The 144,179-nt window shown below is 36.5% G+C and overlaps 6 protein-coding genes, 1 long non-coding RNA gene and 1 pseudogene across 10 annotated transcripts; 3 read left to right on the top strand and 5 right to left on the bottom strand.

The window, feature by feature from the left end:
- Positions 1 to 13,868: 13,868 nt before the first annotated feature.
- Positions 13,869 to 16,212, bottom strand: LOC140872284 (uncharacterized). The gene is made up of 3 exons (XR_012147779.1): positions 15,483 to 16,212; positions 14,516 to 14,686; positions 13,869 to 14,100 (listed from the first exon to the last, which is right to left on the bottom strand). It is a non-coding gene; the product is annotated as an uncharacterized lncRNA (long non-coding RNA).
- A 48,712-nt stretch (positions 16,213 to 64,924) lies between these two features.
- LOC140871455 (benzaldehyde dehydrogenase, mitochondrial) lies at positions 64,925 to 68,434 on the top strand. Of its 2 annotated transcripts, none has more exons than XM_073273979.1 (11): positions 64,925 to 65,132; positions 65,721 to 65,855; positions 65,963 to 66,105; positions 66,196 to 66,349; positions 66,450 to 66,679; positions 66,829 to 66,918; positions 67,090 to 67,263; positions 67,355 to 67,492; positions 67,591 to 67,728; positions 67,924 to 67,985; positions 68,071 to 68,434. In XM_073273979.1, the coding sequence occupies exons 1-11, from the start codon at positions 65,072 to 65,074 to the stop codon at positions 68,342 to 68,344; spliced, it is 1,599 nt and encodes a 532-aa protein (XP_073130080.1). In that variant the 5' UTR covers positions 64,925 to 65,071; the 3' UTR covers positions 68,345 to 68,434. The 2 variants fall into 2 exon arrangements, with proteins under 2 accessions (XP_073130080.1, XP_073130081.1); XM_073273980.1 differs by lacking the exon at positions 64,925 to 65,132 and adding an exon at positions 65,215 to 65,355.
- Positions 68,435 to 68,557: 123 nt separating this feature from the next.
- LOC140871454 (probable LRR receptor-like serine/threonine-protein kinase At1g07650) lies at positions 68,558 to 81,439 on the bottom strand. 3 transcript variants are annotated; one of them, XM_073273978.1, is made up of 9 exons: positions 79,871 to 81,439; positions 70,248 to 70,677; positions 70,125 to 70,166; positions 69,931 to 70,041; positions 69,719 to 69,835; positions 69,416 to 69,634; positions 69,228 to 69,343; positions 68,884 to 69,144; positions 68,558 to 68,805 (listed from the first exon to the last, which is right to left on the bottom strand). In XM_073273978.1, exons 1-9 carry the CDS (start codon positions 80,027 to 80,029, stop codon positions 68,584 to 68,586), a joined length of 1,677 nt encoding a protein of 558 aa, XP_073130079.1. In that variant the 5' UTR covers positions 80,030 to 81,439; the 3' UTR covers positions 68,558 to 68,583. The 3 variants fall into 3 exon arrangements, with proteins under 3 accessions (XP_073130079.1, XP_073130077.1, XP_073130078.1); XM_073273976.1 differs by lacking the exon at positions 79,871 to 81,439 and having other exon boundaries at positions 70,248 to 71,538; XM_073273977.1 differs by lacking the exon at positions 79,871 to 81,439 and having other exon boundaries at positions 69,228 to 69,337; positions 70,248 to 71,538.
- Positions 77,725 to 89,126, top strand: LOC140871453 (methyl-CpG-binding domain-containing protein 9). The gene is made up of 10 exons (XM_073273975.1): positions 77,725 to 79,406; positions 81,381 to 81,756; positions 82,105 to 83,187; positions 83,261 to 83,830; positions 84,081 to 84,383; positions 84,477 to 84,815; positions 85,164 to 85,262; positions 85,820 to 86,251; positions 86,351 to 88,150; positions 88,455 to 89,126. Exons 1-10 carry the CDS (start codon positions 79,075 to 79,077, stop codon positions 88,803 to 88,805), a joined length of 5,685 nt encoding a protein of 1,894 aa, XP_073130076.1. The 5' UTR covers positions 77,725 to 79,074; the 3' UTR covers positions 88,806 to 89,126.
- A 1,331-nt stretch (positions 89,127 to 90,457) lies between these two features.
- On the bottom strand, positions 90,458 to 92,824 carry LOC140871970 (uncharacterized). Its single transcript, XM_073274708.1, has 5 exons — positions 91,793 to 92,824; positions 91,512 to 91,709; positions 91,345 to 91,436; positions 90,881 to 91,163; positions 90,458 to 90,790 (listed from the first exon to the last, which is right to left on the bottom strand). The coding sequence occupies exons 1-5, from the start codon at positions 92,573 to 92,575 to the stop codon at positions 90,458 to 90,460; spliced, it is 1,689 nt and encodes a 562-aa protein (XP_073130809.1). The 5' UTR covers positions 92,576 to 92,824.
- On the top strand, positions 92,800 to 113,654 carry LOC140871969 (cyclin-T1-3-like). Its single transcript, XM_073274707.1, is given in 7 exon segments — positions 92,800 to 92,819; positions 94,942 to 95,023; positions 95,026 to 95,180; positions 98,535 to 98,612; positions 112,793 to 112,931; positions 113,162 to 113,337; positions 113,423 to 113,654. Coding segments are annotated over 7 exon segments (882 nt in total).
- Positions 113,655 to 120,173: 6,519 nt separating this feature from the next.
- Positions 120,174 to 122,408, bottom strand: LOC140871819 (polygalacturonase 1 beta-like protein 1). Its single transcript, XM_073274549.1, is given in 2 exon segments — positions 120,174 to 120,901; positions 120,903 to 122,408. Coding segments are annotated over 2 exon segments (2,010 nt in total). The 5' UTR covers positions 122,402 to 122,408; the 3' UTR covers positions 120,174 to 120,390.
- A 6,111-nt stretch (positions 122,409 to 128,519) lies between these two features.
- LOC140871655 (polygalacturonase 1 beta-like protein 2) lies at positions 128,520 to 130,759 on the bottom strand (annotated as a pseudogene).
- Positions 130,760 to 144,179: the final 13,420 nt, after the last annotated feature.

The raw sequence follows: 144,179 nt of genomic DNA, 5'->3' as shown, positions 1-144,179 counted from the left end.
TTGATCCGCTCGGTAGAATTTCCGATTGAGCATATATTTGCGATCAAAGCATATACGATGATAGCATATCTAAGACGGATCGTGAAAAGATTATCGTTTGAACATGTTTCCGATTTTTGAAAGATTTGTCAGAAATCTGATTTTTAGGGGCTGCATATTTCGAAATTCAGCTGAAGAATTGGTGATGATATTTGATTGATATGATTGTATTATTGGTTAATGCCTTTGGGATTTTCGAATTCGAACCGTTATGCCGTCGGTTTTGATTTTGACCGAACAATCAAGTCTTGTAGTTGTTTCCGAATTGATGAGATTGCAATGCTATTGGGAGTTGATATTGAATTGAAAATCCATACATTTCAAATTTGAATTGCAAGAGATCGAGTTCGAGTTGACGAGTTCGAGAAGTTAGCCTTTGAACCAAGAAAGAGGGAAGAAGGTTTGAAGCTAGTTCGCCTTGAATGATTGCAATGATATGAGCAGATTTTGATCAGAGTTATTTGATGTTATTGTCCAGAATTGGAGCTTCTCAGATTTAGAAGGAAAGGTATGAATAGACATTAATAAGATGGGCAGAATAACTCGAGATTGTTTCTGATTATCGAGTTGCCTAAAATTACATACATGCATGTTTTAATATATGTTATTGTTTACGTTTACATAAATGGGATAGATTATTCAAGATAGATATCTTCTTGAATTCCCAGAATATTTATGTAAATGTTTACTTGTCTTCTTTGATTTATAGTATTTTCTGTATTGAACATGTTTTATGTATTACATGTGATACTTACAGATTTGTCGGTATCGTTGAGTGATTATATGCTCATATGATTATATGATTGATGTGTTCAAGGTGTTTTATAGCATTTAATGTATACTAAACATGTTGCATTCATCTTGAACTCCAGCCTGAAAAGCACAGAGGGCAGAATGGCCTAGAGTGCAGATGACGTTTGGAGAACTGTAGTGAGTGGCATGGAATGTAGATTTACATTCAGAGTCAGATGACTCATGGCACGTAATATAGATTTATTTTCCAGAGCTAGATGACTCACTATAGTTGCACCAAAGTCAGGGGAATTCAGATATTTATCACCACCTCGATTGGAAAAGTCGGTGGTTGGTTAAAGATTTTATTTCCCCGGGATCCCAGAACTACGATTTATTGATATCAGATTTGATAGCCTATTCCTTGGCACATGCATTGCATTTATGCATTAATCTAGAGATTTTTATGGTTTAGAATATGCGTTTATAAATGCTAGCATGTTATGTTATGACATTCAAGATTTGAATGAGTTTATATGCTTGGTATTAGAGATGAACAAATATACTATCATGTTTTACTTGTTATTACATGATTGGAGATTTATGAATCATTTGGCATATAGATATCATATGTTTAACTGATGTATATGCATGTTGTTCATACTGAGAGTTATTCTCACCGGAGTTATCCGGCTGTTGCTTTGTTTGTATGTGTGCATTGCATCAGGTTGGGGCATGAGAAAGTTAGTCATAGCTTGGATATCTCGAGAAAAGAGTAATAGCACGTGGTGACTTTGGGTCTTAGCAGCTGTCGTATGATATGGTGAACGTAGATAAGATGACATCTCTTTTGTATTTATGAGTTGTTGTAAACAATTGAGATTTAGATCTATATATCAGCAATGTTTCGTGTAAGTCTTCATTATATATCATATTTGGTATTTGTAGATGGATAGACTTGAATAAACCAACCTAGAACAGCTCAAGAGCAAATTTTCAGCAGGCCGGGCAGAGCACAGCTCGCTCGAGCGAGCCATGGGTGTGACAACCCGAGTAGCTCTCGCTCGAGCAAGAGGTTGTGCTTGTTGATTATGTTGAGGCTTGATTTAATTATCATACTTTGTTGATGATTATTCATTAATTGCCCCTTGAGATGAGATTAGCAACCCGAGGTCCCCACATAACCTTTACCTTGTGATTATCCAGATTTGATAATCCTTGTTTTAAAGACATGCATTGCATTTTATGCATTTTGATTTGGAATTATTGATATGTCATTGGAATTCTTAACTGGTTGTGTCATATATCATGTTTGATATTTTAAGTGATATGCATGTTTTGTCTCTTTTACTGGGAATTGTATTCTCACCGAATTTATCCGGCTGTTGTCTTGTCTTTGTATGTGTGCTTGGCATCATGTGGGGCAAGATCGAGTCAGAGATCACATGGCTAGGTGGATGAGTTGATAGAGTGAGGCCTTGTTGTTGTGGAAGTCGAATTTGTATTTGAACTTGCATCGTATGGTATTTTGGATTATGGAACTTAGAACCGATGTATGTTCTACTCTGTTGAGCGGTTGAACAACTCTATTAGTCTTGTATTGTATGTTACTGGAATTTTGTACCAATGCATGATTTTGTTGTTAGAGCAATGATCGTTTCACTCCCCCGAGCTTTGGTCGTGCGTTGGAATTATTTTTTTAGCACCAGGAGCAGCGCGCCGCGCAGCCCGTTCCTTCCAGGGCAGGGCGCCATGCGCGGCCGCGCCTCGCTAGGGCGCGGCCATGCATCGGCCAGGAGGCCGAGCGCGCCCGCACCAAGCTGAGGCGCGGCCGCGCGGCCTCCCTTTTAAAAAAAAAATTTGATTTCTTTTCCGCGGCTCCTCGTGTTCGTTTGTGTTTAATTAATCGAGTTTAGAAGATTAAAAACGAGGTCTTACATTAAGTGGTATCAGAGCGATAAGTTTCTTGGAATGAATTAGAGTGAGCGGGGTAGATCGAGTCCGCATGGATTGAATTCTCGCATGTGATTGAGTTATTTAATTGAATTATTTAAATACCATGCGAGCATGCTTTATTATGTGAAGATCATTTGAACTGCATGATTTTGTGGTTTATTTTGTGAAGCAAGAATTATCTGGAATATAAACTGTAATTGTGTCTCAATTGCAACTGAATATTTCTGAGATAGAAGAAAATTATTAAATAGAGATTATGGACACGAGATGATTGAGTTGAGATTGAGATGTTGTGTCCTAATGCTCTCGAATTTGAAATATGTGTTCCTCGATAAATTTTGAACAGGAACATTTCGTATCGAAATTCGATTGAACGAGGTTGTTCTGCGATCGAAGAATGGACGTTACTCCAACGCCGATGGAAGCCTTGTTGATGAGGTTCCAGACCTTTCAATCCCCCAACCCTGAGAAGTTCAGAGAGTGCAGTGGAATGTGTAAATTGGTTAGAAGAAATCGACCAGTTATTTGATTCTCTGGAATACAACGATGACCGTAGAATTCGGTTAGTTATGTACCAACTGCAAGGGACTGCCAAAAGTTGGTGGATTTCAAGGAAGAAGGCATTAGAGAATCAAGATTTGGTTGTTTTGTGGAGTTTGTTCAAAGCTAAATTTCTTAGGCAGATTTCGTTCCAAAAAACGACCGTGTACAGAGGAAGTACCACTAGAGGTATTTTGCAACCGAGAGGACAATCATTCAAGAAGTATGGGAGTAGTTCTTCTAGCTCCAGTGGATCGAAACAGTCTGGTTCCGGACGTAGTTCAGGATCTTCCGGTGTATCTTGCAATAACTGTGGAGGTCAACACCTCAGCGAGCATTGTCTTTGAATTTCTGGATGCTGCAATATCTGCCATCTGCCAGGACACTTTGCTAGGAGATGTCCTCAGCGTTATACATTTGGGTCTCAGTCGGGGAGTTCTTTTAGACCGATGGTTCAACATGAGGGACAAGCTCGTGTAGTTCACTCATTTCAGCCGCCGCACCAGAATCGGCCTAGAGGCTCTGCGATCATGAATCAACCTCCGATTTAGCAGACGCTGAATCTTGCTCTCAATGAGGATCCGCAGACTTGTGTTGCACCCGATGATGACACAGCGGGTAATTGTTGAGTATGATTTTATGCTCTTATTCTGATAGTTCTGTTACGCTCCGTATTTCTTAACTAAGGATATTACTATGATGCATCCTCCGCCTTTTTGAGCTTTTGCATTCCGTAGTTTCTATCGTCTGTCGTGTGACCGCTTAATTTCGGAGTTGTACGGAGGAATTCTCTTTGTATGAAGTTGAGGTCCTAGTATATAGCCCGAATTAGTTGATTAATCAGTGGTTATAGAGTTTGCTGGTATTTCCAGATGAGAATCCGAGATTGCCTCTGATTTATGAGGATAATTTCAGCAACGACTTGAGATCAAACATCATCAGTTGGGAGTTAGTAAGAAAGAGGTATGGAAGAGTGGATTCGGAATGAGGTATGGCCGCTTTGATTTTGTTGTAGTACCGTTTGAATTGTAAACTCGGCTTCAGTTTTATAGACCCTTTGAACTGAACCTATCAGAGATGTTAGATGAATTCGTAAGTATTCGATCGGTGGATTTCACATCCGTTTGAAGAATTGTACTAATCTTTTAGATTCTTGGTTGATGATCGCTGATTGCATGCCGAGCAGTGTTATGCTATTTTACCGACGTCGAAATTTTGATTGGTTTGAGTTGTTCTTCTCAACCATGTTATCTGGAGGTGGAATTTCTGTTGATCACCTCAAGACCGGGACAATACGAATTGATCTGTATCAATGTCTTTACCTAGAATTTGAAGATGTTTGAGTCCTATCGCAGATTCTGTGAGAAATTCTTATCGTTCATAAGCCGATTACTCAGCAGGAGGTATTCTTATGTCTGGACTTAATCTTATGAGACCAGTTCGTAAAGATTTGAATAAGAGATTGACCAGCGCTTCCGAATTCTTTATTCTTCTGTATTGAATACCTTACGGTGCATTGCATTTATTCTTATTGAGATTTGAGGCTTATTCGTGTTTGGAAGAATCAATTATTAGCCTGAGCATCGAGACAGCTGAAGACGCTCGAGACTCAATGTCTGAATCTGGACTTTGATCTCGTCGCGATCTTATTGATTAGAAGATCTGTATCGCTTTTCTTATGTGGAAATTTCCGTAATCTTCCCTGATGTTGGAAGCTGTAGTAATAATCTTTTTTGCCGTACAGACTGAGTATAAGAAAGAGAAGATGATTAGAAGTACTGAGGAATTTCTGATTGGAAATCCTTTCTTTTCGAAGATATCGAATGCAGCAGCTGTTGCTCTAAGCCGAAAGATATGTTTTTTATTTTATCTACTATCGGTATTTCTCTTTGATTGACGATTGTGTGTCAAAAATGAAGAGGACTTGGACTTAGCGGTCGAAGTATTCAGATTTTAGATGCAGACTTTTGTATTTTGATCGGAAAGATCGAATAATTCTGAAGACTCCGAATTTTAGAAAGATTTGTCAGAAATGAGAAGAGAGATAAATCGTCTCTGAGATTGTTTGAATATCATAAGAGTCCGGAGATGATGGGCGATCTATCCTACAGACTTGTTTCATTCTGTCTCTTTCTAGTTTTCACGTAATGTTTTCCGTCCTTTGATGCAGATTATCACCAGATTCTCGTTGTTGGGTTACCAGATCAGAATTTCTTTTGCTCTTTAGCTGATGAGACCGGATTGGTTGAGATGACAAGTTGCTTGAGATGACTGATTCAGAGTATGACCGAATAGAGTAGCAGCCCCATAGCCAAACCGTTTCAGTTGTGTTTGTACAGTTGAGCAGATACGGATTGAAGAAGCAGTTAGAAGGACAGAGTTTGTGTGGATCAGCAAATTCAGAGTTAGTCTTGAGAGAAAAATCTTTATTGCAGTTTTGGCTCTATCTCGTTATTATAAGATTGAACCGTTTTGATTTCGAGGACAAAATCTATTCTTAGAGGGGGAGAATTGAAATGCCCCGAATTTATCTTAATTAACTTTATTTGAGATAATCGGAGATTAGAGAGTTCAAGAGCCGACTTGATTTTGATCAGGATCCTTTTTGCAAATTTCGAATTTTTCAGGGACTAAAATGCAAAAATAAAAATTGTTAGATATTTATAGCATGTTTGACTTGGTCTTATATATATAATAGGAGAGAGAGGCGTGGGTCTTCATCTTCTCCTTCTTCCCCACGCCTCCCAAGCCGATTCCTCCATTAACGTGAGCTTCCAAGCTTTGGGATTTCAGTCCGAGCTCGATCCGTCTGTTAGAATTTAATTCTGAAGGCAGATTAGCGATCACGGCAACGAGAGCTCCGTTATAGTGTAAGTTTATCTTTGATCGGACACTTTCCATTTTTCGGATATTGTTAGAATCGATTGGTTTTTGGGTATGTTATTTTTGGCAGAGTTCTGATTGTTTATTCTCTTTCGGTTTTGAATTTGGACGTCGTTCGGAATTGTTTTGATTTTTTGGTAGATTATTCAAAATTTGGGTTTTGGAGATTTGTTGGGTTGAGCCATTTTTGATTGTTTGATGGTGGATTTGAGTTTATTGGATTGATATTATATTGTCTGTATTTCCGGTTTGATCAGTTATAGTCGTTATGCCGCCAGTCTGAGTTTTGGGATATCAATCGTTTATATTGATGAGATTTTGGATTTAGGAGTTGGAATTGAGTTTGAATGGTTTGATTTGGATGGATTGACATTGGAATTCTTTTATATCTCCTTTCAGATTCAGTTGCAGATTTTGGAGTCCAGAAATTACAGAATTCAAATCGTTGACGAATTGATCGAGGTTTGATATCGAGGTTACTTTATTCTTTGACTTGAATCGAATGATGTTTGATTGAGTCTTTTGTGCTTGTAGCTTGTCCGGTTTGTAGCTACGTCAATCAAAGAATAGGTAAGAGACGACATCGTTTGAAATGGGACGAGTTCTCGAATCGGAGTTATATTCGAGAGTCCCGAAGAAATCACATACGTGCATGCTACTTGAAGTCTATGTGTTTGTTGTTTGATTTGCAATTGTATTCATATTGAGCAAACTACCATTGTTTTGCGGGCAAGAGAGGTCCAGAAGAGTTAGATATTCTGTGGACTATAGTTGAGTGACATTGGTTAGCAGATTTTTACCAATTGTCGAGAAACACTCTCTATAGGTGCCCAGAGTCTAGAGGAGTAAAATATACACCGTCCACCTTGATCGGGAGAGTCAGTGTGTTGGTAATATTCTATCCTCGGGATCCCAATTGAGAGAAGAGAACCTTTATCTTGTGATTATCCAGATTTTATAATCCTTGTTTTAAAGACATGCATTGCATTTTATGCATTTTGATTTGGAATTATTGATATGCCATTGGAATTATTAACTGGTTGTGTCATATATCATGTTTGATATTTTAAGTGATATGTATGTTTTGTCTCTTTTACTGGGATTTGTATTCTCACAAGATTTATCCGGCTGTTGTCTTGTCTTTGTATGTGTGCTTGGCATCAGGTGGGGCAGAATCGAGTCAGAGATCACATGGCTATGTGGATGAGTTGATAGAGTGAGACCTTGTTGTTGTGGAAGTCGAATTTGTATTTGAACTTGCATCGTATAATATTTTGGATTATGGAACTTAGAACCGATGTATGTTCTACTCTGTTGAGCGGTTGAACAACTCTATTAGTATTGTATTGTATGTTACTGGAATTTTGTACCAATGCATGATTTTGTTGTTAGAGCAATGATCGTTTCACTCCCCCGAGCTTTGGTCGTGCGTTGGAATTATTTTTTAGCAGCAGGAGCAGCGCGTCGTGCAGCCCGTTCCTTCCCGGGCAGGGTGCCATGCGCGGCCGCGCGGCCTTCCTTTTTTTTTTTTTTTTTTTTGAAAAAAAAAAAATTTTGATTTCTTTTCCGCGGCTCCTCGTGTTCGTTTGTGTTTAATTAATCGAGTTTAGAAGATTAAAAACAGGGTCTCACAAGTTTAATATTTTTATAATTTTACGTATTTAAATCTTTGTTTATGAATGCATATTTAATGGAAAAGTTGGAAGCACGAAGTAAGTTTAATAAAATAATGACATCAAGATAAAGTAATAATATTTTTTTTAGAAACAAATTAATTAATAATAATAAATTTAAAATAAAAATAAAAAATTTATAAAATGTAAATATTTGATAAATATTTATAATTGGATCTTATGGATTGAAATTTTTTAAAAATCATATTCTCAAGGGGTAAAATATGCAATTTTAATATTTCACAGGGGTATTTGGTGCAAAAAAAATCAAAATATTTGTCCAGTCGCATGAGGTATGCGTGTGCAACAATAGCTCATATAAAGGGGCGTGTGCTAGTTTTATAAAAAGTCAGAGTTGAAGATGCCTATTAAAATTTTATATGGGAGAAGTGTGTATTTTTAATATTTCACAAGGGTATTTGGTGCAAATACTCAAAGATAAAGAGAACTTTCGATTTTGGCACAAATTGGGACCTAATTCGAACAAAGGTCGATATTGGATAATGCCGATGATGTGTTGGCCATTAAAAAATACATCTCAGATAACTATGAAGTGGAGATATATATAGAAGAGGTTAGTTGAGTAATTGTAGCAGTCGGTGGATCAGATGAGATTGTAAGTGAATCAGATGTTGATGGAAATGGATCAGATGATGATGAGGACGATGAAAATTTTCATGACAGTGGGTATGAGTTTGAAGAAGATGATAGAATTTTTTATAGTCACATTGATCATGATGTCGAAATGCTAGACAATAGAGTGGCTATTGATAATGGAGTGGTTCGAAATGAGGTTCAACATGGTCCAAGGTTTTAGCGTATGTACGTTTGTTTTTCTGCATGCAAAGAAGGATTTAAGAATGCATGTAGACCTCTAGTTGGTGTTGACACATGCTTTCTTAAAAATAAGAATGATGGACAATTGTTACCAGCAGTTGGGCTAGATCCCAAACCAAAGTGAGCTGCGGAGTTTCAGTAGTTGTAATGCATTTTTGTTTTGGGATAATGAATTGGTGTTTTTCAGACTTCGTTGGTGAAGTATTGTTTTCAAACTTTATTGGTGTTATGTACTGTTTTCAATTTCATTATTTGTAAGAAGGATCTTCACTGTTTTCTGAAAATCCATATTTTACTCTTCATGAAGCCTAATTCATTTCCCCTTTGTGATGAGATATATAGGTAGTGGTGAAGTCAAACTCAGTGACTAATTCCATCAAATTTAATTCACAAAAGCCATAACCTAAATCACATTCTTGTCCATTTTTCTATCAAAACAAATAATGAAGATATCACATTACACAACTCAGACACACTTCAATCATCGGCCCAAGCAATTATAACACATATACTAATTAATTCAGACCATTTTTCTGGGGAATTCTTGAAGATCATTCATAACATAAGTAGCAGAATCTTGGAATACATAACACAAGCACATATTTTTATCTCGATACATCTATCTTCCTTCATTACAAAAAAAAAAAAAAATAACTACTTGGCATCTTCTTTCATTACAAAAGAAACAAGCTACTACTTAGCATCATCTTTAACACCGAGAGCTTTCAATTGTTGTTGTATCTCGTCTAACATCTCCGCGGCCTTTTAAACAATGGTTATGATGCTCATTTGCTAACTTTAGCTGTGCATCCAAAATTTTAGCTACCATATCAGATTGGTCAGGTTGACTAGAACTCGAAGCAACAGGTGAGCTTGATGCGAATGTTGAGCTCGAAGGTTTCTTCTCAGCATGGGTAAAGGTAGTAGTTTGTTTCTATTTGAACGCAGTAAATGTTGTTACCGCTTTCTCGCTAGTTTTATAGGACTTGTGTACGGCTCCGATAAATTTGTTAACTTGCATATGTGTTTCTTCCCAAGTTCTATAAACGCTAGGGTTCCGTCCAACAAATACAACATATGTCTGCCCTATAGTTGCAACAAAATTTTCCAAACTTATTTCCAAAATACAATAAATAATCAAAAACCGAAATTGAAATAACCATTTTCAAACTTATTTACTCCTCTTCCTTCTTCACCTTCTCGGTTTGATGAATACGACGTGTTTTCCAGTCCGCTTGTTAGCCCTTCATATCTTGTTAGCCCATTGAATGAAATAAATCTCAGACGTGCACATACAAGAAAATCAAGATGTTCACGTACCACAAAATAAACAATACTAAGCTACATTACACATATAAAGCCCAGATTTCGAGTGATATATATATACATATCTACATTGAACTCAGTTTTAATGGATTCACACAAACAAAAATAAAATTATCCAAATCTGCACAATCTCAAAAAATCAAGCTTTTCTTAATCAAACGTAAATACATTCAACACATACCAATGCATGCTCCCGCCGATGACCGCAAATAATTGAGAACATTAAGCTGTGTAAAAGCCAATGAATCCCATTCCAAAGCACCAACAAAATAGATCGGTTCTTACCCATTTAAATGAATGAAATGAAGAAAATATTAAAGCACATTCATCGAAAACTTACCGATGCGTGATGCAGAGACAAAGTCTTGCATCCCACCACCGGAGCAAAGGCGACGCCTTGCAGAGAAATCGGGAACAAGAGATTTGGGAATTAAGGCTGACTTAGATAAATAACGTGTGGAGATTGGGTTTTTAATTGGGGTGCAAGCTCACGTGAGCTACATGTTCATTCCGTTAATTCAAACCGAGAGAGTTAACAAGAGGATATATTTGAGACATATTTACAACGATAAGGGACGTATTCAGCCCATGAAATTCTTTAGGGATATAATTGGGACAAGGAGAAACATTAGGGACATTTTAATGAATTATCCCAAATATTCAAAATGGTTTATTTCAACATCATTATCCTATAAAAATATCATTAGCTCTATATAGGGTTTCGGATAGGATTCAATATGCTCCGTCATCATCCTTTATTATATCAATTTCCGTCCTCATTTTTGTCGGTTATTCAACTTTCATCTCTATCTTCATATGTGTCAGAAGATTGGATACTACTAATTTTCTTCATTTTATCCAATTATCAAATTCAACAAAAACATATAACAGATAACATTTCTTTAATGTAAATAAATAAATATATATTTATAAAAATACACACACAAATATATATATATATAATAATAATAATAATAATAATAATAATAATAATAATAACAACAACAACAACAACAACTAGCCATCGATGCACGCGCGTTGCGTGTGTAACGTAATACATAAATATTAATAATGTGTTCATTCATGCATTGCATTTTTATTTTTAAAACTATTCATTTTGTTGCATTGTTTTATGAATTCAATGATATACAATTAACAATTATCTTTCATCATACACAAATTATCTTCAATTTTTGTTATAATATTTAACTATATATTGTAGAAACTGATGGAATAATATTTCTCTGATATATTCCCAAGAATAAATACAAGAATATTTATATACAACTAGAAGACCTAAGAGATAAAAGGAAAAATATAATTACAAAATATACAAAAGATAATATAGAATATATTCCAAGATATAGAATATATTCCAATAGGCCCCCTCAAGATGGTGAGCTTATAGAGACACCAATCTTGGAACAAAATAGATGCAGTCGTGTACTGGGAAACGGCTTTGTTAGAGCATCAGCCAGCTGATCAGAAGAAGAGATATGAGAACATCGAATTTGATTACTCTGAACAAGCTCTCGAACAAAGTGGTAATCCAAGGCAATATGTTTCATGCGGGAGTGAAAAACAGGATTAGCACAGAGATACGTAGCCCCAATGTTGTCACAGATATAGAAACTGGGGAGGACCCAACATCAACCCCAAGTTCTTGAAGAAGCGATCGAACCCATTGGATTTCGGCAGCTGTAGAGGCAATGACACGATATTCAGCCTCGGTAGAAGAGCGAGCAACAGTTCCTTTCTTTTTGGAGCTCCAGGAGATAGGAGTAGAGCCCAAGAAAACAATATATGCACCAGTGGAAGTGCGATCATCAAGATCACCAGCCCAATCCGCATCACAATAGGCATGCAAAACCAGAGAGAAACTTTTTCGAAGAAGTAGATCATAGGAACGTGTACCATTTAAGTAGCGTAGGAGACGTTTAACTACACCCCAGTGAATGGAAGAAGGCGAGTGCATGAACTGTGATAACTTGTTGACAGCAAAGGCAATGTCGGGATAAGTAAAAGATAGATACTGCAGACTGCCCACTGTTTGACGATACAGTGTAGCATCAGCAGGGGGAGAACCGTCCAGCAGGTGCAGAGACATCGACGTGGCAAGCGGAGTAGAAACTGGTTTGGAGTCAACCATGTTCGTGCGAGTGAGAACATCAAGTAGATATTTTTTCTGCGATAGACAAAGGCCCCCTTCATAGAGAGCAACCTCCACACATAAAAAATAAGATAAGGAACCCAGATCCTTGACAGAGAAACGACTGCTGAGGCGATCAATGAAGGTTTGAAGAGCACCAGAATTATTTCTTGTGAGAATGAGATCATCAACATAGACAAGAAGATACATAGTAATGTTGCCAGAGCAAAAAACAAATAGAAAGGTGTCAGCAAGAGAGCAAGTGAAGCCAACACTGAGTACAAACTGACGAAGCGCAGGGTACCAAGTGCGCGGTGTCTGTTTGAGACCATAGATTGTCTTGTTCAATTTACAAACATAGGCGGGGAGCGAAGTATCAACAAAACCAGGCGGTTGCGCCATATAAACACAATCAGCCAGATCACCCTGCAGGAATGCATTGTTAACATCTATTTGATGAATAGACCACCCATTGGAGATAGCCAGAGATATGAGAATGAAAACAGTAGTGGGTTTCGCCACAGGACTAAAAGTGTCCAAGTAATCAAGACCAGGACGCTGATGAAAACCCTTCGCAACAAGGCGAGCCTTGTAGCGATCAACAGAGCCATCCGATTTTTGTTTAATCCGAAACACCCATTTGCAACCGACCACATTTTGAGAGACGTCAGAGGGAACAAGATCCCATGTTTGATTGCGAATAAGAGCATCAAACTCGTCAGACATGGCGGCACGCCAGCGCGGGTCCTTGAGCGCAGAAGTATAAGTGGTGGGTTTAGATGCAGTGGAGTCAGGAATAACCGCGAAGGCAAAACGTGGGTTTGGTTTGAAGATGTTGTTTCTGGACCGGGTGACCATAGGATGAGTGGGGGATGTATGGGTAGGTGGCTCGGCCGTGGGGTTTGGCAGGGGTGGTGGTTCGGACGGGATAGGAGGATCAGACGGCACACTCAGAGACGAGCCAACACCAGAACCACCACTGGCAAAGGGAAATTTAGACTCGACAAAGACAACATGACGCGAGACGTATATTTTTCCAGAAGAGAGCTCGTAAGACAGATAAACACTCTGAGTGAGAGAGTAACCAAGGAAGACACAAGGAGATGAGCGCGAGGAAAGTTTGTGAGGAGAATATGGACGAAGCCAGGGGTAGCAAAGACAACCAAAGATACGAAGTTTAGAGAGATTGGAAGGGGCACCAAGAAAGCGCTCGAAAGAGGACTTGTAAGACAGGTTGCGTTTGGGCATTCGATTTATGAGGTAAACCGCGGTGGCCAATGCAAAGGGCCAAAACTTAGTGGGGACAGACGCATGATGGAGAAGTGCTAGACTAGTCTCAACAACATGACGATGACGGCGTTCAGAGAAGTCATTGTGTTTGGGAGTATGGGGAGGAGTAGTGAGATGAGAAATTCCATGCTGACTAAAGAAGTCTTTGAGAGCGAGAAATTCACCACCATTATCAGTGTAAAGAGTGAGGATGGGACGACCAAAACATTTTTCAACTAGGAACTTGAAACACCGAAACACAGAGAGAACATCCGACTTACGTTTTAAAGGGTAAAGCCAGATATATTTGCTGTAGTGATCAACAAAAATAACATAACATTTATAGCCATCACATGAGGTAATAGGAGATGTCCAGAAATCAGAAAATAAAAGTTCAAGAGGAAATTGGGATGATAGAAAAGAATCATAAAAAGGTAATTTATGACTTTTATTACACTTGCAAGAGTTACAATTAAACTGACGCAACGGAGAATTAAAGGATGACAACGATTTTGACACCACTAATTGGCGCAGGACTCGATCAGATGGATGACCTAAATGATGATGCCAGACAGGCAGAGACACGACAGAGGAAGTAAAAGCCAGTGGTGATGACGATGGACGCTCAGACCAGGAGTAGACACCGTCCTTAAGTGGACCTTGATGGAGAATTGCCCCGGTGCGATGGTCCTTCACCTGAAAAGCAGAGGAAGAGAAAACAACCAAGACGTCATTAGATTTACAAAGTTGTGAAACGGATAAAAGATTCTTCATAATGGACGGCACACACAAGCCATGAGTAAAGTGAAGAGAAGCAGGGTTAAAGTATATTCGTTCTATATAATCTTTTATAAGATAATATATACTTTATTCAGTGGTTAAATTCATGTTTGACTGTAGATATATATATTGGAATATATTCTATATCTTGGAATATATTTTATATTATCTTTTGTATATTTTGTAATTATATTTTTTCTTTTATCTCTTAGGTCTTCTAGTTGTATATAAATATTCTTGTATTCATTCTAATATATCAGAGAAATATTATTCCATCAGTTTCTACATGGTATCAAAGCTCTCTGGCATACGCCAATAAAATTTTCCTAACCCTACTACACGCAGCCGCCGCCGCCCTCTTTCTCCGCCGCGCCGACCGCCGCTGTTTTCCATGGCAACCACCACCAATTCCGCTGCTGCTCCTGTTACTCCGGTCTCTTTCAATGCTGCTGCTTATGCGCCCTTGAAGCTCACCTCTTCCAACTTTCAAGTACTTCGCAATCTAAAAAGTTGTATAAATTACAACATGATGTTACCGTAGTTCTTTAAAACAAACATACACAATAATGCAATCCATCCCTGAAATTAAAATTGTATTCTTAAATTTCCAACATATCAGCTTAATTTTATAAATCGAATGGAATAACAAATATTTTTCGGATTTTAAACTTTTTGGATTATACACAGAAGATTAAAAAGTTATTTCATACTAAAAGTGTACCAAACATACAAATAAATGAAAACCAATAAAGTTCAAGTTTTTATTGATAACAATATCTACAATGAAATTTATTCTTATAAAAAATGCACTGGATGACCAAATCAGTAGAAATTTGTACTTTTAATTTAAAAAATTTACGCACAAATATCCAAGAGTGAATAAATTTATTCAAAATTTTTTTAAATCATTAATTCGTTCAATAATTATGTTAAGCCACACAAACACATTATATCAGATGTTGAGTTATTTTATTGGATACATGCTTAAAATTTTATAATATTAGAAAAACTTCACTAATTAATACATCCTGCAACGTTTGATTGTGAAGAAATTGGTTTAATTTGGATCCTTCGGCCTAAAAGTGATGCACATGATCCTGCAGGCATGAACTAATGCAAGATCGATCTATTTGCTATAATAAATGAGAGACATAAAACCTAATTTTGCAAAACATGACAGCAACATGAAATGCCAATATACCATATTCATATTCAGTTCAAATTGCACATCCAAACAAATAATATTTTAAATTAATCTTTTGATTAGAATAAAAATAAAAAATTAAATAAGAAATTACCATTAAGAGAGACAAGATTCTTGAGACGAAGGCCCCGTTTGGATTTGGTAGACATTTTTTAAAAAAAACATTTTTTTAAGTTATAATTTTTTGATTTTGAAAAAGCTCTAATTTTGACTTAAAAAGTGCTTATTTAAGCAATTTTTTTGCCAACCAAACACTTTTTGGCCTAATTTTTGAAACCAAACGAAGCCGAAGTTTACATGGCTTGAATCCTCCATAGATGATGGCAAACGAAAAAGTCTAGCAAAACAATCCATGAAAGAAAGATAATTTTTTAGAAATCCAATTCCAAAGGAAACTGATTGCAGATTCAAAAATTCAGCGATGACTTGAATTCCCGATAAACAAAAGAGTGGAGCACGACAATCGACGACCAAATCAATAGAAAGTATGCACTTTAAAAAAAAAATTAACAATCTAGCTAGGACGTTATGCTAACCAATCATGAAAAATCGAAAGAAGTTGTGAACATTTGAATGAAATTCAATCATGAATTTCTGGCATCGATCCTTTGTCAACCTAGAGATTTCAACACAAAATGTTAGTAAAAAAAACATTAAAGAGATAAATCTAGCGGGTTAGAAAAATATGAGAATTATAAATACATGAAATAGATACAGGTGAGGACATGATTATGTGACTGCGAAGTAAGAAGAATAATTTGGACAGAAGAGAAAATGAAAATAAAAGAAAGAACTGCAAGATGTCGATGAAGAGAAGCGGAGAATTTGTGTTGTGGGATAACATTGTGGAGAACAAATTAACTGATCTCCCACTATTTAGGGATAAGAATAATATGATTTATTTTTTAAAAAAAATCTCGATTGATGGTCGGTTAAAAAAGAAGATTGAGAAAGTAAGTGGGAAGTTAAGTAATACTTTTGGCATAAAATGTAATATTTTTTAATGAATAATTCGTATAAGAGATCCGTCTAAAAAAAAGACCCTTAAGACCGTCTTATAGGAGTTTTTGTCGAGCAAGAATAACGTGGGCTTTGAACTCCAAATTGGGTGTATGCTATTAAATTTTTAATGAAGTGTAAATTAGTCTAAACATTAATTTGGACATAGTAATTAGTTTAAGGTGTTTATCAATTATTAAATAGTAAGGATAATAATAATTTAATCAAGTATCCAGTTCGAATATGAGTAGAATGCTACCAAACTAGCCTCCATCCCCATTCCCGATTACACCATTATTTAATCGGATAAAAAAAATTCTCTCAATACCCCTCCATATTTAGGTTGGATATCGGATCTTCAAGCGAGTTCCGAGGAAATTATCATCTTTATTTTCATGCCACTAGAGCCGTCACTGGTCGCCAAACAAGTGGGATGGGGTGACCCACCAATTTGATGGGTTGATGTCTCGTCGCGAGTTGCGCATGGCGATCAAATCCTTCAATTTTTTTTAAAAAAATCATAAAATACAAAAAATGATATCAATACTTAATATTTCAAACAAAAAACATTAGCAATGTCGCACAATAGCAATTAGCAAATAATCAAATGTCACAACCAAACAAGTCATACGAGATTTCAATGTCACTGATCATATTTTGAATAAAACCATACACCCAAACAATATTAATAACATAATAGAAATTTACTTAATTATTAAAATATAAATAAAAATATAAGACATAAAAAAACTCATCAGATACTAATACATACTCTAAGATACCGTTTGGTATCATGGATGAGATGTACGATAGATGAATAAAAACATGATGAGATATGGATAAACAAGACATAGTTATGAATAATATGTTGTTTTGCATGTTTTTTATTTTGTAGGATTATTGTGTTTATTATCTTAATTACCATTGTTAATTTCACACAATTTCACTTATATGACATTCATCCTCAACTAATACCATGTGTTGAGAGGTATTTGTCATCAAACCTACATCTAATTTCATACCGGGTCATGAGATATCATTGGGTTAACAAAAAAATGAGAAAAACATGAGATGAGTAAAAATTTGTGTCTCTTCCCACTTTCATCTTATGTATCAAACGCTACTTAAAATTAAAACACTTGATGTAACAATTCACAAAAAATTAATAAAAAATAGAAAAAACATTTTTTTTAAAAAAAAAACCTACTAGGCGTCTAGGCCAGTATAACATATCACTAAAAACTCGACGATCTAGTCCATTTTGACAGCTGTATTTGCAATGTTGCACGTGGAATTGTTCTTACGTCCTTGTTCAATATTTAAGTTTATTACTATAGACGGTTTTGTCTATGTTATTTGTGGAATGTTTCTTGAAATGTTGAGTCCTCAGGCTTGAACCAACATGCAATCATTTATTTCTGACCATCATTTTAAACCAAAGGACCCAAGGTGTACCAAACTATATTTTAATTTTTTGGGTCTAAATTAGTTCTTTTTAATTTTTTTAAGATAAATATTGAGTGCTAACTGACTCTTGTTATAATTTCAAAACCACCCAGAAAAATAAGAAATTGATACATAAGTCATAATCTCATTAGTGTAATGGTTTAATTATTATTATTATTTTTTTAATAAAAAAAAAAAGCAAGTGGAAAGGTCTAACACCAGCACATGCCACTCAACTTATTTTAGAGCACATTTAAATTGGGATGAAGATTTGACAAGTTATGACTAGGGGTGGAATAGGGTCGGGACCCGTCCCGTAAACCTCCTACCCAAATTTTGTCTCGAAAAGAATTGAAATTTTTCTCCCGATCCCGTACCCGAAATATTTCGAGACCCAACTATTCGGGATCCCGTCGGGTAGGAAGAGAAAATCCTGAATATTTTTTTCCATATTCAAAATTTTGTTCAAACAAATAAAAAAATGTGATTATGTTATTAAATATACTATATAGAAACTTATATTTATAAATAAAAATAAATATTAAACTTAAAACATATAATATTAAAATATTTTGAATAATATTTCTAGATTTTGTTAAGAAAAAAATGTATCGGATAATTATAATAAACTGTTCGGATACAATTACTAAATAAATTTAGTTAAATAAATTGTTAAATTAATCTCTTGAGTCTTGTTTTACATATTTTTTCTAATTAGATAATTATAAATATGAATTAATTAAATTATTAATTTATTTTAAAAAAATACACAAAAATAAAATGTCATTTCGTGATTTTACAATTTGATCATTCCAACAATAAAAATTATGCGAATTAAGTTCATAATTAAGTATTATATGAGATGAAACCTAAGAATATTTAGCTTATTATATTAAAATATATTATTATATTATTTCGAGACGGGTCGGAAATCCCGTAGGGATAAGGTTTTATTCCCGATTCCTCTCCCGATATTAATCGGGATGAAAAAAATCCCAAAAGTTCGGGTCGAAAAAATTTCGGGTTGGGATTTTTTCGGGACGGAAATGAGATGGGATTCGAGAAGGGTCGAAATTTCGAAAATTTTTGCCACCCCTAGTTATGACTTATGTATTTTTGGATCACTGGTATTCAGATGACTCATTTAATCAATTATCAATTAAAACTTGTTGAATCCGACATTTTGGTGATAACAAACAACAACTCATTGTATAGGAATGTGCTGCCAATCTTTTGTATTTCAGGAATCTACTACAACTCCTACCGCAACCGTCTAAACCCTTCAAGTTATCTACCGGAAGCTTGTCAACCGCCTTTGTCTCTCGACCGGTTGCAGTCACAAGCCTATCGACTGGTTATTCAAACCAGCAGAGGATAAATCTATCTACCGGTAGAATGCCAACTGCTTATCAAGATATCTCAAGACAAATACTTGAGACAAGACGTTCACTGCAAGATCTTTTATCAAAAGCAGAACCGGCGTATCAGAAGATCTGTTGACTCTTGCATCGAGACAACAGGTTGCACTAAAATGGCAAAAACGCAGAATGGCTACAGATAAAGCATTCGACCGTTTATACTAGTTTTGGACCCTGGAAGTTGTCTGCATTTAAAGAAGTGTACGATCTTCATGCAGAATCATCAATGCATTTATGAAGCATTAAATGTGCATTCAATGCAGCATCAGAACGTTCAAAATAAAGACGTTTTTGATTGACTTATATAAAGAGAAGATTGCTCAAGAAGTGACAAGAAGACAAGCAACACGAAAAATCTCAATCAACTCAATCACTTGAATACTATCAGAAGTCCTCATCTGATATACTGAAGCAATACTTGAGCACACTTACAAGATCATTCACTTGCTGCTCAAATAAACCCTCGCCTACAGTTTACATATCTGATCTTCAAGGATCATCCTAGGGTTTCCAAGCCTCTCGACCGCTCTGCAGTTTGAGAAGCTCAACCGGACCGTATTCATTATTGAAGAGACTTGAAGCTACTCTGAAAGCTTCCACCAGTCTGATAAGAACTGAGAATCTTATCTGTGTAAATCTAGGAGTTTCGGATTAGGCATTGGATAAGTCCTAAGTCTGAAGTGGGTGTATTGCAAGACGTTGTAATAACCAAAGTCTTCTAGTGAATTCCTTCCTAAGTGGAAGAAGGGGAGACGTAGAAGGATTAAGCCTTCGAACTTTCATAAATCGTGTCTTAGTCTTTACTGCATATTTATCTTATATATTGCTCATACATCGTGTTATAACTTGCCTTTGCATCACTAAAGCCTCTGAACTATTTCCGCACTATTTAAGTTGTTCAAACCGTTTTAGAAGTTGAGAAAACAGATTAAGTGAACTAAACTTTACTTGATCATTTTGAAAAGAAAGAAAATAAGTTTCAGAGTGTATTCACCCCTCCTCTACCCTCTGAACCGATCCTAACAAGTGGTATCAATGCGGGTTCCTTTCTCAACTGCTGATCTAAAGTTTTAAAATCATGACTTCTTTCAACAAAATTCCTATGTTTTCTAAAGAAGATTATGATGACTGGAAAATTCGCATGCAGGCACATCTTGTAGCACAGGACGATGACATGCTATATGTCATAACAGACGGTCCTATCAAAATCATGAAGGTCAACCCAGCTCTAACCGATGGTGCAGGACAAATGATTGAGAAGCCAAGAGCTGAGTGGACTACTGAGGACAAAAAGAAGGCCAATCTTGACAATGTGGCCCGGGACATCCTATACAAAACACTGGACAAGAACATGTTCAGCAAAATCAAGTCATGCTCCACAGCAAAGGAGATTTGGGAGAAGCTCACTCAGCTGTGTGAAGGAAATGACCAGACCAAGGAAAACAAGCTCACCATGGCCATTCAAAAATATGACAATGCCAAAATGAAGCCAGGGGAAACCATGGCTGAATTTGATGAACGGTTCAGTAGTATCATTTGTGATCTTATTGCTTTAGGAAAAACTTATACTAACCGTGAAATTGCTGTGAAGGTTATGAGAGCTTTGCCCAAAGAATGGGAGATCAAAACAGTGGCCATGAGGGAGTCAAAAGACTTAAGCAAGGTTGAACTGCATGATCTCTTTGCAGATCTCAAAGCCTACGAGTTCGAGCTCAACTTTAGGACAGAAGATGAACCATCTACCTCTCAACCAACCAAGGCCTTAACCTCAACGGTGATGCGTCCACCGGTCGAGGAAGCTCCAAAGAGATCAGCTGAGCAAATCAGCAACGAAGCCATGACACTTTTTGTCAAGAAATTTGGTAGATTTATGCGTAAAAACAATTCTAAATTTAAAAATTATCATAAATCGGACCATACAGACGATGGTCCTACTTGTTTTAACTGTGGCAAGCCAGGCCACTTCATTGCAGATTGCACCAAGCCTAAGAGCAATGATCAGAAGCAATTCTTCGAAAGAAGAAGGGGCAAGGAGGACAAGAGGACGTTTAGAAAAGGGAGAGACCAAAGGGTTCTAGTAGCAGACGAAAGCAAAAGCAAGTGGGCTGAGTCTGACTCTGACAACCCCAATACCGGAAGCTCTTCAGATGACAGCGATGATGAAAAGGTGGAATGCCTTATGGCTGACATCGAAGAAGAAGCTGAGGAGGTATTTGACTTTGGTTCACCTGAATTTACTCACAGTGATCTAGTTACTGCTTTACACGAAATGGCTAATGAATACAAAGCATTATCCAAGGAATTCGAGGAGGTAAAGGCAGAAAGAGCTGACCTAAAAGATAAGTCAAGCGAATCAAGCTGCATGCAGCGAAAAGAGCTTGATGGTCTTAAGGTCAAGCTAAGTCTGCTGGCTACTGAGAATGACACCTTGAAAAGAGTATTCCAAGCAACCTTGACTGAGAACAAAAAACTACTTGAAACAATTAAGGCTTGGAATAAATCTTCTGTAACCATTGACAAGATTCAAGAAATCCAAAGACCAGCACATGACAAAACCGGTCTAGGGTTTGGAACAAATGAACAGTCTATGGAATCTTGTATTCAGTCAAGCCTGGACAAAGGAAATCTTAACAAAATAAGATTTGTCAGGTCCAGCACGATATATGAACATGATGAGTGCAGCTTTGACAAAAATCAGAAAGTATCTAACGAACGAAGCTCTAAGCATAGAGGGCTGGGATATGTGGATCCCCAGATCTCTAATCAAAGAGGAACTTGGATTAAACCAAAACCTAATGAAAGAAGAAATGGAAACCAATCTAATTTCAAAAGGCCATGAAATGAGTCTAACTACTCTAAGAGAAGATGGTCAAAGGAGAAGCCTTACCAGTACTTTAATTGCAGGCCAGTTCAAAAGAGGTACAGGCTAACTGATAAAGATCAAAAAGGCAAGCAGCACACAGCAACCTCACAAGCACACACATTTACTTCTTATCGACCGCACAGATTTCTGGACACACACACGGGCAAACCTGTAAGGGTGTTCCAGGTGTGGGTCCCGAAAGGGCTAATCCGACCTGGACCCTACTAGATATGGGTACCAAAAGTTCTTCACTTTTTGCAGGTACTAAAAGTCCAAACGGGCGAGAAGACCACTTCTATCAAGGACACTACCTGGTACTTAGATAGTGGTTGCTCACGGCACATGACAGGGAATCCAGAACTTCTAACAGAAGTTGTGCTGTGCAAAGGACCAAAGATCAGCTTTGGAGACAACTCCAAAGGTAAAACCATGGGTAAGGGTAAGATTATCCATGGTAACATCATTATTAAAGATGTGTTGCTTGTTGACAAACTGTGCTATAATTTGATAAGTATTAGTCAACTATGTGACAATGATCATTCGGTCGAGTTTCACAAACACACTTGCATCATCAAAAATGACAAAGGTGAGACTCTTATGACCGGTGTAAGAGACCTAAACACCTACAAGGTAAACTGGTCTTGCTCACACATTTCTTCACCTACTTGTCTTACTGCTCATCATGATAAACATTGGTTGTGGCATAAGCGGTTAAATCATCTAAATTTTAAGTTCATCTCTAACTTGAGGAAGCATGATTTGGTTTCTGGTCTGCCTGAAGGAGATTTTATAAAAGACAAAGTTTGTCCTGCTTGTCAACTAGGAAAGCAGGTGAGAGCAACCTTTAAAAATAAAGGGTGTATGTCTTCTTCCAAATGCTTAGATTTACTTCACATGGACCTATTTGGTCCTATACCAGTAAGAAGCATAGGGGGAATGAGATATGCTCTTGTTGTTATAGATGACTTTTCTCGATTTACTTGGGTCATCTTTCTCTCTTCAAAAGATCAAACTGCACCTCACCTGATTATGCTTTTTAAACGCTTGCAAAATGAACAATCTACTGTGATAGATAGAATCAGGAGTGATAGAGGGACTGAATTTTTAAACACCACTCTTATGACTTATTTAGATGATCAGGGAATCAAGCATGAGTTGTCAGCTGCTAGATCCCCCACAGCAAAATGAGGTGGCTGAAAGAAGGAACCGTACTTTAAAAGATGCAGCCAGAACTATGATTGCTGATTCAAATGTTTCTCAAAGGCTTTGGGCAGAAGCAGTTAACACAGCTTGCTATACTCAAAACAGATCTATGATTAATAAACGATTTAACAAAACTCCATATGAGATCTGGAATGGCACAAAACCTGATATTTCATACTTCAAAATTTTTGGGTGCAAATGCTTTATCCACAACAATGGCAAAAATCATTTGAAAGCTTTCGATGCCAAAGCAGATGAAGGAACTTTTATTGGTTACTCAGCCGTTAGCAGAGCTTATCGAGTGTTCAATCAAAGATCACTAACGGTCGAGGAAACCATTCATGTTGTTTTTGATGAATCTACTCTTTGTACAGAACAAACTCAAGCGAGCATAAATGATCTGAGTCATAGACTGGAAAACACAAATCTACAGGAAGAGAGTGACAGTGATCCATATCCTCCAAAGAAGGATGATCCAGTTCCCTCTACCGTGTGTGATCAAACAAGGCCAGAAGAGGATCCACCGGTTGATAACGATCCTCCTGCCAATGATGATCCAGTAAAAGAGGAAGTTCGTCAACCAATTGATGACAACCCTTTAGGGAATTATTTTAGGTGGAACAAAGATCATCCACCTGGGTTGGTCATAGGTGACCCTTCTGCTCCTCGAAAAACACGTGGTCAAATGATTAATGAATTCTTGCATGCAGCTTTCATATCTCAGGTAGAGCCCAAGAAGATAGATGAAGCTCTATCAGATGCCAGCTGGATTGATTCTATGCAAGAAGAGTTGAATCAATTCACCCGCAACAATGTTTGGCATCTAGTTCCTCGACCGGAAAATCAAAATGTGATTGGAACTAGATGGGTGTTTCGTAACAAGCTCGATGAACATGGCACTGTTGTGCGTAACAAAGCTCGGCTTGTTGCACAAGGATTCAGACAAGAAGAAGGCATAGACTTTGAGGAATCCTTCGCGCCAGTTGCAAGACTAGAAGCAATCCGCATCTTTCTTGCCTATGCAGCTTTCAAGGACTTTAAAGTTTATCAAATGGATGTCAAGTCTGCATTCCTCAATGGTCTACTTCAAGAAGAGGTGTACGTTGAACAACCACCAGGTTTTGTCAATCCTACTCATCCTCAATATATTTATAAACTTGACAAAGCCCTCTATGGATTAAAACAAGCACCGCGTGCATGGTATGATACATTACTAAAATTTTTACTGGAACATGATTTCCAAATTGGAACGGTCGATAAGACCTTGTTTAAATTTGTAAAAGGTGATCATGTGTTACTAGTACAAATTTATGTTGATGACATTATATTTGGGTCAACTAACCCCAAGTTGTGCTCAAAGTTCTCTAAGATGATGCAGGAGAAATTTGAAATGAACATGATGGGCGAGCTAAATTTCTTTCTTGGATTTCAAGTGAAGCAACTTGAAACTGGAATATTTATCAATCAATCCAAGTATGCCAAGGAATTGGTAAAGAAGTTTGGAATGGAACAGTGCTCAACTGTATCTACCCCCATGAGTGCATAAATCAAGATTGATAAAGATGAAAGGGGAATCCCGGTCGAGGTAACAATGTATCGAGGCCTTATTGGCTCATTGCTTTATTTGACTGCCAGTCGACCGGATATCATGTATTCAGTTTGTTTATGTGCTAGATTTCAAGCAGCACCTAAGCAATCTCATTTCATTGCCGCCAAACGAATAATTAAATATATTAAAGGAACTACTAATGTGGGTCTTTGGTATCCCAAAGATTCAAATCTTAATCTTATTGGCTATTCAGATGCAGATTATGCAGGTTGTAGAATTGATCGCAAAAGTACAAGTGGCACATGTCAATTCCTTGGAGATAGACTAATTTCGTGGTCAAGTAAGAAGCAGACATCAATTGCTACCTCGACCGTCGAAGTAGAATACCTTGCTGCTGGCAGCTGTTGTGCTCAAATACTCTGGATTCAACAGCAGCTTAATGATTATGGAATCCGGTCGAGTGAAGCTCCAATCTACTGTGACAATACAAGTGTCATAGCCATCACTCACAATCCAGTGATGCACTCTAGGACAAAGCACATTGATGTCAGGCATCACTTTATCCGAGATCATGTCTTAAAGAAGGAAATCAGGCTGGAATACATCTCTACCGACCAGCAAGCAGCAGACATATTCACCAAGCCTTTACCGGACGCTAAGTTTTCATATTTTCGAAATATTCTTGGCTTAGTAGATCTAAGTTAGTATGCATGTTTTTAGGGGGAATGATTGCTAGTATGACATTAATAGCTTAGCTGTTACATTGCCATAAATGTTGGCATATCATCCGCCTTTAGCTAGTCTCTGACAGGCTCCGTACTAGCAGCTTTGTGCTTTGAACCAAATGACATTGATTGGGCGCGATGATTATACTCTTCAAAACTTTTTGAATTTCAAAAATACTTCTCATGACATCACCATATGGCCCATAGGTTCCTATATATACTTCTTTACACTCGTATATCAACCTTTCACCGTTGCTAAAGCTTTCATATTGCATTAAAATTTCTATCGTATTACTATCAAGCTTTTGCTTACTCTCTGCTCGAGTTCTTATCTACAGCTATCATGTCGATCCAGAAGACTTTCCTTGCAATCAAATTTGATTCCGTTATTGAGGCAAACAATGCAGGAATCACTGAGGTCTTCACCATGCTTGAAGCCTCTGGACTGAAGAAGTTTTTGGGAAGCAGCGCCATCTGCGATCTGCCTGTCTTGAAGGAGTTCTTTGCAACCGCTCAAATCGAGCATGGGACTGTCAAATGCTTGATCCGGACAGAGTCCTACTCCTTCAATCAAAAGTTCTTCGCCAGCACATTTGATCTGCCCTCCAGGGGTTTGACAAAATGCGCGGATCTTCCCGATGGTAACTGCTCATACTGGTTGAAGAAATTCTCAACCACTGATGCTCCAATCAAACTGCCGCTCAGAAGACATCTCTTAAAGCTCCATTTAGGCTATTGACCAACATCGTGGCCAAGAATCTTCTTGCCAAGGCTGGATCGTACGACAAGGTGACGATGGAGAAATTCCAATACATGGCTTGTATCGCCTCCAAAATCAACATCAACTGGTCAGACATATTGTTCACTACTTTATGTGAAATGATCAGGGGAAAAGGGCAATCCGAGGGATTTGCTCTGCAAATTTGCCACACCTTGAGCGTCCTTGGAGTAGACTTCTCCAAGACTGAGCCTCTGCATCCCACCAAATGGCTCAACAAGTCTACAATCTTCAAGTTTCTGAACAAGAAAGAGGTTGCGATCGACACTCTGCCTTCAACCGCAAGTGTTGTTGCTGTCACTCAATCGCTTTCAACAGTCCCAGTAGCGGCCAAACCAGCCCATACCAAGAAATCTGCCAAGCATCAACTTATCATAGAGTCTGACTCTGAAGAAGAATCACGTGAGAAAGTTCCACTGATTCAAGCCTTCAGCAAGTCATCTCCTTCTGTCTCCAAAGCAGCTGTGCCATCCACACCTGCAGGCGAGAAGAAGAGGCAGCACAAGAAGTTAAAGTCCCTTTCTGGACTTGCTCCTACCGTTCCAACACCAATTCTGCCAACGGTCGAGACTACTACCACTACTGCTACTACTGCTCCACGTCCTACCAAGGGTGTGATAATCAGGGAAGGTGCCTCATCAACTCCAAAGGTCACTCTCGCTGATCCCAAGGACAAAGGGAAAGGTGTGATGATCTACTCACCTAAGACTCAACCAGCAGCTACTGTAGAGCTCAACTTGATCATCTCTCACGTTCTCCGCACTGTCAAGCGTCACCTACAGCGCTTTGACAGATGGCATCATTCCCGTACTCACCTGACTCTTGCTCAAATATTTCCTAAGTGGAAAGCTCTGAACGTTATTGAGCAGAAGATGTTTCTTTTTGCTGACACTGAAGACATCGTGGAGGCTCTGGGAAGAAGACAGCTCATCGATTTGAAGCTTCGAGGAAGCCTGATATCTATGTTGATTAATGAGCGTGTCAAGAACTTCAAATCCAAGAGTCCTACCGCCACCGATGACTTTGTGATTTTGACTGGACTACAGAATAGTCTACGTCAAATCACTCAACTACTTCAGCACGTCCAAGCTCTTAACAACGTAAAGACGACAGCTTCAGCAGCTTGTATACAGGCTTATGGACTGGAAGCACAGGTGATGATGAAGACTTTTCTTACCCAAGATCAGGGTGAAGAAGACGTCTCTGCTATTACTCTTTCAGATGGGATTCTGACCGGTCTCATCACTGCTGACCTGTTCAATCATCCGCTCTAAGATCAAGTGTGGCAGCATCTTCATCGGTCGACCCCGCCTCAACCGCAGTCCAAGCAGTAATTCAACCGGAAGCAGCTGTGACTGCTCACTCATCTCCAGTGGCGACCGCTCACACCTCTCCCAGTCGTCTACAAGATTTTTTAGAAGTGATTGAACAAGAAATTCCTGTCACCTCTATGACAGAGGCTCCTTGCAGCAGTGAAGCAGTAGTGCCCCCAACAGAGATACCAAGCACTATTGTATCACTTGCACCTCCAGAACAGCCAGTGACTGATGCTGACCCAGCACTTCAACCGTCTCCATCTACTGAAAAGTTTGTGGAAGATCTCCTAATGGATGAACCGAGTGCTGATCCTGCTACTCCACCAACCATCTTGGCTGCAGTCGAGACCCCTACATCTCCAACTGTACCACTATTAGAAGGTCCATCAGCTAGCTCTCCAGCCAGATCACCAGCATCACATCATCTTGAGTCTGGCCCGGCTTCACCAAGGAATGACACACAGCGTCAAATGCTTTAGACTGATGACTCATATATTGAAGCCATGGCAGCAGCTCTGGATCACACATTGATGAATAGGCTTCATGAGCTCATGCAAACAGTTCGATCCTTTTCACAAGCCATCACAAACACATCCTCATGGGTTGACAATTCACGCACGACGATGATTCGGCATTTTGAGACCGTGTCTAGAGACCTTGCTCATCTGTCCAAAGAAATCACTGCCCATCATCGCACTCAAATCCAAACGCTCTCTACCGTCTCCGAACAAGTTGTCAGATCCAAAAACCGCCTTCATAGGCAGTTGAATGATCGGATGGACACTATGCAAGCTACTCTAATTGCTCAACTAGATGCAAAAATTGATACTATGCAAGCCTGCCTTGGCACTCAACTCACTGAGATCATCCTTCGACTCAACCAAGGTGATGCCAAAAAGGGGGGAAGAAGAGCAACGAAGAGCAGCAGAGGAAAGAAGACGTGAAGAAGAATCCAGAAGAAAGGAAGAAGCCGACAGAAGAAGAAGAGAAAGCGATAGGTCAGGAGGAGCCAGTTGGTTCAAAAGATGAACAACTTGTCTCTTCTTTACTTATCGCAGTTGTATCTCATTTTGTTTTTCTTCAGTAGGTATAATAAGAATGCTTATTGTAATTAATGAAATTCATTCTCTCAATGAAGTTCATTTTAATGCTTTCATATTGTTTTTGGAGCACTTAAGTTTTGTCATCACCAAAAAGGGGGAAATTGTTGAATCCGACATTTTGGTGATAACAAACAACAACTCATTGTATAGGAATGTGCTGCCAATATTTTGTATTTCAGGAATCTACTACAACTCCTACCGCAACCGTCTAAACCCTTCAAGTTATCTACCGGAAGCTTGTCAACCGCCTTTGTCTCTCGACCGGTTGCAGTCACAAGCCTATCGACTGGTTATTCAAACCAGCAGAGGATAAATCTATCTACCGGTAGAATGCCAACTGCTTATCAAGATATCTCAAGACAAATACTTGAGACAAGACGTTCACTGCAAGATCTTTTATCAAAAGCAGAACCGGCGTATCAGAAGATCTGTTGACTCTTGCATCGAGACAACAGGTTGCACTAAAATGGCAAAAACGCAGAATGGCTACAGATAAAGCATTCGACCGTTTATACCAGTTTTGGACCCTGGAAGTTGTCTGCATTTAAAGAAGTGTACGATCTTCATGCAGAATCATCAATGCATTTATGAAGCATTAAATGTGCATTCAATGCAGCATCAGAACGTTCAAAATAAAGACGTTGTTGATTGACCTATATAAAGGGAAGATTGCTCAAGAAGTGACAAGAAGACAAGCAACACGAAAAATCTCAATCAACTCAATCACTTGAATACTATCAGAAGTCCTCATCTGATATACTGAAGCAATACTTGAGCACACTTACAAGATCATTCACTTGCTGCTCAAATAAACCCTCGCCTACAGTTTACATATCTGATCTTTAAGGATCATCCTAGGGTTTCCAAGCCTCTCGACCGCTCTATAGTTTGAGAAGCTCAACCGGACCGTATTCATTATTGAAGAGACTTGAAGCTACTCTGAAAGCTTCCACCAGTCTGATAAGAACTGAGAATCTTATCTGTGTAAATCTAGGAGTTTCGGATTAGGCATTGGATAAGTCCTAAGTCTGAAGTGGGTGTATTGCAAGACGTTGTAATAACCAAAGTCTTCTAGTGAATTCCTTCCTAAGTGGAAGAAGGGGAGACGTAGAAGGATTAAGCCTTCGAACTTCCATAAATCGTGCCTTAGTCTTTACTGCATATTTATCTTATATATTGCTCATACATCGTGTTATAACTTGCCTTTGCATCACTAAAACCTCTGAACTATTTCCGCACTATTTAAGTTGTTCAAACCGTTTTAGAAGTTGAGAAAACAGATTAAGTGAACTAAACTTCACTTGATCATTTTGAAAAGAAAGAAAATAAGTTTCAGAGTGTATTCACCCCCCCTCTACCCTCTGAACCGATCCCAACAAAACTTAAAAGTCAAAACCATCACTATGTGAAAAATGATTAATTAAATATAATAAGAAATGAACATCAAATAAAAAAACAAATAAAATGAATTTGTTCTAATATTTTGAAAATATTTCCACCCATATTCTCTCACCCAAACACAATTTTATATTTTTATTACGATGATGACAATTACCACATAAGTAGAATGATCCACAATGTAAAAGATTTACATTTGTTTTTTCACATTGTTCAATGCATTGCATTACATGAAAAATGTTCTGACTTCCTTTATAATCCTTATATTGTTGAAAATATATTATATTATATTAGAATTATTGAAAATTGAGTTGTATTATTTTGAAAATTAGTGTGTGATGATGTAGATGATGATGATTTAATTTTTGGACTAATATTCCATTGAGATCTATAAATAGGTCTCTCCATTTGTGTAGAAAAACACAATTTGAGAGAATAAATTTAAAGTGTGGAGTTTGAGAATATTTTGAGTTTTTGAGTTTAATAAATTTTACTTTTCACAACACGTTATCAGCACGATCGCTCGAAGGTTCTCTATAATTTTTGACGCTCCAAAATACAAGAAGAAGTCAAAAATATTCAACAAGTAAGAATTTTTATTTTACTGTTTATATATTTTTATTGTGTATATATTAATATATAATATCATGTTATGAATTTTTTTAAAAAACTTGTTATAAATCCTGGGAGGATGTTAAGACGACATCCCACACTTCCGGTAAGGGATACGACAAGTATAAAAGCCTATAAGGTTTTTAAACATTATAATCATATTTGTATAATGTCATGTTATTATATAAAAGGTTGTCTATGACACCGATCTTATAATAATGTGATATGATATACTATACCTGACTTTATACTAACTATATTGGTATAATTTCATAATATTATATAAAAGGCTGTCTACGACACCGATCTTATAATAATGTGATATGATATACATAATTATTTAATTATGATTATCATTATATGCATTGTATCATTATCACAAATTTTTATTCAACACATACTCGATTTTTCTTTACCCCCAACGGTCACAAACGGCTAGTTTTTGGCCTATAAATATTTTCACTCAAACTCATTTTCAATCACACCAAAATTCATTCTTCATCTCAAAACATTTTCTCCTCGTTTTTTTTTTCGAAAAAGAAGAAGATGGAGTTTTTGGCTTTTCTAAGGATATTTTTCATAACGATTATGATCATCATGCTCACGAGTTTTGTACTCACCAGCGATTTTCCACCACATGCTTTTTCTCTATTTGTACACTTGTACTCATCGTTTATCCATTATTTTGTATTATCATATTAATGGAAATTAACTAATAAAATGCATTGTTATTTTTCTAGTACCACCATGTCAAACTTGGCAAATCTTGAATTCGTTGCACTCGATATCACTGGAAAAAATTATATGTCATGGACTCTTGATGTTGAGATGCATCTTGAGTCATTGGGTCTAAGTGAAAGTATTAAAGAAAATAATGTATCAACCTCACAAGATAAAGCAAAAACTATGATTTTATTGCGCCGACATCTTGATGAAGGGTTGAAATGTGAGTATCTCACAGAAAAAGACCCAATGACTTTATGGAAAGGGTTGAAAGAAAGATTTGAGCATATAAGGGAAGTGATACTTCCGACCGCCCGTGATGAATGGAATACGTTGAGATTCCAAGACTTTAAAAAAGTCAGTGATTATAATTCTGCGATGTATCGAATAGTCTCGCAATTAAAATTCTCTGGACTTGAAGTCACAGAGATGGAAATGCTTGAGAAAACATTTTCCACTTTTCACGCATCGAATATAACTCTACAACAACAGTATAGAATGCGTGGATTTTCGAGATATTCCGAACTAATCTCATGTCTTCTTGTGGCGGAAAAGAACAACGAATTGTTAGTAAGAAATCATCAATCCCGACCCACTGGATCAACGGCATTTCCTGAAGCAAATGTCGTAATGAAAAATGAAAACCAAAATCAAAGGAATAGACCAGATTTTGGTCATGGACGAGGTCGAGGACGTGGGCGTGGACGTGGACGTAGAAATGACCGTGGTCGTGGACGCGGTCGTGGATATAAAAATAATCGAGATAGTTATTTCAGTAACTCATCTCAAAAGAGCGTCACGCATCACCCACTAAAAAGGCAGCATGAAAACATGAGTGAAAATGAAAATCACTCAAAAAGAATCGAGAGTGTTTGTTATAGATGTGGCACTCCGGGACATTGGTCACGAACTTGTCGAGCCCCCGAGCACCTTTGTAAGCTCTATAAAGAATCGATAAAGGGGAAAGGAAAAGAGACCAATTTTGATGAAAATAGTGACCATTTAATTGGTTCAACTAGTTTCAGTGCTGCAGATTTTTTGAATGATTTCGAAAACATTGATTAAAAGATTGATGAGACTAGATTGTAACAAATTTGTATTTTTCATGCATTTTTGTATTATAAAGCATGTTATATTTTACATTTGTATTGTACTTAATTTTTCTTTATTACATTTTTGTGAAGTTTGATATGAAAAATGCTATGAGCAAACATGGAAATAATATCATGAAAATTTGCATACTGGATAGTGGTACAACGCACACTATTCTGCGAGATGAAAGATATTTTTTGGAACTAAAACCAACAAAAACAATAGTGAATACAATATCAGGTCCTGTAGACTTGATTGAAGGTTTTGGTAAAGCGAAATTTTTGTTACCTAATGGTACAAAATTTTTGATAAATAATGCTTTATATTCACCACGATCGAAAAACAATTTGTTGAGTTTTAATGACATATATTCTCATGGGTATGATACTGAGACAATGACTGATGAAAATCAGAAATATATGTGTCTTACCACATATAAGTCAGGAAAGAAATTTGTAGTTGAGAAACTACCAATGCTCCCTACTGGATTGCATTATACACATATAAGTCCAATTGAATCAAATATGGTGATGGATAATTCATCAATATTAACAAATTGGCATGATCGATTGGGACATCCTGATTCAACAATGATGCGAAGAATTATTGAAAATACACATGGTCATCCACTGAAAGACCAGAAGATCTTTTAGAATAATAAGTTTCAATGTAAAGCATGTTCATTTGGAAAACTTATTATAAGATCATCACCAGCTAAAATCCAAACTGAATCACCCATATTTTTTGAAACGTATTCAGGGTGATATTTGTGGGCCAATTCATCCACCATGTGAACCATTTCGATACTTTATGGTATTGATCGATGCCTCTAGCAGATGGTCACATGTATGCTTATTGTCAACTCGGAATGTGACATTTGCAAGATTGATGACTCAAATAATAAAATTGCGAAATCAATTTCCCGATTATACAATCAAGAAAATAAGACTTGATAATGCTGGAGAATTTACATCCCAGACTTTCAATGATTATTGTATGTCAATGGGAATCACTGTTGAACATCCTGTAGCTCATGTTCATACGCAAAATGGATTAGCTGAATCATTGATTAAACGTCTACAACTGATTGCTAGACCAATGATTATGAAAACAAAACTCCCTATTTCTATATGGGAACATGCAATTTTACATATTGCGGCATTAATTCGCATCAGACCAAGTGCATATCATAAATTCTCCCCATTGCAACTTGCATTTGGTAAAGAACCAAATATCTCTCATCTAAGAATTTTTGGATGTATGGTGTATGTGCCTATTGCACCACCTCAACGATCAAAAATGGGTCCTCAAAGAAAAATCGGTATTTATATCGGTTATGATAGTCCATCAATCATTCGATATCTTGAGCCTCAGACAGGCGATGTGTTTACAGCACGCTTTGCTGATTGTCATTTTAATGAAGAAATATTCCCAGTGTTAGGGGGAGAAAAGAAACACATCGAAAAAGAAATCACATGGTATGTACCATCATTGTTACATTTGGATCCAAGGACCAAACAATGTGAAAAAGATGTACAGCAAATTGTACATTTGCAAAGAATAGCAAATCAAATGTCAGATGCATTTGCAGACACAAAAGGGGTGACAAAATCATATATACATGCTGTAAATGCCCCAACTCGAATTGAAATTCCAAAGAAACAGATTGAAGACACTCATGATGTCATTAAACGCCTGAAGCGTGGAAGGCCAGTCGGTTCCAAGGATAAAAATCCTCGGAAAAGAAAAGGCATAGAGAAGCACGATGATCATAAAATAGAAAATGGTTTTCCAGAAGAAACACCTGATGATGAAAATGTTCTGTCAGAACCATAAACTGACGAGAATCGTGAAATCTCTATCAATTATATTAATACTGGAAAAATATGGAACCGAAAAGACATAGAAGATATTGATGAGATATTTTCTTATAATGTGGCTTGTGACATCATAAATGAAAATGAGGATCATGAACCAAAATCTTTTGGTGAATGTAAAACTCGTCATGATTGGGCCAAATGAAAAGATGTCATCCAGGTTGAATTGGATTCCCTGAATAAACGTAATGTTTTTGGACCTATAGTCCTCACACCTGAAGGTGTAAAACCTGTTGGATACAAATGAGTTTTTATTCGAAAGAGAAATGAGAAAAATGAAATAGTCAGATATAAAGCTAGACTTGTTGCACAAGGTTTTTCTCAAAGGCCTGGAATTGATTATGAAGAAACGTATTCTCCTGTTATGGATGCAATTACGTTTCGATATTTGATTAGTTTGGCAGTGTCTGAAAATTTGGAAATGTGTCTTATGGATGTTGTTACAGCTTACTTATACGGATCACTTGATAGTGATATATACATGAAAATCCCTGAAGGATTTAAGATACCTGAAGCACAAAGTTCAAAACCCAAAGAATTTTATTCCGTAAAATTGCAAAGATCATTATATGGGTTGAAGCAATCAGGCCAAATGTGGTATAATCGGCTAAGTGATCACTTGATGAAAAAGGGATATGTAAATGATCCAATATACCCTTGTGTTTTCATCAAGAAAACAACATCCGGATGTGTAATTATTGCTGTATATGTTGATGATTTAAACATCATTGGAACGAATAAAGAAATTCAAGAAGTTATGATGTACTTGAAAGAAGAATTTGAAATGAAGGATCTTGGAAAAACCAAGTACTGTCTGGGTTTGCAAATCGAACAAAAAGAATGTGGAATTTTTGTTCACCAGGCAAATTATATAGAAAAGATCTTTAAACGTTTTAATATGGATAAATCAAATCCATTAAGTACTCCAATGGTTGTAAGATCATTAAACATAGAAAAGGATCCATTCCGTCCATATGAGGATGATGAAGTTATTCTTGGTCCAGAAGTACCATATCTAAGTGCCATTGGTGCCCTTATGTATCTTGTAAATTGCACTAGACCTGATATATCTTTTGCTGTAAATTTATTGGCAAGATTCAGTTCATATCCAACAAAGAGGCACTGGAACGGAATTAAACATATATTCCGTTATCTACGAGGAACGACAGATTTGGGACTTTTGTACTCAAAAGATACTAATCAAAGTATCATTGGTTATGCTGATGCTGGATATTTATCTGATCCACATAAGGCACGTTCCCAAATCGGATATGTATTTACTCGTGGAGGCACCGCAATTTCTTGGCGTTCACAGAAACAAACACTCGTAACAACTTCATCAAATCACGCCGAGATTATTGCATTACATGAAGCAAGTCGTGAATGTGTGTGGTTAAAATCAATGACACAGCATATCCAAACTTCTTGTGGATTATCAGTAGACAAGAAGCCTGTGACGTTGTATGAAGACAATGCTGCATGTATTTCTCAAATGAAAGAAGGATACATCAAAAGTGACAGAACCAAACATATCCCCCCAAAGTTCTTTGCCTACACTCAAGAGCTTGAGAAGAATAAAGATATTGATATCTGTTACATTCAATCAAGTGAGAACTCATCAGATCTCTTCACAAAGGCACTTTCCACGACGATATTCAGAAAGCATATATACAACATTGGAATGCCCAATCTACGGAATATGTGAAGAATCACTCATATTAACATGAGGGGGAGTTTACGTGGCTGCACTCTTTTTTCCTTGCTATGGTTTTTATCCCACTGGGTTTTTCCTAGTAAGGTTTTTAACGAGGCAATATAAAACACGTAATAAAGACAATCATCATATGACGATCATCATCACAAGGGGGAGTGTTGAAAATATATTATATTATATTAGAATTGTTGAAAATTGAGTTGTATTATTTTGAAAATTAGTGTGTGATGATGTAGATGATGATGATTTAATTTTTGGACTAATCTCCCATTGAGATCTATAAATAGGTCTCTCCATTTATGTAAAAAAATACAATTTGAGAGAATAAATTTAAAGTGTAGAGTTTGAGAATATTTTGAGTTTTTGAGTTTAATAAATTTTACTTTTCACAACATATAAAAAATATTTGGACATGGTATAAACGAACTAACCAATTAAAAATATTATATTGTGACCTGTGATTTAAATGGTATATAATTATCATTTATCAATTATCAGACTGCATCAGCAATTTATAATATTTTTTTCTTGTAGATCTCAATATTTCATCATTTCAATTATTGTAATCGCAGTTGACATTTCTATATTATTAAAAATAAGTGGTGTTCCATCTTTCTTTATTATTATTATTTTAAATTTATCAATCAGAAGTTAATGATTCGAGCAACTGGGGACGCGTTTAAAACTATTTTTTTTGCACATGTGTGAGATTTGATTTGATTTTTTTATTTTTATTTTTTTTTTGAAAACTTCATATTTCAGATTAAGTTTTTTTTTTTTTTTGAAAGATGAGATAATAATAATCAATCAAAATGCCCGATATTATATGATCAATCAACCAAGAAAGAAAACTCCCGAAAAACCAAACAAACGAGGTCGGGGAAGAAATAACAAAAGAAGCTAATGAATTAGCGACTCTATTCGCCGACCGACAAATGTGAAAAAAAGAACAAATATCTTCCTCATTCAAACAAATTCTAATTTCAGATGCTACCTAGGATACCATCATAGTTAAGAGTGTCCTCTAGCCCCAATCCCCATGACTGCTTGCACTATGTAAATTACTGTAATATTATATGGTTCTAAAGAATTAATATTTCATGAGAATTCCCAAAATTTTATATTCAAGTTGGAGGTTTTATTTATTTATTTTTTAAACATAAGTTGGGAGGTTTTGTTACAAGTTATTGTGGCCTTCTTGTTTTTTTTCTTTAAAAATTTCCTTGTTCCTCCAAACGAAATTGAACACTATCATTTATTTTTATTAATTTTTCTGAAAAACAAAAACTAATGGAAGAACCGTTTACGAATTAATTTTGTGCGTGACAGATCTTCGAGCTAACCCAATATATGAAAAATCATTTTTTTTATGCGAAAAATATTACTTTTCAGTGTAAATATGAATCGACAATAACTACTCTGATTGAAATATGTTTTCTTTTCAAAGCAAAAAAAGCCTCGTGTTTTTATATTGGATTGGAATTTTTTTGACGTCATATTGAATTGGATTTAGAATGTTTGGATTGGATTTCTAAAAAATAAAATTTGGAATTGGATTTGGAATAGGAATTGGAATTGGAATTGAATTTCGAATCTATGGAATTATAATTCCATTTTAGTGTTTGGTAAAAATTTAAAATATAACAACGTGAGTTGATAATGTTATAAATCATGAGAGAAAGAAGAGAGATGAGTAGAGAGAATTCATGAGAGAAGAGAAAATCATACGAGTCAATACTCAGGTGCAATTTTTATTGAACTCAATCACCCCTATTTATAAGGAAAGATTACAAGATACAAATCTTTACAAATATTATCTTGACATATTTATCTTGATCACATATCTTTAATAAGATAATCATCTATAATAATAATAATATATTTATAACACCCTCCTTAGATGATTATTTGCACAAGCAACCAATTCTTCAAAATCTCCATTTGGCAAGATGTATGTTTGAGAATTTCATCGGGACTCAAGTGCTGCCTCGTTAAAACCTTGACAGTAAAACCCCGTGAAAAAAATCTGAACGAAAGAAAAAGAGTACAACAACATATACTTTCTTTGGATATCTTCCCGACGATGGATGCACCTCGTTAAAACTTTATTAGAAAAAATCCAGTGGGACAAAATCCTAATGAAAGAAAAAGAGTACGACATCTCTTGATACTTGTTAATTGTCTCGTTAAAAACATTGTTATGAAAAACCACATGGAAAAAATCATAGACAAGGGAAAAAGAGTACAACTTTGATTGCTCCCCCGCTTGCAAGGATCACTTGAAATTATTAACTTGTCTTATTCCAATCTTGTGCACTTATTTGCCAAAAATTGATTCAGATGCTGATTTTGTCATATATATGGTACTTCAAGGCCAAATATCTTTTTTTCTTCTTCAAATTGGCAAAAACAATATTTTGAACATCAAATATTTCGGGGATGTTTCTATATGTATCGCCATCAAATGAATGCATCCATTATAAGTGCAAATATTTTCTCATAATCTAATTGAAATATTTTGAGAAACTTTGCTAATATTTGCTCATATGCAACATGTCACTTGTCAATCATTTGTTATTGACAATCTCTACAAATTGTAATTCAAAATAATCATCATTTTGCATAATAGCAAAAACACATTAATGATTATATCATTTTGATCCCAAATAATTTGTGAATTCTCATCTTTTATATACTTGTTATTCTCAAGAATAACATAATCCAAATTGGATTCATTGAAATAATTGATCGTTCATGCTTCTAGCGTTCTTTTCATTTACTTGCAAGTAATATAAGATATGGTCCTGCAAGCCAGTAATTTTTTTCACAACGACCAACCTTCATTATTCTTTTCACATTGAGATATTCACTTATTTTCTTTAAAGGGGTTCTTCGCCACTATAGACGATTTATATACATTATTCAACTTGAACATAAATGAAGCTAAATAGTATAAATGATCTTATACACAAGATCAAATAATATATTTTGATATTTAAACTATGAACATCATGTTCACTTTATATTTCATTGAGATCGATCTCAGAAATATTCTTGTAGCTTCTAATTCCTCCCCTCAATGTTGGAAACATTGTTTTACAAGAATAACAAATGAGAATTTCGCGTCATAAAATATCATTGCTTAAAATAATTGATCATAAGATCCAATTTATTTCCAACATATTTACAATCTCTTCAAGAGATTTATGTAGTGCAATTCTCGCACAAACATTAACTTTCAATACGTAATCATTTGACATAATATATATTTCAGATATCCCCAACTATGAGGCATTTATTCACATGATTTAGTAGTTGATTGGAGGCAAAATAAATCAGCTAAACCAACGTATTTATAATCATAAAATTGATATGCATATTCTCTTTTGATCAAGATTGTCTTGATTATATATTCTAAAATTTTTTCTCAATACGTATTTTTGCAAATATTATGGTGCGCTTCGTGGACTCACGTTATTTATTCATTCCAGATAATATGGCGATTCTCTACCAATTTGAGCTAATGATAGTGATATCAAATTTGATAAGCCAATAAGAATTCATAAAATCTTCTGGATCTTTGATTCAAAAACCTTCATATTTATCGATCCAAAAACTTTTGGCTTATTCATCAACATCTTTGTGCACTATCAATAGTTTTTCAACTATTTATATAATTTGAATGCTCAATTCAATCAATTATGTCAAAATCTGAAACTATTTGTATCGATGATACTTTTGGAGCTCTTTAGCTCTTATAGAAATATCGATTTGTAATATACTATTTAAACCAAATCAATATCTACTAGATTCAAAAATCTATATACATCAATATCGTATATCACTATTTTATAATATCAAGCACATCATATCAAATTTATTTTTCAACGTCAATCAAACGATTTTATAGATCTTTCAAACATTCAATCAACATACGATAAAACATATGATTTGAGTAGACATTAAGGGTCTCCACAAACTTTATATCTTGCTTTATAGATAACAATAAATTTTTTACGTACTTCATGTACGATAATGATACGAGATACCGATGTACGTTTAGTACAATACTTGATTATGACGTATATCACAATATTTTGTGCCAAATTTATAATTCATATCTCGCTATATGATATGACATATTCTTCCTTGAATAATTAAACTACAGTGTATTAACTGTGTTAATTGACAATGTCACATTCACTTAAAAGAATGAACCACATTAATTAGACAACTGTCATAATTGTCTTTTCTTTTTAACAAAATACTATAAAAAATATATTATATTAAAAGAATTGAAATTATAAAATCGGACATACCTTTTCAAATTCTTGTATGCAACAAGTAGATCTTTTACCTTATATAAATATTCTTTTTGAATATCAACAAATCTTACTTTCTTTATAAATATTGATATATTTTGACATAGATCTATATCTTTCAATAATATTTATAGATTTTGGATATCATATCAGATATCAATCATGATTCTTCACTTTCTCAATATACGAAATCATATATCACATCTTTATCATGAATCTATTCAGATTCTCATTATATTATATTATAACTAGAAATCTATTTAGATTCTCAATATATTTGATCTTATATCAGATATTAATCTTGAATATCTCAATATTCAATATATTATATCATGAATTCATTAATTTCTTCAAATTCTCAATATAAATAATTTTGTGTTATTTTATAGTCATCAACATATTCATGATATTTCATGGGCACCAATATATCAATTATTTTCATTGTGCTACTTCTAGAGCACCAATGAATATCTCTTTGTGCTACTTCTAGAGCACCAATGAATATCTCTAATAAATTTGAGTATTGACAACACGTTGTGCTATTCCAATAGCATCAATAAAACGAGAATTATTTTCATTCTCAGTTGGTTACAACATCGTGCTGATAACATGCTATAAATCATGAGAGAAATAAGAGAGATGAGTAGAGAGAATTCATGAGAGAAGAAAAAATCATACGAGTCAATACTCAGGTGCAATTTTCATTGAACTCAATCACCCCTATTTATAGGAAAAGATTACAAGATACAAATCTTTACAAATATTATCTTGACATATTTATCTTGATCACATATCTTTAATAAAATAATCATCTATAATAATATATTTATAACATATAATATAAATTTTTTAATAAATGGTATTTTGTAAAATTTACAAATAAGACTTGAAATCTACGAGTAAGTAATATAATATAATTTTTTGGGAAAAAAATATTATTTTTTAAATCCAAATCCTATGAAATCCCGCAAAATCCGACCAATTTCATAAGAATTTCATTAAGTTAAATGAAATCCCATTAAATACCAATTCCATTTTGAAATCTCATTTTACCAAACACCAAAAAAATATTTATAATTCCAAATCCCACCAAATCCCATAAAAATCCTTGACGCCAAACACTAAAATTACTAATGGGGTTTTTAATAGGATTTTCGCATTGATCTCCCACAATACTTTATATATTTGGTATAATATCTCTCATATTTTATATTTGGCACTTACACTCGTTCTGTCAATTACTATATAATTTTTTCATGAAAAACGAAAATTAAATTCACATTTAACGAGGATATTAAGGTCACTTTCATATTTTTTTGATGAAAAAGTAAACATATTAATGGTAGAAATTAGGGTGTACGTGTCAAAATATAAAATATGAGAGAAGTTAGTGTCAAATATCTTTAGATGTTTTTATAATGAAATCATGTAAGACAAAGATGAACAACATAATTTTTGAAATATTAAAAAGTTTTTGTAAATAGTTGTTCAAACACATTTTATTCTTAAAATAACTTTAAATACATTTTATAAAAAAAAATTTAAAAAACACTTTTATGAAAACGTTTTGATGAGATCGGTTCCGGGGTGTGTGAAACTGCTTTGATGTCACTTGATAGGGGATCGGTTTGGTGAACTGATTGGCACTGTAGCAGTTGACCCCTTAATCTTCAAGATTATGTTCAGTTGAGGTTGGTCAATTGAACTGTTTCCTTCTCGCTTGTTGATGTTAATTAATTGGCAAATAAATAGTATGTGCGTAATGATGCTAATTAACAGATTAGAACTGTGACCAAATGAATTAGTGAGTGGGTGAGAGTGATCGACTGAAGGTAAGATGTGCACGCGTTTGTTTCTGGATGTTCGCATATTTCAATACTCCTACGTCACCCCTTCTTCCTCCTCGAAATGTTTCACTCTAGAAGACTTTGACTATTACAACACTTTGCAACAACCCACTCCAGGACTAGGACTTACACACAACCACCTATCCCAGAAATCCTAGACTCAAGAACTCAGCGCTCGATTGATTCTTGTTACAATGAGGTTTGCAGTACCTCAACTGATAAATACAGCTACCACGATTGTATTTGAAACGACCCTAACTCTATAATAAATAAATATGCGGAATTTTTTTTTTTTTTTTTTATATACTACTAAATAAAATATGTACATATATGCCCATACATATATGCACAGAATAAAATATTTAAAATAAATAAATAACTAAATAAATAAACAATTAAATACTTAAATAAAATGCATTCTTTAAAATAATTGAATATCTGAGTCAACACTATAATTAAAAATATACTGCATAAATAAAATGAATAAAAAGTGTGCATGCACTAAAAATATTTAATAAAATATTCAAAACTCCCAACCGCTGTAAAATAATATAGACTGTATCATGCTGACAAAACTAACAACATGCAGAGTGACTCAGAATCTATCACGGTCACGGGGCCACTGCATGCCTGCTCATACGTCCTCGCCTCCGGTGGGTACAATGTCGTCCTCAACGTACTCACCTGCACCATACCAGTGTAGTGAGCCTAGAGGCCCAACATGCTAACATAACAAGGGTTTAAAATAATTTAAACCAATTTAATACTAATACATACATATACATGAATGAGCATGCTTAAAATTACATAACATAACTTAACTTAAATAAACTTAAATAACATAATACATAACATTGTTGAGCAATTAATTTTCTAACATCGCATGGTTGTATCCGTAGTGTAACCTTAAATCATACATTAAATACTGATCAGCGTGGAAACCTACGTACGTGGCCGGTGACGAATCACCTCTTAAATTGGCAGTAAACTGCCCTTCAATCATATGGGGACGAATCCCCCTTAAATTGTCACACTACTTCAACTTCCAACATAAAATATTTTTATTGCTCAACTTAAACATTAAATCATGCATAAAATATTATTTCATGAATGCATGTACTTGAATAAAATGTGTGTCCTTCATATATATTTAATTTAATTTCTTACTAACATATAAATATTAAAATAACTTAAATGCATAAAAATAATTAAATATATATTCAGGACACATGCAAATTTTATCATGGATGGTCCTGGACTGCTGGCCCTAACACTCAAGCCCAATTACTTAAATCTGGCCCATTAACACTGAGACTGACCCAATAACATACTTAAGCCCAATAAAAATTATTCTAAGCCCAATTAAATAATTAAAGCCCATTAAAGCATTCTAGGCCCAATAACAACTTAAACTGACCTAATGGGCCCAAAAACCCATAGACTGGCCCACTAACTTTTATGGGCTCAAAAGCCCATAAAATTAATGGACTAACTTAATTAAAATTTTAAAAGCCCAAATAAAATTATTTTGGGAGTCCAAATAATTTTATTTCAATTTAATTTACTCAAAAACCCATTAATTCATAAAATATTTTAAAAATAAAAAGACTCGAGCCCGGCCCACCTAACCCGGACCCGGACTCACTTAACCCGACCCACAAACTTACTGACCCGACCCGGACCCCTGACCCGACCCGGACCATGCCTCAAACCCTAGAACCCGACCCCTCCTTCCTTACCTTCCTCTCGGCCGCCGAGGGCTTGGGCAGCAGGCCTTCAACGCCTGCTGCCGCCCTGCTCCGGCCACGACCGGCCGGAGCGCCGCCGGCAGGACCTTCCCAGGGTCCTGCCGGTTCGAACCATACCAAGCCCCCGACCCCATGCACCCTGAACCGCCAAGGCCGAGCCCAAAATCCCGAAACCCTAACCTGCGCTCCTCTTGCCCTTCTAGCCTAACCCTGTTCGGCCGAGCCCCAACCCAGCCTTAGCCCGACCATGGTTCAACCCCAAGGCCCCTACCAGACCCAAGGAACATCGGCCAACAGCCCTTGACCGACCTATATAAAAAAAAAAACGTGAACATGAAGCATTCATGGCAAAAATTCGAACCCTTCAAACCATTTTTCTAAAAAAAATTGAAAGCTTTAATGCATACACCATCCACACAATATATATATCTGATTGGCACAAAAAATTGAAAGAAAATCATGCCTTTCACCGTAGAAGTCGATTAGCACGCACGTAGGACGTTTCCGGGACGACGGGGCGACGAAAACGAGCTTTGGACCTTCAAAAGTGTGGCTATGGTGTTCTTCCTTGGCTTGCTAGGTGAAGAAGACGAAGGTTTGTGAGGGTGGCGGCTGATGGGGGGTTTGAGTGCTCGGCTAAGGGGTTTGGGGTAGATTAGGTTTAGAGTTTTGGGTTAATTAGAATTTAATTAGGATAATAACTTATTTAGAATTATAATATACCATAAAAAACTTATTAAAAAAATCCCTAATAATAATAATAATCTGATGGGAAAGTTAAATCCCGAAATATTAAATTAAAGGAATTTTAAAAATACTAAAAAGTCAATATTTTGGCTAATTTTGGATAAAAATGGACTCCTAAAATTATATAAAATTAAATACTTAAAATTTTGAGATAATAAAACTCAAAATAATATTTTAAGGCTCTAAAAAGGCTCATAAAATAATTTGGCTAGAAAGTTGTCATCTCGTCGGTCCACGGTCCCGTCTACGCGATCAAATAATAAAAATACTAAAAATCATAAAAATCACTAATTATGGGTTAAATGCTTAAAAAATAAATTAAACCATGCACAAATAATTCACATAATTATTTAACCCATAAATCATAAATTTAAATAATTAAATATCCTAATTATGCAGGCGGATTTACGTAATTAAAAATACCGGGTGTTACAATTCTCCCCCCCTTAAATTGAATTTCGTCCTCGAAATTAAAGTACTTACCCGAACAACTCCGGGTAGCGAGTCCTCATGTCTGCCTCGGTCTCCCAAGTAGCTTCCTCCTCCGAGTGATTCAGCCACTGAACTCTGACCATCGGTATGACCCGCGTCCTAAGCCTCCGCTCCTCCCTAGCCAAGATCCGCACTGGTCTCTCCTCGTACACAAGATCTGGTGGCAACTGTAAGGGCTCGAAATCCAACACATGCGACGGGTTGGAGACATATCTCCGAAGCATGGATACATGGAAAACATTGTGCACTGCCGCTAGCCCTGGAGGTAGAGCTAAACGATAGGCCAACGTGCCAACTCGCTCCAAGATCTCGAATGGCCCTATATATCTCGGATTAAGCTTGCCTCTCCGCCCAAAACGCGCTACTCCCTTCATAGGTGACACCTTCAAGAATACGTGATCGCCTACCGCGAACTCCAAATCGCGTCGTCTGGCATCCGCATAACTCTTCTGCCGGCTCTGCGCAGTCCTCATCCTATCTCGAATCTGCGTCACAATGTCAGCTGTCTGCTGCACAATCTCTGGACCCAACAAAATCCTCTCTCCAACCTCATCCCAATGCACCGGAGATCTGCATCTCCTCCCATACAGTGCTGCATATGGAGCCATACCTATAGACGACTGAAAGCTGTTGTTATAGGTAAACTCCACTAATGGCAGTCTAGTCTCCCAAGATCCTCGAAAATCGATGACACAAGCTCTCAAGAGATCCTCGAGAACCTGGATCACTCTCTCGGACTGACCATCTGTCTGGGGATGAAAAGCTGTACTGAACAAAAGTCTAGTCCCCAAAGCTGTGTGCAGACTCTTCCAAAACGCTGAGGTGAACCTCGGATCTCTGTCTGACACGATAGACACTGGTATGCCATGCAGTCTAACAATCTCTCTGATGTAAAGCTCTGCATACTGTGTCAAGGTGTAATTAGTCCTTACCGGCAAGAAATGAGCTGACTTGGTGAGTCTATCCACAATCACCCAAATCGCTGTACAACCTCTGGCACTCCTCGGTAAGCCAACCACAAAGTCCATCGTAATATTCTCCCATTTCCATTCCGGAATAGGAAGAGGTCTAAGAAGTCCTGCTGGACGCTGATGCTCTGCTTTGACTTGCTGACAAGTCAAGCACTCTGACACCACTCTCCCGATGTCACTCTTCATACCGGGCCACCAATACAATAGCTGCAAGTCTTTGTACATCTTCGTACTTCCGGGGTGAATGGAGTACGGAGATGCGTGAGCCTCTGTCAAAATCTCAGCTCGCAACTGATCGACGTTCGGTACCCACATCCTACCACGGTACTGAACGATGCCATCCTCCACTGTATACAAGAGATTACCTCTAGCCTCATCTCTCTGTCTCCATCGCTGTAACTCCTCATCAGTGGGCTGTCCCTCTCTAATCCGATCTCTCAAAACTGGCTGCACCGTCAACACTGACAAGCTCGGTGCATGGCCGCTCGGATAGCACTCCAAACCAAATCTCTGAATCTCGGTCTGTAGTGGTAACTGCACAGTCAAACATGATACCACTGACGACTTCCGACTCAAAGCATCTGCCACTACATTAGCCTTACCCGGATGGTAGCTAATGTCACAATCATAGTCCTTCACCAACTCCAACCATCTGCGCTGTCTCATGTTCAACTCCTTCTGGGTGAAGAAGTACTTGAGGCTCTTGTGATCGGTGAAAATCTTGCACTTCTCGCCGTAAAGATAGTGCCTCCAGATTTTTAAAGCGAAAACCACTGCTGCCAACTCCAAGTCATGCGTCGGGTAGTTCTGCTCATGAATCTTCAACTGTCTCGACGCATACGCAATAACCTTACCACACTGCATAAGCACTGCGCCTAAACCAAGTTTAGACGCGTCGGTGTAAACCACTAACTCCTCATGTGGTACTGTCATCGCTAACACTGGTGCTGTAGTGAGTGTTTCCTTCAGCTGATCGAAGCTCCTCTGACAGTCTGAACTCCAGATAAACTTCGCATTCTTCTTGGTCAAGGAAGTCAAGGGTACTGCGATAGAGGAAAAACCCTTGATGAACTTCCTGTAATACCCTGCCAAACCCAAGAAACTGCGAATCTCTGAAGCATTCTTCGGAATACCCCAATTCTGCACTGCCTCAACCTTAGACTGATCAACTGCAATCCCATCTCTCGAAATAATGTGGCCAAGAAATGCCACCTGCTCAAGCCAAAACTCGCACTTGCTGAACTTGGCATACAACCGATGCTCCCTCAAAGTCTGCAAGGCCGTCTGAAGATGCTGTCTATGCTCCTCGATGCTCCTAGAATAGATCAAAATATCATCAATAAAGACTATGATGAACTGATCTAAATACGGCTGAAAGACTCGGTTCATGAGATCCATGAAAACCGCTGGAGCATTGGTCAACCCAAATGGCATCACTAAGAACTCGTAATGCCCATATCGTGTCCTGAAAGCAGTCTTGGACACATCTGCATCTCTAACACGCAACTGATGATAACCAGATCGCAGATCGATCTTGGAGAACACTGATGCTCCCTGCAACTGGTCAAACAAATCCTCTATCCTCGGCAATGGATACTTGTTCTTCACTGTGACCCTGTTGAGCTCTCGGTAGTCGATGCACAATCTCATGCTGCCGTCCTTCTTTTTCACAAACAACACTGGAGCTCCCCATGGAGAAAAGCTAGGACGAACAAAGCCCTTCTCCAACAACTCCTGAATCTGCTCCTTCAACTCTCTCATCTCTGTAGGAGCAAGTCGATACGGTGCCTTAGAGATAGGCACAGTGTCTGGCACTAAATCGATGCTGAACTCCACCTCTCTCACTGGTGGAATTCCAGCAACATCCTCCGGAAAGACATCCGGAAAGTCACGAACCACCTCTATCTCTGATAATGATCTGCTAGATGGCTCTGTAGTCGTGACAATACTCGCTAGAAACCCCTGGCAACCCCGTCTCAACAACTTCCTTGCCTGAATAAGAGATATCACCTGAGGAAAATCACTGCTCTGAGATGCATGAAAAGTGAACGGGTCGCCCCCTGTAGGTCTCACTGACACTGATCTCCGACGAAAATCAATCGAAGCTCCATTGACTGTCAACCAGTCCATACCCAAAATAAGATCAAAACCACTCAACGGCAAGACTACTACATCTGCTCGAATGGAGTGTCCCTGCAGCTCTAACTCCAGTCCTCGAATAACCTTCGAGGTAGACATAATCTGCCCTGACGGCATAGTAACATCATACCCGCTGTCACTACTCTCAGGTGTGATGCCTACCCGCCTGATAAACTCCAGGGAGATAAACGAATGCGTAGCCCCTGAATCTAGCAACGCAAACGTGGAGTTGCCTCCAACTAGAATTCTCCCTGCACGCAGAAAATTCCCAACAGTTTCATACCACTTCTAATTTTTTTTTTTTTTTTTTCCAAACGAGTCACTACAAGTTCTTAATTCTAATCACAAGTAAAACATGCTTTCTATTCTAACATGCAGTTAAATGACCCAAATAACAAGAATTTCAAATTAAATACTAAATCTTTAACCAACGGAGAATTTATTAAAATACTAGGGATAGGATGTACCGGTGATCAAGGAGGTGTCAGGATCGACCTCCTCAGCCTGCATCACGAACACCCTACCAGCGGTGTTCTTCTTCCTGGGGCAGTTAGCAATCTGATGCCCCGGCTCTCTGCAGTGGAAGCAAACTCCTGCTCCCAATAGGCAAGGTCCCGAATGCATCTTCTGGCACTTCGGGCAAGTGGGATGAGCTATGGCATTAGGGGCCCCGCCCCTCTGCTGCTGCTGCGGCCTCTGCTGCTGTGGCCTCTGCTGCTGATTCGGGCCCTTAGCCGGCCCTGTATACTGCTTCTTCGCAGGTGGCTGCGAAGATGGTCGCTGATATCCTGTCTGTACAAACTGCCTCTTGCCCTGCTGCTCTCTCTGGATCGCTCTCCGACCCTCCTCAGAACGCAAGGCCCTGCTGACTGCAGACTCGTATGTAAACACGTCTGCCATGCGCACGTCATGCCTGATCTCAGCCTTCAGGCCCTCAACAAACTGTCGCAGCTTCTCCTGCGGACTATCAGCAATCATGGGCACAAAACGACAGCCCCTCTCAAACTGGCTTATGTACTCCACCACAGATCTGTCCCCCTGACGGAGACTCATGAACTCTCGGATCATGCGACTGCGCACATCCTCAGTGAAATATTTGGCGTAGAAGATACGCCTGAACTCAGCCCATGTCAGAGTAGGTAGATGGACTCCTCGTACTGCACCCTCCCACCATGAGGCTGCATCGCCTCGCATCATGTAAGTAGCACAGCTCACCCTGTCGGCGTCTGTGATCCCCATATAGTCAAAGATGGACTCAAGTGAGCGAATCCATCCCTCAGCCACCAATGGATCGGTGGTCCCCAAGAACTCCTTAGGCCCCTTCTTCTGGAACCTCTCGGCGACGTCCTCCTCGTGGGACAGTCTGGGACGGGCTGCCTGCTGCTCCAGCAAGGCAGTAATACTCGCCATCATCGTGGCACTGGCCTGCTCCAGTGCTGTCATGGGGTGCTGCTGAGGTGGCGGTGGAGGTGGAGGTGGATGTGGAGGTCTCCCACGTCGATTCACCTGTCTGGGAGGCATTCTGCACCACCACATATTTATTTACGTAAATCGCCATGCATAACTAAGTGTTTTGAAATTAATACTAACTTAAATTCTAGAAATTAAATCATGCTACAAACATTTAAAACTTACAGACCGGTAGCGTGGATTTCTGAGCTCGCATAGCAGTAGTGACCCCTCCAAGGACCGTGCTCTGATACCAACTGAAACGACCCTAACTCTATAATAAATAAATATGCGGAATTTTTTTTTTTTTTTTTTATATACTACTAAATAAAATATGTACATATATGCCCATACATATATGCACAGAATAAAATATTTAAAATAAATAAATAACTAAATAAATAAACAATTAAATACTTAAATAAAATGCATTCTTTAAAATAATTGAATATCTGAGTCAACACTATAATTAAAAATATACTGCATAAATAAAATGAATAAAAAGTGTGCATGCACTAAAAATATTTAATAAAATATTCAAAACTCCCAACCGCTGTAAAATAATATAGACTGTATCATGCTGACAAAACTAACAACATGCAGAGTGACTCAGAATCTATCACGGTCACGGGGCCACTGCATGCCTGCTCATACGTCCTCGCCTCCGGTGGGTACAATGTCGTCCTCAACGTACTCACCTGCACCATACCAGTGTAGTGAGCCTAGAGGCCCAACATGCTAACATAACAAGGGTTTAAAATAATTTAAACCAATTTAATACTAATACATACATATACATGAATGAGCATGCTTAAAATTACATAACATAACTTAACTTAAATAAACTTAAATAACATAATACATAACATTGTTGAGCAATTAATTTTCTAACATCGCATGGTTGTATCCGTAGTGTAACCTTAAATCATACATTAAATACTGATCAGCGTGGAAACCTACGTACGTGGCCGGTGACGAATCACCTCTTAAATTGGCAGTAAACTGCCCTTCAATCATATGGGGACGAATCCCCCTTAAATTGTCACACTACTTCAACTTCCAACATAAAATATTTTTATTGCTCAACTTAAACATTAAATCATGCATAAAATATTATTTCATGAATGCATGTACTTGAATAAAATGTGTGTCCTTCATATATATTTAATTTAATTTCTTACTAACATATAAATATTAAAATAACTTAAATGCATAAAAATAATTAAATATATATTCAGGACACATGCAAATTTTATCATGGATGGTCCTGGACTGCTGGCCCTAACACTCAAGCCCAATTACTTAAATCTGGCCCATTAACACTGAGACTGACCCAATAACATACTTAAGCCCAATAAAAATTATTCTAAGCCCAATTAAATAATTAAAGCCCATTAAAGCATTCTAGGCCCAATAACAACTTAAACTGACCTAATGGGCCCAAAAACCCATAGACTGGCCCACTAACTTTTATGGGCTCAAAAGCCCATAAAATTAATGGACTAACTTAATTAAAATTTTAAAAGCCCAAATAAAATTATTTTGGGAGTCCAAATAATTTTATTTCAATTTAATTTACTCAAAAACCCATTAATTCATAAAATATTTTAAAAATAAAAAGACTCGAGCCCGGCCCACCTAACCCGGACCCGGACTCACTTAACCCGACCCACAAACTTACTGACCCGACCCGGACCCCTGACCCGACCCGGACCATGCCTCAAACCCTAGAACCCGACCCCTCCTTCCTTACCTTCCTCTCGGCCGCCGAGGGCTTGGGCAGCAGGCCTTCAACGCCTGCTGCCGCCCTGCTCCGGCCACGACCGGCCGGAGCGCCGCCGGCAGGACCTTCCCAGGGTCCTGCCGGTTCGAACCATACCAAGCCCCCGACCCCATGCACCCTGAACCGCCAAGGCCGAGCCCAAAATCCCGAAACCCTAACCTGCGCTCCTCTTGCCCTTCTAGCCTAACCCTGTTCGGCCGAGCCCCAACCCAGCCTTAGCCCGACCATGGTTCAACCCCAAGGCCCCTACCAGACCCAAGGAACATCGGCCAACAGCCCTTGACCGACCTATATAAAAAAAAAACGTGAACATGAAGCATTCATGGCAAAAATTCGAACCCTTCAAACCATTTTTCTAAAAAAAATTGAAAGCTTTAATGCATACACCATCCACACAATATATATATCTGATTGGCACAAAAAATTGAAAGAAAATCATGCCTTTCACCGTAGAAGTCGATTAGCACGCACGTAGGACGTTTCCGGGACGACGGGGCGACGAAAACGAGCTTTGGACCTTCAAAAGTGTGGCTATGGTGTTCTTCCTTGGCTTGCTAGGTGAAGAAGACGAAGGTTTGTGAGGGTGGCGGCTGATGGGGGGTTTGAGTGCTCGGCTAAGGGGTTTGGGGTAGATTAGGTTTAGAGTTTTGGGTTAATTAGAATTTAATTAGGATAATAACTTATTTAGAATTATAATATACCATAAAACACTTATTAAAAAAATCCCTAATAATAATAATAATCTGATGGGAAAGTTAAATCCCGAAATATTAAATTAAAGGAATTTTAAAAATACTAAAAAGTCAATATTTTGGCTAATTTTGGATAAAAATGGACTCCTAAAATTATATAAAATTAAATACTTAAAATTTTGAGATAATAAAACTCAAAATAATATTTTAAGGCTCTAAAAAGGCTCATAAAATAATTTGGCTAGAAAGTTGTCATCTCCCGGAGCCAAAAAGTCCTAGGGCGGTACATGGTCCGCAATATGGGTGGTTAATACCTGAAAGATGGAAACCCCACCAAAGAATGGGCGACGGGTGACATGAATGAACTGATCCCACACCGGAATGAGAGGTACAAAAAATTTGATATGTACAACTCATATCAAGAAGGTGCATCTTCTTTTCGGAAGCTCATCACATAAGAACTCCAAAGTTAAGCGTGCTTGACTTGGAGCAATTATAGGATGGGTGACCCCCCTGGGAAGTTTTCCAGGGTGCGTGTGAGTGAGGACATTAGCACGCTGAAAAGACCCGTCTTGATACAGTGGGGCGTTACAAATGGTATCAGAGCCTGGCCTCTCCCAGTACGGTGTGGTTCGGGGACGAACCAAGCGGAAGCTGGTGGGCATGTGACACCCGGAGCCAAAAAGTCCTAGGGCGGTACATGGTCCGCAATATGGGTGGTTAATACCTGAAAGATGGAAACCCCACCAAAGAATGGGCGACGGGTGACATGAATGAACTGATCCCACACCGGAATGAGAGGTACAAAAGATTTGATATGTACAACTCATATCAAGAAGGTGCATCTTCTTTTCGGAAGCTCATCACATAAGAACTCCAAAGTTAAGCGTGCTTGACTTGGAGCAATTATAGGATGGGTGACCCCCCTGGGAAGTTTTCCAGGGTGCGTGTGAGTGAGGACATAAGCACGCTGAAAAGACCCGTCTTGATACAGTGGGGCGTTACAGTATTACAACTCAACACTTAAGCATAATTTTATCCTACTGATCTGATATGTTGATATGCTCGCTTGTGTTCTTTGGCTCTTGATTTCTTCTTTGAATTGAACTTTAAGTTCTTTGACTTAAAAGTCTGTGGGTAAACTGCTCTGATAACTTGAATATATGCACGATTATTTTTTCTAAAAATCCGGATGCATTTCATGAAGCATCCCTGAATGTGTATTTATACTTGGCGGGCAACGACTCTTTCGAATTCAAATAAATGACGTTAACTTGTATTTTTCCTCGTACATTCTCTGATGTTGTTGGTACACTGTTGTGATCTGTTTTTGCGGCGTCAGATTTGTGTGGATGATCTTATTCATAAGAGTTAAACTGATGTAGCAATCACGCAGTCTTATGGATGGTTTAGTCGAGCATTCATTTAGCTTTGATATATCAGTTTGACTCGACTATAGCACAGTGCCGTACCTTTGATTTTTAGGACCTGAGTCGAACTTAAAGTAATTTTTTCAACTTTTTAAAATTTATTATTTAAGAGAGTTTTTGAAAACTAAATATGCAAAATACTATAGACTTAGTTATAAGAAAAACATATACTGTTAAAAAACTTTATAATGTCATTAAATAGTAAACTAAAATATTATAAATAATACTTTGTTATTTTATCAGCAAAAATATCAATTATTTGACAAAATACAAAACTCAAAAAAATGAATGCAGTGGTTGAAGAAATTTCTTACACTATACCTAATCATGCCCACGAATAAAAAATATCACAAACATTCCTAAAAAAATAAAAAAATAGAAAATAAAAATAAAAATATACATGTAATTATTAGTCTATGAAATCCTAGAATCAATAATGAAAGAGAGTGGTGAAATTGAAACCCAGAGTCAACTCCAATAATTATCATGCGATATGATTGGAACCTCAGATTCGGAGAGAAAGATGACTTGATGAAGAGGACAAAGTTGCAATAATACTATTTTTTTTGGCAAAATCATGAAATTTAAAAAATATTATTTTATGGCGCACATACACTAATAATAATTTATTAATTTTTTTGGCCCTCTTTTGGACTTGGGCCTGAGGTGGTAGACTCACTCGCCTCATGTCAGGTTCGGGCCTGCTATAGCAGTGCAGTTAGCTGTATCGGTTTGGCTTTTGAGAAACTGATTCAGTTTAGCTCCCTAAACTTAATGCAGTTTACTTCAAGTCTTCAGGTGAGCTTTGGTCAACGACCAACTCATATGATGTCTTCAGTTTAGCTCGGAAGTTTGTCCGATTTATGTTTTTTGCATTTGAAGCTGGACAGAATCAGTTGACCTATGATTTTGGCTTAGTTTTGCCAATATCAAAACATCGTATGTTCCAACACGTTTTATAAGTAAATGTTCAAACGGAACCTTGGATTTTCGGAAAGCAATAAAAGGTAAATTTTTTTGACTTTTTCCCATCCCGCATAGTTTATGATTACCCATAAAAATTTTCATATTCAAGTTGCTAAAAAATATAGTTTTGATGTATTTTTGGATCTTAATATTCCGAATATTCGTTGTGTTATGCAAGATGCCGACTTTTCAGGAAACGAGCCCTCTTTTGGTTGAGTTGCATGATATTTTTTATAATTAACCGTATCTTAATTACAAAGTAGATGAGATTTTACATATATATGTTTGCCGCAACTGGCTCAGAACTATATTTGGTTGAGTTGCACGAACTTTGTAAAAGTTTCATTGCAGATTGAGTTATATATCGTGTCTTCATTTTTATTATTGAATTTTGTATCCCATTTTTAATTTCTTACTTGATAAGTACAAATTTAAAAAGTCCGTTGTCGTGTCATTTGTAATTTGATATTCATTTGTTATGCTTTTTCTATTTTAATTGTGATTCAGTTGTTTTGCTTTTCAATTTTGGACACTATTTTTATAGTCAAAAAAGTTTTGGAATTATGTTTTGAATTAGTCTTTATAAATTTATAAAATTGACAACCATCATAAATACATATTTATTTAATCACATGCAACACGTATGTCCAAGTTACTAGTACGAAATATACGAGAGGTTAATGTAAAAATTCCGGTTTTTATTTGCAACTAGTCTTGTACGGCTGTACGCATTTGGTGCTTGTGAGTCCCATCGACTCTAGTAGTTTAGTTGTAAAAAATTTAAAAATAAGTTTGAAATATTAAAAATCAAATTTAGATTTTATGATTTTTATAAGTTTCTTATTTCGAAAAATTGAATTTTTAAAATTTTAAATACACGGTTTGTGTAAACATTTAAAATCTTAATTTAAAAAAATCTTAATTTAAAAACAAAAAAATTGAAAAAATGTAATTGAATATAAACAATTAAACATCATATATGGTAGATTTATTTATTTATTTATTTTTTAAGCAACGAAAGCACATATGAGACGAGATACCGTTAACGTACGCATCATGGCTAATTCAATGCATTTTGCACATGCCAGCCCCGAATAGTTGCTTTCAATTTGACCTATTAAATTATTAATGTACCAGAGCATGTGTTCCATTCCGCCAATAAAATATATATTATTTCTAAATTTATGGATCTTTGGTTTTATAAATTTGCCCACTAGTTCAGTTCATGCAGACAGAATAGAATAAGTACTATCCGATACAGCTGGAAGCATAAAATTGCTTCTATTTTTTCATGCAGACAGGATAGAATAAGTACTATCCGATATAGCTGGAAGCATAAAATTGCTTCTTTTAAAAAAAAAAAAAATCTTTCATTTAAAAAAGTAATCATATCATTCAAAAAAAAAAATTCATTTAATTTTAGTTGTTAATTGTTTTTTTAAAAAAAGGTAATTTGCTAGTTGGTTTCATGTATTTCTTACTATTTATTAAAGTCAAGCATCGTATAGAAACTGTTTGGTGTCATTGTTTGTTTTTTTATTACCAAAAATACCCCTCTACCACTTCCTTCTAATTCTTTCCACGTTCTTATATCTGCAAACACATCAATTTCTCAATAAGAAGATGCTTCTTCTTTCGCTTTCAAAATAAACAAACATAATAAATATTAATATTAAATTTTTTATTACACACGCAACGTGATGTGTGTGCCAGGTTACTAGTATATATGTATATGTGCTGCGCACCTGAACAGAAAAAGTTACCATGCATGTAACACATCACTCAGTATACGTTTCACATATATTTTATGTAGAATTGTTTTTTGTGAGACGCTCAAACTTGCTCATGTTTACAATGAAACTTAATATATGTAAAAAGTAACACTTTTATATGGGTTAATAGGATATCTATTTTATAAAATTTTTGTTATACCGAAGTTATCGTACCGAAAAATGTCGAATTTTTGAAATTAAATACCCAAAAATTTCGGCATAAAATTTTATTATATCGGAATTTTCGGTACAATACAATATACTACCTCTATGAGAAACAAGACATTTGGGATGACGATGCTTGTATTGAATTTTCTGTTTGTTAAGATAAAATATACTTATGTTTAGATGTTTGTAATATATATTCTATTAGTATAGTGACCCAACCCGGATCCACTACCTAATCAGAGTTACAATAAAAGCGCACGCAATAAAAGCTTAAAGCGTAAAGTGCGGATAATTAAAATACAACAAATCCAATCGGCAGAATACAACCGACGATATCACAAGTGTATAAGTATTGTTATACAACCAAATCGAAGGTTAAGGATAAATAAATCCCTACCCTCTACAACCTCACACCCTCCCAAGCTCAATCCTGCTGAGAGCCGCCTGGACCGTCCAGCCTCAAACCTGCCCCGCCACAAGGTACACAACGAATACCCAAACACAGGGGCGTGAGCTAGAACGCTCAATACGAAGCAATGATATAAATACAAATATGCGCACACAGATGATTTAAAACTCAAGTGAAAACACTTGCTCATGGCTCCGAGAATATACAGTACCGGCTAGAGAGCGACTCCGCGGGGTACTCGTATACTCCATATCAGGGCTGAGCCAACCCCATCCTGACCCGAATCCAAAACAGGATACAAGCCCCATATGGAAATTGTCATACCTGACTCGAGTCCAAAATGAGATCATAGTTCCCTATGGAGACTGTCAATGACTCACATCTCTCCGGATGCAGTCATACGTAAAATCATGCATGTGCTAAGACGATAAAACATGATAAAAATATGGCACATGCTCATGCAACATACATGCAAATATATCATGTCGGCTATCTCGGTCAGTACTTACGTACCTCTAACACTGCTGGACAAACCTAGCTCCACTGATCTATACTCCAAACCTACTAGTCCAGTCTACTGCTACTACAATGCAAATATCCATGCATCAACAATAAAGCTCTAAAAGCCTTAACTAAGCTAAAGCATACTCCTAAATATTTTTAGGATGCCAAAGCTATACCTGCGTCCGTCGTTAGCCCTTTGCTGTCGATAGCCTCAAAACTAGGCCATAGCTCCGCGACGATGCCTAGATCACTAAGCCACTTTCGGATTACCGATAGGACGCCTAGATCTCCCTAGATCTGAGTTAGAAGGCTAAGGAATCAGAAAGAAGAGAGGAATTGGTGCGAAGAAAAAATGAATTTCGGATCCCCTATTTATAGACACAGTTCGAAGCCTCCGAACCCCTCTTCGGAGCTTTCGATCGCCCGATATTACGTCAGCCATGACGTCACCTTGCTGACGTAAGCGATGACGTGTATTCCGATCTCGATCGGAGCTTTCGATCTCGCCGACGGAGCTTCCGATCTCGATCGGAGCTTTCGATCCTGACTTCGGAGCTTCCGATCCACTTCGGATCCTCCGAACTCCTCTTTGGACCGTCCGGTCTACCTTGGACTATTTAGGTACATTTTAGTAATTAATTACCTTAATTACCTCGATTAATTGCGGGTCACTACAATTAGTAACCGTCATATATACATGATTTTCATTTTCATGTAATCACATAATTTACATGAAAAATAATACGAAAATGTCTCACGAGTCAATTATTTGAGATAGATTTATGACTAACTCAACATATGAAAAATATTTTTTTTGATGTCAAAATATTACTTTTTACTGAATGTACAAACCAGAGCGACTCATGTCATAAATATAGATTCGTGAAATGATATCATAAAATACTGTAACACCCGATATTTTTAATTACATAAATCCGCCTGCATAATTAGGATATTTAATTATTTAAATTTATGATTTATGGGTTAAATAATTATGTGAATTATTTATGCATGATTTAATTTATTTTTAAGCATTTAACCCATAATTAGTGATTTTTATGATTTTTAGTATTTTTATTATTTAATCACGTAGACGGGACCGTGGACGGACGAGATGACAACTTTCCACCCAAATTATTTTATGAGTTTTTTTGGAGCCTTAAAATATTATTTTGAGTTTTATTATCTCAAAATTTTAAGTATTTAATTTTATTTAATTTTAGGGGTCATTTTTATCCAAAATTAGCCAAAATATTGACTTTTAGTATTTTTAAAATTCCCCTAAATTAATATTTCGAGATTTATTTTATGTTATCAGATTTCTAAAAGTTTAATTAAGAGTTTAAGTTATATATTAATTATTTAAAACCTTTTTATATTTAATTATTTAACCTATATTCTAATTAACCTAATAAATAAAACCTATTCTACCTAAAAACCCTACCTTAGCCGATCACTCTTTCTCTCCTAGCATCAACCGTCACCTCCATCGTCTTCTTCACTGAACCAACCTCCAAGAACACCATAGCCATTATTTCGAAGGTTCCAAGCAAGCCAAGGCATCCCGTCGTCGTCCCGTCGTCCCGAAGCCCGTCGTACACGTTTCTAACTCTATAAATCGGTATTAAAGCATGTTTTTCTTCACTTTTCAAATCTATATCAGTGAATGTATGCGTGTGGGTGTGTAACATCAGAATTTTATCATTTGACAGCAAGCTTTTCGAATTTTCTTCATTAATGCTCTCGGTTTTGACTTGTCTTGTTTCATGCTCACGTTTTAGTCATCCATGGCTTGAAGGGGGCTGCTGGCTAGGTCCTACGGGGTCCCTAGGATGTCTAGATGAGTCGGCCATGGTTGGGTTGGGGCTAGAAACCACGGCCGAACGGCTTTTCAGAAGAGGAGCTATGGGGCTGCGCAGACTAGGGTTACGGGAGAAGGGGTTCGGCTTGGGCTATTCAGGGTGCATGGGGTCGGGGGCTGGTTATGGTTCGAACCGGCAGGACCCTGGGGAGGTCCTGCCGGCGGGGCTCCGGCCACGGTGGCCGGAGCTGGGCTACAGCAGGCCGGGAAGGCCTGCTGCTCGTGCGGCCGAGGCGTAGGGGAAGAAGGTAAGTCGGGTTTTCGGGTTCTAGGGTTTGTTGGTGGATCCGGGTCGGGTCAAATGGTCCGGGTCGGGTCTAAAATAATATGGATTAAGTTAGTTGGGTCCGGGTCCGGGTTATTTTAAGTGGGCTCGGGTATTTTTATTTTTAAGTCTTTAAGTTAATTAGGAATTAAATGGACAAATTAAATTCCCAAAAACTTAATTAGTATCATTTAATTTATTTGGGTTCCATTAATTTATTTTGGGTTATTTTATTTATTTTTGGGCTTTGGTTGATTTATGGGCCAAGTCTTAAGTTAATGGGCTTGCATGTCTAGGGCCAGCAGCTGTATCAATCCATGAGAAAATTGCATGTGTCCTGATTATATATTTAATTATTTTTATGCATTTAAGTTATTTTAATATTTATATGTTAGTAAGAAAATTAAATTAAATATATATGAAGGACACACAATTTATTTAAGTACATGCATTCATGAAATCAATTTTTATGCTATGATTTAATTTCTATGGTTGAGCAAATAAAATATTTTAGGTGGAAATTGAAGTAGTGTGGCCATTTATGTATGGGCAGTTTCTGCCATTTATGTATGGGCAGTTTTCTGCCATTTATGTATGGGTGGTTCGCCACCAGCCTCGTACGATGGTTTCTTAGACTGATCAGTCGCACTATGGGTCACACTTACGGATAGGACCATTCGATGTTAAGAAAATAAACGCTCAACAACTCAAGTATGTATGTTATGTATTATGTTATTTATGTTTATTTAAGTAAGTTATGTTATGTAATTTTTAAGCATGCTCATTCATGTATATGTATGTATTAGTATTAAATTGATTTAAATTATTTTTAAACCCTTGTTAGTATGCATGTTGGGCCTCTAGGCTCATTACACTGTTATGGTGCAGGTGAGTACGCAGAGGAGCAGGTTACTCCTACCGGTGGTGAGGATGTATGAGCAGCGCTGCAGTAGCCCCGTGACCGTGACAGCTTCTGAGTCACCGTGCATGTTGTCATGATACATTTTAATTATTTTATTTATGCAGTATATTTTTAATTATTGTTTTGACTCAGATGGTTATTTAAAAGAATGCATTTTTCTTAAGTATTTAATTATTTATTTATTTAGTCGTGTATTTATTTTAATTATTTTATTCTGTGCATATATGTATGGGCATATATGTACATATATTTATTTAGTAGTATAAAAAAAAAAAAAAAAATTTCCGCATATTTATTTATTAGAGAGTTAGGGTCGTTTCAAATACTTACTCCATAATTTAATTATCTGGAGAAAGAATTTTTTTTATTGTTTAAACTAAGACTATAACAGAGAAAGAACATATGATATTTTAGATAAAATAGGGAGAACTTGGAGGAAAAATAGCACGAAGATGAATATAAGTATGAACGTTACTAATAAACACGACTCAACAAAGCTACATAACATATTTAAAATAAACTTTGGTGTCATACTGACATACTAAAGTGTTTACTGTGAGACACTCAAACATGATAAAATGTTCTACCCTCTTAGGCAGATTAATAAATATTAGTGTTCCGACGCACGTGTTGCATACTTATATAATTTTTATTTTTCAAATTTCTTTGGAGATTAATCAAATTTTTTTACTTAATTAATTTATATTCATAATTATAAAAATTAACGAGAAGCCATGCTTTTTATGTAGATCTAAATTGCAATATGATGAAGGTAGATAGTTACGATAATAACAGTGACATTCTTAATGAAATAATTAGTATTTCAATGCACGCATTCATGTGTGCGTTTACTATTCGTTATTTTTGCAACGAGAAAAATAAATAAATGGTAAAATAGAAAAAAAATGTAACATTTTTGTAAATAAATAATTATCAAAACATAATAAATGTACATCAATTTTACAGAAGTGTATCTCATTTTAGTCAATAAAATATCATCAATTAACTCAAAGATATGCGTCATTTTGATAAATAAGAAATATCAAATTATTAAAAAAAAGTATCATACCAACGCAACGTACCAAATTCCAATCACACTTAATATATAACTAGCTAGTAATTTATGCACATAGATTTCATATGCATAAAAAAATTGATATTACATTAAAATTAATTTAATATCTTAATTATTTTTACATTGAAAAAAATAAATATGAAAGATGACTGTTATATCTGATAAATAATAATTTTATTGAAATATGAAAGTTAAAGATATTTTTTGTCTATCTATTAAATTGACTAAGATGATTACTTTAAGAGGTTGGTGAATTAAAAATAATTAGCCATCGAAACACACGCGTTGCATTTATGTAAAAATTTTATTTTGTTAGTTAAAACTATATTTCATTTTTAGAATTTTAACATGTTGAAAAAAAAAGTCGATTATACACTTTTTCTGGAATACAATTCATTTTGAAAATGAAATGCTACTAATAATGAAAAAAATGGAGGAGTGGGTCTGTGAGTGTGGATGTTAAGAGCTTGTCATGTTGGTTTTTAGGAAAGTAAAACAGAATAGCAATATTTAAAGAATAAATAAGTTACTCGATACCAAGGATATTTATGTCTACACATATTTATGATTAAATTGATTTTCTAGATGGTGGAACCACTGTAATATAGTAGATACTAGAGTATACTAGTGTTTTGTTTTTTTTTCGTGACGTGGGAATCCGCCGCCGCTATTTTTTGGTGCGCTCTGGGTAAACCTCTGGATTAACGCAATAGCCTGCAAACTACGCTAGTCAGGTAAACCACACTGGACAAACCCTGTGCGACAGGCTAGTCCAAGAAAGTGTTGTCAGGGGAAATCGAACTCTTGAACTTTGACCAATAGTTCACCTACTCCACCAACTTGGACACCTCATTGAGAGCGTATACTAGTGTCTCTTCATTTTGGCATGCGATGCGTGTATATGCATACTAATTTTTTTTTCCCGTATTTGATAATTTATGTAAAAAAACATATATTATTTTATCATGAACAAATAAGTTACTCAATACCAAAAGTAATTGATCCACCTCAATAGCAATACTTAAAGACCGAATAAGTTACTCAATACCAAAGATATTTATGTCTACACATATTTATGATCAAATAGCTTTTCTAGATGGTGAAACCACTACAATATAGTAAGATAGAGTATACTAGTGTCTCTTCATTTTTAAACGTGATGCGTGCATACGACATACTTACTAATATTTTTTTCGTGTTCGATAATTTATGTAAAAAATATATATTATTTTATCAGGATAATATTTATGGATTATATACAGTTTTATTCAAATAATTTAAACTTTGAGATATAATATAGAGTGGTTGGAGAAAAAACCGGAGAGATATTGAAAAAGGTAAGAAAATGACTAATAAAATCTCATCAGCAAAAATAGATAACAAATATTATAAACGGTAAAATTGAAAAAAAAAAACATTGGTATGTCACATATCAAAAGTTAGTTAGTTAGTAAGTTAGTATGAGGTAGTTAAATTTAATAATATAACATATTAATTTTTTGTTGTGTATGATAATTTTTTGTGTAAAAAAAGTTATATTATCTTATTAAGATATGATATTTATAGATCATATAAGGTTTATTGAGAAGTTTGAACATTGAGATATAATAGAGAGAAATTGGAGGAAAAATGGGAAAAAATATTGAGACATGTACAAAAAGTATAAATAAATTCACCAACAAAATTAGATAACTAATATTATGAAGGGTAAAAATGTTAATTTTGATGTCACATTGACATACCAATATTAGTTAGTATGAGGTGCTCAACCTTAATAATATAGTACACAAGTATAAATAATAATACCATGGATATTATAGATGATAAATTATTTGCATATCACCTTAACTTCACGAAGAAGAATATATTATTTGCATGTCTCTTTTTCCACATTATATAATAAAACTCCACGAAGAAGAATTTATATCGAATGAAGTGGAATAAGATGTCATATATTTTAAGTTAAAGACGACGTGTTTGGGAAATATGAAGATGAATATGTATATTTTAGATATTTAGGTTGAAAAAATACCGCTTAAACAATGTCTGGATATCCTCAGACCTTCCATCTACCGTCTATCATTTTTTTAGAATATCGATATTTTTCTGATATTATATATACACACACTAGTAAAGAGGTAAATATTGTGAAGATGTTTCTTATAGAATGTGGATATCTTCGGAACTATTTTTTATTTGAATTTAATTTACTGATTAACAAAAAATATATATGTAACTTAACAATTTGATTCTTATCGACAAGCTCCACACTAGATGCACTATTTGTGGGATTCGTGTAACAAACGAGGTAGCTACACAAGATAATTAAATCACAGCCATTTTGAGTAATAAATATATTTTTTTTAAATTTGTTTAATTTGTATTAACCTCCCTTGTATTTTTTTTTTGTTTTTTGTATTCATCTATTTCCTATGTTATGAATTTGAGTAATAAATATTTTTTTTAAATTTGTTTAATTTGTATTAACCTCCCTTGTATTTTTTTGTTTTTTGTATTCATCTATTTCCTATGTTATGATTTTTTATTTTTGAAAAAAAAATTGAATATCAAATTCATAAAATAGAAGTGAAAGATAGATAAATGCAAATAAAACACACTATGGCTGTGTTTATTTTAAATGATGAGATTGGGCAAAGATAGATTAAAGTATGATTATTAAGATAATTTGATAGGATATATAATGATTATGGATAAATAATAATATGTTTAGTTGGATGAATTAAAAAAAAATTCACTCTCTCACCTTGTAAAGATTTATAATCCCATGAAAAATTTAGAACTGAAAATTATATGTGAATCCTATCATTAACGGGCCGAAAGATTTATATCCATTTTTAATTTTGCAAGTAAACATAGGATTAGTCGGTATTAATTATGTAATCCTTCGTTTATTAAGACAAGTAAACGCAGCCTGTCTGTAAAAGGTAAGTTAGATCCTACCTATACAGGCACTGCCTTGAGGTAGATCTAACGATGGACATTTATCAATAAATGTGGGGTCCATTATTTTTTAGTGGACCCCGCATGTATTGATAAATGAAAACCCATAAATTTATCATAGTTAATGCATCAATAATCTTTTTGGTAACTCACACTCTCTCTCACTAAAGTCTTTCTTATTGCATCCATTCCCATTCAAAGTCCAATTTTTTTATTTTTATTTTTTCCCATTTTTCTCCGAAAGTAGTATTCATAACCATTTTCGATTCTGCGCATTGGCTGTTTCTGAATTATTTATTTATACCGAAAAAACGCAGTAGACTTTTCTATTGTCCATACATCCAATGGCAGCTCTCAGAATTGCATCTCGTTCTTTCCGTTCCGTTCCCCTGTTTTCGCGTAGAGGTGTGTAATGCGTATAATCTGCGTACCCATGCGTGTATATGAGTAGAAAAGATTGTTTTTTCCCCATCATTTTCGTTTTGAAATCTGATTTAGCATCTGGGTTTTTGTTTTCTGTCGAAATGATGACGAAATGCATTTGGCACTTTTCTGTGTTTCGATTTTCTTTTTAATGAACGGATGTGATTGTTCTTTTAGTGGAGAACCTAAGTTATTTCCCTAATGGGTATTGTTAAATTTCCTTTTTCTTTTAGATCAGTGGGTATTGTTTTGAAATTTCGGTTGGCAAGAGTGCTCCTTTTATAAATCCTTTTTCAGTGCAAGATGGCTCATTTTCGTTTCCGAATTTAGACGATTCTGCCAAAGTTGCGTTCATGGATATAGAATCGAAAATAAAGTTCAAATCTTTAGAATGCTTTCTTTCTTTGAGTCCCTTTGTGCTTATCTTGATTTTGATCAGACAAGCTACAGAATGCAAGACTAGTAGTAAAAGCTTTATCTGTGCTATGCTGTTGAGGAAGATGCAGAAATTCAACTAGTTAAAAAGTTGTATTATGAGTGTGTTACATGGGTTTTGATTCATTTATTTAGGAACACAAATTCATCCGGGCAGTGGAATATCCCGGTTCAGCACCGCAGCAGCTCTTCAGGATCTAATCAAGCCACCTGTAAGTGTGGAATATGATAAGCTTCTCATCAATGGAAAATTTGTCGAGGCAGCATCAGGTAAGCTTTACAATGTTCTTCCTGTGGTGTGGTCGCAGTGCGATTCACACAACTTTTTCGACAATCCATATGTTCAATCCATTAACTTATCAATTTAACTGAATCAGGTAAAACTTTTCCGACTTTGGACCCCAGAAATGGCGAGATAATTGCACATGTGGCTGAAGGGGATGCAGAAGATATCAATCGAGCAGTAGCCGCTGCTCGTAAGGCTTTTGATGAAGGGCCATGGCCTAAAATGACCGCTTATGTAACCATTTCTTAGCCTGTTTTAGCTTCTACCTACTTGATGCAAGCATTTTTATTCACAGTTTTTAATCTATCTGCTTAATATCTACAGGAGAGATGCAGAATAATGTTGCGTTTCGCTGATTTGGTTGAAAAGCATAATGATGAAATCGCAGCACTCGAGACATGGGATAATGGCAAGCCGTATGAACAGTCTGCAAAAATTGAAATACCAATGTTTGCACGACTGTTCCGTTATTATGCCGGTAGGTCTCCAGGAGAGACCGATTGTAAAAACATTCTCATCTTCTTTTCATTTTTGAAATCTTATCAGAATATGGTGAAACCAGTTGATTTGTTTGACAGGATGGGCTGATAAGATTCACGGCCTCACAATCCCAGCGGATGGACCGCATCATGTCCAAACTTTGCACGAACCAATAGGTGTAGCTGGGCAGATTATCCCGTGGAACTTTCCGCTCCTCATGTTCGCATGGAAAGTTGGGCCTGCATTAGCATGCGGCAACACTGTTGTTCTCAAAACCGCTGAGCAGACACCATTATCTGCACTCCTTGTGGCAAAGCTATTTCACGAGGTAGTGGCACTCCATAGACAATCTTTTTCATTAGATGTTTGTTAGTAAAATTGTTGTTATTTGGTTTGCATCACGATTATATGTCTATAGTTAATACAAATGCTTTAATATTTGGCATTTGATAGTCGATATGCATCACTTCTTGGCAGGCTGGCCTTCCTGACGGCGTTTTAAATATTGTTTCTGGCTTTGGTGCCACAGCCGGTGCAGCTCTTGCAGGTCATATGGATGTAGACAAGGTACCACGACTTTGCAGTTTGTATAATAGTCCTGACTTTTATATGGCAAAGTATTCTCGATCATCACTTTTATCATATATCTTGTTCAAGTTTTACCCAATTCTACTCAATAATGGTTATGACTGCAATCTTCTACGTATCTTAATATTTTTTTTCATCTGTCTTTTGTAGGTTGCTTTCACTGGTTCAACCGAAACAGGAAAAATTGTTCTTGATTTGGCTGCCAAAAGCAATCTGAAATCTGTTACTTTGGAACTCGGAGGAAAATCACCTTTCATTGTTTGTGAGGATGCTGACGTTGACAAAGCAGTCGAGCTAGCGCACTTTGCTCTGTTTTTCAACCAGGTAATTCCCGTCTACGTGATCATACCTAATCTAATTTAATTTAATTTAATTCAATCAATAGCTTCTAAATTATTGCAAGTAAAATCTGCAGGGCCAATGCTGCTGTGCCGGCTCTAGGACATTTGTGCATGAGAAGGTTTATGATGAATTTGTGGAGAAAGCCAAGGCACGTGCCTTGAAACGGACTGTTGGTGATCCATTCAAAGCTGGCATGGAGCAAGGACCTCAGGTGGATTTTTAATGTGCCGGTTTCCCATTCTTCATAGGATTATTATCAGATTCCTTTGCACTTCCATAAACGCTGTACTATGTTTCTGTGAGTGCTAGATCGACGAGAAGCAGTTTTCAAAGATTCTTGGGTATATAAAATCTGGTACAGAACATGGAGCTACCCTTGAAACTGGAGGTGGTAGATTTGGTTCAAAAGGCTATTTCGTTCAGCCTACTGTTTTTTCTAATGTACAGGTATGGTATAAACATTACTTTCGGCAAGATTAATCATAATTTACAATTTATCACTGGCCTGTGAAAATGATTGATCCATTTGTTAAAGTGGTCCATCATACAATCTTTTTAATCCGTGCCAAATTATTCCCACAAGTCGTCATCAGATCCTACCATTTCTTTCTTGTCTTAATAAATATGTTGCATTCTTGAAAGGATGACCATCCGATTGCAAAAGATGAGATTTTTGGTCCGGTGCAGAGCATCTTGAAATTCAAGTATGTTGTATATGAAGTCATTCATTTGAATCTTGATATTGAAACTGGAAAATCATTGTTTAGTATTTTCACTCGTCACTTTCAGGGATCTAGGGGAAGTGATTAAGCGGGCAAACAACAGCAGGTACGGTCTTGCTGCAGGAGTGTTCACTCAAAACCTCAACACTGCTAATACTCTGATGCGAGCATTGAGAGTTGGGACGGTGTGGATTAACTGTTTCGACACTTTTGATGCTACTATTCCCTTTGGTGGCTATAAGATGAGTGGAATTGGAAGGGAGAAAGGGGAATATAGTTTGAAAAATTACTTGGAAGTGAAGGCGGTCGTCACCCCTCTAGTCAATCCGGCATGGTTGTAAATGCATGACTTGATGATAATGCAACACTTGTTTTTTAAACCTTTTTATCAACGAATATTGTAATAAATTGGAGGATTATGTTTTTGTTCATTGTTCATCTGTTTTCTCTCCGTTGAATAATAAGGGTCAAGCTGGTTTTCTACAAGAACTTGTCGTAAAACACTAGTCAAAATTGTCGTATGAAAATTTCTGCAGATATGTATATGTTACAGTTTCATCGATCAACTCAAACTCAACTTCTACAAAGATCGGAATGATGTGTTAAAACTCATCGTTTCTGAAACTCGGCGAGCTTTCTCAAGCACTGAAACGACACGTTCCATCGATGGGCGTTGCTGCTTGAGCCCGGTACAAGATAAGGCCAGCTTGAACAATAGTTGAAACCCCTCAACCGAGTATTCTCCATTCAGTTTTGGATCAGCAAACTCTGTTATATCCCCTCCCTTCATCAGATTTTTAGCCTGCATGGAACGCAAATATTGGGGTTATTTTGAGGAGAATACTAAATAGGAAAGCAGAAAAATGTAGAATTTCCTCACCATTTTACTCAGAGGAATTGGTCTTGTAACATCAAGATTAATGACTCGTCGTCCCGACAAAAGTTGCAGAAGAACAATCCCAAAACTGTAAACATCTGTTGATGGATGGACGTGGTGATTTTTCTGGTACTCGGGGTCGACATAACCAAATGTCCCTCGAACTTCAGAGCTCACATAGGATTGCCCCACGGAGATAACTTTGGATAGTCCAAAATCGGATAGTTTTGCTTGAAATTTTGAGCCAAGAAGTATATTTGTGGGCTTCAACATACAACGTTAAAATTCTATGAATCATCGGTGGCAAACATGTAGTCAAAGGAGGTGCAAAGAGGACAACACTTTACCTTAATATCACGATGAACAATGCAGCCTTCATGAAAAGTGTGCAGAAATCTCAGCCCTTTGCCACAACCAATAACAATTTCCACTCTTTGGACCCAAGTTAGGATTTTATCTTTACCTATGACAAAAAATTCATAAAAATCCTTGTTCACTTGAATATTCGATCCCCAACCAAGGAAAAAACATATACCGAATAGCCATTCAAAGAGGTTGCCATTGTCGCAGAGTTCGTACACAAGAAAGCTCTGGTCTTTTCCATCGCAATGACCCAATAACTCGACAAGATTCGGGTGTTTGACATGTGATAGGCTCGTAACTTCTCTGATAAATGTCTCCATGTGAGTGTCGTTGATAATGTGCTTAACCGCGATAGGGCGGCCATCTGATAAGACACCCTTGTATACTTTTCCTGGTAAAAGAGTATCATCACAACATCAGAATTCGACTGCTGTCTTAACTGTTTTTCATGCTTAATTATTGTCAGATTTTTAACCTGCTATTCCTTGGCCAATGAGGTTTGATACACTAAGATTGTTTGTAGCCAAGTAAACTTCTCTCAGAGATATCTCAATAGTACTGCTGGATTCTTCAGAAACCGATGCCACACTTGCTGCAAAGTTAAAGATAGCAATGTTATACTTGATAGTGGACTTTCACCAATCAATCTCAAAAAAAATTCACCAATCAATCTCAAAAAACACATACCTTCAGTTATTTTTGGTGGTTTCATTTTATTTGGTTTCCTAAACAAAACTACCAATGCAACAGCTACTGCTAGTGTGATCCCTATCACACCACCAATCAAAACTTCGAGACCTGCAAACCTTTCAACAAATCAATTAGCTTTTTCAAGAAATATAGATACACATAGGTTCTTGATTTCACCATACGGTCCATACCTTTAACGAGCCTAACTTTCTTTACATTTCTTTCCTGAGCATCTGCAGAAGGTTTCAACAAAGGGAAAATATTATCTTTTTTCAGATCAAGAAAACATAAACCTTTTGTTTTTTGCAAGTTACCCATATGAACTCCGTTTCCAAGGCACGTATAGATTGATTGAAGCCATCCCGAATCCTGAATTCTTTGGCTTGTCAGAGAAACCAGCAACGAAAACCTGCAGATATCATTTTCTTCCTTTGTCGAGACATTGCTCCTGTCATCTGATACAACGATCCGTTCCCAGGTTCCAAAACAAGTACCACACTCTTTATCATAATCACCATCTAAATCTACATTCTTGCAACCTTGATCTAAACTTTCCAAAGCACTTCCAAAGTTTGAAACAACATCCGTCACCGTGTAATCAGAACAACCTCCAGCTCCACTCGTTAGCTTGTCGAAACCACAGGATAAAACGTCGTTTAAGCAATCTTTTTGCCTTGTGATATTCAAGAATATGTTATCTGTTTTGTTGGCTTGATTCGCCAATCCGTATAAGTATCTTTTAAACTGTGATCCACAGCTGTCACTGGTTAAAAATCCATCCCAGTTCCCTCCATTGGCGTTTGAGCCATTCCCATAGGAGGGAATTTCCATGTTCAGAACACATTCATTTGCCAAAACGTGTGAAAATGATGAGTAAATAATGATGGACAAAGCCAAATTTATCAGATTATCCATCTTACTAGAGGCTACAGAGGATTCATGGATAGAATTAGGACAGGATCATTCATCTTTTACACTGTTGGAATTTAAGATTGGACCAGAAACTAACAAGTGAAATAAATAGTTTGCATGTTTACGAAAAATGGTTGTTTCACAGATTTGAATGAGTCTAATACAGGCCTGGGATAATAAGGAATTGACTTGTGGAACAATGGTAGATCCTGTCTATTATTGTAATCAACAAAAGACAGATGTTTAAACAAGGCAAACTTCAAAAATATGAACTGCAGTTAATCACAAGTCTTACAAGCAAAAAGCCAAGAAAGTGAATACAAAATATGCGATATAAATGGAGCAAATTTTGGTCAGATGTGGATTTAAATATTCGGCACAAGGGTTCATCAAGACAAACAGGAACATTGACATTTGTTTTCGTATACATTAATAATCTCATCGCACCTACATGATATATATATATATATATTCACGATACAACGACAGACTCAAAAATTTTTAGTTGAGATGTATCTCAAATATAAAATCTATATATATTGCAAGTTTATTGTTTGTAAAATTAAAAAATTTCCTAATAAAATTGGACACAAGCTCAGATTAGGCCGAATCATCAAGGTTTATGAGATCTTTACATGCTTATATTATTTAATATTCATGTTTGTTTATTATATATATTATATAATATTCATGTTTGTTTATTATTGTTGAAAAATATATTATTATTATGTTGAATATTGAATATTGAATGTTGAATATTGAGTTGTAAAATGTGGAAAATTAGTGTGTGATGATGTAGATGATGATGTTTTAATTTTTGGACTAATCTCAAATGTGGATCTATAAAAAGGTCTTCATTTGTGATGAAAAATACAATTGAAGTTGAGAGAAAAATATTATAAAGTGTAGAGTTTGATATATTTTGAGTTTTGGAATATTTACTTTTTACCGTAAATTTTTACTTTTTCACAACACGTTATCAGCACGATCGCTCGAAGGTTCTCTATATTTTCCGACGATCCAAAATACAAGAAGAAGTCAAAAATATTCAACAAGTAAGAATAATTATTTTATTGTTTATTGTGTATATATTTAATATATATTATCATGTTATGAAAAAAAAAAATTAGTTTTTAAAAACTTGTTATAAATCCTGGGAGGATGTTAAGACGACATCCCACACTCCCGGTAAGGGATACGACAAGTATAAAAGCCTCTAAGGTTTTTAAACAATAACCTGATATGATATATGTATATATACTAACTATATCAATATATAATTTCATGTTATTATATAAGAGGTTGTCTAGGACACTGACCTTATAATAACGTGATATGATATATATTTTATTGCGTATATTTAATTATGATTATCATTATACGCATCACATGATTATCATGAATTTTTATTCAACACATAATCATTTTTTTCTTACCCTCAACGGTCACAAACGGTCATAAACGGCTAGTTTTTTTGCCTATAAATATGTTCACTCAAACTCATTTTCAATCACACCAAAATTCATTCTTCATCTCAAAACATTCTCCTCGGTTTTTTTCGAAAAAGAAGATGGAGTTTTTGGCTTTTCTAAGGATATTTTTCATAACGACTATGATCATCATGTTCACGAGTTTTGTACTCACCAGCGATTTTCCACCACCTATTTTTTCTCTATTTGTATACGCACTTGTAATCTTCGTTTATCCATTATTTTGTATTGTCATATTAATGGAAATTAACTAATAAAATGTATTGTTATTTTTCTAGTACCACCATGTCAAATTTGGCAAAGATTGAATTCGTTGCGCTCGATATCACTGGAAAGAATTATATGCCATGGACTCTCGATGTAGAAATGCATCTTGAGTCATTGGGTCTAAGTGATACAATCAAAGAAATTAATATATCAACCTCACAAGATAAAGCAAAGGCAATGATTTTCTTACGCCGACATCTTGATGAAGGGTTGAAATGTGAGTATCTCACAGAAAAAGACCCAATGATTTTATGGAAAGGATTGAAAGAAAGATTTGAGCATATAAGGGAAGTGATACTTCCGACCGCCCGTGATGAATGGAATTCGTTGAGAATCCAAGACTTTAAAAAAGTCAGTGAATATAATTCTGCAATGTATCGAATAGTCTCGCAATTAAAATTCTGTGGACTTCAAGTCACAGAGATGGAAATGCTTGAGAAAACGTTTTCCACTTTTCACGCATCAAATATAACTCTACAGCAACAGTATAGAGTGCGTGGTTTTACGAGATATTCTGAGCTCATTGCATGTCTTCTTGTGGCGGAAAAGAACAACGAATTGTTAATAAGAAATCATCAATCCCGACCCACTGGATCAACGGCATTTCCTGAAGCAAATGTCGTAATGAAAAATGAAAATCAAAATCAAAGGCATAGACCAGATTTTGGTCGTGGACGAGGTCGAGGACGTGGGCGTGGACGTGGACGTAGACGTAAAAATGATCGCGGTCGTGGTCGCGGCCGTGGATATGAAAATAATAGAGATAGTTACTTCAATAACTCATCTCAAAAGAACGTCGCGAACCACCCACCAAAAAGGCAGCATGAAAACCCGAGTGAAAATGAAAATCACTCAAAAAGATCTGAGAGTGTTTGTTATAGATGTGGCACTCCAGGACATTTGTCACATATTTGTCGAACCCCTGAGCATCTATGTAAGCTTTATAAAGAATCGACAAAAGGGAAAGGAAAAGAGACCAATTTTGTTGAAAATAGTGACCATTTAATTGGCTCAACTAGTTTCAATGCTGCAGATTTTTTGAATGATTTCGAAGACATTGATTAAAAGATTGGTGGGACTATATTGTAACAAATTTGTATTTTTAATGCATTCTTGTATTATAAAGCATGTTATATTTTGCATTTGTATTGTACTTAATTTTTCTTTATTGCATTTTTTGTGAAGTTTGATATGGAAAATGCTATGAGCAAACATGGAAATAATATCATGGAAATTTGCATACCAGATAGTGGTACAACACACACTATTCTGCGAGATGAAAGATATTTCTTGGAAATAAAACCAACAAAAACAATGGTGAATACCATATCAGGTCCTGTAGACTTGATTGAAGGTTGTGGAAAAGCACATTTTTTGTTACCTAATGGTACAAAATTTCTGATAAATGATGCTTTATATTCACCACAATCGAAAAGAAATTTGTTGAGTTTTAATGACATATACTCTCATGGGTATGATACTGAGACGATAACTGATGGAAATCAGAAATATATGTGTCTTACCACATATAAATCAGGAAAGAAATATGTGGTTGAAAAATTATCAATGCTCCCTACTGGATTGCATTATACACATATAAGGCCAATCGAATCAAATATGGTGGTTAATAGTTCTTCAATATTAACAAATTGGCATGATCGATTGGGACATCCTGGTTCAATAATGATGCGAAGAATTATTGAAAATACGCATGGTCATCCATTGAAAGACCAGAAGATCTTTCAGAATAATAAGTTTCAATGTAAAGCATGTTCTCTTGGAAAACTTATTATAAGACCATCACCAGCTAAAATCCAAACAGAATCACCCATATTTCTTGAACGCATTCAGGGTGATATTTGTGGGCCAATTCATCCACCATGTGGACCATTTCGATATTTTATGGTATTGATCGATGCTTCTAGCAGATGGTCACATGTATGCTTATTGTCAACTCGGAATGTGGCATTTGCAAGATTAATGGCTCAAATAATAAAATTGCGGAATCAATTTCCAGATTATACAATCAAGAAAATAAGACTTGATAATGCTGGAGAATTTACATCCCAGACTTTCAATGATTATTGTATGTCAATGGGAATCACTGTTGAACATCCTGTAGCTCATGTTCATACGCAAAATGGATTAGTTGAATCATTGATTAAACGTCTACAACTGATTGCTAGACCAATGATTATGAAAACAAAACTCCCTATTTCTATATGGGGACATGCAATTTTACATGCTGCGGCATTAATTCGCATCAGACCAAGTGCATATCATAAATTCTCCCCATTGCAACTTGCATTTGGTAAAGAACCAAATATCTCTCATCTGAGAATTTTTGGATGTATGGTGTATGTGCCTATTGCACCACCTCAACGATCAAAAATGGGTCCTCAAAGAAAAATCGGTATTTATATCGGTTATGACAGTCCATCAATCATTAGATATCTTGAGCCTCAGACAGGCGATGTGTTTACAGCACGCTTTGCTGATTGTCATTTTAATGAAGAAATCTTCCCAGTGTTAGGGGGAGAAAAGAAACACATCGAAAAAGAAATCACATGGTATGTACCATCATTGTTACATTTGGATCCAAGGACCAAACAATGTGAGAAAGATGTACAGCAAATTGTGCACATGCAAAGAATTGCAAATCAAATGCCAGATGCATTTGCAGACACAAAAGGGGTAACAAAATCATATATACATGCTGTAAATGCCCCTGCTCGAATTGAAATTCCAAAGAAACAAATTGAAGACACTCATGATGTCATAAAACGCTTGAAGCGTGGAAGACCAGTCGGTTCCAAGGATAAAAATCCTCGGAAAAGAAAAGGCATAGAGAAACACGACGATCATAAAATAGAAAATGGTGTTCCAGAAGAATCACCTGATGATGAAAATATTCTGTCAGAACCACAAACTGACGAGAATCGTGAAATCTCTATCAATTATATTAATACTGGAAAAATATGGAACCGAAAAGACATAGAAGATATTGATGATATATTTTCTTATAATGTGGCTTGTGACATCGTAAATGAAAATGAGGATCATGAACCAAAATCTTTTGGTGAATGTAAAACTCGTCATGATTGGGTCAAATGGAAAGATGCCATCCAGGTTGAATTGGATTCGCTGAATAAACGTAATGTTTTTGGACCTATAGTCCTCACACCTGAAGGTGTAAAACCTGTTGGATACAAATGTGTTTTTATTCGAAAGCGAAATGAGAAAAATGAAATAGTCAGATATAAAGCTAGACTTGTTGCACAAGGTTTTTCTCAAAGGCCTGGAATTGATTATGAAGAAACGTATTCTTCTGTTATGGATGCAATTACGTTTCGATATTTGATTAGTTTGGCAGTGTCTGAAAATTTGGAAATGTGTCTTATGGATGTTGTTACAGCTTACTTATACGGATCACTTGATAGTGATATATACATGAAAATCCCTGAAGGATTTAAGATGCCTGAAGCACAAAGTTCAAAACCCAGAGAATTTTATTCTGTAAAATTGCAAAGATCATTATATGGGTTAAAGCAATCCGGCCGAATGTGGTATAATCGGCTAAGTGAGCACTTGATGAAAAAGGGATATGTAAATGATCCAATATGCCCTTGTGTTTTCATCAAGAAAACAACATCCGGATGTGTAATTATTGCTGTATATGTTGATGATTTAAACATCATTGGAACGAATAAAGAAATTCAAGAAGTTATGATGTACTTGAAGGAAGAATTCGAAATGAAGGATCTTGGAAAAACCAAGTATTGTCTGGGTTTGCAAATCGAACAAAAAGAATGTGGAATTTTTGTTCACCAGGCAAATTATACAGAAAAGATCCTTAAACGTTTTAATATGGATAAATCAAATCCATTAAGTACTCCAATGGTTGTAAGATCATTAAACATAGAAAAGGATCCATTCCATCCATGTGGAGATGATGAAGTTATTCTTGGTCCAGAAGTACCATATCTAAGTGCCATTGGTGCCCTTATGTATCTTGCAAATTGCACTAGACCTGATATATCTTTTGCTGTAAATTTATTGGCAAGATTCAGTTCATATCCAACAAAGAGGCACTGGAACGGAATTAAACATATATTCCGTTATCTACGAGGAACGACAGATTTGGGACTTTTGTACTCAAAAGACACCAATCAAAGTATCATTGGTTATGCTGATGCTGGATACTTATCTGATCCACATAAGGCACGTTCCCAAACCGGATATGTATTTACTCGTGGAGGCACCGCAATTTCTTGGCGTTCACATAAACAAACACTCGTAACAACTTCATCAAATCACGCCGAGATTATTGCATTACATGAAGCAAGTCGTGAATGTGTATGGTTAAAGTCAATGACCAAACATATTCAAATATCGTGTGGATTGACAGTAGAAAAGAAGCCTGTGACACTATATGAAGATAATGCTGCATGTATTGCTCAAATGAAAGAAGGATACATCAAAAGTGACAGAACCAAACATATCCCCCCAAAATTCTTTGCCTACACTCAAGAGCTTGAGAAGAATAAAGATATTGATATCTGTTACATTCAATCAAGTGAGAACTCATCAGATCTCTTCACAAAGGCTCTTCCCACGACGATATTCAGAAAGCATATATACAACATTGGGATGCGCAATCTACGGAATATGTGAAGAATCACTCATGTTAACATGAGGGGGAGTTTACGTGGCTGCACTCTTTTTCCCTTACTATGGTTTTTATCCCACTGGGTTTTTCCTAGTAAGGTTTTTAACGAGGCAGTATAAAACACGTAATGAATACAGTCATCATATCACGGTCATCATCACAAGGGGGAGTGTTGAAAAATATATTATTATTATGTTGAATATTGAATATTGAATGTTGAATATTGAGTTGTAAAATGTGAAAAATTAGTCTGTGATGATGTAGATGATGATGTTTTAATTTTTGGACTAATCTCAAATGTGGATCTATAAAAAGGTCTTCATTTGTGATGAAAAATACAATTGAAGTTGAGAGAAAAATATTATAAAGTGTAGAGTTTGATATATTTTGAGTTTTGAAATATTTACTTTTTACCGTAAATTTTTACTTTTTCACAACAATTATATCCTTTATTATCATTATTATTTGTTAATTAATTATTATTATTCCATTTCCCACTGTTGGAAGTTGGAACTCCGTTGTTGCTTCTCAGGGCCGCAACCTCTCCTGGCAGAAGTACATAACCCCAAATCATCAAGTGGGCCGAAAATGCAAAACTTTTTCGACCCATTGAAGCTTTGGGCCTCACGAGGCGACAAAATAGGCGTCACCTTCAGATCCATCAGAAGCCCATGGGCTCTATATAGGGGATATCGCTTTTCGAGTAATGTTGACTATTGGTTGACAAGTACAACAATATTCAGGAAATTAGTGATAAATTGATAATTTCAAAATTATGAAATATTCTTCATTTAATGATTGTGAAATTTAAATAATATGGGTGAAATCAAACAAAAGATAGAGGGGTTTATGGTAGGTGCATTGATGGGATTTTTGCAATATTGTGTAGTCAAAATTGCAAAGAATCTCTCATTAAATTCACCTACTAAATCTCTATTCATTTGATTTCAACAATCCATACTTTCACCAATAATCCAACTCATTATTACACACAAATTTTTTATTTCAAGAATCTTTTTTTTTCTTCCCTCAGCACAAGTTTAACTTACAATTAATAATGAACAACTGATAAAGATTTAATTAATTGGCAAAAAATAATAATTAGATCAAAGAAAATCCCAAAAGCCAATCGAAATTTATTGAGCCATTAGTTTCTTTACCCTTTGATAAAATTGTAGAAAAGGAAAATTAGTAGTCTTCTTACTCACTCACTGATTCAAAGTTTAAATTCTTCCAATTTGTGTTTCTTGACACCAGTCAAAAAAATTATGTGCTTTAACTTAATTGCTTGCTTTTATCCAACAAATTTTCGAACCCCAAATCACCCCTAGGAAACAAGGGTAGTTTTGTAATTCCAGGCTTATATTATTAACCTCGGATGAAACTCTCACAAACGGATAAAATTGTCGTGGAGATAAGGAAAAGGACTATTTTGTTCTCGAAAAGAAAGGGCATTTATGACATTTCACCACCTCGAGGGTCACCTTTTCACCTGTTTTCAAGTACCCCCTCGCCCCCCACACACACTCCATTCTCGTTCTTGTTTCTCGCTTTTCTTTCTCTTCTCTTCTCTTACAAAAAGGACAATCAAGATTTGTTCTTTACTCTCTCATGCACACATCTCTCGTTTCTTAATTGTTGTGCACAATTAAAAATCCAATCTTTTTCACCGAACAATCGGCCATTGCTCTCCCTCTGTGTTCTTGAATCACCTTGTACTGAATACTAAGCTCCCTGATTTCAAAAGGGTTGTCTTTCAATTTTTGTTCTTGTTAATCTTCTGCGGGATTCTTAATTAGGAAAATGGAGAATCGGAATAGTTTTGGAGACTTGAACTCAAATGTGGGTGTTTCTAAACCCGTGGCGTTTCTCATAGATTTAAACGAAACGCCTACAATATCACCTCGTGAGAGAGACGACGCCGTCTCGGTATGCTCAGTCTGCGGCAGAAAGGTCGCGGCTGGGAGGAGTGGGGCAACGAAGGAGGAACAGCGGAAGTGGAAGTGCTTCCGCTGTTTACTTCAGAATGACGGAGCCAGCAGCAGCGGAGGAGCTGGTGCTGGATTCGATATAAATGCTTCACCACCGCGGGAGGCGGAGGGGGATCACCCGGCTGACCACTTGGGCGGCGGGAGGTGTTAAATTGTTATTTTCTAATTTAATTAATCTGTCTATTGTTTTTATACAACCTTTGTTGTTATTTGAAATTGATTAATAAATTTTAGCCTTTTCTATTTCATAATGTATTCTTTTGTTTTTTTTTGTGTTGAATTAATTGAGTTTTTGGGCGATTAATGGTTAAGCTTTTTGCCACACAGTAAGATTGCTTTTGGTGAAACTTTAGAAATCCTGTTTGGAGGATTAAAAAGACACCCTTTTGTTTGTTTTTCTTAATTATTTGGATACCAACTGCATTCATTCTTACCTTTCGTGTTTTTCAAATTTTATTCATGAATGAGAATCCTTGTATAGAAAATTTTAAGATTGAGGAATGTAAAATTAATTTATCCATACATCTTGAATAAGGTCTGTGCTGCCCATTTTTTTGGTGTTATGCTGAAATTGACTTACCATAAAAAGGTGAAATAGAAAAAAATACCTTCAACAGAAAATGAGTAGAATGAGAATTGGCTATCTTTGTGTGTCCGATCCGCTTGATGGGAAACTTCTGGGTCGCTTTGATCCACCGGAAAACAAGATATGAAATGTGCCTTTTGAACACTCCTTTGGACAACCTCCACGCAGGTATTGTTGACATGGTGATGTGAGATTCTTAATGATAAAAATAGAGGGAATACCATTTCCCTCACCATTTAAAGGGGAAAGGTAAGGGAAGAGATCTGTGGTGGCTAGTTTGTAACTGGTTTCCACTAGCTCTTCCCCTCTCTCCCTTTTATAGAGGAGTAAGGGAAAAGATAGGGGGGCGGCGTCTACTCTGCTGTTAATTTGCTTTTATATTTGCATCCCATTTTATATGCAGGGTTTTTTATGCTCGAACGTTTCGAGTTGGGCTTAACTTATATAAAGTTTTGGACAAACAACATTTGGTTATAAAGGCCCTAACGAATAACCGTTGGGCCGAAGAATGAAATTTAAGGAAGGCTCATTTAAATTTTAATTTGGTCTTTCTACTTGCCTAAAGCATTATTATTTCCAAATCTTTCTATATATTAATAATTTTGGTAACTCATAAGAGTTGATTGAAGTTAATGGATGATATTCACTTCAAGACTTGATTCGTTCTTACATAAATCATAAATGAAATTGAGAAGATTATATAATGATAATACAGCTTTCATAATTTACAATCGTGGACCGGTAATGTTTCACTTGGAACAAGTGGGACTTTCAAATTAAAAATAGAGATACAGACTATCGTTATCTTCTTGAAGTCAATTCGATTGCTGTAGCTAGAATAACGTGATTTTTTCATTTTCATTTTACAACATTTTGTATGAGTTTAAATAAGTTGGCCTTGAACATGCAAAAAGGGCACATCATTTTGGCCTCAATACTTGTCCCATTTACTGAGTGGCAATCAGTAACTATCTTATCTTAAACTGTATTATTCTTTGGATAATTCCTTGCTTCTATTTAAATTTCACCACATGTTTACAGCTTCATGTAATTATTGCTTTTGGGTGTTTGGAGATGCATTTGATTATGCGAACATAAATGGGATTCCTTTTTGATCGAAGAACAGTGTCCCCACTGTTTAACCATGGATGTGGCATTGTGTTGCACCCCATGATGGCATGATCTCATGCTGTTATCGAAGCATTACCCATCCCTTGTGCTCTGCATCGTCTTCTTTTATGTTCTTCTGATATATATGATGTTATGATTAATTTGTCTCACGTTCTGATTCTTGTGACACCCTAAATAATTGTTTAATTGCTTTCTGTCCTCTTATGTTTTTATTGTCGATTTCAGCAACCTTTCAACCATTATCAGCATGTGTTTATGATTTTCAGGATACAGGCTTTTCCCCATTCTTATTTCTTGATATCGATGAACCTGTGTGCTGCTACTAACTCTTCCAATTTTAGATATGAAGATACACTGCAGTGAAAACTGTGTTCTGATGCAAACTTGGGTACAATTTGCAGGGAATTTAGAGTTAATGGGGGTGCCCTGGCTTGCCATTCTCCATTGATATGCTCTCAGATTCCAAACATGATGTACCTGCAAACTCTGAGACGGTACATTACTGAAAGAAAAGGTGTTCTAGGAGAAGGTTGGCGTGTGGAATTTGATTTCTGTGATAGAAGATATAGAACCTCTGCTGCTTATGTGGCACCTGATGGAAGGAGGTTCAAGTCATTGGAGGATGTTGCTAGCCATTTAGGAATTCCATTGAGCTATATTAAAGCAGCTCAGAAGGAATCCTCAGGTTTTGCCTCCTCCCGGAACTGCAGAGAACCTGAACTCAACATACAGAAACTGGTATTTTCAGGAAATGGTAGCCAAGGGGATTATGTCCACGTATGTTTTATTAATTTAAGTCCGTGTGGATAATTTATAATATAGCACCTTCCGAGTAACTTTTATGCATAAAAGTATAATGGTAAAAGTGAATTGAGTGCCTATAGAACCTTACGAATTTACATATTTGGTAGTCATTAATATTATAAAAAACTCTTGAAGCCGAACTCAGAAACCGCAAAGGAGCTAAGGTACTCTTCCTCAAAATATCTGCACCTAATGAAATCACCCATTGTTATAAATAACTGGTTCATCTGTGCTAGTCATGGGGCAATCTATACAGGACCACATTTGCCTACATATCAATAAGTTTGAGTTTTTCTGACTTTGTCATTGTTAATTTTCCAGGATGGCTTCCCAATTCAGTTTCAGGACTTTTGTCTTTTATCAGCTGGCAATGTTGATCCTCGGCCAGCATACCATAATACCAACCAAATCTGGCCAGTTGGTTACAGATGTAGCTGGCATGATAAAATTACAGGGTCCCTTTTTGTATGTGATGTTTTAGATGGTGGTGAATGTGGTCCTACTTTCAAAGTTCACAGATTCCCATGTACCACACAGTTTATTCCAGTGGGTTCAGCCATCCTCTCACGGACTAATTCAGTTCCGAGCAAAGGAAATGACAGAATGGGGTTAGATGAATTAATCACATCCCCACTGGTTGATGATGATGATCTTTCTATAATAACACTACTAAATGAACACAGTCCGCCAAGTCTTGAAAATTGTGTTTCTTTGTCAAGGAGCAACGATGTGGTTTACTGTTCTGGGCAAAATGCATCTTCCAATTCAAATTTGGAATGTGGGCTCCCGCGGGCTGGAAATTCAATAGGTGAGCTAGGACATAGTGGTGTCATCGGGGAATTTCAATTAGAGGGCAGATCAACATCATCTGTTTGGGAAATGGTCTCTGAAGCTTTTATGTATGCTTTCCACGAGACTTTTAAACAAAGTGGTGCCGTTAAATTTTTCTGTGGACACGATATATATGAAATGAATAATGAAAATCTGGACGGTACAGATTCTTTATCTAGATATTCCTACTGGGGTGGTCCTATGAACGTCCCACGACTGATTCAGAATGAGAGAGATTTTAACATGGCTTGTGAACTTCTTCTAACATGGTTAAAGCAGGACAGATTCGGATTTAATGTAGATTTTGTTCAAGAAATTATTGAACAACTGCCAGGAGTTACTGCATCTTTGGAATATAAAAATCTGAAAGATAGAAAGCATAACTCAAGCCTCCAATCAGTCGGAAGTGGGTTTCTCCAGGTTGAACAGAACACCAACAGTGCATTTCGAACTTCTAAGAGATGGCGATTGCAATCAGGTGGCATGGAGAAATTTTTAACTCGGGATCCCTGTCCTCCTGGCAATCCACTTAGCACAAGGCTTCCTTCGTACTTGATTGGTGATGCTTTGCAGGTACAGTAAATTACTTTGTGTGGTATCGAATTTTTCTGTCTAGAAGCTTATTATTTTCTCCATCTGTTGTCAGGCCTGGGAGCTTGCATGGCGCTTCTTAGAGGTCCTGGAGCTTGGGCAGTCATTTTCTTTTCAGGATCTTGAGTCCGAACTTCTAAGCCCTTGGTTAGACTGCTGTGCTTTGAACGGACTTGAAACTGTGGATATTGGGGATGACGTTCCCTTAAATAAAGGTGTGAAGGTTTCTCAAGCTAGAGCTGGAAGAAATACCGGTCTTCTTCTGGCCAATATCTATGGTTCACTGCTGAAAATACTCTTGAGTGAGCTTGTGTCAAAAGTGGTGGCCTATGCATGCCCTAATTTTGATGCAGGAGAATCTAAATCAAGACGTGGCAAGAAAAAAGACTTGGATGGTTCAGCTGCTTTAAAGAAAGCACAGCTTGATGTGCTGCCTGTTAATGAACTTACGTGGCCTGAAGTTGCTCGTAGATATATTTTATCTGTGTATTCCATGGAGGGTAATCTTGATTCAACTGAGATTGCTAGCCGTGAGAGCGGGAAAGTTTTCCATTGTTTACGTGGTGATGGTGGTATACTTTGTGGCTCACTTTCTGGCATAACTGCTCTGGAAGGGGATGCAGTGGTACGATTTACTACTGATTAATGTCAATCAACTTTATAACTTTCAACCCACTTTTATGTGTCCGACTTCATATAAGCCCCTTTTAGAGTTTGTTCCTTTGTCTTGTTAGACGTGATGTTTCTAATACTATGATTTAATCATTGTTTAGTTTTTCGTGCTAAAAAATATTGTGAGTTAACCCCCGCACCAGCTATATAAGAAAGTAAATGTCAGAAATAGTAACTAGATTTAATCTTTTTTTATTTGGCAGGTTATGGCCGATGCCATTAAGGAAATATTTGGTCCATTGAAGTGTAAAATTGAGATTGTTGGGGGAATTGAGAGTGAGTCTGAAGATGATGGGGCTCAAACAATTGAAGCTGAAGATGGTGCTGTCCCTGAGTGGGCACAAGTGCTTGAGCCTGTGAGAAAGCTGCCCACAAATGTTGGGGCCCGGATCCGACGGTGTGTCAATGAAGCGTTACTGAAGAACCCACCTGAATGGGCTAAAAAGATGTTAGAGCACTCTATCAGTAAGGAGGTTTACAAGGGTAATGCATCTGGGCCAACAAAGGTAATTTATCTGTTGCTTTCAGTTTTTTTTTTAAAGGAAAATTCTTTTTGTAAGTCCAGTTTTCGCTCTTTGTTTCAAAATTATTTAATGCAGAGAGCAGTCATCTCCGTGCTGGACAAAGTAAACAGTGAAGTCCCGCAACAACAGAAAACTGAGAAGAAAGAAAAGGTGAGAAGTAAGGTATATATGACTGATCTGGTCAATAAACAGTGTCGTATGGTGCTCCGGCATGCTGTTGCTACGGATGAAGATAGAGTGTTCTGCAATCTACTGGGAAGGGCTGTTTTGAATCCTAATGACGCAGATGATGAAGGACTTCTTGGATATCCTGCAATGGTATCTCGCCCCCTAGATTTTAGGACTATCGATCTAAGACTGGCTGCTGGAGCTTATGATGGATCTCATGAAGCATTTATTGATGATGTCCGGGAGGTACGCATAATTTTTTTATTGGCTTCATTCTTCCACGTGTCAGCTCAGTGATGTTTTACTTTTCAATTGCTTTACGTACGAAGTTTCAAAGGCTTGCCTCATGGTCTGTCAGTTACCACCTGGTGTTGTATCATCATTTTTACTGTTCCAATTGATTTCGAAGCCTAATAATCACCAGATCTTTAAACTTATTTATGAGGTGGTGTATTGTTAGTCTACACATGTAGTTGCCTATATTCTTTTTCCTCCCAGCTTATATAATTCTTTTGCTGAACTTTGTGTTTACCTGACCCAGACCTTGAAATCCTACAATTTCTGTTTCACCTTTTCCTCCCATTTTTTTTGTAGGTTTGGCGCAACATACGTACTGCATATGGTGATCGATCTGATTTGATTAAATTGGCTGAAAACTTGTCTCAAAAGTTTGAAGAGCTGTATGAGAAAGAGGTGATTTTTTCTTTTTAAATTTTCTTGTTTCTCACTGGTAGTCACCATCTGATAATCCTTGTGGAGAAACAAGTTTTCCTCCATAAAAACAATTGTTATGTTTTTGTGTTACATGCTTGAGCTCGTGGGATGTCCTTCGAACAATTCAAACTGCCATTCTATCTTCGGCTCATTGATTTATGATTTCATCAAATCTAAATCATGTTGATAATTAATGCTCAAAAGAATCGTGGACCTTTTCCCCTGTCTCCTTTCTGAGAAGTGGAATGAGGACATTTGTTCGGAAGTTTTTCTTTGGGTCCTGCACAATTTTTCTTGGCCTTTCTATCTGGAATTTTAAGCATTGAATTTCAGGTCATTTTTTGTTATACAACTTCTTAGAATCTTTAGATTATTTGATATAAATTGGTATCGACTTCGTAACAGGAGTTAACCATGTGTTTGCTTGAATTGATCTTTGTCATGAAATGTGAAAATTTTTAGGCTGCCCTCATCTATAGAATGATCAAGTCGATTGATTCTCTGCCCGAGATTATCATGTTTTTTTGTTCTCTCAGGTGCTAACCCTTGTCGATAAAGTTGCCGAGTTTCAAGAAGTAAATGGTTCAAGTGCTGATATTGTAAACGAGAGAGAAGCTTTACTTGCCAGTGTTATGAAGAGCTCGCTTCCTAGAGCTCCCTGGGAGGAGGGTATCTGCAAGGTCTGTGGCATGGACAAAGACGATGACAATGTTCTGTTGTGCGATAGATGTGATTCTGAGTACCATAGATATTGCTTGAATCCTCCACTTCTGAGAATTCCGAAAGGAAATTGGTACTGCCCATCTTGTGTGTCGGGTCATTCTCGCCGTTCAACCTGTGGATCAGTTGCAAATCAACCTAGAAAAAATGGGGATAAGGGAGAATTCAAACACAAATTTTTAGATTCACTAGCTCGATTAGCGAACCTGATGGAGATAAAAGAGTATTGGGAGTTTACACTTGAAGAGGTTTGTCCTTAATATGTCTTGTCTTGTGCACACACATCCATATGCTCAAGAGATTGCAGCTTTTAACAGATTTTTTTGTGCATTTCACTGTTGTTTCAGAGGATATTCTTCACGAAGTTCTTGTTTGACGAGGCTCTAAATTCTGCTATAGTTCGCAACCACATGGACCAATGTGCCTCTCGGCCTGGTGATTTGCAGAATAGACTGCGCTCTCTCACTGAAGAACTGCAAATTCAAAAATTTAAGGAGGAAACTTTGGTCTTGAACATAGCGAAAACAAATTCTACTGTGAGTAATGTGGTTGGAGACCTGAAATCAGATGCATCATCGTCTCTGGTTAACCTTGAGAAAAATTCAAGGGAAAAAGTGCCTGATGCATTGAACCAACTCCAATATCTGCATCCAGTTCATAAAGATTCACATGGTTCCCTCATATCTACTACTCAGCTGATTCCTGGCCATAATTTGTCGGGCTCCACTAGCGACCATGTAACAGAGCTCGAGTCTCCTGAGTTGCAAGACAATGCCCGTAAATTAGGTAACATAAGAAATACTATTTCCAACCTTCTGGGGACGATTGCTTCTGTAGAATCTGAGATTCTCAAGGTATCTCTTCGAAAGGATTTCTTGGGACGAGATGCTAATGGCAGAGCTTACTGGGTCTTTTATTGGCCCCGTGCTCTCCCATGGATTATAGCTAATGGGAGTTTGTCATCTAAAAAGAGTTCTTTTGAAGAGTTCATGAGTATCCCTGATTCTGATAATTGGATGTTGTATGAATTTGATAGTGAAATTGACAGATTACTTGGATGGCTGAATGAAAATAATACGTGTGAGAAAGAACTGAAAGAGTCAATTTTACAGTTGAAAAGTAACAAACTGAAAGACTCAGAGTATGCTGAAAAACACATCTTGTGCAAAGGAGAATCGAGTCAATCGATTTCCGGGGTTAAAAGAAAGGCATCTTCCAATTTTCTGAATACAAAGGCCATGGACATGTTGGAGAAAAGTTTGGGTGCATGCTTAATTCAAAATCTGGCTTCCAGTGTAAGTCAGAATGACCGACTTTATAGATGTGAGTGCCTAGAACTGGTGTGGATAATGAAGGGCCATTGCCCCTCTTGCCACCAGAGCTTTCCAACGAGCGATGAACTAAGAAAACATTCTGTGGAAAATTGTAACTCAGTGGCATCTGTGACTAAGGCAGGCCAAACAGGGGAAGATTTCTCTTCACACAAAAGGCTGAAAAATGTAGCTTTACTGGAGACGGTGCATGTTACTGCTGGAGTTCATCAACTGTCAACTAGTGATAAACAAAATCACGGAACTAGTTTTGTTGAAGGCCCCCCAGAACCAGATTTTCCGTTCAAGTTCGAGGAGATCATGGCCAGGTTCAATACTCCAAACTCGGTCAAGGATTCTGTGACAGAAATCGGGCTTATTGGTAGTGGCGGTGTACCATCCTTTATACCGAACAAGTGCACTAATCTCAGCGATCCTGCCTTGAGGCTGGCCTCCACGAAAATAAATAAGGCTAGTTTAGCAGAAATACCCTCAGATTTGAGAAGTTGGCAGCCAAATTCAAATAATGAAGCCAGTGCTTTGGAAGAGGGCTCTGGTGTCGGAAGAATGAAATATATATTGATGAGTGAAGGGGTTCAAATTTGTACCATGAAAGATAACAGCTCAGATCTTGGGGTATCAAAAAGCAATATAGTTCATGAATCTTCGTTACGACCATTAGCAGGCAAAGCTTCTGAAGTTCTTCGCTTTCTCAAGACTATTTTGCTTGATATTGATGCTGCTCTACCTGAAGATGCTTTAAGAAATTCAAGGACAAACCAAGAGAAAAGACGTGCATGGCGTGCATTTGTTAAATCCGCGAAAACAATTTATGAGGTATGCCTGGCTATCTATTCCATGATATGATTTCTGATTTTCAGGATATTAATTTGGTGGATGAACTTATTACCATGCATACACCATAGTTTGCCTCCTTGCCTAGCAAGGTACACCCTCCGCCCTCGTAATACCATCTAGTAGTTGACTTGGTGTATTGAAACTTGCAGTTAAATTTGAAAAAAAATTCGTGAGGCTGTTGCCTTTGTTCTCGCATTCTGCTAGCTCTGCATCTCTTGCCCAGGAATCATATAGTTTGTTTTATTTTCCAAGATTTCTCATTTGTACCCCTTGTTCATTTCAGATGGTTCAAGCTCTAATGGTACTCGAGGATGCGATTAAAAGTGAGTTCTTGCATACCGATTGGTGGTATTGGTCCTCCCCATCAACTGCGGCTAAAATCACCACACTGTCTGCCCTATCTTTGCGTATCTACTCACTGGACTCTGCCATTTCGTATGAGAAACCATTTCCTAATGGTGCAAGAGAAATTATCGTGCCAAAAGCTGCCTTGGATGAGGATGTACCTCTAAAGACAACGAATCTTGGTGACTCAAGCAGCCCGCCACGGCAGAAGACCCCCGAGTCTGAACCTACGGAGGCTCCAAGAACAAGGAGTCGATCTAGCAAACGGAGGAAAGAATTTAGTGGATGAGATTGTGTCACACAATGTACAATTTTGGTTGTGATATGGAGGAAGCTTTCTGCCCGAGAAGGCTGGAGTCTCGATGACTTTCACCTCCCTTGTGTATTATTAATTCATATAGGTGTATATGCATCGTCGTAGTTACCCGGCTGAAACCACAGCCTTTGAATTTTTTTACTGAAAAACTACATATACACAGGCGTAGGAGACTGATGTTGTATTCTTGAAGAAATCTGAAGAGTAGTTAGCAGTTCATGGTTGTATATATTGTGTTGGTTACCACCCATCAACTTAAACATTCTTCCAGCAATGAAATGGCTTGGATAAGTTGCACACCGTTTTCTCTTCTCTCTTCTCTTTTGGATTAATGAATAATTACAGGAATGGCAATGGGTTGGGATTAAATCTGGCCCTGCATTGAACCCGGCCCGGCGGGGCGGGTTTAGACTTGGCCAAGCGGGTCTACAAACCCGGGACCCGGCCCGCCAAAAATATATATTAATATAATTAAATATAAATATAAAATATACATGTATATATATTAATAATATATAATTATATTATTTATATTACATAATCAATATTTTATCCCTAATTTGAGTTTATAATATTTTTGGATTTAAATTATTTTAATATATTATGATATTTTTTGTGAAAATATATTATTATGATTTTTTTGTTATTAATTATTAATTAACTAAAAAAATGATATATTTTAACTAGTAAGAATATTTTTTTGTTCTAAATATTATTAATATAAATTTGAAAAATAAATTTAATGATGGTTTGTTAATTTTTTAACTTATTTAATTTTTATATTTAATAAAAATTAAATTATATTTAATTTGGTGAGTACAACGGGTCTAACTTAAATTAAACACGCCGGATCCACGGGACGGGACAGGGCCCGCCCCGTTGCCATCCCTAAATAAATCTATAAATAAACAACAAAAAATATTGGACATATCTTGGGAAATCTAAGCAGACAAAGATGTTACAATTGGGAGAGAAACATCATATGGTGTTTTACAGGTGAGCGCAGGCAAAATGTTATGCCTGATTTCCATATATATTTTTTGTTTTAAAATAAGATGATCATACTATCATTTAGTGTCGTTTCGGCTACACAACATGCGAGAATCTGTATTATACCATTGTGCCTCTTTTTTTTTTTTTGGCTGTGATGAAAATAGAAATTAGAAACCATTTGATTTTTGGTTGAAATACGTTATGCATTAGACTAGTTGAGCTAGTTAATCTCAAATCGAGATTGTGAGAGTTAGTCCGCAGAGCATAGGCGAGTTGGTAAGATTTTAGAAGACGTGGGAAGAAATTCCCCGGCGTTGCGGGTTTGATCCTCGTGTAGATCATATTCTCTGCTGAAATATTATGTGGTATGCTTTGGGGATTGACCATGTTACTCCCTCTTTGTCCCTGTCACTCGTGCACATCCCTCGACATGAACCAGTGACTTATATGGGATGGAAAAAAAATAATAATAAAGATTGTGAGAGTTAAAAATTTGGCACAGTTCAAACAAGATCTCTCGTGCTTTACGAATTTCATAAATTTTTTTACTCTACATATAGAATAATACATTAATACAAAAGAACCACACAATTTAAAATAAATCAATTGTATCACCACTTGAATGAATCAAATCAAGGGTTCTTCATCTTGATCCTCAACTTTCTTGCAACCTGTGCAGCTCTAGGATGCACTGGCTTCTTGCTTTTATCACTCTGCTCCATTTCTACCCAATTTATCACCTTCAATATAAGTGATTGTGGGACTTTCCTATCATGCATTTCCGCCCCTCCTTTCGACTTCTTCATACCCTTTTCCAATGCGTCCTCTAAGAATTCCATGAACCAGTTCCCTGCTTCAGTTTCAACCTGCCTCCCCAGTTTGATAGTGTTGGATAAACTACAAGATAAAGCTGGTTTTTTGTTCTCATCGCACTCATTTGCAGATTCCATGCCTGTAAAGGCTCCCTTTTTATCCAAGTTCACCTTTTGGTTGATTGTGGTTGATCTCAAATGCTTTCCCAAGATAGAAGTTTGCTCGATTCTTTCTGGGAAAGCTGCTATGGATTTGTAGAGGGCAGCTCTTCTTTTCGACGCATTTGATTCCGAGTTCCGTTGGTTCATTGAATTAGGCACTATTTCATGTAAAACTGTACTGTCTCCTTCATCTTCACTGGGTTCTGCACGAGATTTTTTAGCCATTTCAGTAGCAGCAGTTGCTGCTTGAATGGACACTATTTCAGCAACTACTTGAACAATTTGGTTGTGGAAATCAAGAAACTGGTTAAAACAGCTCGCCGGGGCTTCTGGTTTAGCTGATCTGGTCAAATTTGAAAACATCCTGCCAGCCAAAAGAATTCATGCATCAGCTGAGCCTGTACTTAACAAAACAAGTCAAAAAAAAGGAAAAGAAAAAGCAAGGGGAAGACCAGTGGAGATGAGTAATAGATTTTTTCAAAACACAAGTCATTTAAAGACTGCACTGGATCTCCCCAGCCAACATGTACAATATATTTCTTTACTTGAGAGATCGAACAAGATTCTCAGTGGCCGAGGCATCTCTAAGTGCTTGAAGTGCAATCTTCTGTGCTGTTTCCCGCTGTTGAACTGCTTCCTATACGCAATTTCCATTGAGAAGTCAGCCATAATACCTTAATAAATACATTTCACTAAATTATATTAAGTTTACCTTCCCAAGGATGCTAAGCTTTCCTGGTAAGTTCAAATGAAGACTGGTGTCATCTGTGAAGTGTGAATCACCAGACTTAAATGGTGAATGTGGAATGATCTTTGATTTTGAGTTATTCTCTGAACTTCCACCAATGGAGGGAGACGCAGCCGGAATGGCATTCCTCAGTCTTGGAGGTGGAGTTGAGCTCTTTTTTTCCTAAAACACAAAATAATTGCCCTTTAACAGCAGAAACTGGATGCTTTAAAGACTCGAATTGCATCTGACAAAAGTGAACTTACAGATATGTTTAAAGGGCTCATGGATATCTTTTGGTCTCTGTCACATACGCTCTTGCTCCTAGGAAACTTAGACATGGAACTGAAGGCAAAACTTTTCCGAATTACGGGTGTTTCAGCCTTCACCTCGGCCAGTTTAGACAAGAGAGCGCCTCCAACAGAAGATCTAACCGCACTTCCATCCCTCATTGTTTTCCCTCTGATCATAGGTGACATAGGAAAATTGTCAGCAAATTTCACTGAACTATGAGGCCTCTCTTTCATTGGTGTGCATTGATCGAAATCCAAAGGAACCGGCTTCAAACTTCTTGGTGATTCAAGAACTTCACCCCCATTAGGCCCTTTCCCCCAAGAACCCCTCCTTTGACATGTTGTACTTGTTCCATTACTTTTTTGTTCTGCTTTCTCCCCCTTTTCCCTCAACCCCATCAATGGCTCCGGTGTACCCACCAAAGGGTGCCTGCCCGGAATCGGTTTAACCCCTTTCACCACCGGAACAGGCGACCCAGGTTCTAATTTATCCACATAAATGAACTGCCCCAATTGCACTTTGTTGCTCAGAACAAGATCATCTTGATCAAAAGGCAGGCTAACGTAAATGGAATGCGAAGAATCCGATACCTTCATGTAAAAACCATGTTTCGGCAGAAGAATTTTTTCATCCAAATCTGCAGGCACGATATCCGTGACCTGCAGAAGGGAGCTCCTGTGCTCACTTGTGGGCTTAACCCCTGTATTCAACCCATTTAACAGCTTCAACAGAATCCCGGGTGCCAAAGCCGCCATTGATAATCAATCTTAAAGTTAAAACAACAAATCAAAGAACCCTTTCCACTCCAGACCCAGCAATAATCTTTCAATTTCAGGAAAGAAAATCTAGAATGGATCAAAAAATATAAATCCAACAAAGATGGTAGTGAAAAGGCTAGAATCTTGCCCAGGATTTCAAAACTGAACCACCTGTTGCTGAATTACTTCAAGTGCACTAACAAATCTGGTCAAGAATTAGTATGGAGAGGAGGGCTCAACGGTAAGTATCTGCTGTAGCTATGGATCATTTTTAAAATCCTGCGATTTTGGAACGTTGCTAATAATCCAACGGTCATGTACTATGATTGTGGGTGACGTCAAATAAAACTTTTGAATTTAACGCTTTTAGTTCATTTTGTTTTATTTTATTAATTAATTATGTGCAACCAAAGCGCTTAGGCACTCGTAGTTAAAAACGTTATTCACATAGTAAGAAATATTACAACAGGAAATGCTTGGTCTAAATTTAGTCATCCTTCTATAATATTGTAAATTCATAATATTTTAAAAAATATTAAGATAGATTAATATAAATTTGTGAAAATTATAATTTTCAATCTTACATTTAATTAATGAAATTAGAGTAGTTCAAATAGCCCAAAAAATTTTCAAATCCATTCACCAAGACCATATAAGGTAGAGATGTAGACCAATAAGAATATGACTGGGCCTGGCTCAAGTTTTTAACCAACAAGGCCTGAAAAGACTAAACCCATGGTGGCCCAAACCCAGTAGATATTTCGCTTATCAATTTAAAGTGAAAATTAATAAATGTATACTAAACAATAATTTGTGAACCTTTATAGTGACCAAGATACAGTTACGGATCCTCGTTCCTAATCAGCTCTCGCCGAAACGTTGGAGTACTACTATTGCAGCCATCGAACCTACCGCGTGAAGAGATTATGTCCTCTCATGGCGGCGAATGGTAAGATTGTATTCTTGATATGCTATATATTAGTTTAAGTCAATTTTGCCCTAATTTTCGTGTTTTGTATGATTTGGGTCTTGTGTGTTGTAATTGTGCTAAAACAATCGAATCTTGTGCTCGCCAAAATCGGATTTTTTTTTTGCATATTCAACGTATGAATCCCAAATCCGTGAATGTACTTACTTTGAAATCTTGATTCTTCTTTCTAGTGTTTCGATTATGGAAGAACCCTAGAATGTTATGGGTTCATTTATTTTACTCTGCGTTCTTCCCGTAGTTTGGTTTAGTTTATTGGTGAGACTGTGAGCTTCATAAATGACATATCAGTTCTTTGTGCTTAGGTCTTGAGGATGCATGTTTTACTTGATCGAATTAAGGACTTTTTGTAGTATTTTGTTTTCATTTATTAACTTGCATAACCAGTAGCCGTGTACATTTTCCTATTTGTTTGAATTCTACTGGCTAAAGTGGGAAGCTGGAGCATGAATATTGAACCTTGGAAATCAACTAGCTGGATAAATTTTTTTCAATATTTTGGTGAATGTCAAGGCTAAATTTAAAATATGAGCTATTGCTCCCATTCTTACCCTTATATAACTAATTTTTAATCAAATCATGTAAATAGGATTTTTTTGGCAGAATTTTAATGAAAAAGCTTTCTGTTGATACTTGATAGCCATCACGAGTATATGAAAATAGTAATAAAAACCTTTAAAGTTTTCCAAAGTTGCTATATCAATATTTTGATGGATTGTGCTAAGAATCTCAGACATAAATTCATGTTATTGCAAGCAGTAGGTGTAACCAAATGAGTTGTGTACCAGTATTTATTTAGTGACAAACAATTTCTGTGTTTTTCCTTTCTTGCTCTGGCCACTTGAGGTGTAGTATGCATGCTCCATTGGATCATTTTGAGGATATCATTGCTGGAAACTTTTTGTTGTTTAAACAAAGTGATATTGCTTTAAAATCATATTCTTGCTTGAAGGTTTTCAGATCAAGTGTTTTTTGCCCCTCAATCTTGCTTTTGCTGTTGAACTCCATTCAAAAAAGGAAAAAAAGAAAAGAAAGAAAAAATAATATGTTGGTTAGCTTACGGTCTGTTTTATGTTTCACTTTACAAATATTGGTGCTTACCAGTTTTTGTTCTTTTGAATATTGATTGTGACAGAGTGCTTGAGGGTTTCATGATTCAATCTCTTTATTAATGTCCTTTTCCTTTTTTCTCTTTTTTGAAAATTCGAGTTTCTTGAAAGTCACATGATTAACTGCTCTATTAATCTGTTGCACACTTTTTACTCTGCTAAAATCTAGTTTACAGTGTAGATGCTGATGGATGACTGTTATCTGAACATATCTTGCTAACACGCAAGTCATCATCTGGCATTGTTTAAACTTTTTGGTGGGAAAGCAAAGTTTCAAATGGCTGGCCTCTTGTAGGTGAGCCCTCGTATCGTGGAGCACCTGAAGGACATTCTAGGATTTCCCAGGAAAAAAACCAGAAGAGAGTGGTGGGCAGTGGTATTTCTCTAGGAAAGAAATTGAAGAAAATTCCTCTTCTAGACGAGATGGAATTGATTTGAAGAAAGAAAATTACCTGCAGAAGTCGTATTGCGTATTCTTACAAGATTTAGGCATGAGACTTAAAGTGTAAGTTTTTTCTTTGGAGATTGGTTATTCATCAAGTGTAAGTTCTCTTTAGTGGAAGAAGTTCTTAAATAAGCTCTATCTTGTTCATTTTCTCGCTTTGTGTTTGTTTTATTCTAAGAAGCATATGAATTCATGTTCATTTTGCCAGCATAAATACAACACAACATTGGCTTTTCGGCCGTTGTGATATTTTGAGATAGAAGTGATATGATGGTCATCTATGGTACCATGTGAAGTATTTTTATACCATTAGATTTATGTCGATGGATTGTATATATGCATGGTGATTACTTGTTATATGCCTGCATAAGTTTTCTTACTATTCTTATTGTTTAAGGTTGTGAGTTTATATCATGTAAATTTTACGGCGTACATCTAGTGTAAATATCCATGCAAGGGAACAATGCATATGATAGGTAGGATATAGGTAAGACTTCTTGCTTCAATCTCTTTAACTATCATGAGGATAAAGGGAGAAGGAAATTTTAATTTTTAAATTCCTTTTGTGTCCACGCGGCATGTGCTCTTTGAAAATGATTATGTTAGTTAGTCCAATGCTTTGCAAGGTACCATCGTAACATTGCATAAATTTTCTTGAGTGGAAACTTGGGTGTGTTATAGCTATTTAGGTTAGCAAGAAAAAAGAAAAATTCCCCGGTCCTCAAATTTATCACTTCAGTTTAGAGATAGGGTGGTTTTGTATCTTGGACTGAAGGTTTCCCTCACTGCTTTGTGGCTGGCTGCCCTGATCGACCGACCGTTGTCTCACATATCAATTGAAGGATTGGGGATTTGAAGGCACCATTTTAAGAGGTTCATTGATGTTGTTTTGAACCCAATTTATATGAAGAAATTCAATATATATATATATATATATCCTAGAGCAAGCTGTGTAATCCCTAGCCAAAGCTAGTTACAAAATCTAGAATAATAACAGAATCCCCTAACAAGCTACAACTCCCACGTTTTATTCCTCTTCATTCACGCATCTAGATTATTCTATGGGCTTGAGACTCTTGGGCCTCAATTGTAATCCTTGGGCTTGATTTGGTTAGGCAATATCTTAAAACATCTAGCTGTATTTGGGTCCATAACAATGCTGTCATCTTCAAATCAGCCTTGTCCTCAAGGCTGAGTCTTGAAACTTGATGATCTTGTTTAAGGCTATCGAAGACAATTAACTCAAAACCAAGATCGAAGAACTCGTTTCCTAAATACAAAAAATCAAAAAGATATTTGGCTTAAAGCTTGAGCACCCCAGTCACAATGATAAAAGCAAGCACAACCATTCCATCTTCCCACACAAAAAATAATCGTTTAGCCACAACTTGAACTTCTACGGATTTGTCCTCCTTCCAACCAACATAAAAACTATGATCTCAAAACCAAGGTCAACTAATATATTATCACAATCCAGAAAATGAAGAGGATTAACACAGAGTAATTTCCCGAACTTCTACCAAAGACATCAACGACCCTGTCAATTTGAATTTGTAGCTGACCATGCTTTCTCCTACCTTTCCTCGTGAACTGTAGCTGCCCATTGGCCTTCCAAACTTGGGCCTTAACTTTCTTAAATATCTAGGCCCAATAATAATTGGGTTCGTAACATATGACACCATAAACATAACCTTAAAAGTACCGAGCATAAACCCAACATCAGTATTACCTTTTCCAGAAGCAAATAGATCAACCACCCCAGTAGCACCTATATTGTAATCTCCCACCAACTTCAGCCATTGTGATAGGGCTTTGGAGGTGCAATTTGCTTCTGTTTTTCCTTCAACGCTTTTCCTCACTACAAGAGTTGATTCCGAAGTGCCGCTGCATTCCATTCCGCCACCAACACAGTCAATTGCCGGCAGCACACTGGCCATCCCTCGCCGACCAAACCCATTACTCCAGCGTCCTGTAAGATATTCTTGCCCTTCCCAATATCTAGGTTTTGGCGCAAAGTGCGATATGAATCCCTCTGCTTGGCCTTTACAATCTCTTTGAGTCCAATGGATTACATGGTCCAAATTCCCTTGTACAGGCCCGACCCACTCTTGACATGCCCAAAACTCAAGCCCTACTACCTGGAAAGGTAACAAGATACCTGCGAAAGAAACAACGTTGTTCTCGTTGTATTGACAAGCCTCCAAAATCCATCCAATCGACTCCCTCCCATCTGATCCCAACCTCATCTCTTTAATTTCGTGCTTGCAAACCCTAATCCAGAAACTCACGCCCCCAATTCCCCGCCTCTAGTCTAATGCACTAGTATCATTTGGGTCCTGGGCTATTTCTCCCCAAAAAGGTCCAACACCAAGCCTTTTACTATTTTGGCCCAATTGTTTCCTGGCCCATTCGGTGCACACAACTTCCATCATCTGCTCCTTTGATTTCCAATTAAAAGTTCGCCTTTCCCTGCAAATATTAGGGATTTGAGGGAGTTTGGTGCTCTGCTCCTCGGATTTCAATCTAGGTACCGCCATATATTCTCTTGGACACTTTTTCTTAGCTTCAATAATTGGATGTCCGCCATTTTCGAGCTCACCTGCGGCAGTGTTCCACTCTTCCGCTTGCTTAATTTCATCATTTGCGTCATAATGCACTTCTTTGTAAGACGCTCTTCCTTCAAAGTTTTTTTCTTGATAGAGCAACTCATGATTCACCTTCACCGCTGGTTCACCTTGTTGGTTTTCTTCATCTCCCAATTTTCTATTCACCAATTTCTCCATCAAACCCTTGATATTATCTCGTTGTTGGTCTGCTGCAATCCTGAATTTTCCCTGATCCTTGACCTCCGAGAGCTTGATCAATCCTATCTAGCTTACCCTGCACCTGCAACATACTCCCCATTTGGGTCCATAACAGGTGCTGGAATTTTTTATGTTTCTCACTGTACATACTTTTGCCCACTAAGAATAGGCAGGTTTGTGCCATTGCCGTTGGTCTTTAGCATCTTCTTCTTATCACTCTATATGACCATCCATTTCAGGAACTATCTTCGATTGTCAGCCTGCTCTTATTATGTTTCAAGATATTTGCTCAAAGACTCAAACCACTGTCATCATCCAGCTTATCATCCTTTTCGACTTAGAAGCTATACCCATGTCCCTGTGGAACTGTAGCAACTCTACAGATCCAATGGTTCTTATATCTGATAATGAAAGGGAGTTGACTTTTCTATACATCCTTAACTGGCCGATGCCCCCTGTTGGCGATCATTAGAATCTATTGACATACTGATTTAGTTCACTATCCCATTTTTTGGTTGTTAACTGCACTTCAGTTTTTCCGTCGAAGCATATGAATTTAAAATGCTATAAAGTTTTTCTGAGTTCTATGCTGGATGTTTCATGATTGCAGGCCTCAGGTCACTATTGCTACGACAATTATATTTTGTCATCGGTTCTTCCTTCGTCGGTCCCACGTGAAGAATGATAGGAGGGTGAGTTAGTTTATGCTCCCTTTGATCTTATGGTGGTCTGGAGTTAAGGACTTCCATATAAACTTGATCCGGTTGAAATGACTATTCATAACATAATGTTTACGATATTAACATCTCGTGAACTGATTTGGATATGAAATTCTTCTTTCTTTAGAATCTTTCTAAAAAAAATTGCTTGCTCTGTTTTGGAAGTCATGGATTCTTGAATCAGGGCAGCTGGGCAGCGACGCTCGCTGCCTCGGGCAGCAATCGTCGCTGCCCGATTTGCCCATTAAAATTTAATTTTAAAATTTTTGTTTTGTTTCAAAAACCGAGGCTTAAAAATTTTGTACAATCGATTAATTTAATCGTTTGATCTGAGCAACCTGGCTCTGATACCACTGTTGGAAAACGTGTTCAAATCAATTAAGAATTGATACCCGGTGCAGCGGAAGTTTAAAAATTTTATTTTATTATATGGAACGATTCCATATATGGGTATCAAAACTTTTACGATTAAATTTGTTCAAGTAAAAATAAAACACAGTTAAATTTTTACCTCGTCAAGCAAAGGCTTGATTGTGGACTCCAACAGAATTTAATCTGCTCTTCTTGTAAATCCCGGAAACCGATGACAGTCACGATCTAACTCCGGAATTAGGTCCACGAATGAAAAACAGAAACCCTCTGATTGACTACACTAGAAATCAATCAGAAGTTTTACGTAGAGAATAAACAGATTTGATCTGTTAATTCGAATTGTAATTTTTCACAAAAATCACCGTCCGAATTTTCTCAAAAGGGACAGAGGAATTTTCGAAAAAACCTCTTTAATAGTATAGAGTGAATTTCGAAAATTTCAGTATTCAATGTGTGTAATTTTCGAACCCAACACCTCTATTTATAGATAATTTCTAGTTATAATTGTATCAGGACTCTAACTCCTTAAAGCCCACAATCCATAACTTAAGCCCAACAAGCCAAACCTGTTGTTATAGAAATTAATATAGAATTCATCGTGACTCCGATTGATAAACTGATTTCACCAATGTGCACAGAAACCATTTCTGCATCTTTTAGAGTCAAGATAATTTTTCTGAATCCGAATTCAGTGATTTCCAAAAATGTCCATCCCTATGTCATTTTAGGAAATCCCACTCCCTTTTAATTAAGAAGTCCAACTTCTCTTTCATTAAATTTAACTCTTTAAATTTAACTATCTCTACGGGGTTTTAGTAATCCATTACTTGTGTAACCCTCAATGGTTCAGAAATACAGCTAGCCGTGGGCTCACAACTCCTTGTGACTCGGAACAATAATTTCCGACTTACCCATCGAATCATGGTAAGAGCGCCTAGCAACATCGCCCCATGATTCCCTAGGTATTACTGATAGTGCCTGCAAGAACCAGTAGATTTTGGTTAGCGTACAGTACGGTCCCTTCATCCATATATCCCGATCGAATCAACAACCATTGGTATATCGAGAGTCGTTCGAGATTCGATAACTATGCATTACATCTTGAAGATCAAATAGTGACATCGCATGTGTTACTAAGAAAACCCATTAACCTAAAACACATCATGTACTCTGGCCAGAGATTCGTCACACTAATATTTCCTCAGATCGCATATGATATCCACACTCGCAAGTATGTGGTGAATCCTTGACAACAAAGCATAGACTCCTATATGTGTCGTAACTGTACCCAATCCCGACACCTGATGACCCCAATAGAGTCGGTAAACGAGTCAAAGTACAGTACTAGCATATAGAGTCTCAATGATGTTTTAAGTAATAAGGACTAATGGTGTACAACCAAAACCGCGGACTTTATCCACTCGATAAGTGATAACCACTTGAAAAGTCCGAATAGGGTAGTTCGATCATTCATCATATGAATATCCATTTGCATGCTTTGAACATCTCTATGTTCCATACCAATGAAACGTGGTACTCGGCATCGCAAATGCTAGTCTCAATCTCGAGCGATCCTTATCCTTATTTGCGGACGTCTCAATTGACTAGGAACTGTTTAGAATATACAGTGACTATAAGATGTGTTTCATGATAGCCATCCCCATGTGCTATCACATCTTACATACACTATAGTATATTCAAGGTCTTTATCAAAACAACAATAGTATATAATATAACATTATGAAGAAAGATAAAGTCAATGCCATTATAAAAGTGTAAATTATATTAAACAAAAGATTGTTTATACATAGAGTCACAAAAGCCCTTAGCCACAAGTTGGCTAACCGGGCACCCACTCTTTCATGGATATGCCGGACCCAAATCGATGGAAGTCCATCCACTAACAGGAAAGGGTACAACCCTACTAATATACATCTCGAAGGAGATAGCTCAATATCCAGATGAATACAGCATAAATCAATGACATATAAATCATGCAGTCACATAATACATGCATACTCAGTTAGGATATCTCGAACAGTACTATCGTACCTAACACCAAAGTCTGAACTAAGCTGGAAGAAGACAACCCCTAGCTGCCTTAGGTTCAAGTCCCGACCCGACCTGGTCTCAAGACTGACCTGACCTGACCTCTCCCTTCAAGCCCGACCTGAACTGCTCCTGGTCAAGCCCGACCTGAACTGCTCCTGGTCAAGCCCCGAGCTACTTCTTCCCGAACTCCCGAGCTACTCTTTCCCAAGCTCCCGAGCTACTCCTTGGTCCGAGTAGAACTAAGAATTGAGATGAAATGGTGTAAAATGACCGAACCCTCGACTCCTATTTATAGAGGATGATCCGGGACAGGTGTCAATCGAGTGCATGACACCTAGCAGGACACTAATCGTGTTTTAGCTCCAGCCACGTGTCCATTCCTGACCTGAATACCATATGTTCTTCCCATGACCGAACACTACCCTGGCCTTGCACATCACTTTCTTGAGCACCCTAAGCCCCGACCCGAGCCAAGCACAAACACATTCCCGAGCCCTAGCTCCAAGCCCGAGCTCTAGCTCAATGCCCGAGCTCTTGCTCAATGCCCGAGCTATTGTTGAACAACCATGACCGACCCGAGCTACTCATGTCATGTGTTCTTGATCTTAACTTGTGCTCTTGTTAATAAAATATAATTAACCAATTAAACTTATAAATTGGAACTGGGCTACTACATTCTCCCCCACTTAAGATATTTCGTCCTCGAAATAAGATCTTAAGTACTGAATGTAATACAGATATCAGAAACATTCTTTATTTTAATCAAACGTTTACAACTGAATACAACTCGAAAATGAAATCAAAACAACTCAGGATATTCTGTGCGCATCCAGTCTTCGAGTTCCCAAGTAGCTTCCTCAGTGCCTCGACGCTGCCACTGAACTAAAACCAGAGGAATGACTTTGTTCCGCAAAACCTTATCCTTATGATCCAGGATACGAATAGGTTTCTCAACATAGGTCAAATCCTTGCTCACCTGAACCTCAGACCGCTGCAGAATATGAGACTCATCCGCCACATATAGTCACAATAGAGATACGTGGAACACGTCGTGAATACTGGATAGATGTGGTGGCAAAGCTAGTCAATAAGCCAAATCGCCAATTCTCTCCAAGATTTCAAACGGACCGATAAACCTTGGAGACAACTTGCCCTTAAGGTCAAATCTGAGAATTTCGCGAAAAGGTGACACTCTTAGAAACACTTTTTCCCCGACATCGAACTGCAAAGACCTACGCTTGGTGTTAGCATAGCTGGCCTGACGATCCTGTGCAGTTTTAATCCGTTTCTTGATCTGATCAACAATGTCTACCGTCTGCTGGATAAACTCCGGTCCCTCAGCCTGTCTCTCCCCCACTTCTTCCCAGAAGAGTGGAGTACGACAACGTCACCCGTACAACGCCTCAAAAGGTGCCATCCCAATACTATTATGATAGTTGTTGTTGTACGCGAACTCAATCAAAGGCAAATGATCTTGTCAGGCTGAACCAAAGTCTATAGTGCACGCTCGAAGCATATCCTCCAAAGTACGGATAGTGCGCTCTGACTGACCATCTGTCTCCGGGTGATAAGCAGTACTCAAACTGAGAGTAGTACTCATCGCACTCTGAACACTCCCCCAGAACCTAGAAGTAAACCTGGGGTCTCGATCACTGACAATGCTCACAGGCACTCCATGAAGTCGAACAATCTCCAGAATGTACAACCGCTCCATACGATCCACAGAATACTCTTGGCTATAGGCAATGAAATGTGCTGACTTGATGAGTCGGTCTACCACCACCCAGATAGCATCACAGTTCCTCGAGGTCATTGGCAAATGGGTCACAAAATCCATCGTGATCAACTCCCATTTTCACTCAGGAATAGGCAGACTGTGAAGCAAACCTCCAGGTCGTCGATGTTCTGCCTTGACCTGCTGACAAACCAAGCATCTCGAAACATACTGATACACACTGCGTTTCATTCCTTTCCACCAAAAACGAGTACGTAGATCCTTGTACATCTTGTTTCTCCCTGGATGAATACTCAACTTAGTGCGATGCGCCTGAGACAAAATATCATCTCGCAACTCTTCATCCTCCGGAATCACAAGCCTACCAGACAAACACAGAAAACCATCTGACTGATAGTGAAATCCAGACGTACTACCCTTGTTGGCTAGGCGAGCCAAATGTTGGGTCTTCGAATCAGACATCTGAGCATCTCGAATTCGCGAATATAAAGCTGGCTCAGATAAAATTGCAAATAGTCACTGGGCACCAAACTTGCACCAGTTTAACTGACCATTTCAAAACATACATGAACACCTAAGTGCCCAGCTTTCACTAACCAAGTGAATTCTCATACTGATGAATCCATGCTGTAATTTAGCAGGCTCATGACATTTGTCAATAGAATCGAGTATCTTTTCAAGGTTATCAAACTGACACCAAACTATATTTTTAACGTAACTGTTGCAATGATCTCTAGACTGAGTAAATTTTCCATCCTTTCCTGAAGTACAAAAGACTTCCAGAATATCAATGAAAATATACTCTCCCATGTCTATCGTTGATCACAGTTCACGTCTCCTAGTATAAGTCATCACAGCGCCCTGATAAAATTCTTCTTTGCTTGACAATCCATCGATTGAATTCCAATTCTTACAGGAAAATTTACCTAAGTAAACTCATCACTTAGAATTTCCTGTTCATCTCGTAATCAAGATCCTGATCACTAAAATACCTCTGATAGAATCAGACAATACTGGTAAAACCTCCTGGTTCTCCCCCAGTATCACGTGCAAGAACTACCCGTCCAGAATATTCACTTGTCAAGGAATCCTTTCCAAGACTATTCTGTCCACGAAAACGAAAGTCTGTATCTCTGATGAAGTCAGACGATAACTCAAATCCCTTGGAACTAATCCAGTACCAAGTATAACTCCAGAAGACTCAAATAAATCCTGAATATTCTCTTGATAATTATACCTATTGCTATGACTATACAAACAACGAGTCTGAGGTAAGTCTTCCTATAATGCCAAACTGGAACAAAAGAATCCTTCCAGAGTACACCGGCATAAGGTCGCACTTACTATACTATCTCGGAACCCGACAGTCAAGAGCACCCTGGCATAACTCATCCCTGAGTCTCTGATATTATGCAATCATTCCTTTCTGGACCAAAATCATTGGTCAAGGAAAATTCTCTGTAGAGGCACAACTCAAATCCCGAGTCTGCAAGCATCTGATAATTAAATCCTGTTGAATATCAATTCAACTAATCTCCTGGATTAAATCCCGATATCACAAATCAAGATCAAAAACTTATCTACTCAGAACAATTACTTGTCAAGAAAAAATCCATTCCAAGACTGTTCTGACAACGGAACATCTTTATCTCAAATAAACGATAACTAAACCTTGATACCACACCTGGTATCTGTCCTATCCAAAGTCATACCCTGTTGTGACTGTTGCCAAATTTCTAAACTGAGTAGCCTTCCCTATATAGTCCCTGGAGCACCAAGGCCTTCAAACAATCTCCGAAGTATAGAAACTTCCAAAGAAATAACCGACTAAGGGTGGCGCCCCCTCATGTCTAGTACTGGTCACAATCCACAACTCTTGGTATTAGATAATCTGTCATCCTGATGAAAATCCATCATCACTAGGTAACAACCTAAAAGGATCAAAGCAGCCAACTGTTCTAAGAAAATACGTCTAGAACAAACATTCATGCGTCTTGATGAGTCACATCATCCCTGGCAAACACTTGGCTTAATAGAATATTCTAGGTAAAACATCTAGAACTATTCATTGAAAACATGCAAAATTCACAAATACTCATTTAAAACAATGATCAGTCTTTTATTCAAAATAACCAAGTTAATCTCAAAGATTACAACACTTGATTGGGATGATACAAAATGCTGAAAAAAGTAAGTGTTATCTTTATCTTGAACCCGTTTCTTTTGTTCATGCCTATATTAGTATATTTTATATGTTACGCAGTCTACGAAATCACATGGAGAGCAAATTTCAGGAATCCAGGTTCAGGATTTGATTGGGATGATAGATGGGAACTATTTAGAGGGAGCGAAAGAAGATTTGGTTTTATTTGGTGGAATTTGAGGTGATGCAGAAAGTGACGTCTTTTAGGGAAATTTCTTCACAGAAAGTAAACTATCAAATGTTGCTAAATCTGAGGCCATTTATGATAATGCACAATTTTTTCATAAACAAAAAAAATTAATTATCAAACCTTCCAATTGTTGTAATTCATTTCATATGTTTATTGGAATTTGTTTTTCTCTCAAGTTTTTATAACTTCCTAGTATGATGCTGCATTTCAAAAGCACATTGCTCTATTTGCTTTCAACTTTAGAATGACCTAATTAGTTTTTTTTTTTTACCGTTAAGAACAAATATTTAACTTCATAACGATGTTGTGATGTCAATTGGATATTCTCTCCATAAAAGTACTAACATTACCTGTGATATTAGAGTTTAATCTAATAATACAAATCTGTATAAGTATTTTTTATTCACCTATATGTGCCTCACGCACTCACACTGAACTTTCAGGTATCCATCATCTGGTGGTTTTTATCCAATCGCCTATCGAGTCACTCTCAACTTCCACAAAGTAATTACCATCAGTTGATCTTAAGTGAGTGTCTATCCATTACACTTGAGATATAATATAATTTCAAAATTACCAGTTTTTTAAAAATCTTTTTTTCCCAAAAGATTTTTTTGTCAATTATTTTTTTACCTGCCAAGTTGTTCATCAGGAAACACTAATGAGAAACAACAAAGTATTGGAAACAAAATTAAACTCTTAAATAATATTTTGACTACTTCAAGTTTTTTATGTTTGCAAATTTCTTAGATACCCTTATTTGTTATGGTCATACTTTGTAAAAACATTATGGGTTATTAGCAAAGACGTTATTACATGTGCTTTATCAAAATTGACTTATTCAGCTTATCAAACCTTCCAATTGTTTGGTCTAAGTTGTCGTGTAAATTGAATTTTCTCACAATTTTTTTAACTTTCTAAAAATTGACTTATTGAGGTATTGAATAAATTACCAAAAACTTCATAGACTTATCAAACCTTCCAATTGTCTTCGCTTTCAAATACCAGGAGTTTATCTTTACAAGACAAAATATCAAATTCAGGATTTTCTTAATTTTGCAAAGCGATTTTTTATTTTAACTAATATACCACTTATTATAAAAAAAACTCATCCGAATTGTTACATGGTATTATTATTTGTTTCCCTATGACACTTCTTCATAAGAGGTTTTGCATCCAATATTTTGCACTCTATTAGACTTACATACAGTAACATAACCGAAAAAATTTAATGATAATCAAATATGGATATATTTTCATTCTCCCATTTTTCTTTACAACTTCAATTACCTACATCATCCATTATTTTGAATTCTAATTTACTTAGGTCTTAGCTCATTCGTTGCTATGAAATGTTATATAAGACACAATAATGCCTCGAGCTCCTACTCAAACCTATCAAAACAGGGAGCCGAGATACAGGTATTATATTAGATCTTTAATTTCAGCATAATTTTATATCATAGCCCAATTAATATTCATGCACAAACGTCGCACACGCATCGCGTGTACCTTGGTCGCTAGTATATATTAACACTACAAAAAATATGGTCATTGACAACAGTTGAAAGCATTGTCAAAAAAATAAACACAACGCTTTTATAAGAAAATGTTGTCCTTTTTAAAAAAATTATAAAAGACAACGGTTTTTTTGTTATGACAACCCTTTTTTTAAAAGCTTAAAGAGAAATAAATAAACTAATATATATTCTAGAATGTTTAAAGCGTAAACCAAGAGCTATCCTCCCATTTCACTTGACTCCAAGTAATCGATCGAACCCTAAGTATCTTCCATCGAAATTGCCACATGCTGCGCTAGGTTTGACTAGGCTGGGCTTTGATTTCCACTACATTTAGACGATGATTGTGACTCATTTTTCCATCTGTTCCCGGGCTTAATATCCGTGGGCTGCCATTTTGCAGCAACATAAATATTTCTGTGCAGTGTGCTAAGTGCGATTTGTGTTGCTTTGTTTCTTTGATTTTTATGCTTGAGTGTGGCTTTTGGTGGTTTTTCAGAGTCTTTTGGTGGTGTTTTTACATTTGGTTGCGGTTGATTTTTCGCTACATTGTTGCTGCCAATGTTGTAAATGGCGGGAGGCGGTGGCGGGGCGGTCAGTGACTGCCTACCGCCTCGGCCGCCCAGCGGTGTCCATACGGTTGAATTTTTTTAGTAATTTTTAATAGATAATTATCTATAATCATGAAATGTAATTACAAATAGTCAAAAAATTTTGTGTAATATATGATTAAATAATATTTTTGCCTAAAGAACTTCATACAATATATACAATCTAGATAAAGTGCAAATAAATATATAAATGCAAACTAACAAAATAATTAAGATGGTGGAAGATAGCGGCAGCGGCGGAGGGCGGATGGAGGCGGTTTGAAGCAAGTGGTGGTTGATGGTGGAGGACATTTGAAACCAAAAGTAAATACAAAAAAAAATTAGAGGTGTTTTTATTATATCTAAGATTTTTAAAATTGATTGAATTTGATTGGTTTTTAAAATTATTTGACTTTCATAGTTGACTGAAATTTTAAAATCATTGACCGCCTCGATCGCCTTCTTGCCCGCCTCCGCTGCCTTGACAGCCTGCTTGCCTGCCTCTGCCGCCGGATGGCCTCGGACTGCCTAAAGAGGCCGCCTTAGACTAAGGCGGGGTGCCTTAGACAAAGGCGGGGCGGTCGAGGGCCGCCTACCACCTAGCGGCCGCCTCGACCGCCATTTAGAACACTGGTTGCTGCACGGGTCGCTTACTTCTGCCCGCAAGGTGTTTGGTTTTATGCTTTTTATAGTGTACTCGACATCTCTATTGCTTCTTAAAGGTATTTTGGCTTGAAACGCTTCTGGTTTTAGGCGTTTTTGGTGATTGTGTGTCTGTCTTCTCCTTTGTGTGTTGGTTCTTGCGTTGGTTTGAAGGGGAGTGGTTGTTATTGTTGGTGCTTGGCTGAGTTCTTCTTGCTGCCATTATGAGTGCCTATTCCAGTAGTACTATGAATCAACAATTGCCATGCTTCTTCTTGGCCAGAGTCGATTTCTTCTGCCAAGAGGCACATATAATATTGCATGTCTTAGTCGAAGTTGGTGACTAATATTATATATCGATGTTACTTCATAATTAAAGCATTTAAAATAAAGGCACACAATGATACATGAAGGTTTCTTTGTCGAAGTTGGTGACTTGCTTTAAATGTTTTTGTTTTACAAACTTATTAAGTTGGGAAGCGATGACATGTAGCTGTTTTCCTTGAGAAGACCAATTGGTCAAACTCACTTAACAGAGGGTGATTTGACTTCCTGTGATTTAACAATCAGTCATCAGTCAAAACCAATTGGTCCAATTACTTAATAGTCTCCCTCGGTTATATAACTCAAGAGGATATATAACTTACAATACTAGAGTAAAAGCTATGTTGCATGGATACGGGTACAGGTATCGGATCGAATACGATATGGATACGGCGATACGAAAAATTTTAATATTATAGGATAGGACACGACTATGATTAAAAAAAATAAAATATTATATATATATATATTTATATAAATTCAGTATTAAAAATTAAAAATCCTAAAGATAGAAAACTGATTTCTGGAGGCTGTGTGCGGCATCCGGCGGCGGCGCCGGGCAAGGTCCAAAGAGTGGGGTTGGTGAATGGTGATAATAGACGATGACTCGATGAGAAGAAGAAAAGATGGGGAAGGAGAACTAACGTAAAAAAATTGATGATTAGGGGTTTTTTTTAAGCCCAATTCATATTAATATATTTATTAAATAATCCTTATAAATTTTTTATCTTTCAATTGACTCCTGAAAACTTTTAATTTTTTTTGCGATTTAGCCCAAACGTACCCGAAAAACGTACCCGGGCCGTACCCAACCCGTATCCAACTGGTCAAACTTGAAAAAATTCAACGACACGGGTTTTGTCGTATCCGCGCGTCGTACCCGTACCCGATAATCCAATTTTTTTTAAGAGTACCCATTCTACATAGAGTAGAAGTGAAGCCAACACACTCTCTCACTCAACCAAAAGCCCAAGTCGAAATGAAATTTGTCATCATCATCATCATCTTGCTTTTCTTTTCCTTTGCGATACCACCGTTAAAGGTGTCAAAATGGGCTAGGCCCGTCAGCTTAGCCCGCCCCGCCCCACCATACAAAATAGGTGAGTTGGGTTGACAGTTTACCAACCCGCCTAAAGATGGGCCAGCCCGCCCGGCTCCGCCTAATGGTGGGTTGGGGTGGGTTGCAGGTTGGCCCGCCAAATTACACTTAGGCCTGCTGGGTTGACCTGCCTCGCCACTTAAAATAGATGTGTTGGGTTGATGTTTTTCCAACCCGCCTAAAAGGTGGGCCGGCTCGCCCAACCCCGCCTAATAGTGGGTTGCGACGGGTTGTGGGTTGGCCCGCCCGGCTGACCCATTTTGACATCTCTAACCACCGTCTGCATGTGAAGGTATTTGTTTGTTGTCTTTTTTTTTTTTTTTTGCTTTTTCTAATTGATAATTTTTTTTTTCAATTTTCATAGATGGTGATACTTGGTGTCTTTCGACAACCGTTGCAAATATCACTGACGCAATAATCAAACTCAATGTACTGTGTCATGTGAGGAAGAAAGCTGCCTGCCTCGACAGCATGTGCGAATAACACGATATTGGATAAATATACTTATGTTATAAATTCAGCCTATAGGAAAGATGGTGATTGTGATTTCGTCTCACCACGTACATCAGCCAATACGACCCCAGTAAGATTTTTTTTTTGATATTGTGGGGTTGGGGGTTTATAATATCATTAGGCTCCCCTGGATGTTTTTCTCCCTCACGAAGAAAAAAGATCAAAATTTCCACCCGTAAGCTCTTGGAAGAAATTGGAGAAATTATTGGTTTGATTGTCGGGATCTTAAGAGCTATCGCTGCCGTGCTAATAATATGGCATCACGTTCGTGGTCTAACAAAAAAAGATGACACCGTGATGCCGCCACAGATCCAAGAGTTGGATCTAGGCTGGGTTTAATTTGTAGTATTTTTTTTTTCTCTGTTTACTTTCTTGCATGTTTGAATTTGAACGGTGAAATTGTTCAACTCCCCACTTCCCCTTGCAAGTTAAGATCTACATTCTTGCATACTTGAAATTCTTCAATTCTAATAATTGTTTCTGGGCATTTACCTTCTTTCCACCTGCTTGATTTGTTGTGGGTGGTCACAAAGATGGTGTGGGCTAGATGTTGGGGGATCCCCGCGAAGCAAGACAAAATCGTTATACGCACTGGATCCGATCAGACAACAATGGAGAGAATAGTATCAGCTAACATGGTTTGAGAAGTTTGCATGAAATGATGCAACAAGTGAACATAACATTGTTGAAAATTTGGTCCTTGCTGATCTCAAGAACTCCAAAGGTACGATAAAAAGATGAAAATGGTTTTGAATATCAGTGCCTTTTAACTCATACTTGTTGACTCGCGTTTTGGTTTGCAGCATACCAACACAGTGATGATCTTTATGATCGGATTGGCCCTTGCACCAGTTGCATGTGGTTCCGTTCAAGTTCATCCTGATCGCTATCGTGTTGAATGGCTTTACGATGAACTCGAAATTGGGTAAGAATTTTCAGAGCGAACAAGGGAATCGGCGTTTGAGAGAGTGGTGGGATTCCATCCCGGTCATTCCAGTGGAAGTTGTGGACAAGGATAAATAAGGAAAAGTAGCCGCCGGCAGAGGCAAAGGATCATCAGGCCGTTGCGGCTGGTTGGGGAGCAACCCATTATACTCTGGAGCAATTTCTTTATAACCGGACCGGTGATCGAACCGATTTACCTTGAAAAAACGGTCGAACCAGTCGGACCGTTTTAACCGGACGGTCGAACCGAAAAATCGTTTATATAATATAATATAATTAATAATATATTTTAAAATTTAAAACCTAAAAGATGTATATAAATAGACAAAAAAATATATTTATCTTAGTTTTAAAAATAAATAACAATATAAATATATTCAAAATATTAATTATAGTTATATATAATTTTAAAAGTAAATAAATAAATTAAAAAAACTCTAATAATAGTAAAATAATATTTTTAAGGATATACAAATTTCATTAATAATGTATATATATAATAAAATATTAAATTAAAGTTTTAATTTTATTTAAAAAAACTAATTTTTTTTAAAAAATAAAAAAAATACTACAAATTATACCCAGCCTAGATCCAACTCTTGGACCTGTGGCGGCGTCACAGTGTCATATTTTTTTGTTAGACCACGAACGTGATGCCAAATTATTAGCACGGCAGTGATAGCTCCTAACATCGCGACAATCAAACCAATAATTTCTCCAATTTATTCCAAGACGGGTGGAAATTTTGCTCTTCTTTCTTCGTGGGGGAGAAAGACATCCAGGGGAGCCTGGATTTCCAATAGTTTACTGGATGAGTAAAAATAATGATATTATAAACCCACAATATAAAAAAAATAAGCTTACTGGGGTCATATTGGCTGATATACGTGGTGAGACGAAACTCACAATATCCGTTTTTCTTGTATGCTGAATTAATAACATAAATATATTTATCCAATATCGTGTTATTCGCACATGCTGTCGAGGCAGACAGCTTCTTTCCTCACATGACACAGTATATTGAGTTCGATTATTGCGTCAGTCATATTTGCACCGGGTGTCGTAAGGCACCAAGTATCACCATCTATGAAAATTGACAAAAAAAAATAATCAATTAGAAAAAGAAAAAAAAAAGTCAACAAACAAATACCTTCACATGCAGACGGTGTTATCGCAAAGGAAAAGGAAAACACGATGATGATGATGACAAATTTCATTTCGGACTTGAGATTTTGGTAATTGAGTGAGAGAGTGTGCTGGCTTAACTTCTACCCTAGTATATTTAATTTGTGCGCTATAGTTTGCATAGAAAATGGCAGTTGTATCTGGTGGGGTTTTGCCTCCATGAAATTTCATCTCCGAAAGTGTTATGATATCCCACATTGAAATATTAAACTAATAAAGAGTTAGTTATAAAGTCATGAGGCAACCCCATCCAATAGGCAAGCCTTTTGGGATGGACACCTCATGAGTTTATAACCTAACAGAAAGTCTTACGGCTACCTTATTCAAATGCTTTTCCATTGGTAATAAATTCTAAGGTGATCGTGTCAAGCTCATCAACTTCTTCAAGTTAGATGGGGTGGTGTATCTTATCCTCCAGGTTACGCTGGTTTTTGTGGGAAATGTGAATCATGTAGGAGTCCGCAACAGACTGTTTCTAGTTTTCGTAGTGAGAAACCGTGATCTTATGATGGATTTAAAACTAAATTCATTGGAATTATTTGGTGTGTGGTGACTTGTCTTTGTGGGTGGTTGTCATGACTAGATGATTCTGGCTGTGCGTGTGCCTTGTTTATTGAGTTTCATCCATATGAAGGCAGATCTTAGATTATGATATTCGAACACGTTATTTGAAGCCAAAAAGATATGTAAACAATGAGAAAAAGTACAAAAAATGAATTTATAAAGATAATTTATTGTAAAGGTGATAAAAAAATCGGGTCTTATTTCCCTTTTGCTTTGCGGACCATTGCGACAGTATGCATGTTTCTGGCGGGTAAGGTTGAAGAAACTCCTCGTCCTCTAAAAGATGTAATTCTTGTGTCATACGAGATTATTCATAAGAAGGATGCTGCAGCCATGCAAAGGATCAAACAGAAGGTGACGTTACTTTGTTCCTCGAGCTACTCTATGGTTGAATTCAACTGGTTGAACCTGATTCTTTGTTTGCATCTGCTTTTGGCTCATTAATTCTTCGAAAGATGCCTATATATGGAATACTTTTTGCAAGTGTGCAATCTGCATTCTTTGGTTTTCCATATTTGTATCTTGTGATGAGGTGTTTTGTGTCTCTTTTATATGACAGTTATTTATGTTTAATCCTGGTACAGGAGATATATGAGCAACAAAAGGAACTTATTTTACAGGGGGAAAGGGTTGTTTTGGCAATGCTTGGTTTTGATCTTAATTTACAGCATCCATATAAACCCCTTGTCGAGGCCATTAAGAAATTTCAGGTTGCTCAAAATGCTCTAGCTCAAGTTGCATGGAACTTTGTCAACGATGGGTATGATATATTATTTAGATTAGTCGTGTTAATATCCTATCCATGGCAATTCTTCCTGCATTTGACCTGAGAACACGGAACGCAGGCTCCGGACATCTCTATGTTTGCAATTTAAGCCCCACCATATTGCAGCTGGTGCTATTTTCCTTGCGGCCAAGTTCCTCAAAGTAAAGCTCCCATCTGATGGCGAGAAGGTTTGGTGGCAGGAGTTTGATGTCACCCCCCGCCAATTGGAGGGTTGGTGCCTTCCCTTTGGTAGCTTGCACATCAACATCATGCTAGCATGGACTAGGTCTCGCCACTCTAGAACGCAATGAATGTATTGGTGGATGTGGTGGTTAGCCAAGTTTATGTTCGTATTCGAAGTACAAGGAACCAAGAATGGTACAAAAATATTGAAATTTTGAGTGATTCGAGATGTTGAGTCCAGTTTGATGTCTTATATTTTATTTTCTTTCCATGACATTATTCTGGATTTGAAGCCTGTTTCATGGCAAGTGTTGTCTATCATAATTTCAAGTGCATAATCTCTAAAGTTTTAGTGATTGATGCCAATAATTCTTGTTCAGCCCTGGTGCTGTTTGGTAATTTCTGAATCAACTATGATTAAACTATATTTTTTATGGGCAATAACAAAAAATTGCAAATTTAGTCCTGTATATTTGTCACTTTGCGATTTTGGTCCTCTATGTTTTTACAATTTAGTTTTAGTCCTGCATGTTCTGATTTTTGGCAATTTTGGTCCTTTTTATTCAAAAATACTTAGGTGGCACTGTATACGTCAACTCCACATCAGCATTGAATTGGTGCCACGTCAGAAAAAGGACTAAAATTTCCAAAAAAATAAAGATAGCGGACTAAAACTGAAATCTAAAAATATAAAGGACTGAAATCGCAAAGTGACAAACATACAGGACCAAAAAAATAATTTTCCCGGGCAATAAATATAATTTTACATTGCAAGTACAGCCACACTTTTTTTAAAATAAAACTTGACAAAGGTGTCTGAAATGATGAAATTGTCAAATTGCACACATTTTTATTTTATTTTATTTTAATAAATGAAGTTATAATCAAAGAAGCATGTGTTTTTCTGGGCAGTGTAGCCTGTAAGGGACTAAACCCAAAGAAGCATGTGTTTTTCTGGGCAGTGTAGCCTGTAAGGGAGTTTATATTAAATGCAATGCTTGGTAGCTGACCGGCAACATAAATGAAGGGACCATTCCATAGGGAATATAATTTGCATAATTAAATTTTAAACAAAAAAATAGATTTACGCATCACATCTTGTGTGACTAATAACTTCTGATGAATAAAATGATTAAAAATAGAAAGAAGTTCGACATAATAAATTCGTACATGTCAAAGTCACACACTCGCTAGAATTAAAATTTTTATGTTTAACTGGTACCTATGAAAATAAATTCCAATTTTTAAGACAAATTCACACATTTACTTAATAATCATATGTGACAAATTTTAGATACTAGTTAGATTATTGTTAAAAGTGTTTGAAAATGTAACTATCAAATTATCTTCTTTTTTTTTTTTAGAAAATTTTTTTTACTTGAATTGTTAGGGGTTATTTTTGTAGGAAAAATTGTAATTTTAGTTTTATAAGTTGGTTTGCTTTAGATTTTAATCTTATAATTTGTCAAGTTCAATTTTCGTCCTATAATTTGGATTTTTATTGTTTTGGTATTTTCGTTTTGCCCGCTACTGTTAAACCGATCAAACACGATTTAATTAATATCAATATTCTCTTATGTGGAGCATGCGGCGAGAATAATACCTATACTATACAAATTAAAATCCATACAAGCAAAAAAAACAATGGAAAAATAAAGAAAAACGACCACAATACTGAGATGAGAAAAAACGTCGTTTACCTTATTTATGTTTAGGTAGTTTTTAATATGTAATAAATTTTATTTTTGTAATATAAATCATAAAAGGGCGTTTCGATCAAACAAATGAACAAAATTTTTTTAAAATAAGAAAATCAAACGTTGACAAATTATACAACTAAAACCCAAAACATGTTAACTTCCAATACTAAAATTACATATTTTTTTTTGTGGTACCAAATACATTGTCATATCATACTTGATCTATAGTCATACTAATAATAAGTGGATACGCGCGAAGATAAAATATATACAAAGATAACATATACATCCATTTTCTTCTCTTTTCTTTTATTTTTTTGAAAAAATATACATCCATTTTCATTTGGTTGAGCTTTCGGTCGCATTTTTCTCTTGATATATAGTCAAATCTCAAGCAACTCATCAAGAGATAAATATATGGTCCAATGAATATTCTTATTCTCCAAAACCTAATTTCATTCTAAGCACAAGATGCTCGAGTTTTACATATAAAACATTTTAATTTTGTGACTTTTAAACTCCCCTTCCAATTATATGATTAGTGATTATACCCATTAATTTTTGGAAAGCCTTTATCACGCATTTTGAATCTTTCGAAAGGGAAAAAAACTAGACTTTGTGGTAAAGATTTTCAACTGAATAACATAATTCTTCGCAACGTGAATATCAATGTGGATTTTTGGTGAGTTGAGAATCAGGAACCATTGGTTCTTAGTAACGGTTTAGTTCAACCTATCTTAAATGTATTATTTTAATATGATATCTAACAATCCATGATTTGCCATATTAATTTTATAATATTTATTATCCATGTGTTGAGACGTGGACCCTTAGATAAAGGACATGAAAATACACCTCTACTTAGCTACAATTTGTCATACTAACAAATCAATTCATGACCCGTCACTATTCATTACTGCTTTTATTAGTTGGATGTCGAAATGGGTATAGCAAAATTATGCACAAGGGGCAAAAAAGATTAACAATAAACAAGCATATTTATTCATTATTCCCACATATTTAAACATACTAGTAATTATGACGTGCGTTGCATGTGAGATACACTATGGTAACATTAAGTTTTCTAGGCTAATGAAAATTAGATATTTATATAGACTTATTTTTGAAAATAAAAGCTTCATTCTACATTGCAATTGAGATACGTAATGTTTCGAATATAGATACTTATATAGATTTATTTGAGAAAGCAAAAGATAAATTTTCCATTGAGAAATTTCAATATTGAAAAGCATAGTGTTCATTCTAAACTCTTGATATTAAAAAGCATTATAAATTCTCCCCCTGCTTAATTTTCACATTTTGGACCGTCCTTGTTTTGTTTCAAATTTTTTATCCTTCAATTAAAATCAGCAATCTTCTCATCATTTTCATTCTCTATGACATCTTTTTTGGTGGATGACTGGCTTAGATTTTTTTTTTTTAGCGGTTTTTCCATTTTCTCGTTTTTTAATATAGTTTTGAGAAAATAGTTTTTTTGGTCTATTAACTTGTCCATTGTTGGTTTTGGTCTTTTGGTTTTGGTACACTAAATTTTAGTTTCGGCTATTTTGGTCCAAATATTGATGTGACACCGGAAAACGCTGGTGTGACATCGAGAAAAAATATAACATGGCACTGAAAAATGCTCACTTGTCAAGTTTTCACGTCAACAATTGAACAAAAATCACCGAAAATTAAAAGTTAGTGTACCAAAACCCAAAAATGGACAAGTTAATGGACCAAAAAAACATTTTTATTATATTTTTTTAAAATGAATACTGTTAGTTTGGTTTATTTTAATCTAATTTATTTACGATCTTTAACTCAATTTTTAGCTTTGTATTTATATCTATCATATAATCAGATTAACCAATTTCTTCCATAGACACATATCAATTTTATGTATCATTACATGTTAATTATTTTATCATGTTTAATTTTGAATGAACTATATAAATTTAAGATATTATGTTATTAGGAAAAGTACACTTGATCTAGTATTGCTGCTCAATATATTTTTCGAACCACCCAAATCGAATTATACCGTACCTACATTTGCAATTTATTTAAGAAAACCGCGATTAAAATATAAATTTTAGACTGGACTGTATTATATGATGAGGTGCCAATTTTATTTATTTTTTATTTATAAAACCACATCAATCGTACTGTTTATTTAATTATTATTTATATCTTATGATTATTAAATATATAAATAAGAGATTCCTAATTTACTAATTATATTTATATATATATATATTTAAAAAATAATACAATCAGTTTGATCTATTTTAACTGATTTATTTACGATGTTTAACTCAATTGTTTGAACTTGTATTTATATATATGTAAAGAAATTTCTTGCATAGACACACATATCAATCTCATGTATCACTACGTTAATTATTTTTATAATGCTTAATTTTGAATGCAATATTTAAAATTAAGAACTCAAAACACAAATTTTACAAAATAATTCAAAGACGTAAAAATCACAATTTGTATACAAATTAATCAGTTAACACACAAAAAGATAAATAAAACACAGATTTACGTTATTTATTTAACACAATAAATGAAAAATTAAGAGAACATTCTTCCATAGACACACATATCAATCTCATATATCACTACGCGTTAATTATTTTTATAATGCTTAATTTTGAAAAGATCGCAAACACAAATTTGACACAATAATTTAAAGACAAAACACCTCATTATATGACGCAGTGCCAAATTTTATTTTATAAAACCGCATCGATCACAGCGCTTATTTAATTATTATTTTATAATTTTTAATTTTTAATTAAATTTATATGTATTTAGTATGTCGTGCGATATTTATATTTATTAATTACTAAATATATAAATAAAATATTGCTAATTTACTAATTATATCATTTTTTTTAAAAAAAAAATACTATCAGTTTGGTCTATTTTAACTCAATTTATTTATAATCTTTAACTCAATCGTTAGCCATTATATTTTATATATCTAATCATATTAAGCAATTTTTTTCATAGGCACACATATGAATTTTATGTTTCACTACGTCCTAATTATTTTTATCATGATTAATTTTGAATGCATTATCTAAAATTAAGATCTCAAACACAAATTTGACACAATAATTTAAAGACATACAAATCACAATGTGGATACAATTAATTAGTTAACACACAAAAAAATAAATAAAACACCGATTTAAGTTATTTATTTAAAACAATAAATGAAAAAGATAAGAGGACAACACATTTAACACAATTACAATTAATGTATACACAGAAAATGAACATTAAATATAAGGACACAATTATAAGAGGATAACAAAATTTAACACGATTAAAATATGGATATAACGAAAAGGGACACAATTACAACACATAATTAATTAATTTATTTAACACAATAATGAAGAAGATAAGAGGACTATACAAACATAACACAATTAATACAATATTATGGATATAAGGGCAAAATGGATATTACACAATTAAACTCCTCCTTTTTAATAGAATATTAGATTTATAATTTTTAATTCAATTTATATCCATTTAGTACGTCATGAGATATTTATATTTATTAATTACTAAATATATAAATAAGATATTGCTATATTATATATCTAATCATATTAAGCAATTTTTTTCATAGACACAAATATAAATTTCATGCTTCACTACGTGTTAATTATTTTTATCATGATTAATTTTGAATGCATGATCTAAAATTAAGATCTCAAACACAAACTTGACACAATAATTTAAAGACATAAAAATCATAATGTGGATATAATTAATTAGTTAACACAAAAAACATAAATAAAACACCAATTTAAGTTATTTATTTAACACAATAAATGAAAAAGATAAAACGGCAACACAAATTTAACACAATTATAAATGTATACACAGAAAATGGACAATAAATCTAAGGACACAATTATAAGAGGACAACACAAATTTAACACAATTATAAGGGAATATAGTCAAAATGGTCTTGTAAGTTTGCCCATTTTGTGTTTGGTCCTGTAAGTATTTAATTTTGGGTTTTGGTCCTATAAGTTAAGTTATAATTGGTTTTTAGTCCTTTCTTCATAGAGTGTTGACGTGACAGCAGAAAATGCTGACGTGACAACTAAAAATTCTTGAGTGGTATTGAAAAATAATGATGTGTCTATTGTGGCATCAAAAATTAAATGTTATGTTTTCAAAACCGGACTGTACCGACCGGTTTAAGCGGTTCGATCTGGAACCGGTCACTGATTTGATCTAAAACACTCCAAAAACCGTTTTAACAATTGAACCGGTAAAACTAGTCAAGAACCGAAAAATTGGTTTTTCAATTTTTTTTTTGAAAAATTAGTTTTTTATTTTAAAACCTTAATTTAATATTTTATTATATATATATACATGATTACTTGAAATTTTTTCTTCGTTAAAAATATTATTTATTAATATTAGAGTTTATAATTTTTATGAATATATTTATATAGCTATTTATTTTTCAAAATACGATAAATATATATATTTTTATTTATATGAATTTTTTTAGGTTTTTATAATTTGAAATATATTATTAATTAATAATTATATTATATTATATAAACGGTTTTCCGATTCAACCATCCGGTTAAAACATTTCAACTAGTTGGATCGTTTTTTTAAGTTAGATCGGTTTGATAATCGGTTCGATTATAAATTAAAAACATTGCTTAAATGAAAAAGGACTAAAAACCAAAATATAACTAAACTTTTATGATCAAAACCTAAAATTGAATACTTACAGGACCAAATCACAAAATAAATAAACTTACAGGACTATTTTGGCTATTATATATCCCAAATTATAATATGGATATAAGGGAAATGGACACAATTACAACACATATTTAATTTATTTATTTAACACAATAAATGAAAAAGATAAGAGGACTATACAAACTTAACACAATTAATACAATATGGATATAAAGGCAAAATAAATATTACACAATTCAACTCCTCCTTTTTAATAAAAATATTAGATCAAATAAATATTGTTCTTAACATTTGTGACGTTATTGAGTTCAATATATAACAACAAGGTCACACTAGCACACTCGTTTTTGGCAGCACAATTGGTTTCACTTAAAAGACCTTTTGGATCGGATCGGGTTGGATCTCAATCTGCCGTCGTCCAGGTCATATCATTCTGAAAGATCCAATGACACACCTCAATCTTACCGGGTCCGGATCCCAATGCAATGAATGCTCCATGACCCGGGCTCCATGATGAAGTATCCAAATGACAAATGGCTACACCATGGTTGATTTTAGCCCTGGATTTCGGGTCGAGGATATCTGCTTGGTAGACTCGGACTTTTGGAACCGAATGGCAATAGTAGATCATGTAGGGGTAAAGACTTTGATGACATGATACCGATTTGGTTACTTTTCCGCCGTTGATTCCTTCGACTTCTCCGATCATTATATCACCTTTGGACCCTTGGATGCTCTCCGTGGATCGGACCGTCACGTCCCGTCCTAACACGAACGTGGCAAAGTCGATCATATCTTCGATCGACGCCACGCATCGCTTGACCTCGCCGGGGCTCGGCTCCCTCTCGCAATCTTTCAACGACTCGATCATCATGTGCACGACACCGGAGTCCTCATTTGCATTGAAAAGCCTTTAACTTCGAGGTCGAAAAGGGTAATTTGGACACTATCATCCGAGGCAAAAACGACCTTTTAGGCATTTTATCGTGAATATCTGGCATAGGCATTATAGTGCCACTTTTCAACATGTCCTCTCGGAAGAACTTCCCCGGCTCGACCGTCCACGGGTTCGCCTTTTTACCGTGGGCCGTTAAAGAAGACACCGTCGATGAGCTGCCATTAGTGTAGCTGCTGAAAGTGACACCCTTTTTCTCATAATCTTTGAAAGTGGTGTTGGTTCCATAAATCTTGAAGCCGACAGTCACTGGATTAGCAGCATTCTTGCCATAGCCATTGAATGTATCAGTTCCTTCATTGAATTTTTGTGCATAATTAAGGAAATCCACCTTTCCAGCGTTTGATTTCTTGGCGTACGATTGGAAATTGTCGTCTCCTACATTGCCATTCTCCCTGTAATTCTTGAAACTTACTATTGGTTCACTACTTTCAGAGCCATATCTCTTGAAATTATTTTCAGGCACATTTGCATTACTCCCATAGGTGGTGAAAGTAATATTTGGAGTCTGGCTTTCGGCGCCATAATTGCCGAAAGTATTCCGAGGGACATTGGAGCGATTTCCATATGAAGTGAAAGTATCCTTGGGAGCTTTCCCGCTTTGGCCGTAGTTGGTGAAAGTGGAGCCTATTACATTAGCTAATTCTTCCCCGTAGCTCTTGAATTCGTTGACGGAATCGTTTCCACTTTTGCCGTAGCTTGTGAAACTCTGATCTCCGGCATTGGCTTGATTGGAATATAGGATGAACGTTTGTTTCCTGGCATTGCTGGTGTCGGAGTAGGATGTAAACCGGGCACCGGGCACATTAGTTTTAGTGTTGTAGTTGTTAAATTCCCCTTTGCCGCGTGTTGCGGCGGCGCCGTAGGTGTTGAATCTATCGTCTATGACACTGGAGTCATTGGCGTAGACGGTGAACTTGTCGTCATGATCGGTGGATCCACGGCTGTAGCGGCGGAAGGTGTCCTCGACCACGTATTGAGTGAAAGAATCGACTCCGCCGCGGCGTTTGGTGCCGTAGTTTGTGAAGTTGTCGAAGTTGTAGGTGTCGAAGTTCACATCTTGGGAGTGTTTTGCCAGGCTGGGGGCTAAATCGGGGAAGCACAAAAGATGGGCCTTTGAGCAGAAATCGGGAAGCAGAGTGGACAGCGAGTTTTGATCTGCAAGTCTGGAGAAGGCCGCGTAATCGGCGGCGGTGAGCGGCGAAGCCTTGTCGAGCAAGAACGATGGCTTCGGCAAGTCGTTGGATATCTGTTTCTCCCAGTAACGTATTAAGTAGGCTTTCGGGGTAAATGGGTTTACTCCGGCCACAGCGGCGGCGGCAACTCGAGACTGGAAATACGCAGCAAAAACATTAAAGAATGTGATCTTGAGGTTGGAGGGATTTGCTCTGAGCGGCGGAGCGGAGGAGACGGTGAGGAGGAGCAGGAGGAGGATAGGCGGAGCCGTGGCGGATGGCATACCGTGGAGTAATGGTTGGTTTTTTAGTGGAATCGAGTCCAACCTCTCTTTGTTTTGCTTTTTACTTTTTGAGGCTTTGTTCCAAATGAATTCGTTAAATTCAAAATTAACCATTTCCGAATGAATTCGTTTGTTACAAGCGGCGGAGGTAGAAATTCAGTTTGGCACAGTCCTCTATCCAGGAGACAAAAAGTGTAACGGAATTAAGAGAGAAATTATATCGATTATATTAAATTAAGAATCGATGATAGGGTTTTTGTTAAAAAAAAATTTCTAGCAAAAGGTATTCAAAGTTTTGGATCAAAAAATAAATAAATTCAAAGTTCCTTAAAAATTTTCAAAGTATCCTATAATACTATCGACACAAATTTTTTAACTATTTATCTTTCAGTAAGTATAATCAACGTAACCGAGAAAAAAATATTGTCGATTTGCTCCGAAGTTTAATTTGATAGCTGGCCGTCAGCATAAATGAAGGGACCATTCCATAGAGAATAGAATTTGCATAATTAAATTTTAAACAAGAAAATAGATTTACGCCTCACATGTGGTGCGAGTGCGATTGATAACTTCTGATAAATAAAATGATTAAAATTAGAAATAAATTCGACATATAATAAATTTGTACCTGGAAAAATCAAACTTCGCTAGAATTAAAATTTTTATGTTTAACTGGTATCTGTGAAAATAAATACCAATTTTTAAGATAAATTCCCACATTAATTTAATAATTTTATGTGACATATTTAAGATACTAGCTTAGATTAGTGTTAAAATTGTGTTTGAAAATGTAACTATCAAATTGTCTTTTTTTTTTAAAATAAAAATTTGTCTTCAAATATTGGGGGTTATTTTTGTAGGAAAAATTGTAATTTTAGTCCAGTGAATTGGTTCATTTTAGGTTTTAGTCTTATAATTTGTCAAAGTTCGGTTTACGTCCTATAACTTGAATTTCTTTTGTCTTGGTATTTTTATTTTTTTTTTTGTCCACAACCATTAAATCGATCAAACATGATTTATTTAATATCAATATTTTTTACGTGGCGCATGTGACAAAAATAATGCATATATTATACACATTAAAAAAAATATAAACAAAAAACAAGAGAAAATAGAGCAAAACGACCCCCCAATACTGAGATGAGAAAAAATTATCGATTATAGTTATTTTTGTATTGGTAGTTTTTAATGTGCAATATGTGTTTTATTTTTGTCATATTAGGCTGCGCTTGGTTCGTGAGATGGGATAAATGAATGATAGATAATTAGGATGATTAAAAAGTGAAATATAAGGATAAAAAATATAATATGATAAATTATATGGTGTTTGATGTGATTTTAAAATGATGGACTAATTTTATCTTTTTTAATATAATGACCAAAATACCCCTACTTCTAATTTTCATTTTTCTTTGTTCTATTTTTGCACTCTTATCTTCCCCCATCTTCTTCCTTCTTCCCCTCTTAATTTTATTCTTTTACGATAGATTTTAGAATTTCATTTCTATTTTTGACAAAATCCTTATTCGAATTCTAAGTATTGGTAAAGATCTGAATCTAATTTTGTTTTATTGGGCTTTACAATTTAGTTCCGATATTTTTTTACCAACCCTAACATTGTGTTACCCAAATCCAAAACCTTACCTCCTCTCTCTCGCTAACACTATTCCCCATCGGCGACAAAATCTCGAAACCACACAACCGAAAATTTTCAAACAAAAATTTAACCGACGAATCAGCTTCGAAAATATTATGGCAACCCCGCAGAAGAAGCCTCGAAGCAATGACTACCTTTGATTGGGTACAAGGACAATTGATTGCAGAAGCAACCCATTTGCATTAATCAATTTTGGATAAAGAAGTCTGTAATATCCATGAAATTTGAAGAAAAAAAAATTGGTGGGAGCTCACAATTTGGAGTGTAGGGTTGAAAAGTTGAACCTTGAGCATTTTAGCCGAATGCAAGTTATATTATTGGGTGTAGAAAGAATAAATTGTTTTGGCATATGAATGATGATATGAGTTTGAAAATTGGTAGGGTAAGACTGAAAATTTGATCGGAGGAGGTAGAGGGAGGAAAAGGTAGAAGGAGACCGCTCAAGGGTATTATGGTCAATATACCATCTTATCATGTTTACAGTACAAAAATTAAAAATTATCACTTCAGTGAGAAGGAATCTGCAATCACACGAATTAACATGAACGGTGCAGGCCGTCTGTCAGATTCAAGGGCCTATGCAATAAATAAATAATGAACCAAACCAATGATTAACAGATGATTTTATGATAATTCATGGGATATCACCCTTGTCAAACACAACCTAAATCATGTAAAAGAGTATAGGTGGTTTCGGTCAAACAAATGACCAAAACGAAAAAAAATGTCAATTATTAGATAAAATAAAATTTTGACAAATTACACAACTAAAACTCAAAATAGGTCAATTTGCAAGACTAAAATTACATATTTTCTTTTGTGGTACCAAATATTTTGTCTTACCCTACTTAATCTAAAGTCATATATAGTGATAATTAGACGCGTGCGAAGATAACATCAATGTTCAAAAAAGCGCGCCCACAGGGGCATAGGCGAGTTGGTAAGGCCAGAGGTGAGGTGGGAAGAAATTCTCCAGAGTTGCGGGTTCGATTCTTGTGTGGAGCATATTCTCTGCTGAAATATTGTGGGGGGTATGCTCTGGGGATTGGGCCATGTGCTCCCTCCTTCAGGTCTCTGCCGTTCGTGCACATCCCTCGATTTACCCTCCTCCGCATGAGCCAATGAGCCTCTGACTCATGTGGAATGGGGTCTCCTTCGGGAGCAACCCTTTCAAAAATGTTCAAAAAAGCGCGAAAAATGTCGTTTAAGCGTGATTAAGCGTGAAACGTGAACAAAAAGATTCGCTTTGGATAAAAACAGGACCGAACTAGGAATTCGTACGAGGGGGGGCTAAACTAAATTTAAATCATAAACTTATTTTTGAGAAGAAAAAATATTGATATAAAATTAATACATCAAGGTATATAATAAAATTAATATATAATTAAAAAAATATAAAAAAATATTATAAAACGATCGAACAAGAGTTACGTTCCACATCCAAAAAATTTACTCTTTTGGAGGTAAACGAAGAACATATTTTATTGTTGATTTTGATAACCGGAAAAACAAATGTTATATTTTCTTATTACATCCATATAGTTTTTTAAAATGATAATAGACTACTTCGAACAATCTATGCAATTATTCAATGAAAATTTTTAATTTCTTTTCATTACAAGGCATAAATATAATAAAATTAAATTTTAAATTTAATGCCAATTAAAAATGATGAAAAACGGAAAAGAATCAAATGATTAAGAAATTTTATCATTAAAAATTTTGTGAAATTTAAAAGTGAGTTTTGAAATCGAAAACAAAATTAGGTCACAATAACAAGTGATTTATATTATTTCTTATGATACATATTTGGGTGTAGGACTTTTATTGTTTATATATATTGAAATATCTGAAGGATAAGAGCATAATGTGATATAAATTGTTAATGAATATCTTATGATTTTTAAATATATAATTGGCTAAATTGAGTTTTATTATTAGTATAAAAATTTTAATGAGCTAAGTAAATGTCTAAAAGGCTTGATTAAGCTTAAGAGGGTGTTTGGGAAAGTTTATAAACTATTTCAAACAGTTTAAAAGTTGTTTTGGAGCTTAAAAGATCTCCAAAACTGTTTGGTAAATTTTTTTAAAAATAGTTTATAAGCTGTCAAAATAAGCTGTTTGACAGCTTATAAGCTGTTTTAAAAAAAAAGTAGATATACCTCTAATTTTTTAGAAAAAATCTTATTTTAATATTTTGTTTTAAACTATTATCCTTCTATATTTTTTATTATTTCCATCGTGCCCTTCCCACAATTTTCACTTCAATGCACGAATCAGCCTCCACGCAGCCTTCACTCTTCTCTCCCAGAGCAGCAATCTACACTTCCATCTTCTCTTCCCGCGCACGAATTTTCTTCGAATCGTTTAGAATTTTGTTTTGGTTATTCTTTCGATATCCATCTACTGCAACAGTGGTAGAAAAAAATTAAACCTTGATTCATGGTATCGAGTTTGAATTGTATGATTGTGGAGTTTTTGGAAGGAAGACCCGTGTTTTCTACTATTGCATGTTTTGCTTACGGTGGAGCCAAAGAAATGGGTAGGGGAGAAGGGTAATCTGTAGCGTATAGTGGAACCAAAGAAATGGGCAGGCGAGTAGGGTAAATATAAAATATTATATATAAAAATATATATAATTTAAAATAATATTTTGTTCTCATTTTATTATAATTAAAAAAAACTAAACCATCAAGATATTATTGATTATTTTAAAAATATTACATATTTATCATATAAAATGGTTAATTTTAACATTTATGATAAAAATTTTAATTATTTTCGTATATATATATATATATATATATATTATAAGTTGTTTTAAAAAAGCTTAGCCAAACTTGAACTTATTATGATTATACATTTTTTAATAGATTAATTAAAAAACATACGGGCTTTATAATATATAACTAGTACCAGTCTAGCCCACTAATAGGTCCGTCTAGCTAAAAGCATGAAAAAAAGCGGTCAAATTTTTTGTTGACCATACTAAGCGCAAAAAACATAAAAAACGCGAAAAACATAATTTTTTTAAAAAATAATATTTATATTAAATTTTTATTTTTTTAAATATTTTTAACTTTTAAATTTTATTTTAAATAACAAATATTTAATAATAAAAAACCTTAAATGCATCAAAATTAAATATTCTTCGTATACTTCCTTTATCTGCGACTAAGAGATGAAACCTGACCTAACAAATATTGTACTCTAGATAATTCGTTATTTTGAGACTTACGTTTTTTAAAACTTGAAAATAAATATGTATTAATTCTTAAAATCTATATGTTTATATGTTATTTATTCTATTAATTAACTTAATATAATTAAAATTATACAAAAATGAAAAACGTTTTTTTTTCACGTTTAAGCTTTTTCTAAACTCACTTAAGATTGTGAAACTTGAAGCTTGACTGTGACACTTAGTCATGTTTCGCGTTTTTTAGAATCTCCGATAAAATATATACAAAGATAACATACAAATCTCAAGCAACTCATCAACAAGAGATAAACATACGGGCCAATGAATCTTACTCTCCAAAACCTACTTTCGCACTAACCTTTGAGTATCAAGATTAGGGATGCAAACGAACTGAATCTGTTCGTGAGCTTTACGAGTTCGCTCGATAAATATTTGATTCGTATTCGAGCTTATCGAACTCGAGCCGAATTCGAACATGTTCGAACTTTTTTTCGAGCCGAACTCGAGCCGAAATTATATTGTTCGATAGTTCGCGAATAGTTCGCGAACCTTAATATTTAATTAATATAATATAATTATATAATAAATATATATACATTTCGAACTTTTTTCGAACATTTCGAGCTTTTCGAACCATAATATCCGAATAGTTCACGAATAGGTTGAATATTTCGAGCCGAACTCGAACTCGAACTTCATTTCGAGCCGAGCTCGAGCCAAAATATTTGAAATAATCGAACTTCGAATCGAGCTCGAACTCGAATATACTCTTATCGAACCGAATTCGAGCCTTAAAATTTTACCATTATTCGGCTCGATTCGATTCGTTTGCACCCCTAATCAAGATGCTCGAGTTTACTTGTATAACATTTTGATTTAATTTGTGACTTTTGAACTCCCCTTCCAATTATATGATTTAGTGGTTATACCCTTTAATTTTTGGAAAGTCTTTATCACACATTTTGAATCTTCGAAGGGGAAAAAAAACTAGACTTGTGGTAAAGATTTCAACTGAATAATATAATTCAACGTGAATATCAATGGATTTTTGGTGAGTTGAGAATCAGGGACCATTGGCTCTTAGGGACATGAATATACACCTCTACTTAGCTGCAATTTGTCAGGCTAACAAATCAAATTCATGACCTGTCACTATTCATTACTGATTTTATTAGTTGGATGTCGAAATCGGTACAGCAAAATTATGTATAAGAAGGGGAAAAAAGATGAACAATAAACAAGCATATTTATTCATTCCCACATATTTAAACTTATCACATAAATATTGTTCTTAACATTTGTGACATTATTGAGTTCAATATATAACAAGGTCACACTAGCACACTCGTTTTTGGCAGCACAATTGGTTTCACTTAAAAGGCTGGCTCTAGGATCGGATCGAGTTGGATCTCAATCTGCCGTCGTCCAGGTCATATCATTCTGAAAGATCCAATGACACACCTCAATCTTACCGGGTTCGGATCCCAATGCGATGAAGGCTCCATGACCCGGGCTCCATGATGAAGTATCCAAATGACAAAGGGCTACACCGTGGTTGATTTTAGCCCCGGATTTTGGGTCGAGGATATCTGCTTGGTAGACCCGGACTTTTGGAACCGAATGACAATAGTAGATCATGTAGGGGTAAAGGCTTTGATGACATGATACCGATTTGGTTACTTTTCCGCCGTTGATTCCTTTGACTTCTCCGATCATTATATCACCTTTGGACCCTTGGATGCTCTCCGTGGATCGGACCGTCACGTCCCGTCCTAACACGAACGTGGCAAAGTCGATCATATCTTCGATCGACGCCACGCATCGCTTGACCTCGCCGGGGCTCGGCTCCCTCTCGCAATCTTTCAACGACTCGATCATCATGTGCACGACACCGGAGTCCTCATTTGCATTGAAAAGCCTTTAACTTCGAGGTCGAAAAGGGTAATTTGGACACTATCATCCGAGGCAAAAACGACCTTTTAGGCATTTTATCGTGAATATCTGGCATAGGCATTATAGTGCCACTCTTCAACATCTCCTCTCTGAAGAACTTCCCCGGCTCGACCGTCCACGGGTTCGCCTTTTTACCGTGGGCCGCTAAAGAAGACACCGCCGATGAGCTGCCATTAGTGTAGCTGCTGAAAGTGACACCCTTTTTCTCATAATCTTTGAAAGTGTTGTTGGTTCCATAAATCTTGAAGCCGACAGTCACTGGATTAGCAGCATTCTTGCCATAGCCACTGAAAGTATCAGTGCCTTCATTGAATGTCTGTGCATAATTGAGGAAATCCACCTTTCCAGCGTTTGATTTCTGGGCGTAAGATTGGAAATTGTCGTCTCCTACGTTGCCATTATCCCTGTAATTCTTGAAACTCACTACTGGTTCACTACTTTCAGAGCCATATCTCTTGAAATTATTTTCTGCCACATTTGCATTACTCCCATACGTGGTGAAAGTATCATTTGGAGTCTGGCTATCGGCGCCATAATTGCCGAAAGTGTTCCCAGGGACATTTGAACTATTCCCATATGAAGTGAAAGTATCCTTTGGAGCTTTCCCGCTTTCGCCGTAGTTGGTGAAATTGGAGGCTATTACATTACCTTCTTCCCCGTAACTATTGAATTCGTTGCCGGAATCGTTTCCCCTTTTGCCGTAGCTTGTGAAACTCTGATCACCGGCATTGGCCTGGTTGGAATATAGAATGAACGATTGCTTCCTGGCATTGCTGGTGTCGGAGTAGGATGTAAACCGGGCACCGGGCACATTAGTTTTAGTGTTGTAGTTGTTGAATTCCCCTTTGCCGCGTGTGGCGGCGGCTCCGTAGGTGTTGAATCTATCGTCTATGACACTGGAGTCATTGGCGTAGACGGTGAACTTGTCGTCATGATCGGTGGATCCACGGCTGTAGCGGCGGAAGGTGTCCTCGACCACGTATTGAGTGAAAGAATCGACTCCGCCGCGGCGTTTGGTGCCGTAGTTTGTGAAGTTGTCGAAGTTGTAGGTGTCGAAGTTCACATCTTGGGAGTGTTTCGCCAGGCTGGGAGCTAAATCGGGGAAGCACAAAAGATCGGCCTTTTCGCAGAACTCGGGAAGCTGAGTGGACAGCGAGTTTTCATCTGCCAGTTTGGAGAAGGCCGCGTAATCGGCAGCGGTGAGCGGCGAAGCCTTGTCGAGCAAGAACGATGGTTTCGGCAAGTCGTTGGATATCTGTTTCTCCCAGTAACGTATTGCGTAGGCTTTCGGGGTAAATGGGTTTACTCCGGCCGCTGCGGCGGCGGCAACTCGAGACTGGAAATACGCAGCAAAAACATTAAGGAATGTGATCTTGAGGTTGGAGGGATATGCTCTGAGCGGCGGAGCAGAGTAGAATGTGAGGAGGAGCAGGAGGAGGATAGGCGGAGCTGTGGCGGATGGCATACCGTGGAGTAATTAAGAATGTTGATTGGTTTTTCAGTGGAATCGAGTCGAAGTTTCTTTTTTCTTTTACTTTTGAGGGCTTTGCTCACAATGAATTGGTTAATTCAAAATGAACCAAATCTCTACAAATAGGTATATTTTATCGTTCTATTATTGAGCTATTGTTACCACTTATCATAGACGGCGTTAGAATTTCTGTTTTTGTGCGATCATTTACAAAAGACAAAGTTTAAAAGAAATAAGACAAAAAATCGACTATATTAAAGTAAGAGTACGTTTAGATTAATAACCTGGAAAAGAAAAAATGCATTTTTTTTTCTAAAAAAAAAACAAGTTCTTTTATTGTTCTATATGTGTTTGTAAGAGTACGTTTAGATTAATAACCTGGAAAAGAAAAAATGCATTTTTTTTTTCTAAAAAAAAAACAAGTTCTTTTATTGTTCTATATGTGTTTAGATAGATCAACAGTGCTTTTAAAAACACTTGTTTAAGTCAAAATAAATGTGTTTTTAAAAGAGGATAATGCAATATGTAAATAAAATCTCACATAAAAGATTACACGCTTATGTTAAATTAGAAAATTATCCCAAAACTTTCTAAAAATTATTTTTTTTCAAATCACAATTGTTTGTCTTGCTAAAAAAAAATACTTCAATGAATATTTTTTACAAGATTCAAATTGAGTGAAAAAAAATACTTTCATGAAATTTTTTTACATGATTCAAATCGAGTGTCTTAATTGTATGATAGAAAATTTATCTTTCGAATAATATTTTTCCCTTTGTGATTACTTACAACGGTATATATTATTTAATTTTAATTTTTAAAAATTTGATGAGAAATATTGTGATTTCTTAGTGATTGCATATAAACAGGGGAAATTAGCATTTTGGTCCTGAAAGTTAGCCTTTTTTTTTTATTTTGATCCTGTATGTTGTCATGTTCTGGAAAAGATACAATAAATTGGATATTTTTTTGGTTTTGGTCATGTATGTTGTCATGTTTTGAAAAATGTACAATAACTTGGATTTTTTTTGTTTTGGTACTGTATGTTGTCATGTTTTGGAAAAGGTACGTACAATAACTTGGATATTTGTTTTGTTTTGGTCCTGTATGTTGTCATGATTCGACACTAGGGGTGCAAACGAACAGAATCGAGCCGAATAATGGTAAAATTTTTAAGGCTCGAATTCGGCTCGATATAAGTATATTCGAATTCGAGTTCGATTCGAAGTTCGATAATTTAAAATATTTTGGCTCGAGCTCGGCTCGAAATGAAGTTAGATTCGAGTTCAGCTCGTAATATTCGAACCTATTCGTGAACTATTGCTCGAACATTATGGCGAAATCTTATGTCAACTAAGAAAAACCCGACAGCTCTCGAGATTTATGGTAACATAGGATGAAATCCAAAAAAAATATCAAAGTTATTGTATCTTTTTCAAAACATGAAAACATACAGGATCAAAACTAAAAAATATTCAATTTATTGTACCTTTTCCAAAACATGACAACTTACAGGACCAAAAATAAAAAAAATATCCAGGTTATTCTATCTTTTCCAAAACATGACAATATACAAGACCAAAACCAAAAAAAAAGTCAACATACAGGACCAAATTGCTAATTTTTCTCATATAACAGTATATATTATTTAAAAAAATTGTATCCTAATGTTTTCAAATAGCTCAACTTGATTGACCAAGTACAAAAAAAAATTTTGAGAGAAAAATATTAAACTGAAATCATATAGTTGTATGCCATCATTAAGAGATCACATTATTTCTCATTAAATTTTGAAAAATTAAAATTTACTGTTTCAAATAACTCAACTTGATTTGTCAAGTACAAAAAAAAAAAAAAAATTTGAGGAAAAAACATTAAACTAAATTCATAAATATTATCCGAAAACCGAAAATTTCTATCATATAATTAAGACATTCATTTGAATCTAGTAAAACTAGACAATAAATAATATAAAAAATTTAAAAAATTCATAAAAGTATTTCTATCAAGAAATAAACAATTGTAGTTTTAAAAAAAACTATTTTTAGAAAGTTTTGAAATAATTTTATAATTTAACAGTAGCATGTCACCCTCTATTTAAGACTCTATGTATACATAGCATTATCCTTTTTTAAAAGCCCATTTTTATAGCTTTTCAAATTTTTTTTTTAACTCAACTAAAAAAAATGCTTTCAATCTATTTATCCAAACACAAAATTATTACAACTTTTGCTTAAAAAAATATTTTTAAAATCCAACTTAAAAAAAATACTTTTTAAAGAAAAATGCTTTTGTAACCAAAGTGACCCTAAGAAGGGGCGGATCCAGAAATTTTATTAAAAGAGGGAAACCGAACAGAAACAAAGATATATATATATATATATATATATATATATACACCTTTTGATGGGTTATTACTAATTTGACTTTCTCCCGGGCCCAAGCCCAATGACTCAATTCATTTGGGTCCCATCTTATTTAGTTACTTATTTGGACACTTTATCAAGACTCATAAATTCCTAAAAGCCCATAAGAGGCTCAAGCCCATGAAACTCTCCGACTATCTATAAATAGTTCAAGTCCTCTCATTATTAAGACACGCACTCAATAGTCACATGCTCTAGTTCTCTAGAACTTTTATTGGGCTAATACTGACTTGAGCGTAGGTGTGTTTTCGTCGGGAAACCCCCGGCGCCACTCACTTTGCTTTGTGATGCAGGTGACAACCCACGAAGTTCCGTATTTGGAACAGTTCGAGTATTAATCCGGCTATCCAGATCTCCACAAGTTACCCAGATTTTCTCTAATCGGTTAATATCAATTTTTTGCTACATCAGCTTGGCGCCGTCTGTGGGAAATTGTTCATTGCATCATTGAGAATGCATACTCCATCACAAACAAATCAAGGAAATAATCGCAATGGAAACTCACCTCCAATCTCCAGACCACGTCCTAGATTTAGTTTCACCCAAGAAACGTTGACAACCTTAATGGAGGGAAGAACTGCACGTGCAGCAACTGAAGCAGTCGCTCAGTTCGTGGCATCCCGTCAACGCCGGAGCACCAACAAAAGAGCTCATAAAATAGGGTCATCATCTCGTGACCCTGATAAATAAGACCCAAAGAAAACTAAGTCTAAATTTAATGACGATGATCTTGAGGGGAACAAGAAAAATACTACTCATAAAGAGGGTGAAACAAGTGCTCACATAGTTCACGACGTCTCTAACGAAAACAAAATCACTCATCCAACCTGTGGGGAGGAATCTCACACATATGTAACGGGAGAAAATTCATCAGCAATCTTTCCTGCACGTCGGAGCCCGTTCACTAACGTCATTCTATCTGAAGCATTGCCTAAGGGAGTCAAAATCCCCAACCTACCTGAGTTCGATGGAACTAGTGATCCTCAAGATCATATTAACAAATTCTACGCAAAAGTAGATTTGTATGACATTACAGATGCTGCTTATTGCAAGATATTCCGAACAACATTATCAGGGCGAGCTCTCACATGGTTCAATAAGCCGCCGTTCGGATCTATTGCCAAATTGGAGCAACTTACCGAGTGCTTCATCCAATAATTTTCAATTAACAAGAAATACCCAAAAACAACAGCGTATCTGTTCACAATCGTTCAGAAAGAAGGAGAAAGCTTGAGAGAATATGTTCGACGATTTACTCACGCAGTTCACGAAGTCCTACACGTGAACCACGATTTGCTAGCTGGAATAATGCAGCAAAACTTGCGCCCTAGAAGGTTCAAAGAATCTATAGCAGGAAAATCCCCGAACACCTTGGAGGAGCTATTGTCTAGAGCCAAAAAATACATACGCATCGAGAAAACTGATGAGTTGCACTCCTCACGAAAAAGAAAACGAGAAGAAAAATACGACGAAAAATAACGCAAGACGGAGAATCGTGCCAATCTAAATAAACTCTATACTCATGGAGAAAACACACCTGCAAGCTAAATTAAATTGCTTGCCGCTACTTTATTTGATTCACAGATCAAAACTTTTTAGTTAATTCTCTTTTATTTAATTATATAGGAAAAAACACAACTCCATCAACAAATTCTTAACTTATACGTCACGACCCATGCAATCATTCAGGCTACCCATCCAACAGTGGCTTGGCCAGCCCCGTAGGACTACCTAAGCCACGATGCTATAAGAGGTCAAGAGGACAAAAATACAGTCCCGGGATACCTCACCACTATAATGCCCCAAATTTATCTTAATTGACTTTATTTGAGATAATCAGAGATTTAAGAGTTCAAGAGCCGACTTGATTTTTATCAGGGTCTATTTTGCAATTTTCGGAATTTTTAGGGACTAAAATGCAAATTTGGGATTTGTTAGATATTTATAGCATGGAATGACTTTTCTTTCACTCCATCTCCTTCCTCATCTCACCTCCCTTCATTGTTGAACGCCCAAACGCCTCCCAAGCTTTCCAATTTTCACTCCGAGCTCGATCCGTCCGTTGGAATTTATTTCTGAAGGCAGTTTAGCGATCACGGCTGCGAGAGCTTCGTTCTATCATAAGTTTTTCTTCGATCGGACACTTTCTATTTTTTGGATGTCAGAATCGATTGAGTTTCGGTTATGTTGTTCTTGACTGAGTTCTTATCGTTTATTCTCAGTCGGTTTTGAGATAGAGCGTCTTTCGGAATTGTTATGATTTTTGAAGTGATTTTCGTAAATATGGATTTTGAGATTTGATGAGTTTGAGTTCTTTTTGCTGTATTGGTATTGATATGAGTTGATATCGATATAGTACTGCTGTCTGTGTTTTCGGATTGATCAGAATATAGCCGTTATGCCGCCGGTTTGAGATTTTTCGGATTTTGGGAGTTTGATTGAGTTTTTGGGAATTGTTTGATTGGAATTGATTTGTGTTCTTAATTATCTCATTTTAGACTTGTTTGAGCATCGTTGGACTCGGAGTTCTTGGATTTTGAATCATCGAAGAGTCGATCGAGGTTTAGTATCAAGATTACCCCTTTTTCGTTGAATTGATAATCGTTTGGATTGTGATAGGAATTCTTGTCCTTGTAGAATCCAGTTGGAGCAGCATTTGAATCGAGAAGAGGTATAAGACGACTTAGACTTGAATGGAACGAATAACTCGAATCCGACTTGATTCAAGTGTTCCGGAGAAATCACATACTTGCATGTTTATGTGAACTATTTGAGTTTTTGATTGAATGTATTAGAATTCATATGAATTCATATTGATCCAAATGATTGTTTTCATTTTGAATTAGAAGTCCTGGGGATTATAGTTGAGTGGCTTTGTAGGTGAATTACTACAATTGAAGATTGATCTCTCTATAATGCTCCGGAGTCTAGAGGATTGAAGTATACATCATCCACCTCGAAAAAAGAGTTCGGTGTGATCGTTGTGATACTTTATCCTTGGGATCCCAACCGAAGAAAGAAGAGACGAGATGCATTTTGATTATCAGAGTAGATAATCTAGAGATTTTGAAGTCATGCATTCATTTCACTTTCTTTTGATTATGTGAAAGTTGTTTTACATCAAGTACTTGAAGTTGTTATTTGATATAGCATGTTTGTCTCTTTTATTGGGAATGTTATTCTCACCGGATTATCCGGCTGTTGTCTTGTCTTTGTATGTGTGCTTGGCAACAGGTGGGGCAGGATCAAGTTAGAGATCGCATGACTAGATGGTTGAGTTGATAGAGTGAGGCCTTGGTGGTTTATAAGTCGATTATGTAATCTAACTTAGATTGTAATCGAACTCGTTTGTATTGTATTGCATTGAATAAGCTAGACTGAAGCATGTTCTACTAGTTTGAGATTGTATAACTCTAGACCTACCTTGTAGTTTTATGCATGATTATGAGTTTGTAGCATGTTGGAATTGAAGAATTGGATTGTGTTAGAATGTAATTTGATCTGCTGAAGCTTAAATCTTTCTGGTGCAGCAGGGCACGGACCCCGTGCCATGTCCGTTCAAGGGTCCGTGTCCCCTCGCCTTTGTTGAAGTATTGCTTCGTTACGAGTGCACGAACCCCATGCCACCTCCGGGTGAGGGTCCGTGTAGTCGGACAGAAACTCTAGTTTTTAGTGCAATGTTTAAGCACGGACCCGGACACAGAGGTGGTGCGGGGTCCGTGAGTGCTTTGGTTAAATGCACGGACCCGTGCACGAATGTGTGCACGGGGTTCGGGCATGTCTTTTAAAAAAAATTTTCTTGTCTTCTATTATTTTTAATCTTGGATCTTGTATGCCTAATTTAGATGTTAGAACCGAGGTCTCACAACCACCTAGCAAAGTGAGTGGGTTCAGGACTTTCCCATGAGACAAATCTTAGGAACTTGATCCACTCCTAAGTACTCCAAGTTAAGCACTACATTATTTCCCCTAGAGCGCAACAAAAAGTCATATCGACTATAAACAATTCAAAAAAGTCATAGCGACTGTAAACAATTCAGAAAAAGTCATACCGACTATAAACAATTCAGAAAACGTCACAGCGACTATAAACAATTCAGAAAAAGTCATGTCGACTATAAACAATTCAAAAAAAGTCATCTCGACTATAAACAATTCGAAAAAGTCATAGCGACTATAAACAATTCAAATTAAAGTCATATCGACTATAAACAATTCAAAAAAGTCATAGAGACTATAAATAATCCAAGAAGTCATAACGACTATAAAAAAATTTTCAGAAGAAGTCATAGCGACTATAAATAATTCAGAAAAAGGTCATATCGACTATAAACAATTCAAAAAATTCATAGAGACTATAAATAATCCAAGAAGTCATAGCGACTATAAAAATTTTTTCAGAAGAAGTCATAGCGACTATAAACAATTCAAAAAAAGTCATAGCGACTATAAACAATTCAAAAAAGTTATAGCGACTATAAATATTCCAAGAAGTCATAGCGACTATAAATTTTTTTTCAGAAGAAGTCATAGTGACTATAAAATTTTTTTTAGAAGAAGTCATAATGACTATAAAATTTTTTTCAGGAAAAGTCATAGAGACTATAAAATTTTTTTCAGAAGAAGTCATAGTGACTATAAAAATTTTTTTAGGAAAAGTCATAATGACTATAAAAATTTTTTCAGGAAAAGTCATAGAGACTATAAAAAATTTTTCCAGAAGAAGTCATAGTGACTATAAAAAAATTTTCAGGAAAAGTCATAGAGACTATAAAATTTTTTTCAGAAGAAGTCATAGTGACTATAAAAAATTTTTCAGGAAAAGTCGTAGCGACTATAAATATTTTTTCAGAAGAAGTCATCTCGACTATTAAAAATTTATCAAGTCATAATGACTATAAAAAAAATTCATCAAGTCATGATAACCATAAAAAATTCACCAAATCCTAAAGACTATACAGAATTATAGCCCCAAAGGGTTACATCCAATGCACCAACCTAAGAGGTTACGTGAAATATACTAACTCAAGGGTTTTCATCGAAAATACTACTCCAAAGGATTGCAGAAAACGCATTCCCTCAAGAGATTGTTTAGAAGACTAAAATCTCCCAGGCGTTAGGAAAACTCTCCGTCAAAAATATTATAAGTGGCGGTCCTAACGCATCCACCGAAATAGTAGTTGCGGTCCAACGCCCATATGTGAGCAAAAAAAAAATAAAATAATAACTGCCTTTATACCCCGCGGTCCGATTTTTGAAAATAGTAAAAATTCACTTATTACATTCACTATAATCGTTAGGTTCCGCTATATCAACAAACTAGTTGGTATTTTGGTTCATCCTCAACAAGTACAATACCTTATACCAGAACGAACACCCCACCAAATATATATATTTTTAAAATATATATTTCACTACCACTCAATGCAAATTCACCAAGTCATAATATTTTTAAAATATTAGACAAAAGTTGTCATGATGAGACATTCGAAATTCTTACGATTTTATGGTGAAGCAGACCATGCATTTAAACACAAATAAAATAATTATTATCAACAACAAATAAAATGTGTGTATATGCATATGCGTGTATATACATGCATCTATCCATCCCTCTCACGGCCCAAGGAATTCATCGTCGCTTCGTCGCCGCGCCATTGCCGTCGCACTATCATCGCTGCCGTACAACGTCCGCCGTCGCGCCGCAACCACCGCGCCTAGATCGAGCCAGGAAATGGAAAATCCACCGGCGATGGACGTTCCACGCTAGAAGTCGAATCCGGGCACTGTTTTTTCTCCATCTTCTCGCGCGGCCATGCTCCTTGCACAGAAATGCCACAAATGATGCCGCCTCCGTCGAGCCAGATCAGGAAAGCTTGGAAGCTAATCCATTGCTGGAAATCGACATGAGTCATCGCCAAATCTCCCAGCCGTCGCTGCCTCTCCTTCTCTCCGCCGTGCCGCCGCCTCTCAACACGTCGACGATGATCCATGGTGATGGTGGAGGATTGCATAGATGGTGATATACACATATTTTCAAGCATAGATACACATATACTGTAGTAACCCAGATTCTATTTTAAGATAATAATATGTTAAACATGATTTAGGGTTGGTGATTAACCAAATCCGGGGTTTAATCGGACTTCAGAATCAAGAATTGGATTTTCATTTTTCTGAGCCAGTTCGGACGGTCCGAAGAGGACTTCGGACGGCCCGAACTCAGCACACCGGGGGCTCCGAAGGTGAGCTTGTTGACTTCGGAGTTAAGGCAAGTTCGGACGATCCGATGTAGGATCGGACGGCCCGAACTTTACCTGTGCCAAGTAGGCAGGATTACTCAGCCATGGTTTTTGACAAGTGTCGAATTTAGGACACTTCGGACGACCCGAAGTGGTGATCGGACGGTCCGAACTCGACGTGTCTCGCATGCAGGCAGTGAGTTGGATCAGACGATCCGAACCCCAGTTTGGAGGGCCCGAACTCGACCAAAAATTTTCCTATAAATTGGACTCGTTCGATTTCAATTTGAATTACAAATTTTCGAGTTTCATTCTCCAGTTTTATAGTGTGAGTTATACACTTGAGGGCCCTATCGGTTATAATCGAGGTTCTGGAATAACCAAGGTGTGGTTATAGTCATCCAGGACCAGCGACTCCAAAGGGCTATCTACAGATGAAGGTATGGTCTGGGAATCTATTTAAGTTTTGGGAGTACTTATTAGCTTAGTTAAGGCTAATAGAACTTATGTAGTGATACGGTGAACTTTTGAATATAGGCTTGGAACCTAGGATCTACTTGAACTAGCTTAGAGGTACGTACACATTGACCGAGATTGCCAGCGAGTATACATATTTATATGTTGCATTTATTTGGAATTATTATATGGCATGCTATATGATTTACCGTTTTCCATATTCATATGTCATGGACATATACACGTTGAGCTTATACCTTGTTATACCTGATTATAGAGCCGCTCAGCTCTATACTCGATAGTCTGTCACTGAGAGTACCGCGACGGCGGGGACATGTATGTCTGACTACTCTGGTGTACTAGATGAGTGTGGTTGCACCCAGAGGTTGATCCGTGCAGTGGCAGCACTCATGTGGCGCCGGTACTGAGCATGACTGTTCAGATGACCTTTTACTAGTCATCATATTGCATGCATTATATGCATATGTTTACTCATGTTTATGTACTGAACGTTAGCGCTCACGTCCTATGTTATCTTGGACACCCTATTCCACGGGGTAGGTCGCAGGATGAAAGGAACTGGTAGTTCAAGGCAGGACTAGGGAGCAGGAGCCTTGAGGAGTTTATTATACAGCAGGATTCGATATAGCTGTATAATGTTCACTTTTAAGTTTTTCGATATGGTTGTATCACTACAGTATTAAGCCTGGATATATTTTACTAAGCTGATATGTAATTTATGGATTATGTTTTCGCACGTTTTACTCTGTTAAGTATTTTGCTGTATTAAGAATGCATGCTATTAGTTGTCAGTTAGTAGGTGATTCCATGCAGGGTCACTATATTTTTGGTATCAGAGCATGCATAGATTTTGGGAATTAGTACTTGGGATTTAGTTTAGTCTTGAGTAATTCTTGCGCATTTGAGATTTTAATGTGCAATTCTTTTCAGGATATGGCGGACGAGAGTCACGGTAGTGTTGGCCAGGGAGGTGGTCATCATCGTCATCATCGCCATCATGATGATCATTATCGTCCTCATGAGGGTAGACGTCGTTACTCTATCAATAAGTTCATGCAAGTAGGACCGAAACCCTTGGTGGGAGGCGAGAATCCTGAACAGGCAAGAGGTTGGATGTCTAAACTCGAGAGTACATTTTGAGCTTTCGAGTGCACTGAGGAGCAGAAGCTGGAAGTTCTAGAATTCGTTGTAGAGGATCGAGCATACTTATGGTGGGATGCCAAAGCTACTCAAGAACGTACGGAGAAAGGACAGGTGACTTGGGGGGATTTCTGTCAGCAGTTTCAGAAACTGAATTTTCCTCCAACAGTTCGACAGGCACGATCTATGGAGTTGCTGACTCTGAGGCAAGGATCAATGACTATTGATTAATATCAGCAACGATTTCTTGATCTTCTACCTTTTAGTCCTCATATCAATGACAGTGATGCGTCCAAGTATGATATCTTTCTGCAAGGCCTGAATCAAGATATCTACTCACAAGTTGTCGTATGTGATGATCCGACATCTTATGAGACTTTGGTGAACCGTTGCCGTCAAGTGGAGAATAGCAATAGGCGGGCACTGTTGATGATGCCAGGACAGCCTAGTGGATCTCTTGGGCCTAGGGCTCAATCTGTTGTGCAATATGGACCTATGTCTTCTTGTACTCCTACTACTTTGTCTGGTTCTCATGGCTCACGAGGTACATTCTGCTTTGGGAAGAAGAAGAAGAAGAAGGAGGAATTTTGCAGCCACTGTGGTGGGAAGCATCTTGCAGCTTCGTGTCGGAAAGCTACTGGTGCTTGTTATATTTGTGGTGAGCAGGGACATCTGCGGAGAGATTGTCCTCAGCGCATGGATTCTGCTGGTGGATCGGGATCACAGGTTGGATCTCAGGCTTCTACTTTTCCACGTCGGCAGACAGCACCACAGAGTTCTTCTGGTTACCGTCCACAGACTCAAGGGTAGGTTTTTGCTCTGTCTCAGGAGTAGGCTACTGAGGGAAGCGATCGCATGTTGGCAGGTACCTTTTTGTTATGTGGTATTCCTGCACTTGTTTTAATTGATACTGGAGCATCGCATTCTTTTATTTCTAGTCGCTTTGTTAAGAGACATAGATTACCTTATGTATCATTAGATATGGATTTAGTTGTATCTACTCCGCTGGAGCAGGAGGTAGTAACTAAGCGTCTAGTGATGGGTTGCTTTCTAGAATTTGAGGGTAATGTGTTATCGGCTAATTTGATGATATTAGCGATGGCAGATTTTGATTGTATTTTGGGAATAGATATGCTGACTTTGTATCACGCTACTGTGGATTGTTATCAACATCTGGTACAGTTTCATCCGAATGAGGGTGATAGCTGGTACTTTTATGATGAGGGTGCGCGACCTCCAATGCCACTTGTATCGGCTCTAAAGGCATGTCATATCTTGGAGTCTGGTGGGGAGGGCTACCTCATTTATGCAGTTGATATGTCCACGAGTAGTTCGAGTATTGATCAGCTACCGATTGTCAGCGAGTTTCCTGACGTATTCCCTGATGAGATTCGTGGTTTTCCTCCGGTTCGAGAGGTTGAATTTGGTATTGATCTAGTACCAGGAACGACGCCTATATCCCGAGCACCTTATCGTCTAGCACCGTCAGAGATGAGGGAATTGAAACAGCAGTTGCAGGATCTGCATGATAAGGGATATATTCGTCCGAGTGTTTCTCCGTGGGGAGCACCTATTTTATTTGTCAAGAAGAAGGATGGATCGATGCGATTATGTATTGACTACAGGCAGTTGAATCGTGTCACCATCAAGAATAAGTATCCTTTGCCGCGGATTTATGATCTGTTCGATCAATTACAGGGTACTTCTGGTTACTCGAAGATAGATCTGAGATATGGATACCACCAGATGCGGGTACGAGACTCAGATATTTCTACGACTGCTTTCAGGACCAGATACGACCATTATGAATTTTTGGTGATGCCATTCGGTTTGACGAATGCACCGACAGTCTTTATGAATCTGATGAATCAGGTATTTTTAGAATATCTGGATAAATTTGTCATCGTCTTCATTGATGATATTCTTGTCTATTCTCATGACAAGAATGAGCATGCACAACATCTGAGAATTGTTTTGCAGACGTTACGAGATAAGCAGCTGTATGCGAAATTGAGCAAGTGTGAATTCTGGCTTGATCGGGTAGTGTTTCTCGGTCATATGATTTCCAGTGAAGGAATATCTGTTGATCCAAGTAAGATAGAGGCAGTGCTGAACTGGTCTCGTCCGACGACGGTTGCTGAGATTCGAAGTTTCTTGGGTCTAGCGGGTTATTACTGTCGGTTCATCGAGAATTTTGCACAGTTGGCCAGGCCTTTGACACAACTTACACGAAAAGATGTTGCCTTCATATGGTCCTCGGATTGTGAGGAGTCATTTCACGAGCTGCGTAGACGTCTTACTACTGCACCTGTGCTAGCTGTACCTTCTAGATCAGGAGGTTATGTTGTCTATACTGATGCCTCTGGTCAGGGGTTAGGATGTGTTCTTACACAGCATAGACATGTTATTGCCTATGCTTCTCGACAATTGAAGACGCATGAGTATAATTATCCAGTACATGATCTCGAGTTAGCCGCCATTGTATTTGCACTCAAGATTTGGAGGCATTATCTTTATGGCGAGAAATTTGAGATATTCATGGATCACAAGAGTTTGAAGTATTTATTCACTCAGGCGGAGTTGAATATGCGACAGAGACGCTGGATGGATCTTTTGAAGGATTATGATTGTGAAATCAAATATCATCCAGGTTCTGCTAATCTTACTGCTGATGCCTTGAGTCGGAAGGTGAGACTTTCTGCACTTCAGACTAGTGAAATATCTCATTTGGTTCAAGAGTGCTGTTCATTGAGTTTTACACTCAAGCATAAGAAAGGAAGAAATGGAATTCGTTTGTATACTATATTATCTGAGCCAGCATTGTATTCTCGGATCAGAGATGCTCAGATATCTGATGTTTAGACTCAGCGTTTGGCACGTCTAGCCAATGGGGGTAATACATCTGGATTCCATTTTCAGGCAGATGGTTTATTGTGCTTATCAAATCGAGTGGTTGTACCTGATGTTACGGAGCTCAGGAATGATATTCTATCTCAAGCTCACAGGAGTCGATTGTCTGTTCATCCTGGAAGCATGAAAATGTATAAGGACATGCGAACCAGATTCTGGTGGAAATGGATGAAGCGGAGTGTATATCAGTTTGTTTCAAGATGTTTGGTTTGTCAACAGGTCAAGACTGAACACCGACGACCAGGTGGATTACTGCAGAATCTTGAGATTACCTAATGGAAGTGGGAGCATGTGACTCTG

This window comes from Henckelia pumila, unplaced genomic scaffold (genome assembly GCF_033568475.1).
Source record: "Henckelia pumila isolate YLH828 unplaced genomic scaffold, ASM3356847v2 CTG_461:::fragment_3, whole genome shotgun sequence".
NCBI classification, from domain to species: domain Eukaryota; kingdom Viridiplantae; phylum Streptophyta; class Magnoliopsida; order Lamiales; family Gesneriaceae; genus Henckelia; species Henckelia pumila.
The sequence above is the reverse complement of the archived record's forward strand: the minus strand, read 5'-3'. Positions and strand labels throughout refer to the sequence as shown.

Bases quoted from the DNA above. Each gene is read 5' to 3' on its own strand.
- LOC140871970 (XM_073274708.1), bottom strand. From the start codon at position 92,575: ATGGCGGCTTTGGCACCCGGGATTCTGTTGAAGCTGTTAAATGGGTTG. The intron at 91,437-91,511 runs GTAAACTTAATA...AATTGCGTATAG, and splicing joins AGCTTAGCATCCTTGGGAAG to GAAGCAGTTCAACAGCGGGA. The intron at 90,791-90,880 runs GCTTTCCCAGAA...TTGGATAAAAAG, and splicing joins CCCTCTACAAATCCATAGCA to GGAGCCTTTACAGGCATGGA.
- LOC140871455 (XM_073273979.1), top strand. From the start codon at position 65,072: ATGGCAGCTCTCAGAATTGCATCTCGTTCTTTCCGTTCCGTTCCCCTG. The intron at 67,493-67,590 runs GTGGATTTTTAA...TGTGAGTGCTAG, and splicing joins GCATGGAGCAAGGACCTCAG to ATCGACGAGAAGCAGTTTTC. The intron at 67,729-67,923 runs GTATGGTATAAA...CATTCTTGAAAG, and splicing joins CTGTTTTTTCTAATGTACAG to GATGACCATCCGATTGCAAA.
- LOC140871453 (XM_073273975.1), top strand. From the start codon at position 79,075: ATGGAGAATCGGAATAGTTTTGGAGACTTGAACTCAAATGTGGGTGTT. The intron at 79,407-81,380 runs GTGTTAAATTGT...TACAATTTGCAG, and splicing joins GACCACTTGGGCGGCGGGAG to GGAATTTAGAGTTAATGGGG. The intron at 85,263-85,819 runs GTGATTTTTTCT...TTGTTCTCTCAG, and splicing joins AAGAGCTGTATGAGAAAGAG to GTGCTAACCCTTGTCGATAA.
- LOC140871454 (XM_073273976.1), bottom strand. From the start codon at position 70,848: ATGGATAATCTGATAAATTTGGCTTTGTCCATCATTATTTACTCATCA. The intron at 70,167-70,247 runs GTAACTTGCAAA...AACCTTCTGCAG, and splicing joins TGGAAACGGAGTTCATATGG to ATGCTCAGGAAAGAAATGTA. The intron at 69,836-69,930 runs GTATGTGTTTTT...TTAACTTTGCAG, and splicing joins ACCACCAAAAATAACTGAAG to CAAGTGTGGCATCGGTTTCT.